This window comes from Hemibagrus wyckioides, linkage group LG04 (assembly GCF_019097595.1).
Source record: "Hemibagrus wyckioides isolate EC202008001 linkage group LG04, SWU_Hwy_1.0, whole genome shotgun sequence".
Taxonomy (NCBI): domain Eukaryota; kingdom Metazoa; phylum Chordata; class Actinopteri; order Siluriformes; family Bagridae; genus Hemibagrus; species Hemibagrus wyckioides.
The window spans coordinates 12,285,983-12,398,163 of record NC_080713.1 but is presented as its reverse complement, the minus strand read 5'-3'; the positions used below and the strand labels follow the sequence as shown (position 1 = coordinate 12,398,163).

The window sequence follows — 112,181 nt, the reverse complement described above, 5'->3', positions numbered from 1 at the left end:
TCCATTTTCTAATTAATAAATATTAGACATAATGCTTCATTCATTAAATCTAGAAATTCATTTAAAAATTTTCATCAACAAGCAACAGGTTTCAGAATTGACTCAGTCATGTGTGCCATGACTGCTTTAGAAATTTTACCATGTTCTGATGTGCCTATGCTAAGCTGAATTTTCTTTTCTTCCCATTTTCTCGTTATTTTTATTTATTTATTTATTTATTTATTTAGTTAGTTAGTTAGTTAGTTAGTTAGTTAGTTAGTTATTTTTGTTTGATTGATTGATTTTTACTGGTCCTGCGGTTAAGCTAATACTGAAATGTATTTTGAGACCTAATGTTTATTTTTAGACAAATAGCTCAATAGCTTAAGATTAATGTTGTCTTCAATTGCTTTCAGAATTATACTATTTATACCTGCTTCTGAAGTGATCATTACAAGTATATCATGTTTAAATGTGGTTGGAAAGAACTTGAGACATGAATTACGCCAGATAAATTCACTTCTTCTTCTTCTTCTTCTTCTTCTTCTTCTTCTTCTTCTTCTTCTCAGTTAGCTAGTTTGCTTACAGTAATGGAATTGTGGTCAAATACAATCAACAGTGTAAAAATGTAGTCGCTGATATACAAAAATGAATATGACAACAGCTTCAAAAAAAATAATTTTAGCATTTATAAAAATGAACAAAACCTTTCCTTTAGTATAGAAAGTATATTCACCTCCACCATGTTATAAGTTTAAGACTCCTCCAGTCCAGTTTTCCAATCATAATTATGACTTATGAAGGGTCATTCATGTGCAACATTCTATTTACGATAATTCTGATAGCATGTGGCATGATGGCAGCTTAATTTAATGGTTTTATAATTACATTATCAATTATATTTGTGACTACATCATGTAGCTAAATATGCACAAAAACTCATAAATCACAGTTCTTAGCATGCCTTATGTTTTGAATTAACATGAACCATGAGAAGTTTAATAGGAGTTTGTTCAATAGGAGATCTCTGTGGGTCAAGCCATTGATTATATATAGTAAAGATCGTTTAATATACAATTTGTGAAATGTTTTTTTTTTTAATATTTAATAAATACTCAATGAATGTATCTTGCTTTACAAAACAGTACACATGCACACTCATAAGCATTACTCATGCAATAGTTTTGGACAAAAGCCACACCTGAAAGCACCACTGTAGATCATCTAATTGCATATCATACAGCTAATCTCCCCAGCAATTTTCAGTTCACCACTTTTTATGGCTATACACAAACCTTCCAGTAAAATGATTGATTAATTCTACTTCAATTCTGTTTCAATCTGAATTCAAACAGAATTTCTTGTGAACCAGTTGTCTGGCATGACATGTGTCTACAGTATTTTTGATCAGTCTGACTACACCAGGGCTCTTTTGTATTACCTCCTTCATTATGGTGGAGCAGTAATGTTCCAACAGCACAAGCAAAATAAAAATAAAGTTTCATCTAGCCTTTGTCTCATTAAACCTCAGGTACACATCTCACATTACCTTGCTGGAAGTGACATGCAATACATGTTTGGCATTGTTTGTATGCAAAGAGTCCAGACAGTTTTCTAGATGTGGGGAGATTTCTATGAAACTATTTTTGTTGTATATGGTACTTGTTTTATTTGATCTAAATGAAAATGGAAACATGGGTTGTTTTTGTAGAATAACAGGACAATCTCATGGATGAAAAACCTACTCAGCCTTTCGTTTTGGGTCTTGTGAACATTTTATGGGTTCATTAACTGTAAGGCACCTAACTGTAAGACACTTACCTGTAGACTTTACAGAACTTTATGGGCAACCTGGGTTGCCAATAAAGTGTTTATTGTGTCTATGGGAGAAATTTATGGGAAACAGTAAAGCTGTGTAATAAAGTGTAAACTAACACAAAATGCAGTACATTTGCTCATTTGGTTAACACAGAATCCAAATGTCTTGCTCAAGGACCTAATCAAGGTACCTTGGCAGTGCTTGAATTTGAAGACATGAACTTCTGATTTGAAACCACTGGGCTACCACTGCTAGCTGACCTATGCTTGCCGGTTTACTTCAGTTTTATATGTACAGCCCTTTATCTAATAGCGAATGTCACAAACTAGCTTTAAAATATACCTATATTTTCTATTTTTATGTATCCCCAATGAGCAAGCCAGAGGTGACAATGACCAGGAAAAACTCCCTGAGACTATATTAGGAAAAAACTTTGAAAGAAACCAGACTCAAAAGGGAACCCATCCTCATCTGAGTGATGAGGTTAATTGTAAATAATGCCATTATATAACTGTGTACTATATAGTATAAGCATCAAAGTTACTTGGGAATTCATTCTAGTTGTAACATGCAGTCTATTTTGTTGAAGTTATCAAAGGTTCATTGATGGAGACTTGAGTGCAAAACTGTAGTAACTGCAGTCCTAAAGCTATTCAAGAAAAAACACCCACAGCCGTTTTTATGTGGTATCATCCACAGTAATCTCATGTATATTTAGGCTGTCCATGTGGGGCCATACTCGGCAGCAGTACTGAGTGATTTTCAGGTGATAAGAACCAGAAAACTCTGAGAACTGGCAGGGGTCAGGGTCACTGGAGTAGCATGTGTAGCTAGGGAGGGAGGGAGGGAGGGAGGGAGGGAGGGAGGGAGGGAGAGAGAGAGAGAGAGAGAGAGAGAGAGAGAGAGAGAGAGAGAGAGAGAGAGAGAGAGAGAGAGAGAGAGAGAGAGAGAGAGAGAGAGAGAGAGAGAGAGAGAGAGAGAGAGAGAAGCTTGCAATGGTTGAATTAATTGAATTAATGCAGGTTTATGGTTTATGTTTAAGTCTTGGAGTGACAAATCAAAAGGTGGTGTGCTCAAAGCGCAGCTCTGTCACACTGTCACAACTGAGACCCTTAACCCTGGATCATGCATCAGCCAAATGAGCAGATGTCCTAGTTTATGTGCTCTTTTATACAGTGTTAAGATATTACTGTAAAATTTACAGCAATTTTTTTGCAGGTGTAGAGTAAATTAAGAGAAATATCTAGTGAGTACAGGCAACAGTTGGTTGTATTACTTTCTCAGCATGGTTATAAAGCATGGACACTGTTTTTTTTGTAATTGCATAATGAAATATATTTTTATACTTGTCTTTAATATTTGCTGCATGTTGCAGTTAAAGAAAATATAATGTAAAAAAAAAAAAAGATCAGTACAAATATTATATATATTTAGATTTCTTTTAACCCTGTCTGGTTTAACATGACCTCTGTAGATGATGATGATGACTGATTTGAGGTGTTATTACATCATAGCAAAAGTATTTTAAAATTTCCACACAGACATATGATACTGTACAGGCTTAGCGAATAAGGAACTTGAACATGGGAAAAAGATCCTATTGTTACTTACCTGAAGACATAACTCATTCTTTTAAATGGTTCCTGTAGACTCTAATGAAGGGAGGAGTGCACAACATCAACACAGCTTCTCATAAAAAAAAACATACAACTGTTGTTGCAGTTAGGTAGGTTATTTGTATTATTTGTTGTTATTAGACTGTCATATTGTTCTTTTAAAAAGCATGGTTTGAATAAGTTGGATAAAATATTTGAGATGAATGAGGTGTGTCTGTAGAGATGTTTGATTTAATATGCTGCTAAACACAAATATAAAGTAACAGTACATGGTTCTCATGTTTAAAAGAGTATTTTACTGATATTATCTATATAAACTATTAAACTCTCTCTGAAAAACTAACCTGAAATATGTTAGTCTTATTCTTTCCTATTAAAACAAAAAAATATTTCTATAATAATTTTATTATAAAATCATATAAAAATAATTCATAATAATAACATTATAAAATGTACTCAGTGTCAGTTAAAAACAAATAAACACATAGAAGAAATAATTGATCACATATGAATAACATAAAATATGTCCTATTTATAACCATGATCAATTCATAGTTTCTGAGGTTTGCAATCTTATGACACACTGATATTGTTGTATGCAATTGTAAGCACCTTGAAGTACATCCCAAATGTACTTTTTTTGTGTATATACTAATGTACTAATTTGTGTTTACTATAAACAGTAGCTATTCAGTATACAGGATTATAAGTAGGAGGGAGAATGGGCAGAGCAGGGCAGGGCAGTCCCAGACTTTACAGGTGAGAGAAGCAAGCTTTTGGAGTGTGAGAAAGGCAGAGGAGTGAGTAAGTACAATAATGACTGATATATTTTAAATACCCTATTGAGATTAAGATTAAAGAGGGTATGAGATCATGAATGATCAAAATTAAGGTCAGAGAGAGAGAGAGAGAGAGAGAGAGAGAAAGATAGATATCATTTCACTTTTTTTTGGATATACAATAAAGAGCTTCTATAACAGGTAAGTCCAAAATACCCCTTTTAGAGATGCACTATCTGGGACATGAGACAGTCACATGAGACAGTGTATATGTAATGGCTAAGCAGAGGGACAAAGATTAAAGCGGTTCCTCACAGCTGGAAGTAATACACCGTATGTACCCTACAGGGCTTAAATATTAATAAGTATAAACTGAAGATACAGTCATGGGCTATTCACAAAATAAATTCAAAAACGAAGACCTATTTATATTCTTTATGTTTTTAATAAGAAGTTGCTGGGCAAACATACACACCATTTGGAATTCATGATCATTCATAAAATTCAGAGTTGCTTAATTTACTTTCTGTTGCTTTATTTATTATTATGTTACTGTTAGAGAACATTATAAAAAATATTTGAGCAACATCATTACGTTATACTTCTTTGAACAGCACCCTCAAAAGAGTTGATATGTTTCAATGTGCTAATGAGTAAAAGAACCAGTCTGTTGCTTTAAGTGTTAATTATTCATTCTGGCACTGGTTTTAATAACACAGTTATTATTTGATTTAAAGTTCCTGTGACCTGCCTTCATACAAGCAACATTATTTGATTTGCTGATGTAATTTACACTAAAACAAAAAGTCAGGGTGGGACATATTGGCTCCATTCTCTTTTAAAATGGCCAATAGCGTTTAGCATACCTCACAGCCTGGGCAAAGCTGTACTTTATAGTTATTTTAGGTTAGACACCAAATTCTAGAAAGCATTTGATTTTGATTTGCAAAATGATGTCATAAAAAATATTGATTTATATTGGTGGTAAACACAGACAAAATATATTTAGAATGCATATACCTTCTACATACTAATTTTGCCTTTGTTTTGGAGCATACCATCTTATAGAAAATATATTCATACTAAACACTACAAAACTTCAATTTTTATTCCTTGGGAAAAGATTGAAATAGTAACCATTGCCTGGCATCCCTCATTTATTATTATTATTATTATTATTATTATTATTATTGCTCATACTTATATGTTTTAGTGAATAGTTAATATACCTATGTATTGTCCATGCAGACATCCAGTAGAAAGGGGGCAATGTGGTAGGTATGCTTGCCTTGCCCCTCCGGGGTTGGGGTTTAATTCCTGCTTGTTCAATTCAATTCAATTTTATTTGTATAGCGCACATAAGAAACAAGATAAGACATATGTTCATGTTCATATGCACATAACAACAAACACATAAACAGACAAACAGTCCTAGATGTTATCCCAAGTGAGCAAGCCTGAGGTGACTGAGGCAACTGTGGGAAGGAAAAACTCCCTTAGATGGTATGAGGAAGAAACCTTGAGAGGAACCAGACTCAAAAGGGAACCTATCCTCATTTGGGTGACAATTGTGTGATGCCAATACAGCATGTGTAGAATGTTATGTAAATCAAATGTTCAGCCAAATGTTCTGCCTGTGCTTCTGGGGTTTCCTCCCCAGTCAAAGACAACCGACAAAGGCTGATTTGTGAAGGCTATCTGTGTGACCTGGGTCCCCTGGGATAGGCTCAAGGTTCCCTGCAACCTTGAGAAGCATAAAAAATTGAAGGATGGATGTTCTGTAGAAATAAATATAAATAAGATTAAAAAAAAGCTATTTTTTTCCAGTGATGTGCTGTATATAACTTACTTATGTTCTCTTTTCCTAGATTTCGAGATTCCTTTCATTTGAAAATGAAGTGCGTTATGCAGATGCTCAGAAACTGCCTGGCCAAACGCAGACTTTGTCAAAAACGCTTGGTGACCAAGGATGGTCACTGTAACATTGAATATGGCAATGTGAGGTACAGCAACTTCTTTGCCTATATGCTAGATTTTTGGACCACCTTTGTCGAGATCCAGTGGCGCTTTGTTTTTGTCTTCTTTGTGGCCTCATTCACTCTCAGTTGGTTCATGTTTGGACTCCTGTGGTATTGGATTGCCCGCAGCAACGGAGATTTGGCATGGCAACAGCCCTCAGCTAACCACAATGTATGTGTACTTAATCTCTATGGAATGACTACTGCCTTCCTCTTCTCTTTGGAAACACAGACAACTGTGGGGTATGGGGGACTAGATATCACTCCACACTGCCCTAGTGCTATTGCTCTCCTTATTATTCAGACTCTTATAGGTGCAATTATTAACTGCTTCTGGTGTGGAGTGGTCATGACCAAAATTTCTCTACCTAAGAAACGGGTCAAGACCATAGCATTTAGTAAGATGGCAGTGATCTGTCAAAACCGAGGAGTCATCTGTTTACAGATCAGAGTGGCTAACTTGCGTAAATCATTGTTGATTGGCAGCCAGATCTACGGAAAGTTGCTTAGAACAACAATAACTCCTGAAGGTGAAACAATCATACTTGACCAAGTCAGTGTTGACTTTATGGTAGATGTTGGAAAGGATAACCTGTTTTTTGTATGCCCCTTGACCTTATATCATGTAATTGATAAGACAAGCCCATTCTTTGAAATGTCAGTGGAGACATTAAATCAACAGGAGTTTGAGCTGGTGGTCTTTCTGGATGGAACTGCTGAATCCACCAGCTCTTCCTGTCAGGTCAGGACTTCTTACCTTCCTCAGGAAATTATGTGGGGCTATAAGTTTCTTCCTGTCATCTCCCGCAGCAAGGATGGAAGGTATCGTGTGGACTTTTCCAACTTTGACAAAGTGGAGCCAACAGTGACAGCCAACTCACCCTATCATTATCAGTGCCCCACAAATGGCTTTGATAATCCTTTATTTGTGGTCATCAGCAATGACAGTTCTCTCAGTAACAAAATGTGAATTGTTTTGTTTGTAAAATACAGAGATATGAAGTTTCCATTATATTTTGAATTATAAATATTTACAGGAAGTGTTATCAGAATTATAAAAAGGTCAGGAAAACCTTGACTTTGTGAGTAGCTCATAGCTTGCATAGTACTGGCATTTGTTAATGTTAATGTTTGTATTGTTATGTTTTGTATTGTTGTCATCAGGCTTTTGGATGAAAGTCCAATTTTCATTGTATTTATTCATTCTTCAACTACTACTGTTATTAATGTGCATTTTTAGCTATCATTAAAATAACGTTTTTATATTTTTTCGATGCTGCTGTTCTTTCTACAACTTTATTTTGCAGATATTTGCTTTGTTACATAATACATAATAATTTTAAAGTATAATGGCTCTATTGGAGAAATTCAGGGTATTCTCAACTGCTGCACTGACTCAGGCATGGATGCAAGTTCTTAAAATCCATATTGCTGATGCACCTTTGAAAATAAATAAATAAATAAATAAATAAATAAATAAATAAATAAATAAATAGATAAATAAAAAGATATATTAAAAAGTATCTGAAGATAAGACAGTTCTGCTGTTTTCTCATCCACTCTGAGTCTAAATAGTCCATATTAGAGAATTAAGTATTATAGAATTAAGCATTATAGATTTCATGGTTAAACAATTATATTTCTATATTTCTAGGTTACTTGTACAAGACAGAAATATAAAAAACAACTATTGCACCTTTGACCTTGTATAGTCCAAATACAAACACGTTTCAAAAATCATTAGCTAAAAATGTAACTGGCTATGATAGAAAGTGTGTCAGAACACACAGTGCATTACAGCATGTTGCGTATGAGGCTACACAGCTGCACACCAGTCAAAGTGCCCATGCTAACCCCTGTTCACTGCCAAAAGCACCTACTGTGGGCATGAGAGCATTAGAAATGGACCATGAAGCAATGAAAAAAAAAGGCCTGGTATGATGAATCATGTTTTCTTTACATCATGTGCATGGCTTGGTTCAAGATTCAAGATTCAAGAAGCTTTTATTGTCATTTCAACCACATATAGCTGGCGCAGTACATAGTGAAATGAAACAGCGTTTCTCCAGGACCTGGTGCTACATAAACATACAACAAGAAGTTCAACACAAAACAACAAACAACACCATAGAGCTAGGACAGAAGTTTGTCTTAGCCACGTAAAGTGCACAGTGTGCAGCTAGGTGCAAACAGAGCATAGACAAGACAGTGCAAAAAAGACAATAAATACAATAAAGACAACACAAAAGAACACAATGGTGTGTGTGCATTAAGAGATAGCACCAGGATGCTCTATGTGAAGAAGACAAGGGCAGTGTATATCAAGTCTTCAGTTAAATGCAAATAATAAATCCAGGTGTTTATGCACAAAACCATCAAACCATCATATAAAACTGAAATGTTCAACAAAATACATGAGGGCTAAAGGAGAAACCTAATGTATATGTACACACACACACACACACGAGAAGGCCCCCTAAAATTCCTGGAATTTGATTGTGGCACATGTACTCGACATTCACAAGATTAGGTTAGTCCACGTGCCCCTGGAGATTTTGGTTCTTTAGTAGCCATGGATAAAACTGCTGCTGAAACAGTGACCATGCTGGGGCAATCCTTTCAATTCAACTACTTCTGGCGTGTCTTTAAAACCAAAAGTGTGTGTAGTTCTATTCTCCAAACACTTTTTCCCTCATTCTTTCCCATAGGATATAAGCAAATTTATTGCATTAGAGGAATCCAATCTTATCATAAAAGGGTAGGTTTTAATTTCAACCAAGCAGAAGCGTCATATGAGTCTACTGAAAGCCAAGATCGACTGAATAAACAAATGGAATGAGGTGTGGCTCCTGCTTCATTGGAATGAAAACCTGCACACACACTGTCTTTTTCCAGATAATACTGAATACACCCTTGAGCAAGACCCCCAACCCACCCTGCCCCAGGGGTGCTGCATCATGGTTGACCCTGTGCTCTGACCCCAACTCTCAAGGATGGGATATGTGAAGAAAAGAATTTCACTGTGCAGTAATGTTTATGTGACACGTAAAGACAACTTAATGTTGCTGTAGGTCTCTTTGCTGTAGGTGGACTTTTTTTGACCATGGATTCAGCAGTTGGATGAAGCTTAGATGACATGAAAAAAATCCTACCACTCTCTGTGATCATTTGTGACAGAACCTTTCAGAGAAACAAGGTTCTGCAAATTAGCTTAAATTCAAGAGTGTGGTACTGGTACCAAATTTATTTATTATGTTTTATTCATTTTTAATTTTATTTATTTATTCATTTATTCATTCATTTATTAAATCCAATTTTTTTTTAATTAAAGTTTGAGAAACATAAACACCAATTTTCCCAAATAAATGGTGCAGCATGAAAATGATCCATCATTGCAGTATGATGGATCATTTTCCTGCTGTAAAAGCCAGTCTCATTTCAGTTCAGTTATTTAAAATTCACGCTCTCTTATCTTAGTATAGCAATACCAGACAATATACTGAAAGAGGCCTCAGAAACAGTGAAATTAGCTTGTACACCAGGGGTGGGCAGTTCCTGTCCTTTATTAATTTAATAAGTAATCAAGACAGGAGTGCCCAAAGTTTTGCACACAACTGAATATTTATTTTTCTTTTACATGTTGTTTTCTTTTCATCTCACTTAATTCACACCCAGTTAAAGATTTTCATATATATTTTACTTGGTTTGTATGAAGTTTTGTGGGTGTCACCAAATGCTCAATGAGATGATCGAGTGTCAATCAGACTTTTTTCTTCAGAATTCTACCCAAAGGTTCATCTTGTGTGATCCATTGTTACAGAGGCTCTGGTGAATTCCTCATGGGTATTGTTGATTGGGAAGGTTTATTCATTCTACTCTCCATAAGTGCGTGTTTTAATTGTGGTGTCACATGTGAGCTTAGACTTTCCAGTTTGGTGCTTGTTATGAGATGCATATGAGAAAACGTCTCTGTCACAAAACCTATGTTTTCATGCAGTTTGTACATACAAGTCTAATGACATGACCTAGGACACAGACTGAAAGTTTATTGTTACAATAAATACGTGTTTAAGAAATCTCCTCTGAGTACTACTCAGTCCCTGACCTTAAAAATCCTGCCTGAATTTTCATTAAATGGGATTTCTCTGTTGCCGCTGAAGTATTTGCGACTGCTTTAAATGCCTTCAAACAACACTTCTGCTGAGAAGCTTTCCATCTTCTATGTTTCATTCTCCACTATTTTTCACTCAATTAAAAAAAAAGCTCTTTTTTTTCTCATTCAAACTGTTCTGCCTCCATTTCTTTCCTTTTTTCTCCAAATACTGCTTCTATCTCTATGTCAGCATCTCTCCATGCCCTATATTGTCTCTGCCTCTCTGCTGCTTTTACTGGTACTATACCATTAAGATGTGTATATATTAAAATTTAATGCATTTAACTATTTAAATAGAGGGCAATGGTGAATTCTTTTTTTTTTTTTTTCATTTAATGTGAATAAACCTAGGTGTTTTGGTGTAACAGACCAAAACATCTAGGCTACAATGTGTAACAACCCTGATAATAAAAACACTAACAGAGATGACAGTAACAGAGTTTGATGATTAGCATGCTAAATCTGCATTAGCTAGCAATGTCACATAGCGAGGCAACCCATATACTCGATAAAGATTTTGTTCTCTGCATAATCTACATGTAACAAGTACACAAACAGGTTTGGAAAAAAAAAGGGACAGAAATGAACTAGCCACTCATTGGATGCTCTGAATCACTGAAGTGAAATTATGTCACATCCTTAATATCACATGACAAAAATCAACATATTGCAGCTTCCTGCAGTTTAACAGGGTTGACAGAAAGCTGAGGACAAGGTTAAAATATTTGTATGCATTAAATATTCATTTTATGTGTAAACTAAAAGCTGCATTTTATTTTTATTGCTATTGTTTGCATCTTTTAAATATGAAGTTCAGCGACCTTTTTACTGCATTTGCATTTTTAAAGGACTTTTAATATACAAATATATATATTAATATATATATAGTATTTTTATTGGCAAAGAATATTTATTATGCAGCTGGCTTTATGTATTCTGTTGACTATGTATGTTTTAATTCATTAAAATGTCAAAGATACAGAGATTGTTATCATATGTTGTTATCAAATGACCAGAATTTATTTGTTAATGACCCCAAAATTGTCTTAAAATAAATACGGAACGAATAAAGAAATGGTTATCTTATATAGTTTGTTGATCCGTTGTTTAATGAGGGGAAAAAAGCTTCAAATAGTTCAATAGCAGACATTTCCACTTGTTCAGAAAAGCTCAATTTTAATGGCTTTTAAGTTTGTGTTATTTACATATCTATCTAATCTTATCTACAGGTATGACTACACGTCACTTTACCAGTGGTGAACCACACACATCCTACTGGCTGTGTGACTGTAAGGTAGTAGGGGTGACGGAGGGGCACTGGGACTCCTCATTGGCTGATTCAGACTTTTTTGTTATTGGTCAGAAGAAATGGCGGAGCATTCCCATTGGTCCTGTATGGAGGCTGCAATGCGACTCCAAACGCCATGCTGTTCACGATACTATGTTGATCAGAAAATAAATTCTTGTATGGAAGCAATATAACACCCCAAAATTGCGATTAAATAAAACACGAATTCTCTTTGATATCGCAATATATATAAATTATATTTATTCAAACATCTCTGTACAATCATTATTCCGATTGCTGTTTGTTGCTAGGCAGATTATGTTAATGCGCGGCCATCTCTGCAGCTACCATTCCGAGGTAAGACCAACATGAATTGTTTTGTTTAAATAATCCAACATGTTGAGAGGTCAGTTTACATCCTTATACGAGGCGAATGTATCTGTTCGTATTGCTAAAGATTCATCGACCGACCGTCTCTTAACTGTCCATTACAAATCGTAAAAGTCTGTTTGACTAGATTGTTGTTTAGTCCCACCCAAAATGGAGACTTTCCTTCCTTGTTCTACTGAAGAAACTGGGATGGGCTCAACTATAAGCAGGGACCGAAAGGTCTATTAGTAACATTTAAAATAATTTAAACTTCAACTTTGTTTGGCCAAAATGATAATGAAGCTATGTAGCAAAAGAAACATGACCGAATTCGTGTTCCTGTAACGTTAATGGCCGCCTCTCTGTAGTTATCTTCAATTATGCTGCTATCACGGTGCAGCAGAAACCCGTGTTTCTGCCGTTATGATTTTTGTGGTATGGTCCGGTTGGAACACTGAATCTGACGGGTCAAAACAGGGGGGAAAGAGTAGAGAAATTAATAAGACAAACATATCGTAATGAGAGATTTTATAATCACTCGGGGTTTTTTTAAACACCGATTTGAGCAGGCTTATGGAAATTTGCGTCCCTTTCCCCCGCACAATTTAACGCGCTTTCCCCTTCTACCCCAGAGAGATAATAGACTGACCGTTCCTTAAAATTGCAGTCTATTAATACGTTAGTTATGGTCAGTCTCTAGCCGCGTGAATGGTGATGTAGGTGAATACAATACAAACCTATAACTTAATCACAACATTACGGTTTGTTAACGTGTGATATTTTTTTAGCCTCCTAGCTTAAGCTGCAGGTTCATGTTCTCCAAACGTTCCACAGTCAGTACAAACGATACTGAACAGGTAGCTGGCTAACTACTGGTGTTGTGCTACGGATTGTATATTCAAACAAATAGTCTGTCTGTTGACCAAGTTTAAATTCATTATGTTTCTAAAATTGTCAGAGTCAGGCCTGCCGACTGAAGCTAACTATTATCCTCAATAATTCTAGTGGCTAGCTAATGGTGCAAGGCCACAAGTTCACATCCTAGAGTGTATTCATTATCGAGAACAGCAATGATGCTGCAATTCTGTTTCAGTTGATTAGCTCCCTTTAAAAAATAGCATATATGTGTGTGTGTGTGTATGTATATATATAAAATATATAATATATACCCACACACACGTTTGAGATCAACAGATAAACATGGGAGGATGGGTCAAACATTTTTATTTTACAGTAATTTCCACTTGGAACACCCAAAAGGGATAGCCTTAAAGTAAATAATACTATACACCCATCAGGCATAACATTATGATCAGTGAGAGGTGAATGAATAACACTGATCTCCTCATCATGGCACCTGTTAGTGGGTGGGATATATTAGGCAGCAAGTGAACATTTTGTTCTCAAAGTTGATGTGTTAGAAGCAGGAATAATGGGCAAGTGTAAGGATTTGAGCAGGTCTGGACTCAAAAGGGCCAGATTGTGATGGCTAGACCACTGGATCAGAGCATCTCCAAAACTGCAGCTCTTTTGGGGTGTTCCCCTTCTGTAGTGGTCAGTATCTATCAAAAGTATCCTTTAAGTCCCGTAAGTTGCGAGTTGTGCCCCTTGGAGGCCCACACATCGCAACTTACAGGACTTAAATGATCTGCTGCTAACATCTTGGTGCCAGATACCACAGCACACCTTCAGGGATCTAATGGCGTCCATGCCTCGATAGGTCAGGGCTATTTTGGCAGCAAAAGGGGGACCAACACAATGTTAGGCAGATAGTCATAATGTTATCGGTGATCAGTGTATCTGCTTGCTTGCAATATCTGCATCAAACAAGCAACTTATTGACCTCACCAAACATGTATTCATATTATGTGATGGACCACACACAAAGGCTCTGGTCCACAAAATGTCTACAAAAATAGACTACAGCTTCATTCATTTGCTGGGTATGGGCGGTGGTATCAGGGTCATTGTCTTGCTGCAAAATGCAGATTTTCCCAATTAGATTGGATGCAATTCTCTGTAGACAAGTGAAATATGGGCTATAAAAGAATGACGTCATTAAGTAAAATATGCCCTTAATTAACATTTTTGCATACAGTCAAGAGTTAAATAAACATAAATAAAACAGGCCTATGAATACAGCAGACAACAAAAAAACTGTCCTCTAACAAAGTGTATTACATAAGATAAGTTTATTTTTCTTTGTTTTAATTACACAGAAATAAATTTAAAGAAGCATCCAAACCTTATCTTGCAGTGAATATTTTCTAATGTATGACTTGTCTGCTTCTTTACTCATGTGTCAGTATCATAGAGTCATGGGTGAAAGAAAGAACACCCTCCTTCAATACTTTGTCTTTATTTTTTTGGTCTTAATAACAATTGAGTGGTCCTCACCATTTTCTATGAACAAATAATCTCAAGTGACAACAACAACAACAGATTTCAATACATAGACATTTTTCTCCAAAATATAAACGAGCATTCAGATAAGTACACCCTATAATTCAGTGACATGTAGATATACTATTAGCAACAGTAATTTGAAGTAAACATTTTCAGTGGGAGTTTCTGTGTCTTGCATTGTTTTGAAGAAATTTTGACATAACCTTCTTTACACCTAGACTTCTTTCTGCTTTAGCCATTGCGATGTTGATTTTCTGGTATCCTTAGGATCATTGTCCTGTTGCTTGACCCAATTTTGGCCCAGCTTAAACTGCTGAACAGATGGCCAAATATCCCCTTGAATATTCTGGTATTAAATGGAGGTAATCATTGTCTCATTGACTGCAAACGTCCCGGGTCATGCGTCTGCAAAACAAGCCAAAGTCACACCCATCTGCCACCATGCAACCGTCCAAATGCTGTTTCAGAACATTTGTGGTTTGTTCAGATGCAGTTTTGCAATTTAAGTTGTGCTTCCATATTCGTTTAGAAGAGAATGGACTTTTTCCTGATCACACTTCCATGAAAGCCACACTTGTTCATGATTGTGCTGTCATGAACATACGTATTTTATGTGCTACAGTGGCCTGTAGGTCATGTTATGTAGCTCTCAGGTTTTTCTTTGTCAATTCTAGGGAGATGAACAGCTGTCTTTATTTGTAAACAATCCTCACTGTAGAATTGTGAAATTCAAGTTGTTTAGAGACGGCCTTATAACCATTTCAAGATAGATGAGCAACAACAGTTGTATCTCTGAGGTCATAGCTGTTGTCTGAATGCATTTCCCATGACTCTATATCTACGATAGATAGATAGAACATTTTGTCACTGCAAGTACAGGTACATAACGAAATGCAGAGAACTTTAGTTGTGTTTTATGTAGAGTTTGATGTAAGTAGTAATATTTCTTTTCCTTTTTTAGTGCACAACCTGGCTACTCGTTGGTGGCTGAGTGAGTGGGTGCAGTACAGGATTTGAGGCTGTCTTCAAAAGATGGCCATGGAGGATCAAGAATCATCCTCTGTTTGGAATCAGAACTCCAGTAATGAAAACAACAATCCGGCTCAGGTACATCAATTCCATGATACTTCTTAAATTCGGACTTAATGCCATTTAATTCCATTTAATATAGAGGTTTCGAGTCAACTTTGTGAAGGTCCAGTTTCTTAATATCTCTTATTTACAAAACAAACAAGCAGTTTGACCTAATGGCAGGATCTTTTTTTTTTTTCTTAGCCATCAATAGTTCATGGCTATAAATAAGACCAAGGGGATGTGGATCATTTTAATGTGAATACCTGCATCATAAATCTAGTAAATATTAGTCTAGAAATTCCCAGCACTACAGAAAACAATTAACATTTCTTTTAACTGTCATAAAAAAATCAGTTTGTCAATTAAGGGCAAACCTGGACAAAAACCTGGACTTTTCTCTTTCTGGCACCATCTTTTCTTTTCTGGTGTATTTGTCCATTTTGAAAATTTCTGTAGGTTTTCAGGTCTGTATATTGTCTTGCTGTATTTCACACTGTATGTTCTTTCCCCAAAACCCCACAAAAGTGGCAAAGCCTATTACAGCTAGAGGACCAGTCTGTTATGAGCTGTGTACAGTGAGGGCAAATACATATTCAGGCACTTATTTCATTAAATATTCGAATTCATTCTATTCACTTCAAACTGACAAAAATAATGTCAAAAACAAATGTTTACAAATACTTCTTTTCCCCTCACGCTGTTGTTGGTCTGACATTTGACAAAATTGCACCATCTACTGTTGTGCATAGGAAAAGCATTTACTTCATTGAGGCTGGGAAAGCAGGGAATAAACATTTTCACTAGCAGTTTAAAATGAGTTTAGAGAAATGGGGATATCAGGAGGTCCATGTACCTTTTGGGCATTCAATTTCATTTAGAAAGAGATTTTAACACTTCAAATAGAGAGGAATTCTATCTCATCTCTTGAGATAGCTTTCGCAACCTCAAGTTTCAAAAGAGAATCAGGAAAAGGACTTGAGCCTCATTCAGCAAAATAAATCAGTTGACTTCTATTTCTTGCAGTAAACCCTAATGTTTCTCTGTATTATTGGACCATGTTCTTTGTCACACATGTTTTTAACACCTCTAGATTTATATTAGAGGAACCTTTCAAGGCTATTGTCTGTTGATCTATGGTTAAGCTACTTTAGTGTTTCTATAAAGGTCACTGTGTAACTGGGAATCAACTTGCAGTGTCATCTTTTCATGTAATATGCTTAATGCATTTAAAATGGCAAACCATTTTTCTGTTTTATATGTTGAGATTTTTTTTATGCAGCAAAAAAAGACAGACATTTTTCTGTTGTTTCCTTTTCTATTTATTAATAGTTGATTGAAATAACTCTTGTACATTTTTAGAAATCTCACTTTATCATGTTTGACTAGCCCCACAGAGATACAACAGATGTTAAATTTATGTACAGAGAATGCATCCTAAAGTTATTCCACCTTTTCTTCTGTTCTGTAAATTTTGATTGGGGATGGCCTAAGGACAATTCTAAATAAATTGGGATCAAGAGCTCAAGTGCCAGTGCTCTAGTGCCCGCATCAAATTTTGGGCCTTATTTGGAAGTACATTTATGGTCATAACTTTTGAACTGTGACCAAAATTTAACCTATATCTTACATATTATATTGCATTTATAATTCATAAACACAACCCATAATGTCAAATGGAAAAATATTTTTATCATAGCATTTTTGAAAACAACAATTTGTTTCTTATATAATTTGTAATGCCTTGCTACATTTAGGCAGACAGGTGTAGATACATTAACATTTTTCTGCATTATTTAAGCACATGGTTAATTTACATACATGCTAGTGGATCATGCTAAGTTTGTAGGTTTGTAACCTTTAGCTCTCCGTCATGTGTAGGTGCATTTTGAGGGCGGAACTGTGGCACAAATCGTGTACAGTGGAGAACAGCCAGACCGAGGACAGCAGCAGGTTGTGTACGCAGCAGATGGAAGTTCCTACACCTCAGTGGAGACTGCTGAACACACACTGGTGTACATACACCCTGCTGATGGAGCACAGGTAATATAGGCTAACTTGAGAGATTTGACTTCTCTCTCTCTCTCTCTCGACTAATCAGATCTATACTGTAGACACACTTCATGTCTGTAATATACAATCCCCTTTAAAAGTTTTGGAATAGCAAGCTTTCATTTCTTGATATTTACATCTAGATGTGTAAAACACTTGGAACAACCTCACTACAGAAAATTCTGTTCTGCTGTCTCGTATTCATCTTTCGATCTCAAATCCACTTGAATGTCTTCAATTTAGAGCAAAAACAAAATAACTGGACTTGTTTAAATAATTTCAGAGGGGACTGTATATATAGAGTGGCTGTACTGTGACACTGCATCAGTGCATACTGATAAATGAACAGGCATGTTCAAGATTATTTAATGGATGCATGTCTCTGTTTAGGCTGTGTTTACAGACCAGCCCCAAGTGGCATACATTCAGCAGGATGGTACGACTCAACAGGTACACAATTCAACTAGTTTTTCCATTCTGAGGTTTAGAGTGTTTATCGCAGTGGTTCTGTATAGGTTTTTTGCAGTAGTGGAAATCGCAACTCATCTTTGGCTAAGGGTGCTTGAACAGCTGTATTCATTGTATGGTTCTTATAGTTATTAACATGATTTACTTTTTACTTGAAATGAATGTAATAAATTCTCACCATGAAAATAATACAAACTATTTGGTAGATAAATAATGTCAATGTGGAAATGTCCCAAAGTGGAAATTCAGAAATAAAAACTTCTATCTCTATATAGTTACAATACTCGTGTACACATTTTGAATGCCTAATATTTGGATATTTGAATTATGTTCATATAAATGTCTTGAGTGCTTTTACAGCTAAAGGGTTGTCTGCAATTAAAAAACAACAACAACAAAAAAAGACTTATTTAATATTTTTTTTCCTGCCACAGGTCACAGTGTTATTGCCAGGTGGTCAGAACATGAATGCTGCAAATCTGCATGTGCTCAGTAATGTAGCAGATGCCCCACAGGCTATACTAGAGCCTGTGTCACAGGTAAGAGAATAGGCAAGATTGCAAGGTGTATCTAATAGACTTGTCAATATTTTCATGGCCGAGATGACTGTTTGGATGTTGCAGATACTAGGAAGATTATTATGTAAGAAAATTTAGTTTGATATTGAAATTTTAGCTTCTATCAAATGTAAGTGAGTCAGGAAGCCTGTTGTGTTTTTATCCAAATCAAGAAACTACTATTTACAGTTTACAGCCATTAGGCTTGTGTGATGGTTACCATTGAGTGATCATCACAAAACTTGATGTGACATTTCCTCAAGTTTAGTAGGAAGTACGAGGAAACAGGAAGCAGGCTTGGGAAAACTCAAAACTTTTGGGACGATCGGCAGATTCACCTGCAGACATTCGTGACATGCAGCCATTTCTTCCTGATGCAGAGCTGATGTCTACGGCCCAGATATCACTCCCTGAAGCCAACACTGTACACATCTTACACTGTGCTGCACTGTTGCATGACCTTCCCACACCCATTCCCCATAACTTATGAAATGCAGGCCTGTTTGTCCCCAAAATCAGTGGATGGGGAGGGTGAGGTCTAACTGCCTCCTCTCTTTTATATTTTTGAATTGAATTATGAAGACTGCTAATGGATATTCGGTTGCTTCATTTTTAACCAAACATAGGTCATTTGAGATTTCATTATAACCTGAGTCCACCAGAGCATTATACATACCTTCTTGAATGCTCACCAGTATGTGGTATGTCCTCGGGGTAAGCCTGTGGCTAGTCGGGGACCCAGACCAAAACTCTGTCTATATTCTGCAAATGCCCAGATTCCCCACAACTCCAGGCCAACTGAGGCAGCTTCTGGAGTACCCGTCGGCTGGGCCAGACTTGGTAACACCTGCTGGTTCTCTGTCTAGACCTAGCCGGTTCTCTGTCTAGACCTAGCCGGTTCTCTGTCTAGACCTAGAGGAGCTGTTTGTATTTTTGACGAGGGCCTGATGTTGTGTCTGGGATACTGGCAAGGTTTTTCATGATCTCAGTGACTGGCAAAGACTCCATGATGTCATTACTTTTTCAGTTTTTCCAGGTTTCTGCACCAGTGAGACACTTCCTGTGACGACTGTGCTGTATTTTATACTTTTTTTCTCTCTCTTTTTAGTGCTCATAAACAAACACAACAAGTGAAGTATTTTGCAGCTCAGTCTTATTATTGTTCTATGTAACTTGGCAAGATCTGCCCACTGGGCAAAGAATGCTTATACTTCTTTTTAGGTGGGAGAAAGAACAAAGGTTTGACCCCAAAAGAATAACAAGGCTTATAAAAAGTGTCAAATCTGTTTAGCATTTTGAAATTTGCAGTCAGTCACACTGGTCCTAAACCAGACTGAAAACATTCTATGACAATAAAAGCTGTGTACAGTTGAGGCAGAAAAAAACAAAGAAAAAAAAACTTGGATATTGTATTATAACCTGTATTAACTGGTCATGTACATGGGAATGGGTAAATGAAAATTTATACACGTACATACAACACATGATATACATATATTATTTAAAATGGTGATTATCAAGAACTGGATTTTTTTTCCCCTACACACTTAGAATCAGCTGCCCAGCAGTACTCTGCCCAACATCACAGAGCCTTCAGCCAGTCCTTTGGCAGCTACAGACTCTACTGTGGACTCTGAGGATGAAGAAGAAGATGATGATGATAATAGAGATGATTCAGAACTGGATGATTGGGAACCCAGGCCACCTCAACCCTTCACCCCTCAGCATCTCTGTGAGTGTAGAATCATAGAAGGAATGTAATTTAGATTATGGACATTTCTGTGCCATGTGGCTTTAATTTGCAAGTTACAGATAACCGGAAGAATGTGGTGCACTTTGGTAGACAGTAGTGAACCTTTCACATTGTTCTGTGGTTCTGCATTCAGTTAACCTGAAATGTGATCAGATTTACTTAGAAATCCTTAAACTAGATAGAGAGAACCCATTTAAACAAATTTAGTAAAAGCATTATAGTTTAACCCAATATAGTTTTTACATTTATTTATTGAACAAAAATTATGCTTATGTATACTTTTGTCAGAAGAAGTATGCAAACCTTTGCATTTACAGTAACTGGTGATCAGTCCTGGAGGAATTTCTTCCAATTACTCCGTGTAAAACTGCTTCAACTCAGTGATGATGGTGGCCTTTGTTGCATGAGTTGCTTTTTATTGGGCTTTCCATGTTTCTACTTGCTTAAGTTCTGGATTTTTTTCATAACAATCCAAACTTTTTCTAATACTTTCAGCATTTCTTTCTAGGTTTGTTGTTGTCTTGCTGCATGACCCACATATTATTGAGTTTCAGTTCACAGACAGATACCCTGATAACTCAACAAAGCAGCCCCAAACCATACCATGCTTCATGGTTGGGTTGAGGTTCTTACATTGGAATGCAGTGTTTGGATTTTGCCAAATATAATGCTTGTCATTTAAACCAAAAAGTTCAGTTTTGCAGTTTTCTGTCCAAAGTACATTGCCAAAGTTGGACTTTGAGCTCATTAACATTGACATTACTAAATTCAAGAGTGGCCTGTAGGTCCTTAGATGTCACCCTAAAGTTCTTTCTGACTTCCTGTAACATTGTTTGCAACACCCATGGCAATTTTAGCTGGATGACTCCTCACTGGGAGTGTAACGGTGGTGCTTCATTTGTATATAATCTCCTTTACAGTGGGTTGGTGGAGGCCAGACTCTTCAGTCTGGGTTTGTAACTTGTGTTCTTGTATTCTTGTAACCTGTAACTTGATGAGCAGTGATTACTCGTTCTATAACATTTCCATAAACCACTATGGTGAATATCTGACTTTGATAATGAAGATTTAAACACCTGGTTGTAAATGACCCCATTAAATGAACTCATACTTTGTTGGATATTATGTTAGATACTTTTGCTCAGTAAGTAAATGTAAAATCTAATGTTTTTGTGCCAGTTGTTTTATTGTGTTCTCTTTATATAGTTTTAGGACTGATTACATTTCAGGTCAAATTTATGAAGAAATGCAGAAAATTGTAAAGAATTCACAAACCTTTTAGTTGCATTGTACACTCCTTTCAATGTTTATAGTGGTATGATGATTTTCTTTGTCTGTGGGCAGAGGATCTGTTATTTTCAAGAGTGTTCCATTTTGCTGATGATGGATTGCTTAGTGTGAAGCCCCCTGCAACTAGTTTCACTAGTAACACTAAAAATGACTATTAAAACCATTAAATACAATACGAAAAAAACAAATTAAAAACAAAAGATATGAAAGAAGATTTTTGAATTGAAATAAAAGCTTTGAAAAATGACTGCAAAATGTCAAAATACATATAGATACCAAACACAAGTTTGTAGCACCTTGTGTAATGTTTGTAACTTTTCTCTATTACAGGGTGTGAGGAGTGTAATAATGCCAACCCAGGTGTGTGCTTGAAGCATGGCCCACTCTATCCAATTGTTAATCGACCTGTGATGTCCAAAGCTCGTGCTAGCCTTCCTCTCATCCTGTACATCGACCACTTCCAGGGAGGTGTCTACTCCAAGCGGCGCATTCCCAAACGTACTCAGTTTGGGCCTGTGGAGGGACCGCTGATGCCACAGAGCGAACTGCCGGACACTCAGTTTCAGCTTAAGGTATGAGATGTTCTATTTAAATCACTCAATGGCAGCTACACAGATTTTAGTTCAACATTTGGTACACTGTTCATTTTGTCTGCTGGGGATAAATAAAGGGTAATTATACCATGTTTATGGTAGTCCTGGTATATAACTAATTTGTTCACATTTGTCCTCTACAGTTATGCATGACGGACCCTCAAAAAGACGGTGAGAGTTCAGAGGATTTGTGGATAAACCTGTCTGATGAAGATCGCTGTAACTGGCTGATGTTTGTCCGTCCTGCTGAAAACCACCTGGAGCAGAACCTAGTGGCCTATCAGTATGGCTCTGAGATCTTCTACACCACCATCAAAAACATACCACCAAAACAGGAGCTTAAGGTAGGCATCAGCAGTGAGTATGCTGTATAAAAGTACAAAAACCTGTTTGTGGTTTGTTTTTGTTTTTTTGTAGACATTTGTGTCTTTTGCTGCAGGTCTGGTATGCTGCTTCATATGCGGAGTTTGTGAATAAAAAGGTTCATGAAATAACAGAAGAAGAAAGGAAGGGTAATTATTATTATTATTATTATTATTATTATTGCTTTTATTTTCTGATTTTTATTTAATACATCATACATAGTTATCTTGAAATATTTATTTTAGTGCAGAATTAGTGTGAACTTTCAGGCATTGAAAGCTGATCTTCTTGCAGTCCATCAGAATATCTTCCATGCACTGCACTTTACCATGTCTCAATTACATGCACTGCACTTCGTCATGTATCACTTACATTTATACTGGATTCTGACTGATTTATAGAACTGATATCAGACTCTGATTATCCTTGTACATTATGTGCAGCATCTTCCACTACATCACTTTGTACTGTTTACATTGTCACTTATTTTTACCTGCCATATTATTTTAATAATTATTTTATTTAATGTGCAATATCTCTCACTATGCCACTTTATGACTGCATACACTGTTAACAGTTTTATGTTCTACTTATCTTTTTTTTTTTTGCACTGTGTCTGTGTAGGAGTGTACAACTCTAGCACAAGAATTTAATGGTATATAGATTCTTAAAGCACTCTCTATACACTCTTTGTACTATGACAATAAACTTGAAACTTGATCTGCTTGAGTCGTGTGTACTGATAAGCAGGTGTGAGAGACTTTAGGTAAAATTAAGTATAGGGAATGTAGGTGTTAACCAAAGTGAAGATGCTGATGAAAGAAGATTTTTATTCTAGAATAAATCTTACTCTTATAAGTGTTAAAGCTGTTTTATTCGTGTTAAAAATGTCCCACTCATCCAGTCTTGTCTTTTCTATTTGCTAGTTCTACGTGAGCAGGAGAAGAACTGGCCGTGTTATGAGTGTAACCGGCGCTTCATCAGCTCAGAGCAGCTCCAACAACATCTTAACATGCATGATGACAAACTGGACCTCATACAAAGGTTCAAATCCTTTTATTTTACATTCATCAGTCTAGCTTTAGGATAGATTGAATTGATTGTTTTATTTTGTAGGCCAAAAGCACGTAGGCGAGGAAGGGGCAGGAAACGGTTCAGTACTGGAAGGCGACCAGGCAGACGACCTAAATTTATCCGTCTGGAAACTCCAGCAGAGGGTGCAGATAAAAGCCAGGTATGATCTGATAGTGCTAGGATTCATTTTCACACTTTTTTTTTAAAAATGTTTTATTTTTTAAATCTTAGCCTGTACCTCCTGTGGTTATAGGACTTTCTGGCATTCTCAAAGCTCCCCTATGAAGAGCAGGCAGGAAGGGTTATGAACGGGTTGAAGGTGGATGAAATGGGAGAAGATACTGTGGAAACTGTGACAGGTGCCACACTGGAGACCCGAGCAGGACAGACTGACACTATAAATGATGTGAATGCTGCTGAATCCCAAACTCCAGCTTCTAATGAGTCACAGACTGATAAAGAGGACCAAAGTGCATCAGTTACAACTGACTCTCATCTCACTCCCCAGGACATGAGGCGTGCCCGGAGGATTCGGGTAAGAGCAGGCCCTTAAAGTACCTACACTGCCCTAATCTCTGAAATAATGCTTTTAGAAGAGTGGTGTTGATTGACATTCTCTTTCTTCCACTAAATGCTGTACATTAAGGTGGACTTGCAGGTAGGTCTAATGTACACTAGAGATGAGAACCAACCACATCGTGTTATGTTTTTCTTGACACATTGGCGGTATACAACTCCTGCATCTTCATGATTTTTCTTTTATTTCAGTGTTTTTGTACTCCATTTGTTCACAGAATTATAATCATACACAGGGACTAGTTCACTGACATTTAACACATTAGTTAATGTGGAATGTGGATGTTTTAAATTCATGTGTACAAAATTTTGCACAGATTAAGAATTAGTGCTATTGTCTCATTTCCCACTATATTCTTCTTTTGTAGAATGCTGCCCTTCAGCACCTCTTCATTAGGAAGTCCTTCCGCCCCTTCAAATGTACACTTTGTGGAAAAGCCTTTCGGGAGAAGGATAAACTAGAACAACACATGCGCTACCACAGCCGGGAAGGATGTCGATACACCTGCCACCAATGCAGCAAAGGCTTTTTGAGTAGTACGGTACTGGAGGAGCACCTTCAAATGCACTTGGAGCAGCGCAACTATTCCTGCCTGTTTTGTGCCGAGTCCTACGACAGGCTGGACCTCCTTAAAGAGCATGTCAGCGTTCATTTGGTTAATGGCTGCTTCTCTTGCCCTTCCTGCAAGAAGACGTTCACAGATTTCATACAGGTCTCAGACTACAGCATATTTATATGTGATTTTCTAGACAGTCTAGCTTTGAAGTAACTAACGTTTTTTTTGTCACGTCACCATTATTGTTAATATGAGCAGGTAAAGAAGCATGTGCGGAGCTTCCACTCAGAAAAGATATTCCAGTGTGTGGAATGTGATAAAGCCTTCTGCCGTCCAGACAAGCTCCGGCTGCACATGCTGCGCCACTCTGATCGCAAAGACTTTCTGTGTTCAACCTGTGGCAAGCAGTTCAAGGTACGAGTCTTGAAACATGTCTTTACTTGGCTCCATTTTTGGCTAGGCTCATAGTAGTAATTTGTTGAAGACTTTGAAATGATTTCACAATACTCAAGGTTTTTACTCATGTCATTTCAGGGAGTTTTTCCTTGACACTGCTACTACTAGCTTGCACTGATCCCCATACAAATTTCTGTAATGCATTTTGTATATTTTAATTGCATTACAAATAAATTAATAAGTTGGATTGAATTTCTTAGTGTACATGGAATGCACACCAAGATGCTTGATGACATCACAGTCAAACTTGGGCATTTCCTAAACTTGTGTGTTGGACACAATTGTATAGAACATTTATGCTGTAGAATTCCACTTTACCTTCACCGGCACCAAGCGGCCTATCAAAACCTGTTCCAGCAAGACAATGCCCCATGTACAAAGCAAGGTCTATAAAGGTATGCTTTGCCAAAGATGGAGTGGAAAAAACCGAGTAGCCTGCACACCGCCCTGATCTCAACCCCTATACCTGCACACTAGGTTTTTTTTGTCCAACGTCGGTTAATTTGCAAATGCTCCTGTGACTAAATGGGAACAAATCCGCACAGCCACACACTAAAATCTAGTGGCAAGCTTCCCAAAAGAGTGCTAACTCTTAGAATGGGATGTTCAAGAAGCACATACTTTTACATATTGCACCCTTATTCAGGGCAACTTGCATTTTATCTCATTTTTATACAACTGAGCAATTGAGGGTTAAGGGCCTTGCTCAAGGCTTGGTGGACATGGGGCAACCTTCCGATCAGTAGTCCAACACTTATCCACTAAGCTATCACATCCCCATATATGGGTATAATGATCAGGTGTCTACATAATTTTGGCTATATATTGCACCTTAGATCTATGGCTCTTAAAGTGTGTGACACAGAGCCAGGTGGTCTTTGATTTGTTTTTGTTTTGTTACAGTGCTGATAGTCACAACTTTTATTATCAGTGTTTTCATGCCTTTTAAAATGTCACTGTCAGTGTGTCAGGAATTTAATGAAAAGCATATGAGAAGATTTTTTTAAATAATGTTTATACTGTTTGTTATGCAGAGGAAGGATAAACTGCGGGAGCACATGCAGCGCATGCACAACCCAGAGCGCGAGGCCAAGAAGGCTGATCGCATCCACCGAACAAAATCTCTGAAGCAAAAGGAGCCAACTACTGACTTTGAGAGCTTCATGTTTAAATGCCGGCTCTGCATGATGGGCTTCAGACGGAGAGGAATGCTGGTGATTCCCTTAACCAAATATCACGTGTCTCATAAATATCTTGTATAATATACCAACCATTTGCTTCATGCTTTTTCTAGGAATCAGTGTTTTAATTACTTAATCTATTACAGGTGAATCACCTGTCCAAGCGTCACCCTGAGATGCGAATAGAGGAGGTCCCTGAGCTGACGCTCCCCATCATTAAACCCAACAGAGATTACTTTTGTCAGTATTGTGATAAGGTATGTGCTGAATAGAATTTTCAGATTTTCAAATATAGTATCCAGTGACCAGTATCCAGCTACACTAAATTCAAGGACATATGAGCAAGATGGCAAAACTTGTGTATATCGAAAATGTTGCCAACAGCTACATATTTCAGAAAAAGAGCTTGGTATTTGTAATTAAGAGGAATTGGTTTTAGTTATTTATGAGATATTGTAATATCTGTGTTCTGTTTTTTTTGTGATTTTGCAGGTTTATAAGAGTGCAAGTAAGCGCAAAGCTCACATCCTAAAGAACCATCCAGGTGCAGAGTTACCACCCAGCATCAGGAAGCTGCGTCCGGCCAGGCCGGGTGAGCCAGACCCCATGCTGAGCACCCACACTCAGCTAACAGGCACCATTGCCACAGCCCCTGTCTGTTGCCCACACTGTGCAAAGCAGTATAGCAGTAAGGTATGTGAGTTTGTTTTAGAAAGTCTTACTCCACTGGAAATGAGGAATGCTAGCTCAAAAACCTGGATTTTGGGTATTTAGTAATAAAGTCCATTGTTGTCCAAATAAATGCTTTAGTGGAATCTGGTTTGTTTTGTCTTTTATGCAGACGAAGATGGTGCAGCACATCCGTAAAAAGCATCCAGAATTTGCACAGCTAGCAAACACCATCCAGGCTCCTTTGGCTACAACCGTAATCAACAGCACTCCGGCCGTCATTGCAACCGACGGTACTGCAACTGAAGCTGTAGTGGTACGAAACCCCTAATAGATATTTTTTTAAATCCTATGCAGACGTGTGTGTGTGTGTGTGTATACACACACCCAACATAATCGATGACTCCAACTTGATGGTTCACCTTCCTACTTTATTCCTTACTTTATGCTTCCTCTTTCATTTCCTAGACAACAGACCTTTTGACCCAAGCAATGACCGAGTTGTCTCAGACTCTGACCACAGACTACCGCACAGTGCAGGGAGACTTCCAGAGGATCCAGTATATACCTGTAACTCAGGCTGGAGGGGGTTTGGCCCAACCACAGCACATTCAATTGCAGGTGGTGCAGGTTGCTCCGGTAAGAGCACATTTAATTATAGTAATGGATAAAAGAAAGTACACTTTCATTCAATTTGATGTTTTTATTTATCAGGGTCTAAATAACATTGCATGGTCCTCACCAACTTCGGTAAAGAAATAAATAACCTCAGATGACAATAAAAAAACAACAGTTTCAATATGTATTCATTTTTGTCCACAAAAAATAAGCATAACTAGGTGAAACTAGATGGGAAAAATAAGTACTCCCTCCCTACTCCCATGTCCATTAAAAGTGTAATTAGCATTCACGGGTTACTAATGAAATGCCCAGTATTATTTCATCAAGGAACAGTATGTTACTACTTCCTTAAAAGCTGAACATTTTGCAGTTTGGTTTTACTGGATGGAAGAGACTGAAACACCTACAGAAAACATTTATTTTATATAAGTGTAGAGGACCACCAAGCTGGGCCCCCGAGCAGCAAGGCCCTTAATCCTTAATTGCTCAGTTGTATACAATAAGATGAATGTAAGTTGCTCTGCAAAAGGGAGTCTCTCAAATGCCATAAATGTTATTATACTAATAACTATACTATTGTATATTGATATCTTTTTTTTTGGTCACTTAAGGTTGATTCTGAGGACACTGCAGTTGTTATTTAGACACTAATAGATAAAAACATACAAACAATTTGCAAAAGGGTGTATTTTGTTTTTCTTTCATGAATGCACATACTCTTAAGAAACAAGCTTTATGCTTGTAAGACCTTTAAAAATCTTTTATGTCCCTCTTCCCAGCCATCAACTTCCCAGTCCCAGCACTCAACAGTGGATATGACCCAGCTGCAGGATCCTCATAGCTTTACTCAGCATTCCATTCAGGTGCAACACATCCAGGTTTCTGAAGCTGTGGGGACTGTGCAGGCCAGCGCACAGGTCCACATGCTACAAAATTAGTTTCTGCTGCAGTTGCGCACAATTGATTTCTTTAAGACAGATTTATTTCTCAATCCAAAATTTCTCAGTCCATCTACATGTAATTTTTCTGACCAGAAACATCTGGACAGATTATTGTCTGGCTTAATATTCAGAATGCACATGTCAGAGTACCACTGAACTGAGATTCGATTAGATTGATTTGATGCTTTTCACCATCATAAATAACGGTTTACTTTAGCTTTAGCATTGTTAAATTTGTTTATTCTTCCCTAATAGGTGACTGGCCAGCCTTTAAGCCCTTCCTCTCAACAGACAGCCCAGGAGTTAAATCCAGGTCGCCTACAAACATCAACCAGTCAAACACAAGGGACAGTGCAGCACGCTTACTTGCCAAGCAACTGGAACTATCGAAGTTACCGTGAGTCTGTATATTTTTTTTTCATTCATTCCTTGCAGATTTATAGTCAGTTTATAGTCAGTCTCAATTTATATCTCAATTTATAGTCAGTCTGGATATTGCATTTACACAACAATATCTTCTGTCACTGTATTTATTCTTATACATAAACATTCTGCTTTCATTAAACATGTTCTCTGTCTCTCCACTTAGCCTCTGAGATACAGATGATGGCTCTGCCTCATGCTCAGTACGTGCTGGCAGATGCTGGCACACCGGTCACTGCAGCTGCTAACAGCAGTCAAGTCAAAACGGTGAGTGTGACATTGACACAAGCAAGAGCTAGTCTTATCTTCCTGACAGAATTTTGCTTATGCATTTATTTTTATTAGTTCAAGCTTTGGACATGCACAATGGTTACAAAGTTATTAACCTGGCTTCCTTAAATGTAAGCTCATATAAATGTAAAAAAATCATCATTTGAATTAAGTAGAGTTCTATCAACTAAGTTAACTTTGTATTTAGTTAATACGATCTATCAACACATTTGACAATGGGAAAGATTCTGTCAGATTAACTACAAAAAGTATGCAAAAAAAATTGGATTGATGCTTTAAAATGAAAAGTTATATGGACTTATGACTACAGTTAACTTGTAGAGAAAAGACTTACTGTAAGCATTGGAATATATTCTATCACAATGTACAAAACCAGACTGTAAAATCTATTTAAATGTTGCTTAAAACCAAGCAGTGTTTTAAGAAAATCATGTTTGGTTTTTGTGCAAAAAAAAAAAAAGACTCCCTTTCTACATACAATTTTAAGTATTTTGTTCACTCCTGCTAGCAAAACTCAAATAATCACATCAGTGTATTACAGCAGGTAAAAATATAGAGTATTTTATCTGCACTTTAACTGTCAGAATGAAAGCTTGAAATGATAAAAATTTTAAAAGAAAAAAATTTTTTTTCCCCATACTGGTTCAGGTACTGTAACCAGTATGGAAAAGCTCCCTGAGATGCAGTACACTTCTGTGCAATACAAATGGACATAGTCAAAGTAACTGGTCCTTTGTTAAGTGAACGATCTGGCCAAGAAACTACTAAGAACTTGGAAGGCTGCTCTCTGAGAAAATGAGGTTGAGAGATGCTCTTCTATGTTTATTTGAGTTCTGAAATAAAGACTTCAGCATTCTAAACAATAGCTGGACCTCTGTCAAAATTCAGCTGTAATCCAAAAAAAAAACCACAATAGGTTTTGCGCCATTTTATTGTTTACAGATGTCTGAGTGTTAGCACTAAATGCAAATCAGCTTTACCATGGCGATAATGGTAATTTATGGGTGATTGCCATTTCTCAACATACACTGTGCAAGAAGACAGGAAATCTGTGTTGAAACTTGTGTGAATCTGGCAGGAATTCATAGTTTGTTTAAGCCCAAAAAAATCTTTTACAACCAATGCTATGTTTTGGTTCACAGCTATAAGTCTGGAAATATTTTCATGAAGTAAGTGCCTATGATCAGAGAACATACATTAGGGAAGGACAGAGATTTCAACAACAATGTCTTTTAATTCCACTAGAGTGCTCCATGTGGCCTAGAAACCAAATTACCAATCATTTCACATAAGTTGCTTAAGTCCATTACAGTAGTGCAGTGGAAAGCATTGCTGCCTCACAGCTCTATGATTCCCAGTTTGATCGTGACATCAGGTTACTGTCTCTGTAGAATTTTCCTGGTTTCCTCCCACTTCCCCAAACCATGCCACTATGTGGATTGGCTCAAATAAATTGCCCCTATGTCCTCTGTGAAGGACTGCTGTTCCATCTTGGGTGTAATTCCCAATTCATACCCAGTGTTACAGGGATAGGCTCCAGATAAGGAGTCTTACTCCGAGTGAGTGAGTGAGTCTGTCAACAGATTTCTAAAGCAAAACTTGAATTTTGCTGGATAAACTCGGTCCTCCTGAACTATCCACTCAAACAAATGATTTAAAGGTTAGGAGGAAATCAAGGAGAAAAATTATTTATTGTCCATTTTTATACCATCAAAAATTTCTATTTAATAAGAATGGGAAATCTTTTTACTTCAGGATTTGTATGTCCCCCAAACCGGCTATACAAAAATCCTAAAATATTTTCTTAAAACAACAACTAAAGAATGCACTTTTAGGTTGTCTGAGGAGACACAAATGATCATCCTAGTTACTCTCACTAGTATGGCCCTGGTTGCCTTTCCATTTTAAACTGATATTTCTAAATGATTGAGTGTCTAAACTATAGCCATAAAGTATTTCATTTAGATTTAGCAACCTGCTAACAAAATATAGATATTAATAAACTACTCTCTTCTGAGTAGTATCTAAGCCATAGTCAATGAGCATCCTACTTCTTGGGAATAGAGCTAAGAAGACCTTGTTTGTATGAGTTTGTGTTTGTTTTCTGATTATCTCTAATACTAAAGTAATTAAGGTTGTACCAGGGATCCACTTGTGTTTTTGAAATATGTATGTTTATAATTCAGCTTTTATCAGAATCATCTGCAAAAGGATAAATTGACAAAGCTATGGCACTATACCTTGAAGTAATGATTTTAAAGAAATTGCATGTGTAAGGGAAAGAAAGCAAAACTTGAGTGAAAATTCATTGGCATCTTATTAGAATGGAAGTTAATTGTGAGTTAAGAGCTTCATTAGCTTTTTCATCTGACTCCTTTACAACACCAGTAAGGTGCTTTGAATGGGGTAGAACAGGAAAGTTGCACTCAAACTGAAGTGTCCAAAACTGTTTGTCTGGTACCAACATGCAAATAATGAGGCTCAGAAAGTGACAAGAACTTTCTGTGTTCCTTATGCTCTCTCCTCTAACGTATCAAAGCTAAATATTATGTTGTGAGTTTGATAGACAGTACAGTATTCTCTTTTGAAAAATTATGAACACCGTGGGTTTTTTTGTGGAGAAGTCTCAAAAGCACTTCCCATAAACTAATCCTTTATTTAGGAAACACAAATTTACAAAGCTGTGATAGCATCACGTTTGTAATGATGTTTGTAGTTGATATTTAAATCATTTTGCTTGTGTTCCAGACTCATTATGTGATCTCTGATGGGCAGACTGAGTTGGACAATAAACAAGACAGTGCCCCGCCCACCACCACTGAGGTAACCACTGACCCATTGGAACAGCCATCTGCCAGTCAACAAGCTACCACGCAGTACATAATCAAAACCACAACTAATGGATCTGGTGCAAATGAGGTGCAAATTACAAAACCTTAAACCTGTATGTATCCAATTGCCTTGAACGCTCTGATATGATTTTAACTCGCTGTTAATTCTTAATTTTATTTAAATAAATCTTTTTTTTTTTTTTATGTTGATACATTGTTAGGTTAAGATTTCTTTGAGTCATTGGGCAGATTTTATTTTTCTGTTGAGTAGAAAATATGTAGTTTTCCTAAAACTCAATTCAGTTATGACATTTTTAAGTCTTGCTGTTGATCTATATTCAGCTGAGATTGACACTGAATGTATAAAATGTATAGAAAAATTAAATCTCTTGAATTTATTTCTACAGGATCTTCTTGTGGTTTTGGTTTGTAATGTACCATGCATTATGCATATGTACTAAAGCTGCTCACACTGTGTAACTAACAGCATTTACTTTCCCAGTTCATGGATGTTAAGTATTTATTTGGCATATGCATTTCTGCTTTCAGTGAGCTGAATATGTATAACCTTAAAAGTCACAAATTAAAAAGAAAAAAATGAATTACAAAGGATGAAATGGAGTCACTGTTTATAGAGGGAGGCTTGTTCAATGTAAAGAAGAGTAGCTTTATTATTCGTATTGGTAGAGTTTATAATGTGTAAGCACCTTGTCTCCAGATTAATATGTGCTGATCTGTCTGTAGTGTTGGCAAGATAAATATATTTTTTCTTTTTTTCTGTTTAAAAACACCTGTATATCCCAAACTTTGTTGTGAATGTTCTGGGATGCCAAGATTCATTGACTCTTGTGAGCACTGCAGTGGAACTGAGCATTAGTAAATGTTTTTTTGTTTGTTTTGTTTTGTTTTGGAGGGCGGGGCAGGGGGAGTGTATTTTTCTGTTGATAGAAACGTGTAGTTCAGTAAAACTCTTCTGTGTCTTTGTTGTGGAAAATGGAAGGAGGTTTCAAACGGTATTATCTATGATAGTACTATTATTTTGAATAATAAACGGATGAGTTTGTGTGGGATACAAACATACAGTCACTGCATGTGCAGTTTTAATACACGTAAATGGTTTGTCATATACAGAGCACATTTACACATGTTGAAAGCAAAGGGCAATCAATAAAATCAATTCAGAACTGCCAGTATGAGCGCCTGTCATGTTATGCAGATTTGACTTAATATAATGAAACTGTAATGTGTGGAATGTTATGAAAGCTATTTAGTATTTAATCCTCAATTGATGCTAGAGTTGAGAGGGGTTAAAGTTAATTTCACTGTGTTAATTACATGCGTGTTCATTTTATAAAGTGTTATGTACATAAATGCTCTGTGTCACACCACATTCCACACATTCTTCTGCCAACTGAACAAAGCTTAAAAACAAAAGCAACTAGGAGACACAGCTGCTAAGCTGGTGTTACTGGATAAACAAGTCCTCTGCGTAAACCGATGGAGAACAGTCATAACACTGTGCCATTCAGAGCTTTTACACCAATGCCTCAGCTGACGACGGTGGATGTGAGGGGCCTGAATGGGTACAGAAAGGGGGGATATGAGAGTGAGATGGAGGATGCTGTGAATGAGGAGCAGAAAGAGTGCTGGAAGAAGTATGTAAAGCAGTGGAGCAGGTATGTGCTTGTGGAATTGATTGTGTGTAATAGTTTATGTAATAATCACTATGGACAATCCTGTGTATATACGTTCACATTTGTGACTACTGAAAGTAGAACTTCTGTCATCTTTATGATTTAAAGTAGGACAGTACTTCTTTCAATCATTTTCAGTAAGTTCTTTATCCTGATCAAATTGGAGACCATCGTGGAAACGGTGGGCATTAAGCCGGAATACAAATTGGATCGGATTCCAGTTCATCATAGTCATACATACATACATACTTAATTGAAACTAAGTTTCAATTAAGTATGTATGTAAAGTTTCAAGTAATAGTTGCTAATTCAGCTACTGGCATGTTTGTGGAGGTAGGAGGAAACCCATACAAGCACAATGAAGAACAATGAAATTCTTTCAACTCGAGATAGATCTGAAGACCGTGGAGCTGGGAGTTGTTTACCATTTATGCCACAACACTGTCTCTGAGCAGAACAGTTGATCTACTTATAAGAAGAGTACAGAGTTTAACATCAATTTTATTTTCCCAACAGTCTACAGTGGGGGCACTCTCTCCGATGTCTGACTCCAGTAGCAGCATTGTGGTTGGTGATTCAGGAAGAGACACAGTTTGTGGAGTTTGGAGGCTGGTTGCTGCTGGCTGGGATGCTGTTTATAGGACTTATCTTCTACTTTGTTTCTCTACTGAAGTACCTCTATCAATACAGAAGGCAATATAAACAGGTAAGTTAATGTGTATATACAGTACAGACACAAATCCTGTCTCAAGATGAAAACGTATAGTACTACGTTTTCTTTTAACAGAAGAATGTCTCAGAGAAGAATGAGATTGTTGGGAAAAGCATTGGTCATCTTCATCAGGTGAGGTAAGAAAAATACAGTACAAGAACACCTGATGTGTAATTATTACTACTCTAATTAACTAACTAACCACTCCTATATGTGTACCAACCAAACCCTTCATATGATCACTATACTTCTGAGAATTACAAGCTTTCCTGAACTGAAACTGGTATTTCATCTCTTTTCAGCAGAGTTTATTGTTACAATATGACTAACAGGCTTCTTAGTAAACTGCTGTTCATCCAGCAGTTGTTTAATATTAATATCTCAGAATACCTCTGTCTATATTTTCTCATTTGGAATCATTGAAACCTGACTAAATATTATCTGAACTTACTGGCATTTAAGCAGTGCACTCAAAGTTTGTGAACCTTTTACTGTATTCTGTTGCTTTATGAATTTGACCTGAAATGTGAGTTCAGAACTTTGTCGAAATCCTGAAACTAGATAAAGAGACTTTGCTGGTACAATCTAGATTTCATAGATCTATCATTAATGGTAAGACAAAGCAGCCCCAAACCGTGATACTGCCACCACCATGCTTCATATTTGGGATGAGGTTCTTATTGGAATGTGGAGTTTGGGTTTTACAAAAAATTAACACTTAAGAATCTTAAAGTTCTATTTTGGCTTTATCCATCTACAGATCATTCTTCTAACAGGCTTCTGGCTTATCCATGTTATCTTGAGCAAACACCAGAGACTAAGCAGTGTTCTTTTTCGAGAGTACAACTTCCTCATTGCTATTCTGCCATGCACAGTAATCAGTGTTTGCCTGATAGGGGACTGATGAACACTGATGGACTTCCTGTATAGTTATGTGCCACACACTTAGAGTGATTTTTGATAAATGACCACTCATTGAAAGTGTAACTCTGTTGCTGAATTTCCTCCATTTTTCTCTCACTTTTTATCATAATCACTATCTATTGCCAATGGCACGTTAATACAAGTGAAAAGTGTTTTAATAATAAATAAAGTATACTGCCCCACTGAGCAAATACTTCCACAAGACCTATTTTGAATATATTGGTCGCATGTTAAAAAGATGCTCCTTGAGGAGCCAAAATAAAAATCTTTTTGACTTGATTTCCATTCGACCTCTGCACAAGTTCAAAAAATTACTTCAAATGTGGTAATTGTGGACATTTTTTCAACATCTTATACTGTCGACTACAGAATCATTTTATGCGTAATTTATAAATTTATAAATGCTTCTGGACCAAAGAAACAGTCTCATGCTGCATTCAATGAAAACTCAGTGTGTGTGTGTACAAAAATCGTGAAAACTCATGCTTCAGTGCTTAACAATAATAAAAAATAGCAAACAACAATCCCTCGCTTTCTCACTGCTGCATTCTTAATATGCTCTGATGCATGTTTGATTTGCTTGATTGTCCCTTTTCCCCATTTCATTACTGCAGTTGCAAGAGTGGAAAAAGACAGAAAATCATAAATGTGCAATGGCAAACTGTAGACATACATTAAGTCGACATATTTCTAGGAACAAATATCACAGTTTAAACCTTGTACATGCCGTACATACAGACACTTCCAGCTGTACTCTGTGACATGCTGCTCAGACTTTGCTATCCGCCTGAGTAGTGTCTACTTTAACTAGCATTGTGATCAACAAAGTATTAATTAAAACATCTTTCTTAGCTTTGTCCCAGCATGAATGTTTCCATCAGTTATGTCAGCGAAAAACAGAGTTCTGCTTTGTTGCCTAATTTCCCATGTTATTCAAATATTTTAAAACTTTTTCTGCATTCGTATGTGCAGAGTGTACACGCAGCTCTATTGACAATGTGATGAACAAGTGTACAGACCTGTACCTGATTACAAATTTAATTGATCTGGCTTATGTCAAAAGACTGTCTTTCACTGTGTGAGAAAGCAGACTTGGCTAGCAAGTTTTTACATAGCTTTAGGCAAACTGTATCCGCACATTTAGCACAACTGACTCCTTACTCAAGCAGATAGCCAAGGCATGTATAATAAGAACGTCTATATTTTGTAAAATATATTTGTTTTCTCATAGTATAAATGACAAAGTACTGGCAAAAAAAAAACATTTTTTTTTCTCAAATCCCCCCTAGGTTTTTCCCACACATTAAAAAAAATTCCAGAATTTTTCTATTTAAGTTAAAACCTATAACCTGTAGTGCATTCTCCACTTATGTTAGACTAAAGTTACAGATTTTGGGAGCAACTATAACTTAAAAAAAGTGTAAAATGAAGATAGATTCATTTTCTTCAGGAAGAAAAGAAATATAATGTATATATTAACATCGAAACAACTAAATATGATACTGTGAAATAACTAGGGGTGTAAACCTCAGGCTTATGATACAATAGGTTCCTAAGATTCTTAGGGAAATTAATCATTATTTGACTCATTATTGTGTTTATTATTAGGAGGAAACACGTGATGATGCCAATGGGGCTTTATGTACATGAAACTCATATACAGCCCCTGCCAAAAGGGGAGGCTCACTCAGCTTTTTTATTTTATTATAACAACTTTATAACAATTTTATAATAACAAATAAGATAACAAATCACAGATATGACACAAAAATCTTTTGTTCAATAGCTTAACATTTTATTTTTGTGAAACATACATCAAAAAATTCACTGACATTTATATTTTTATTGATGGCATGTCTTTTCCAAATCAAGTAGAGGAAAAAAGTATGGAAACACTCAATGTTGAGGGGGAAAAAAAACCTTTTGGAATCACTTATTCATTTCCTTTTTTAAAACAAATACAGGGACAAGTCTAAAAATGTTAATTAGTCAGCAATGCTTTCACACTCCCAACGAAAGAGCTGTCAGTTGAAACAATGTCAAGGATTATAAAGGAATTTCAATTTCAAGGAATTTTGTGACCAAAGAAGTTGGTTGCTTCAGGCAGCTGTGGCTAAATTTGGTGAAAGTATAAACTTAATAAGAAGGTTATAAAAGGAAACATACCGGCAGACTAAGGAAGACATCAAAGCATCAGGATAGAAAACTCAAAGCAATATGACATGAAAATAGAAAATGCACAACAAAACAATCGAAAAACAAATAGCTGGAAACAGGAATCAATGTTTGTGACAGAACCGTAAGAAACCGGCTAAATGAAATAGAGTTTACATTTAGACAAGCCAAACGAAAACCAGCACAAATACCAAAGCAGAAGAAAAGGTTACAGTGTGCTAAAGAGAAGCAATCTTGGGGTGTGGATGATTGGATGAAAGTGATATTCAGTGATGACTTACGAATCTGCATTAGCCAAGGAGATGATGCTGGAACCTTTGTCTGGTGCTGTTCTAAAGAAACATATGAAGATGACTGCCTGAAGAAAACAAATTTTCCAGCTCATTTATGATATGGAGTTGCATGTCAGGTAAAGAATCATGGGAGATGGCAACCATTACCTCTGCAGTCAATGCACAGGTATACATTGAAATCCTGGACTCTTTTCTCATTCCATCAATAGAAAATAGGTTGGTGATGATTTTCCAGGATGATAGTGCATCTTGCCACAGAGCAAAGAGTGTTAAAGCTTTTCTTCAGGAATGGCATATCAACTCAGTGACATGGCCAGCAAACAGTCTGAATCTTAAACCAATTTAAAATTTATGGTGGAAATTAAAAACATTGGTCCGTGATAAGGCTCCATCCTGCAAAGCTGATCTGTCAGCTGCTATTGAAAGTTGGAACCAGATTAATGGGGGCTATTGTTTTTCATTAGTGAAGTCTATGCCTCAAAGAATTCAGGCTGTCAAAGCCAGAGGAGGAGCAACAACATACTAATTGTGTTTTTTTTGTTGATGATTCCATATGTTTTTCCTCAACATTAACTGATTCCATATTTTTTTCTCTACTTGATTTGGAAAAAGATATGCCAGTAATATTAAAGAAAATGTCAGTGATTTTTTTTTTTTTTTTTTATGTATGTTTTACAAAGCAAGAATGTTAAGCAATTGAACAAAACCTTTTTCATATGTCATATCTGTGATTTGTTTGTTTGCTGTATGGTATGTATATTAAATACATACTCATGAGTTTCATGTCCATAATATCCTATATAAGTATGTGTCTGTGTTTGTGTGTCTGTGTGTGTATTTACTATACCTTTACAACATTCAGCATTTAACTACAGTAACACCCTTATCCTTTAGAACTTACCTACAGTATTATTAATGGAAGGCCCATGCTGGAACCCTATTGTTTTTGTTAGAAATTTGCTTATTAGGTTTCCAAACACATAATACTGGAACCTTTTTTGTTTTTGTTCAGTTTTGCTTTTTCTTCTTCTTCACTGAAATGAATTTTGTAGCCCATACCTTTACCTTTAGTCATATAAAATTGAAACTTGGTCACCAGGGAGTACTTCATGCTCCCACAGTGAGATGGGCTCGATCAGTCTAATGGTGGTGCAAGAGTGCAAGCATTTATATATATGATCTTAAGATGCATGAGCCCTAACAAACAAAATTCATTTTTTCCTCTGATTCATTGGGTTTGGGTTCTTAAACAAAAAAGCTTCCAGAAGCATTAATCTCTGTCCACTTAGGATTTTTGCATAATATACTAATATTATTAAATTTGCATAATATACAAAACCTTTTACAAAAAAACTTTCTAAAGTAATCCTAGGATTTTAGCCCATAAATTTGGTGTCAGCCTAGTTAGCAGGTGTGTAAACACTCAACAATTATCAAGAACATATTGACATTTATAATTTGTATACTGGTCACACATTAGTCAAATCTACCAAGGCCATAGAATTTAATCAAACAGCTGTAACGCTTGATTCTTTGAATAGTTGCTGTATTATAGTTTTTTTGTTCTTTGTTTACATTCTCATCAGTCAACAAGATGCAGGTCATCTATTATCCATGGTAAGAGCTCTACTGGATGGCTTGGTGGTCTCGCTTCTCCAGGAACCCATGTCAGATCCAAGAGTTTCCCAGATACAAGGCCTCATTAGCAAGCTGGAGGTCAGTGGAGTACCTGGCTGTTATGTTTCCTGGTTGTATCTAAAATATAATTTTTATAATTTGCTCTGTGTCAGTTAATGGGATGGAGTCATGCTGTTGCTGTCATATCAACCAGTAGCAAGATTTTGGGTGGCAAGATTACAATAATAATGGCATAGCCCAAAAGAAATCAAGGTTGAGAAGCTAACATACCTAGTGAGTAGTAAAGATAAGAAGCTACAATCTAATGATTTTTTTTAGATTAACCCTGTAATAGTCCAGGAGCATGTTTTGAGCATTTTTAGATATTTTTAGAACTATTTTCAACTGTGACCAAGCAATATCATTAGGCAGGATTAACAGTTAAAACAGGGTTTTGCAGAAGAAAAAAAAACAATACATCATTTGGCCAAACATTTGTGAACATTTGTCCATAACAGTCATATGTGCATTGTGAACATTCCTCTTAAGATTCAGTCCAGATCTGCTGTTATAATAGCCTCCACTCTTCTGGAAAGGCTTTCTGCTAGATTTTCTAATGAGGATGTGGGGTTTTGCACATTCAGCCATAAGAGCATTAGTGCGGTCAGGCGACTGATGTCACGCAACGATACCTGGACTGCAGTCTGCATTGCAGTTCATCCCAATGTTGTTCAGTAGGGTATGAGGTCAGGGCTCTGTGCAGGCCGCTTCCAATTCAACCTTGGAAAAACATGTTTTAATAAACCTTGCATTGTGTGCATGGGCATTGTCATTCTGTAACGGGTTTGGACTATGCCTCTGAGTTCCTCTGAAGGAAAATTGCAAGGCTACACCATACAAATCCATCTTATACAAAAACATCCATACAGCTTACAAATACATCCTATACAAATACATCCAACTTTCTGGCAACATTTTGGAGAAGAACCACAATTTATAATCCTTAAGTAACAAACATACACAATATATTAAATATAATTGAATTAATATATTTTATAATGTTGATCATGATAAAATCTTTCAACAGTTTTACATCCATGTAGTTAAGGGTTAACATAACCAGGTACTCAAACATACCTATCAAAACAGATAACTCATTCCTCTAGAACATCCAGTCATCGCCACATCTGACTGTGAACCAAAATCTAATCTGTATGTTAGAAGTGCTTTTTTCAGGTATTGTCTAATTAGCACTTTTGAATCTGTATGCCTCTTTTTTTATTAGGCAATATCTAAATTAATAACAGTGGCAACAAACAATAGTGTCCCTATGGAAGAGCAAATGTTGCAGACCAACGATAAGGAGGACAAAATGATCAAGACAAAAGTAGAAGACAGAGTGGAACATATTTGCACTTATCTGCAAGAGAGGTAACGCTGATGCCACCAAAATACTTTTGCATTCATTTTTTTCTTATTAGCCTGTTGATGCTAACAATAGTTGTAAGATAACCCTTGATATTGAGTAGCTTTCTTTAGTTATTTAGTTGCAAATATCAAGGTTTGAGCATACATAAAAGAACAATCCATCCTCTCTGCCTTTATTCTACTCTTTCTTCTTTATCCTCTTCTCCCTTGCTCAGGGTGAGTGTCCTGCGCTTTCTCCTTCAGACGCAGGATCAGTTTGGGGTATGCATGGCTAACATTCAGCAGGAGTTGCAGGAGTACTGGGAGCTGCTAGAGGATCTGCACACAAAAGTGACCCTGCAGCGGGAAAAGTGCCAGGACGCTGAGGACACTCACACTGTCCTCACTGACACTGAGGTTAGATTATAAATGAATGTGGGATTGTAGAATAATTCATCAGTTTTTCATCAGTGAATCAACACCTGATACAATGATGATGCTTAGGGGGTTTGTCAAATTTCTATATCTTGGTATATGTGTTCTAGGGCTTATACACAAACCTGGGCCTGTTCCAGAGTAGGATTCATGAGTGTCAAGTGCACCTGAGCACAAGTACACATCTTCTTGAGGTGAAAAATACATCCATGCCCCCATATCCTAACCTCTAATACTCTCCTTTCCTTTATTGTATACTCAAACAAACTATTATCCCTCTGGTCACTCCTGAAGAGAGAATAATTTCTGATACCTCTTCAATAGGAGCTGGAAAATAAGCAGCAGGCTCTGGCTCAGACTATGGGCCTAACAGTGAAGTCTACATGGACAAGAGACCTTCTGCAGTGTAACACCCAGCAGGTAAATCTAAAGTTTAACAATTTAGCAATACCATATTAAGTTTGACTATCAATCATAAATATTGGCTTTATGTTTCAAAGGATCTCTAAGGATCTGATCTTCATGCAAACACATGAAAATAAAATGCACAAATATAGACTTTTTAACAATGCAGAAAAAGGAAAGTTTAATTGCAGTCTTTATCATAGAAATACAATATTTCAACTCGGCTGTATTTCAAATAGTTACAATTAGGTACATGTACGGGAATTGTTTGTGAACTAAACAGTGAAGCAGGTCTACCCCAAGCTTTTATTATCACTTCTTTTACTTTACTGAGTGTAATACAGAAAATATACTGCCAGCTCACAGGGACAATTACATCAGCAGAAAACTCCTAACATTTTTAATGTGCATGCAGAACATTTGGTATAAACTCGCTTCTGCTGACAAAGAAAACAGTGACAATAAATTCGCGACTTGCAATCTGTAGGGTGCCAAATGTAAATAGTTGAATACTCTTGCTGACTCTTTGACTTTTAGATAGAGACTTCTGTCAAATAATAAATTTTAAATATAAAATGTTTAATCTTAAAATAAAACTTACTACCTAACTTAAATGTTTTGTTTATATGCTAATAGATCCTGTTCTTTTGGAGTGTGCTTCACTGAGAAAATACAGCAGTAGTAGGGTTGCCAGGTTTACACAATAGTTTGCTATATTAGGAACAGCGTTATTCCTAAAGAGAAAGGCCACAGTGTTATTTGTTTGGGTTTTGAGGACTGTGATGTTATCAAACCAACTGTTAAATCCAGAAATTAGTCTGATTAGTATTGTATGATTATTAGTATAGAATTAGTATGAAATTACAGATGTACAGAAGTAGTGAGGTAGGTATACAGTGCATTTGCAGGAAACTAAGCTGGCTGCCTTGCTTAGGTAACGCTACCTCAAAATGTTTTCTACTTGTATGAAAAATATGAAGTGAATGTGGTCAGTTTACATAGCATTAATGGGATAGCATTACAGTACATAATGCAGTGGAAGTGGAAGCAGGTATGCTTAAACTCAAGATTATACATTGAAACGTCAAAGCAACTTTTGTATTTTAAGATGACCTTTCTGAACTGTCTGCATTTAGGTTTTTCCTTTGCCATAGAGCATTTATTTATTTTGCTTTAAACAAGATCTTGGCAGCCATGGACTGTTTTTAAATCAGCCCAAATATGCCACCAACTTTTTACACCCTCAAATTTGTTCAAAAGCTAGCTATGGTTTAGGCAATCCTAATCGTGTGGTATTTTCCAATGATGCACACTCCAAGAGGGCAGAATCATTTAGCATATGAATGACACATGGTCTGAATAAGGATATCTGCTAAATGCTGTAAATAAGCTATTTAACCTTGACACTATATACTCTATATACAGTATATATGCAGGACAGTATTGGAAGGGCAAGGCGTTTTCTATTATTTTTGCTATGCACTAAAAATATGTGGGATTGAAATTAAAAGACGTATTTGAGCAGAATGTAAGCTCTTATTTCCTGATATTTAGGTAAATGTGTTAAACAACTTAGAACATGACACCTTTTGTTTGAACCCACCCAGTTTCAAGTGATAAAAATTATACAACAAGTGAGTGACAGAAGATCCTCGTTGCCTTGGTCTTCTCCGTTAGGTGGATTGTTTAAAGGGTTGATGAGAGTCATCAACCCTTTAAATGTATTCTATTGCTTTGCACTGTGGGTTTTGCCTGTGAAGACTGCATTTGTTAATTAAAAGGATAAACCTACATGAATACCTACCCATGGGGTAAAAAGCAGGCCATTTTAAACCTGAGAAAAGAAGGAAAACCAATCAGAGCCATTGCACAAGCACTGGTCATAGCCAATACAACAATTAGAAATATCCTAAAAAGAAAGAAACGAGACATGGAACAGGTCAGCCGAGGAAAACGACAACAGCTGATGACAGAAACAGAGAGCTGTGCAGAAAAATCTAAAAACAGTGACATCACCAGCAACCTCTACAGGCCAAGGGGTGAAAGTATCACAGTTCACTGTTTGAAGAAGAGTAATATACAAATAATGAACTCAGACTAATTGTGAGGAACTTTATCCTGCAGTAAGGCAATGACCCAAAACACACTGCCAACACATCAAAGGACATAATCTTGAGGAAAAATGCATGGTTTTAAACTGGCCATGACAATCACCAGACCTCAACCCAACTGAGCAACATTACTGAAGAGGAGACTGAAGGGAGAAACCCCCAGAGTCAGTGGTGTGCAAACTTATTTGCAAGGGCCATATTTTTAATTCCAATCATGTAGGAGTCACACTTGATTCCACCTGTTTAATCAGTTGATCTTGGCTTTCAGTATACTCAGGTGTGCCCTCTGCTTGGTATGAATAAAAACCTGCATTCACACCAACCCTTTCCAGATAAGATTGGACACCTCTGCCCCCAGTACAAACAACTACTAAAATAAGCTGCTCTAGTCTGGAGGAGCATCACAAAAGAAAAAAAAGAAAAAGGAAAAAGAACAGAAGAAAAAAACAGTTTGTGATGTCAGTGGTTCTTCGTGTTTAATGGGGTTATTCCAAGCAAGTAATATGCTTTAATTTACTTTAATACAATCTTTTTCTATATTTTTTCCTCACCTAAAATTGTGTGGTTTGCCAACAATGTGCAATGTTCTAAGTTGTTTAACACATCTAGATGTTAATATCAGAAAATGAAAGCTGAAATTCTGATCTATCATCTCATATTCATTTGTTGATCTCAAACCCGAATGAAAAAACACTGAAGACATATACTTCGTTCCAATACTTTCAGAGGGGTTTGTTTATCAAAGTGTAGTAATCCATGCAAATTATTTGTTGCTGCCTTAGTATTCTGGACTAGTTTCAGGTCTTTTGTGTGGTTTTTTGAAATGTAATAGGACTGGAACATTTTGCTGAAACGTAAACCCTGGTAATGATATTACCAGTCACAGAATTAGTCACAGACTGTGACTGATTCATGGCACTGATTCATGGCTGATTCATGGCACTGTTGAGGGAATTCTTAAGGAACAGTATCCTTTGACTCCTTTGTTGTTGTATGAAGTGTTTTCTTCTATGTTAAAAAGAACGTAACTAGTCTCTCCTGTACGGATTCTGTGCATTTGGAAGTGTTCTACCAACCTGTTAGTGGGGAATATTTAGGTGCAGAATTGCTATGTTGCAAAGTATTCAACTTGGCAAACTCCTAAGAGTAAAACTGAGATACATTGCCAACAAGAATCTGATGAACCCCATAACGACTGAAGAGTCGCATAAAGACGGATGGTTTTTCTGGTAATAGTTCTGGCCATGCTGAATACCTCTGGTCATATGGAGTGAGCAACTATGCCTGCTAGCTACATCTAACCATCAAATATGGCAGTAAAATAATGTGTATCTTTTCCCATAATCTATTTAGCCATATCCATAGGTGAAGTAATTCTAGGTGATTCATATCCAGTGGCAATAGCTATTTTAAATATTACTGTATGCTTACAGTAACACTTACAGTTGACACAGGATATACAACTAAGGAGTTGAGGGTGTTTTGGGTCTTGATCAAGGACCAAACAATGGCAGCTTTGCGATGCTGGCTTCTGAACTCATAACTTTCCAATTAGTAGCTCAAGTCTTACTGACTGGGCCTCCATTAATCCATACCATTCCCAGGTGGCACACTTGCCGTTCTGGCAATACACAGAAGCCAAGCTTACAAGGCACCATAATATTACAGTCTCAATTTAGACATGATTCTGGCATCCATGACAATTTGAAAACATCCTGTACAAACAATTTCCATGACAATAGACATTATTAGGTTTAAAAGGGTGCTTTTGGGTGTCAATTTAAGTGGTAGTTCTGATAGTCTATCGGCATATTGCGTGCAAAAAAAAATGCTTTCTTATACTCAGAAATTAATAAGAGAACTGCGTGCATGAAGCCTTTATTATCGCCACACATACATTACAGCACAGTGGAATTCTTTTCTTCACATATCCCAGCTGAGGAGGTTGGAGTCAGAGCACAGGGGCAGCTATGATACAGCGCCCCTGGATCAGAGAGGGTTAAGAGCCTTGCTCAATTGGCCAACAGTGGAGCTTGGTGGTGCTGGGGCTTAAACCCTGATACTCCGATCAACAACCCAGAGCCTTATCCACTTGAGTCACCACTGCCCCATAAGAATAAGAAACAAATAAAATCTCCCACTATTCTGTCATAGCTGCAACTATTGCTGAATCACTTTTGTGTGTGCTTAAGATAGTAAGGCTGATGGCCAGTAATTAGAACCAACCTGCTCCAAAATTAACAGTGGACTATACACAAAGCCAACACATAGACTCATAGCCTCAATACTCTTTGTAAGATCAACAATTATTTGCTTCCCTGAATGACTCTTTGCAAAGGCTTATCTTCAGTAATGTCGATGTATATGATGCATGGAATTGGGTAGTAATACAGACAGCCTCACTATATCATTTTATTTCATCATAGGAACTACTGGTGTTAACAGGAATATCATTAATTAATTTGTTAGATTATATCACTGCAGACAGAAGAAACTACACCTTTGCTTAATGTAGATTTAAATAATTGCGTTATTTGTTAAATATGTAAAAAAATAAATAAATAAATAAAAACTTGGTTGGTTCATATTTTGCCAGACTCTGACAGTAAGGCCATCAAAATTAAGTTACATTTCATGCTCTCTATTTATTTTTGCTTGTTGGCAGTTTGAAAAAGTCTCCAAGGAATTCACATCCCTCTCGCAACAGACTCTGACCTTTGTGAGGCATCTGCAAGACCTAAGTGTATCACAAGATGGGAATAGCATAAAAACGCCTGATGTGGAACATGTGCAGAGTTTATCATCACCTCCCTCATCACTCCCTGTGTACAGTATTGCTCCAGCCACAGAAAATACCCCCTCAGACCCTGACCCAAAGCCTCCCCAAACATCCGGCTCTAAATACTCAGTGATGAACTTGCTCTGTGGGGTGAGACGACGGAGGTGAACATTATTTAATTCTTTGTATGAATTAACTGAATAAAAGACATTATTGTGAAATGAATATGAAAATGTTCTAAATAGTTGTAAATATATGTATAAATGCTTAATTTATGAGTTGTGTGAATCTCAGTTGATCTATGGCTCATCAGTTGAATTGATGCAGCCACTGTGCTCTATGTTTGTAATGCACCCTCTTCATTTTCAAATAGGAAAATGCATAAATATTTAAAGAACCAGATTAAGTAAATTACTTGTCAACTTATTGTGTCACAGTAAACATTATTTTCCTCCTTGGTATCTCTGGGAATTTACGTAAAGGTACACTTCCTCAAAATATTGCTGAAAGCACAAAATTGACTAAAATGTCTTTGTATTTGAATTTCCTTCATTCAAACTAAGGATCATGGCCCAAACTGTACACAAAATAAGTTACATAAAGGCATAGTTCGAAAAGTTTGGTGTAGAAGAAATCTAGTGGCCTACACATTAATATATTTGTATAGGATGGATTTGTATGCTGTAGCATTACAGTTTTCCTTCACAGGAACTCTGAGGCATAGCCTAAACCTGTTCCAGAATGGCACAGCACATAGCAAGGTCTATGGAAACATGTTTTTCCAAGGTTGAATTGGAAGTAGCCTGAACAGAGCCCTGACCTCATACCACTGAACACCTTTGAGATGAACCGGAATGTCCTCTACATCCAAGTCCTTCTAGAATGACATCAGTTACTGACCTCATTAATGCTCCAGTGACTGAATGAGCGCAAATTCCTACAGTAATGCTCCAAAACCTATTAAGAATCAGAAAGAGAATTCTGAAAAAATACACGAGTGTGATGGTCAGGTTTCCACATATCTTTGGCCATATAATGTATTTGTGAAGCTAAACTTATTTAAACTGGCTCCCTACATGATATGCCTTATACTGGGTGCTACATTATAGCTTCTCTAATGTGTGGTAGTCATTTTTATATATCCATTTGTCCATAGGGGCATTGTCATGCTAGAGCATGTTTAGGCCCTTTTGTTACAGTGAAAAGAATTTGTGCCTGCCCTGGACCATGACACACTGCAACATCAGTGTCACTATCTAAATAAGACAAGGTGAGCATTGGACCTGTGATGGTCCCTTTTCACTGATGGGCAGTAGAGCAACTGACAATTGCTACAATTGACAGTGTACCAACAAAACTCTTATATTGTTATATAGTATGTAATATATAGCTATACAGTTAGATAGTAAAAAAATGTAGATTTAATGTAGGTCTAATACCATACCATGGTCTGTCTGGAATACTTGATTTGGAATATCTGGAAGTTATGTGTTTAAACCATTCATTGCATTCAAAGTAGTTGCAGTCAGTTTAATCACCATTCTAAATGAATTTGCTGCCTATAAACAATTGTAACTATATCAACAGTCTGTAACAGTTGCATACAAAGTGAGACAGCTCTTATTACCTATCCTAATCACATTACTAATTAGCTTTTTATTCATTTCAATTTATTCAAAATGTCATCGCAATTTACAGGGGTGAATTCACATACAATCTCTCTCATTCTCAAATAACTATTTATTATAAATAAATAACTAACAAAAATGAATCCATATTGTTAGAATATGTATATATGTTTGTTAATGCATGTTCGCAAAATATGTTTTTCTCTCTAGTTGTGCTACTTCTCCCTGAGGTAGGATACTTAGGATAATGTGGTTGTGTTTGAGTTGGAACACTGTGGCATTTTTCTGTAGCTCCCCCACCATGAAAACAGGTTGATTTCATCTCCCTGCCCAAGAAACTGGCACAGGCACCACAGAGGGAATTTTCCACAGTTTGGCTTGTCCAGGTCGCACACACAACCACCTTTGTCAAAGCCAGAGCCTGCCACACCTCCTTCCTGTCAAAAATGTTCTCAGCAGACTTTCTTTCCATCTTTCCTGCCCTCTTACAATATCTTTCATTCACATTTCCTCTCTCTCCTGATTCCTTCCTGTTCCTTTCTCACTTTGTCCATCTTGAAATAAGCTCTTCAAAAACAGACTCATGGATTCCTGACTCAATTTAACTTTTAGGCTGTAAGTTTGGGGCCATCCTTATCAACAGTGAGTGATTGTCAGGGCATGTGAACTCCAACGAGATGAAGGGATGGATCAGGCGGGGCCAGAGAGCAGAATGAGTCAGACTCGCTGGCATGTCATAAGTAGCATATTTAGCTTGACAGAAAGGGTGAGACAGAGGAAAATGGGAGGCGGGCAGACTATGTATGACAGCATAACTAAAAGGGAGTGCCAAAAGGTAACACAGACTTGAGGGCGTCTTGAGACATGAAGTGGCCAGCCACTCCACTGTCAACAAACCTGAGTGAACGCGGGGGAGGTTGGGCCTGACGACCATAAACGAACCATGAACCAAATTATTTAACAAATGATTGACAAAAAATGCACTTTTAGAATAGATTTAAACACACTTTGTCCCAAACTCTAATTGGAATATTGTTCCATATTTGTGGAGGTATAAGAGAAAGCTTTAAATTTAGGATATAAATTCTTAATCTTAAATAAAAAAATATAGCCCTAATGAGCAAACCAGGGTGCCAATGAAAAACTCCCTGAGCCTTTATTAGGAAAAAACTTTGAGAGGAACCAAACACAACAGGAAACCCATCCTCATCTGGGTGACACCAGATTGTGTGATTATAAAATAATCTCCCTTCTGTAACTGTGTACTATATTGTCACTGTGTACTATAAGTGCATCTGTGTAGGCAAGAAATGCATTCTATAACATGAAGTCTATCTTCTTGAAGTTATCAACTGTTCACAAATGGAGACTTTAGAGCAAATCTGTTTGTAGCAATTGTAGTCCAAAGCCATGTCCATGGTTTCTAAGCAGTACTATCCACGGCAATCCCATGCAGGGCCATACTCAGCAATAGCAACCAGCATTCAAGTGATGAAAACTCCAATCAGAAGTAGGACGTCAAGCTAAATCAGGCAGGTCTGGAGATCGGAATGCATCAGATTCACTGAGATCTAAGGAGTAGCATGTGTAGTTCAATACAGAGAAAGAAAGAAACAGAAAACACAGATTATGCTTGTTTTTTCATGAAATATATAAGAGGCAGTGACAGCATTCAAAAATCCTAGTTCACTGAAGCACTCTATTATGAATCCTCCAGATCTGCCCCTTTACCTAAGAAAAAACTATTCACAAAAGGCTTGACTAGACAAATATGTTTTCAGCCTCAACTTAAACACACACACACAAAACACTTTTCTCTGAACATTTAAAAATGGAGTGACGAAACGGAAGGCTGTTCCTCAACTCTGTGAAAAGCTACACCCCCTGCTGTAGCCTTCACTATTTATGGTAGCATTAAATAGCCTGCACCTTTTGATCAAAGTAGACATGGCTGATCATGAAAATAAAGAGACCATTCAGTGCTTTATAGGTCAGTAGTAGTATTTTATAATCAGAACATATCTTCTGGTTTTAGTTAGGACTAGCTGCTGTTTTCTGGACTAATTGGAGCAATTGTACTGTAACATCCAGTCAGTAAGGCATTACAGTAATCTACCATAAAGCTAACAAAAGCATGAACAATTTTTTTTGGAATCATGTCGTGACATGTCTGAGATGAAAGGAGGCTTTCTACATGAACTTCAAATAACAGATTGGATCAATAATCACACCAAGATATTTTACATGGTGTAACTGACAGGAGAGGTCAATTTGCATAATTCCAATAATATTTTCAGGTCTATCAAGGAGAAGTATATGATCAATAGCATCAAGCTTCAGAAAGGTCAAACAAAACAAGCAAGGAGATACAACCCTGTTCAGAGGCCAGTAGTTGGTCATTTACTACTTTAACCAATGCTGTCTCAGCCTGCTGCTCTCATTGCCCCATGAGGTTGTTTCAACAGAAAGAGCAATAACTGCTGCAGGATGGTAGCAATCAGATGTGGAATGGTTGGAAGCCTCTGCTCTAGCATACTGAAAACAACAAAGTTACGGTGGGCAAAATTGGCAATGAGAAATCCTACATACTGAAAACATCTCACTAAAATCTTGGTTGCAAATTTGGCCAGTTTGCTAAGCCGCTGTTATGCCCATTTAAATTTGAGAGCATGTTGCATATCTCAAATGGCCATGGCTATGGTTATGGCTGTTGCTGAAAACATTTAAACCCTTCAGTATGCTTGCTCCATGACTCCATTACCATGGCTTCGAAAGGAACATAAGGAATTAAATCATGGCTCTGAAGTTAGTTCATGGGAACATGGGAAACAGTGTGTAGTTTCTGAAGTAGTTTGTTTAGCAGACAACCTTATCCAGCAAGACTTGCAGAAATCCAGATCATTTCCGGTAATGGTGGAGATTCTCCATGTCAGAGTGCAATTATGTGGTTCTATATACAGTATATTGTTCAATTTCTGCCATTGCATTAGATGCATAAGTAGCAGATTTTCACAATGTGGGTTACACATTCCCACGATTTAGAAAGAATCAAAATGATCTTATTTCAAAAGTAATTAAAAATAGGAAAGTTAAAGAGTTTTCCTTAACTTGTTGTTTGCTTCCCATAATCAACTCTTTTAAAATACACACCACACATATCCATGCAAACATGTCAAATGAATGATTGTCAGTATTCTCACAGTATTGTTTCATTAACTCATGCTGTGAAGAAATAGGAATATGCAGAGATCTGATGATAAATTCAATAAAATTCAAACCTAACCCAGTGCCTTGACTTTATGCAGGAATGGGAGAGCTGTTTTACTAACCCTTATAACCTGCCCAAATTTATTCTGCACATAAAAGCAGTCCAATTAGTTTCAAAAAGCTGAAGTAGAAGGATTATCCCCATGTCCCAGTCCTCTGGCCTCCTTTTCCTTTCCAATCTGTCCAGTCCCCTGGTGGCAAGTAATTAAATCCCACAGTGGTGGTATCACTGGGGCAATCTTGGCAAAAGGTGGACAGAAAAGGCTAGAGCATGTATTGACAATAGTGAATTTCCATGAACAACATTTTTATATTTAAATAATGTATCAGTCATAAGCAGTTACTGAGAGGAGAAAATTCAGCTTTTCACCTAGAAGAAATATATACCTTCTAGAATTTAAAGACTATTAATTCAGTTAAATTTAGTTGTTTAGAACTTTTAACAATAGACATTTTTTTTCAAAGCAACTTTACAGAAATATGGAAACATAAAAATTATAAAGTTTAAAATTAATATTTGTCCCTAATGAGCAAGCCTGAGGCAATGGTGGCAAGGAAATTCTCCATGAGATGATATGAGGAGGAAACCTTGAGAGGAACCAGGCTCAGAGGGGAACACATCCCCATTTGAGTGACAATGGACAGTAAATAATGTAAATATAAATAATGTCCTTTCAACATCTGTTTAAAGTCAAGTGGAATTATGCAACTAAGAGCTCCCGAACAACTTCAGTGTAATTTCTGAATTTATTATAGACTTAACACTAATTTCTATCCTGCTTCAGATATTCACTGATGAAGACCCGAGCACAAAGCTGACCACCAAAACAGCAGTTCAAATATGGCGTGATAGTCTCCAAGTGGTTCTATCCACGGTAGTCCTATTGGTCACAGGGTGCATGCAGATCCAACCCCAGCAGCAGAGTGACCAGTCACCACCAAGTGACAAGACACCAATCAGGTAGGGAGTCAGGATGGATCATGCAGGTCTGGAAAGGAGAAGCTGTCACACTGGGAACTCAGAACACTGAGAGCTTGGAAGAGAGAGAGAGAGATTAGGTATGCTTGTAATCATGTAATGGTTAAAGATTATGTAGATAATGTGCAAATTGCAGGCAAGGACTCTGACAAGACTAGCTAGACAGCATAGCTAAAAGAGAGAGAAGTTAAAAGACATGAGAGCTTCCTGGGACATAAAATGTTCAACAACTCCACAGTAAGCAAACCTAAGTAACTTGCGAGAGTAGCAAGGTAGCAAACATTCCAATACACCAAACACTCTATGCCCATGAACCTTCCATTTCATTATTTCATTAAAAATAAGTGCTATAGATGCAAGAGACCTTATATTTAACAGTCCTAGCTTCAGATCAAGGGTGCTGGCTGTGCATTCACTATGATCTAATTTTATGCTAATCATGTTACTAAAACAAATTTTCTGAGTGTTTCTACATTTAGCTCAGGGAACAGACACAGTCTCATTGCAGGTAGCAGACAGTCGGACTAGCCTGCTTGTCTGCTCCCTGACAGACTGTGTCTTTGCTTTGGAAATGTAAAGAAGTTTCATCACAACTGTGCATGACTAATTTTATATAATACATCTCGCTTCCAATTGTCCCTTCCTGCTCCTTACTACAAAAGGTACTACTACATACTTTAAAAGTACTATTCAGATGTGCTAAGATTTCTGATGTCTTGAAGTTATGCTACCTAAGGATGAATTGAACAGGATAGGTGATCTGTATATGAATCAAAGACATGGGTGTGTTTTTACAATGTGTAACATGGTTGTCATGTGCTACCGTATCTTTAATACAGACTGATTTAATCTTATAAACTGCTTAAGATAATGTAAAATAATTAATAAATAATATTAATATCACATATATAATTATCCAAAATAATATCAATATATTTAATAAGTAGCAATAAAATGAGTAAAATTAAAAAATACAAATAAAATTAATACAACATAGAATGCATAATAATGGAATAAAAAAATGTAATAAATTAATAAGTAATTATTATTAAATAAATAATAAGTAATTAGAAATATATAAAGTTAAAGGCAATGGCAATGTAACAAATGGCTAATGAAGGTCCATGTGCAAAAGATTTGTTAGCTAGCAAATCACAGTTAATTTAGCATGACAAAAACAATCCAAGTAATTACTAAAAAGTACAGTATATGTGCTTTTTTTTTTTTTTTTAAATAGTATGCGAACAGGAAATGAGTGCAGTCAACAGTTTTATTCAGGAGAAGGTGCCCTCTGGTGGTCTGGGGGAGAATGTTCCTAGTTACAGAGAACAAACATTGCTGAAACATAGAAATGACTGTAAAAATAAAGCAATAGAGGTTTCTGTCTAAGTTTCTTGTTTTAGTACATAAAATCTAAAGGCCTCAACACACCTTTTCTCACTGACATTAAGCTAGCTTGCAGTACAAGATCTTAGAGAATGACTTGAGACAAACAATTCATAATGGACAATGGTGCTAATCCGTTTAATGCTTTGAAACCAGTAGTTTCTATTCTATATTCTAGCACTACTCTTTGCCTCAATGGCTAAATATAAAAAATTAAAAATGAACCAAAAATTAACAATGGCAAAAAATTTACCAATGTGAAAAAATACAAATGGGTGAAAAAAAAATCATTGCAAAGCCAAATATCATAAAATTAATGTTTCTTTAATAGTATCCTTTCTGTTTGTCATACAGTGATCTTATTTATATATACAATTACAGTCACAAAGTGTTTTGCCATCTGTCCATCTGTGATCCAACAGAAATTCTTGTTGTTATTTCAGAAATATGTGGTTAAATGTAGGTTTTTTATCGGCATATCCTTTGTGACATTATTTCATTAATTTCCACAGCATGTCTTTTGCCTATGACATTGCAAATATAGTTTAAAATCATCTGTTCTTTTGCTATATTTTCTATTCAGACTAATTTCATGTGTGTTTCCTTGGAAAACAATAACATTTTTGATTGATCCCAAACTTTTGAGCGGTATATATATATATATGTCATCAGTCATTTTCTCCCTTATTTGTACTTGGGGAAATCCCAGCATGCTCAGCCAGGGTAGGGTTTGCAGACTCCATGGCAACACCAAGGTCAGAGGGCACAACGAAAGGTTGCTTTTATCTCCTAATGACGTTGGTACCTGGGGCTGCCACTGTTTGTGTGTAATGGCAGGACTCCGTGTTTAGGATTCATGTGCAGGAGGTTTAATAAATACAGTGTCCACAATCCAATACTGAGAATCAAAGTACAGGCCAAGGTCAAACATATGAGAGATTCAAAGAGAAAGAACCACATGAAGAATCCAAAGAAAAGCCAGAATGCCGCGCAGAGGACAACATACCAATCTTATAATCCAAGGGGCAAGAGGAAAGAAACAGGAAATCAGTCAAGTCAAGGCAAGGGTCTGAGGTTCACTCCCTGGACAGAATCCTAATGAAGCTATATATTTAATTTAGCTGACTTATCAAATATATTTATTCCCTAATTTGCAAGAAAAAAAAGTGTTTCAAATAAAGTTAAAAAGTTATAAATGGTCATTTTAAAGCTCAAAATATCATTCACGATGGGTGCCAATAAATCTGGCAATTACTTAGATGACTGTAAATTCTGAAAACAGACACTGACACCCCTAACTTGCACTGCAGGCCTGAGAAAGGAGTCCATTAACTCTCGATTTACTCTCAACATCAGCCTGGGGCTTTTGTGCACTGACAGAATCTGAATAGGCTTCACAATACACCCTCCTGCTCCTCCCTGTCTTCTTTCTCTCTGTGAAAGATGAGTGTAGGGCTCTGGGTCCTGAAAGACTTAAAAGATGGGGACTCTGTTAGGGGGTTTTACTGGCATGCGACAGGGTGACAAAGTCTTTGTCTACAGGCCAAGCTGTTTGTTTAGCCTTTAACTATGTGAATAAGTTTGAGTAGGGTACCTTGTCAATAGAAGGTAAAATCAGAGGAATCTATTATCTAACCCAAACTTTTTATTAAATTATGTGCATACCTCAACTGTTTTGTGTTCACACTAATAAGTATACAGCATGTAGTCACCAATGCAATTTAAGTAAAGGAGTTTAAAAAGTCTTATCTGTTAACATAATATTCAGGGATCACTTGTGGCAAGGAAACTCTATGAGACAACATGAGCAAGTAACCTTGAGAACTTGAGCAAACCTGGATAGTGGGATTATAAATAATTTGCAGTTGCAATAGAATAAGCACAAGAGTTATGAAACAAGTACAGGGCAGTCTTTATGATTACAGCAGCATTGCGTAGATACAAGTCTACAGTATCCATGTGAGATTATCCACTGTATCATGGGTGGATCTTGAGCATTAAACCTACCTAAGAGTAATAACAAAATGCCATAATAAACAAATAGATTTTTCACCCTTGACTTTCAGATTGAATCTTTGACTGAGTTCCAAACAATAATTGGAAGACTTGTCAAGATTCAAGATTCAAGATTCAAGAAGCTTTTATTATCATTTCAACCACATATAGCTGGCGCAGTACAAAGTGAAATGAAACAACGTTTCTCCAGGACCTGGTGCTACATAAACATACAACAACAAGTTCAATACTAAACAACAAACAACACCACAGAGCTAGGACAGAAGTTTGTCTTAGCCACGTAAGGTGCACAGTGTGCAGCTAGGTGCAAACAGAGCATAGACAAGACAGTGCAAAAAAGACAATAAATACAATAAAGACAACACAAAAGAACACAGGACACTTAGCGCTGAAAAGAAATAAAAGAACGTGTACTGGAATGTAAGTGAAATAAAATAGATAAAGTGAAATGTAAAAAAAAAAGTATTGTGCAAAAATATTGTGCAAGAATACACAGCAGCGGTTGAGGTAGTGCAAATAGAATAAACATAAATATGACTATAGCAGTGGATGACAGGTAGAGGTAGTGCAGTAAGTAATGAACAGTATAAATTATGTGTGTGTGTGTGTGCGTCCACACAGTCAAGAGAGAGTGTGTGTATCTGTGTGTGAGAGACAGAGAGTTAATATACAGTTCAGTCCTGAGTGAGAGTGTGTGTGTGTGTGAGAGAGTGTAGAACAGTTCAGTCCTGAGTGAGAGTGTGTGTGAGAGTGTAGAACAGTTCAGTCCCGGGTGTTGAGGAGCCTAATGGCTTGAGGAAAGAAACTGTTACACAGTCTGGTTGTGAGGGCCTGAATGCTCCGGTACCTCTTTCCAGATGGCAGGAGGGTGAAGAGTGTGTGTGAGGGGTGTGTGGGGTCAGCCACAATGCTGTCGGCTTTGCGGATGCAGCGTGCGGTGTAAATGTTTGTGATAGAGGGGAGAGAGACTCCGATGATCTTCTCAGCTGTCCTCACTATCCGCTGAAGGGTCTTGCGATCTGAGACGGTGCAGTTCCCAAACCAGGCAGTGATGCAGTTGCTCAGGACGCTCTCGATGGTCCCTCTGTAGAACACAGTCAGGATGGGGGAAGGGAGATGGGCTTTCCTCAGCCTCCTCAGGAAGTAGAGGCGCTGCTGGGCTTTCTTGGTGATGGAGCTGGTGTTGAGTGACCAGGTGAAGTTCTCCGCCAGATGGACACCAAGGAATTTGATGCTCTTGACGATCTCCACAGAGGAGCCATCGATGGACAGCGGAGAATGGTCACACTGTGCTCTCCTGAAGTCAACAACCATCTCTTTGGTCTTGTCGACGTTCAGGGAGAGGTTGTTGGCTCTGCACCAGGCTGTTAGATGTTGCACCTCCTCTCTGTATGCTGACTCGTCGTTCTTGCTGATGAGACCCACCACGGTCGTGTCATCAGCGAACTTGACGATGTGGTTGGAGCTGTGCATTGCTGCACAGTCGTGAGTCAGCAGAGTGAACAGCAATGGACTGAGCACACAGCCCTGAGGTGCTCTAGTGCTCAGTGTGGTGGTGCTGGAGATACTGCTCCCGATCCGGACTGACTGAGGTCTCCCAGTCAGGAAATCCAGGATCCAGTTGCAGAGAGAGGTGTTCAGGCCCAGGAGACTCAGCTTCTTAATCAGCTGCTGAGGGATGATTGTGTTGAATGCTGAACTGAAATCTATGAACAGCATTCGAACGTAGGAGTCTTTGTCCATAGCTGGGGCTCAGCAGGAGCCTACAGCACGAACTGTTAAAGACATTGCAGTATTTGATTAAAGAGATTACTTAGGTACTATGGAGAAAGACCATTCAGAGATGTATAGTTGTACTGTGATCAGTATCAGCATGTTATATTCAATGCAAAAAATGACTGTGAGTTGATGTAGGATGGATACTTTTTGGTAATATGGTCAAATATTTAATTTTTATTAAGAAGCTTATGGACCTAATGGGACAAGTATAGCACATTTTAACAATGGGCATTGTCTCGAAGCAGCCTCAAATAAAATTGAAATTGAAATCATTTCTTTTGAATGCATAGAGAAGTCACCATTAACATGTACACAAACAGGAGGCAGTCAGGAATGAGCCATACCCATATCTCTAACAAAATTTTCTTGTGTATCTAAAAAAATATTGTGATTGGAAGAAACCCACATGGATAGGAAAGCAGGCTCAGAATCAAACCAAGGACCCCTGAAGCTTTGAGGTGGGAAAAACTACACCACCTGATATAAAATACTGCACAAGAGACTAAACTAAACTAAAGAGACTAATCTAGTAGAGAGAGGTGTTTACTTCTGGTTTATGTGTACTGTTCTTGTTAGAAAGCTAAATGAGAGTTCATTTTTTATAAACAGAAGGTATACCAGCTATTGCTAATGATTGAAACCACATTTTCATACCTCATGCACACAAGCAAATTTGTAAACTTGTGTCAGGATGTGTTGGGAACAATGTAGTATTAGTAGGAATAATAGTAGTAGAAGTAGTAGTACTAATAACAATAATGAATAGAGCTGCAAGATCACCCTCAAAGTTTTTTGGGAAATTCTTGAAGTACAGTCTCACCTGTGTATTGTGTTGCCTTCTTTGTAATAATTGGGAAAATAATCTCAGTTTATTCAATTTTGACCAGGAAAAAGCATATCAAAAAAGTTAATCAGCACATGTAAAATGTCTCTTTTAAGCTGTGTTATGAACTGATTGACTGGCATGTGGTAGGCAAATTGTTCACAGATCTTAAGCTGTTTTTTAATAATTACTCCGTTTCAGATTTTTCTGAGTAATGTGACACCAAAAATTATGACAATATGGAAGGAAAAGCTCTCAAAAGAAGGATTTGCATATTAAACAAAATATAAAATTTTAGTGGGTGGAGCTAAATGATTTTAGGGTGTAAAAAAACTGAAAAACATTAATAACACCCCCAGTGGCCAAGTAGAGTGAGTTCAGTATAGGGGGTTATGATAGGGACAAAATTTTCAAGTTTCAGGTAATAGCTGTTGCTGTTATGATAACTGCCACTCTACTTAGTAATGCTTTCCTCTATTTTCTGTATTTATCCATCTAGCCAGAAGAGCAACTTTAGAATTCAGCTTTTACATCCTGTTGTTTATATCTAGGTGTGTTAAATAAAATAAAACCTACATTACAAACATAAAACAAAAAGTTTAGAATTTTTAGTTAAGCAAAAAGAAGGATCATTGTAAATTAAAGTAAAGAACATTTAATATTTAGTTGCTAATACCTTGATTGCAATAACTGCTACAATCCTGTGATCTAAATCACTAAATTGTTGGTTTCTTCTTTTCTGGATGCTTTTCCAGGCTTTCACCACAGCCTCTTTTGGCTCTTGGTTATTTAGGGGGTTTGTTCCTTCAGTTTGACTTGACCAGTCTAAAACCTTCCAGTTTTGTCCTGATAAAATACTTTCTTGTGTATGCAGTGTAAATCATTGTCTTCCAGCATGGGGAAGTTCCTCCCAATCAACTTAGATGCATTTCTATATAAATTGGCAGACAAAATGTAAATTTCTCTATTTATTGTGCTGCTACCATCATGGGTTACATCATCACTAAAGATTAGTGATCCTGTTCCAAGCCTAATTTCTCATTTTTGTATTTCTTTGTGAATTCCAGTCTGGCCTTCTGATTCCTACTGCTGATGAGTAGTTTGTATCTTCTGGCATGGTTTCTATATTTTTGGTCTCTTCTGCTGATGGTGGATTGAGATACTTTTCTTTGCACTCTTCTTTGTATCTGTCAATGCTACTTCTGAGATACCAGTGTTCAGTGGTCAGGGCTGCTGAGGATGGCCTCCTCATAGACAGCCTGGAGATACATGGGATTGCTCTGGATGGTATGACTTTAGACTGCTGCGAATGTGGTCGGTTTTGGCCTCGGATCTCCATCGCTGAACATTTCATGGCTTTGGCAGTAATATATTCACGTTAAAACTATAATGAATTCAAAAAATTGTGCTGATTATCATAATCTTTAAAGTGCTCAAAAGCTCTTGGTTAAAAAATTGCACTTGACTATATAGTGTACAGTTATAGAAAGGAAATTATTTTAATAATTGTACTCTTCTGGGTCACCCAGATAAGGGTGGGTTCCCTTTTGAGTGTGATACCTCTTAAAGTTTTTTCTAAATCAGATTTTTTCCTTGTCACCTTTGCCTCTGGCTTGCTTATAAGAAATAAATATAAATACAAATCCTAACCTTTATCATTTTTATTCTGATTTTTATATTTCTGTAAAGCTTCTTTGCAACAACGTCCATTGTTAAAGGCCCTATATTAATAAAATTGATTTTAACTGTATACCTTCACTGCTGTCCTGTGGAGGTTGTTGGTGATGTCACTGGCTTTGGGGTTTTCTTCACAGTTTCTCATCTTATGCTATCATGTTTTCCTTGGCTGGTGTTCAGTGTCTGTTGCTCAATACACCAGTGGTTGTTTCCTTTTCAGGACATTCCAAATTGTTGTATTTGCTATACTCATTGTTTGTTCAATGCCTCTGATTGATTTCCACTCTTTTTTCAGGTTTAAAATTGCTTGATTTTCTCCCATTAGACAACTGTCTGATCTTCATGATGCCTTATGGCATTTAACAACAAATGTAGATTTGCTATTTTTAAACATACTTGATGGAAGTATCAGGAAATTAAATCTGAAATTCAGATTTATTGTATCATATTCATCTTTTTATCTGAAAGCGAGATGTCTTTTTCATATATTGGCATTATTTTTTCCATTTTCATTTGAAATCTGTGGTAATAAGCAAATTATAAAATGAAGGGAAGAGAAAGGACCAAAACAGAAGGCAGCACATGGAGCTTGTCACCATGGGAACTGTGATGTGAAGGGGAAATCCATGACAATAAGCTGAATTTCTAAAACAATAACTGGTAATCTATATTTTTAATGACAGAGACAAGGACTATAAACTGGCTGTTCCTTTATTTCCTTACTTCACAATGCTTTCTGGACTTAAGCCAGTGTCAGACCTGACTATAGAGATATATAGTTAATGATATAAACATTAACTCCTTATGAACTTTTTGCTGCTATACCTACATAACAACACGTGTACACCACAAACTACCACTCTCTCTTTCTCTCTTTCTGTTCTTTGCATACTTTCACCACAAATGACTGATAACAGTACTCCTAGTTTACTTGGTGTGTCTAGGGTTAGACACACAGTGTCTTGCTTTTAATTATGGCCACCTGGGAATGGCCAGTGTTACATGTTCTGTAAAAGTTTAAAAGGTGCTATGACTATGATTCACTGCTGGCATGAGCAACAAAATATTGACACATCCATCACATTATGCACACCAAGCAGAACTATGTAACACGTTCTTCATTACTGAAGTCATAAGTAGCATAATAGCTTTGCTATGGCAGACCTATATAACGTATATAAATTCACATCATAACACATTATAAATTTGAAGTTTATTGATGCATTGGCAAAATCTGGATTTGATGGTCCGTGTAGAAGGACTTTTTGTTGCCATTCGATGGCATTATGACCATTATGTGGATGTTATTATGTTGCATCAATAAACATACATATTACATGTGAGCCACATCACACAATAAACATTTTATATTTTAAAAATCCATCACAGTTTGGCATCATAAATAAATATAAGTCGACATCAGGACTAAATGATAATGAAACCTGTATGGAAAATAGATTATAAGCTTCACTTCCTGGTGCCAATTGGCAATGTCATGACTAATGCATGTGTATGTGTATTTAACATATGTGTTTGGATACAAAGTTCGAACTACATTACATGATTTACAGTTATGCTACAGTACACTACATGCCACACATGCTGTTGTGTCATTATTTTAAATGATCAGCCTGCTATGGAAGCAGTGTTCCTTAGCATCATGGACTCCTTGACAATTTATGAATCTTGAATTTTAGGAAGACTATTACATAAAATTTAGTTTACAAGTCTCAATTTCCATTGAAAGTTGGTGTTACTGAGATATCTTGACATTATGTTAAACAAACTTTGATTACATTTACTGAATCCCTTAGTAGGAGTACTTAAACGTTTGTTACAAACCAGACAAAATACAAATGGCAGTTCTCCTGTTGGGCATAGTTATTGGATGAGATTATGAAATTTGTTTTTGTTTTAAGGCCCATATGCTATAGATAGAAATACCTAAATGCTACTATTCGCTGTAATACATGTAGTGAGTATTTTTTTAACCCTCACTTTTTACCTTTTAACAGTGCAAGAACTGTTTCCTGGGAGTTTATCGCCTGTGGTGGCATTTAAACTATAAGGTTTTTTTTCTTTTTCAACAATAATTTTGCTTTATCATTTTCTTTTGTGTATTTTTCACTTTCCCCACCTTCTGTATTTTCATTTTGAAGAAAAGTGTAAATTAGCAAAGGCTTGTAATATAGCATGATGATATAGCTAACAGCAGGTTATGGTCACTGAACTACTCAATGTCCAGGTGGCACTCTGAAAACAAAATGGATAATTGGAGTAGTTGGCTGGCCTTTGAGGGCAGGATGATATCCACCCCACTTAGGAAGCATAGCTTGTAGTTTTAGATCAGGCCTAGTTAATCGGTGACAATCCAGAGCCAAGGCAAGGCTAAACTAATTGTCTGCTAGCTGCCTTGAGTCATCGATCAGGTTCCACTATATTGAAACAGTTTGTCTTCCCAGAGCTGCACGGAAATATAGAAAAAGGAGGTTTATAGAAAAAGAAAACCAATACCTTTCATCTAAAATAAGGACTGTTCCATATTAGATCTCTTGGATCTAAAGCATGTATTGTAAATTAAAATCTCTGATCAAGAATTTAAAGCACTTTTTTAACAGAAACAAGGCTTGCCAAATAAATTTGTAGCAATAAATAAATCTAGTCTTTCCAGATATAGTTCTATACATCTGCCTCATCTAAGTGGCACATGAGAAAGCAAGGCAATTATTTATAATGGTAATCTAGGCATCACACAAAAATCTGGACATGAATTTGATGAATATTGTGTACTTTGTACTACCATAACATATGTAGCTGCAAAAAATATGTCTACTCAGTCATTTCCTCTCATTACTATTTACAGACCTCGAGGGTCATATTCTGAATTTCTTAGTGAACATTGATCCAGCAGCATAAAGAGCTTTTCTGTAGTTCAGAAGGCTCTCCTTCCATGATGACTGGAATACTACCAATTTAGTTTTATGCCATTTATGATCTAATTTTTGAGTGGTTCGTTTTAAGGTGCATGAAGTTTTTCTCTCTGATTTTTATACAGACCCTGTGGTCTCTAAATAATAATTAGTGGAATCAACTGGGTAGACTTATTTTGTGTGACTATATATGTTAAGTTAGTATAAAGAACTTCAGACATGCTGAATTTATGCCCAAGTCTTTGTGTGATGCCTAGACCATCAATATAAAATAACTGTGACACCTCCTTCTCTGCCACTTAGAAGATGCTGGTGTATGTAAATATATCTAGGAGGACTAGCTTTGGTTAATTCTACATACTTATTTGGTTTAATGTAAATTTCTGGTAAACATAGTACTCCTGATCCTGTAATAGTTTCATTAAAAATAAGTGCTTTAGAAGTAGGACAGCTACTATTTACCAGTCCTAACTTCAGATCAAAGGTGATGGTTGTGTATTCAATATGAATCAATCCAAAAATGTGTATTGTATCAAGTAGACCCAGTCATTAATTTAGACTTGAGTGGCATGATCCAGATCACATACAAAAAACATAGTTCAACTTGAAGAATATGGTGTATATTATGTTACTATCCCAACTGACTATTAATTATATATTATCACTATTAATATATACTCCTATTGATATCTGTCTTGTAAATGCTTATTTCTGCACCAAACTGTATTAATTGCACAGCAGAAAATGTCAAAATAAATAATTTATTTTTAAATTATTCATTAAATAACTAACATACTCATCACTAACATAATCATAATCATAACCATAAACAAGTCTAAATAGTGCAGCATCTAGGTATTTATATCTATGCATATTCTTACCAAATGTCACGGGGGCACTACTGAGCTCCTGGGCCTCACTAATGGCATGTATACAGCGACGAGAATTGTTGAGGAACAATTCCTGTAGGTACAGGGTTGATAGGGAGAGCTAAGGTTCTGTAAATGAAACAACCTTAATTCATGTTCAAATGTTTATTAACTCGCTACTTCAGGAATTTACATATGATTCTCAATGTGCAAGCTGCATGTGCAACTTATGAGTTGTCTTTGGCTTTATGACTTCATTTATAATAAGCTGGCAGTTTTTGGCCCTTAGCTCACTCACTAATGACATGCAGCTGTGGCCTATGGTTTGCTGCTTGGCCATCTATGCAGCTGTCCTCCTCCTGTGTCCAAGAATCTCTATTAATAAGCAGTAAGACTTATATGGCTGTATTTTCGTGCATGCACAAGCCTAGGTTAGTAATAATGGCCTTTTGCTAATTTGATTGGCCAAAAGACATTTTTCCATTTCTTGACCAGTTTTTATTTCCATGTACATGAATGAACATGCCTATACTGATGCCCATTGATAACACAACATGGAGAGGCTAAAATTTGGAATCTGTCATTGTAATGGTGTTTTGAACCACCATGTTACATAAACTTCTGCTTAAACAAATCTACACCTAGCAAATCTGTAGCATATGTGCAATTTTCATAGAAAATGATTTTAACACATTTAATACAAATTATGTATTTAGGTGTCTGCAATAAGCGGAGGATTGCAATGGTTGTTTTCTTCTGAAACAGAAAAAAATCAAATTTTAGATTTAGAAAGTGCTATAAGCAAAGTCATTACCTTGTGACTTCTTCTTGTTCTTCTTTCGGCTTTTCCCTTCATGGGTCGCCACAGCGAATCATCTCCCTCCACCTATCCCTATCTTCTGCAACCTCAACACTTACACCCACTAGCTTCATATCCTCATTTATTACATCCATATACCTCCTCTTTGGCCTTCCTCTTTGCCTCCTGCCTGGCAGCTCCATGTCCAACATTCTCCTACCAATATACTCGCTCTCTCTTCTCTGAACATGTCCAAACCATCTTAATCTGGCCTCCCTAACTTTGTCCCCCAAATGTCCAAAATGAGCTGTCCTTCTGATGTACTTGTTCCTAATCCTGTCCAACCTTGTTACTCCCAAAGAGAACTTCAACATCTTCAGCTCTGCTACCTCCAGCTCTAACTCCTGTCTCTTCCTCAGTGACACTGTCCCTAAACCATACAGTATGGTCAGTCTCACCACTGTCTTGTACACCTTCCCCTTGATTCTTGCTGATATTTTTCCATCACACAGAACTCCTGACACCTTTCTCCACCCATTCCAACCTGCCTGCACTCACTTCTTTACCTCTTTCCCACACTCTCCATTACTCTGGACTGTTGATCACAAGTACTTAAACTCTGCACGTCACCCTTGTTCTTAAAGATCGACACTAATACACTTCTTCTCCATTCCTCAGGAATCGTCTCACTCTCTAAAACCCTGTTAAACAAACTAGATAAAAATTCCACTGCTGCCTCTCCTAAACACTTCCAGACCTCCACCGGGATGTCGTTAGGACCAACTGCCTTTCCACTTTTCATCCTCTTCAAAAGCCTTCCTGACTTCATCCTTTCTAATCTTATCTACTTTCTGTTTCACAGAGTTCACCCCTTCTATTCTATTTTCCCTCTCATTTTCCTTATTCATCAGCTCTTCAAAGTACTCCTACTCTGTACACTCTCCTCACTCATGAGCACCTGAGATCCTGAACTTCCTCATTCCACCACCAAGTCTCCTTATCTTCTTTCCTCCTTCAAGATGACCCACCCAGCACCCTTCTTCTACCCCTCTGATCACTTCTGCTGTAGTTTCCCAGTCATCTGGCAGCACTACCTGACCACTCAGAGCCTGCCTCAACTTCTGTCTAAATTCCTCACAACATTCCTCCTTTTTCAGCTTCCACCACTTTCTTCTCTATCTCTATCTTTGACCTCTACTTCTTACAGACCATCAAAGTCATCCTACACACCAACATCCTATGCTGTCTGGCTACACTCTCTCCCACTGCCACTTTACAGTCACTAATCTCCTTCAGATTGCCTCTTCTACATAGGATGTAGTCTACCTGTGTGCTCCTGCCTCCACTCTTGTAAGTCACTCTATTCTCTTCCCTCTTCTGAAAAGTGTTTATCCTCTTAGCAAAGTCCACTACCATCTGTCCTTCAAGTTTCCTTTCCTTAACTCCAAACTTGACCTTCACCTCCTCATCACCTGTGTTCCCCTCACCAACATGTCCATTAAGATCTGCTCCTATCACCACTCTCTCACCCATGGGAATACTCTCTCACCTTATCTAATTCACTCCAGAATCTCTCTTTCTCCTCTAACTCACAACCTACCTGTGAGGCATAGCCACTAACAACATTCAACATCACCCCTTCAATCTCTAACTTCAGACTCATCACCCTGTCTGACACTCTCTTCACCTCCAGAACATTCCTCACAATCTCCGCCTTCAGGACCACACCTACCCCATTTCTCTTACTATCCACACCATAATAAAACAGCTTGAATCCTGCTCCTATACTACGAGCCTTGCTACCCTCCCACCTGGTCTCCTGTACACACAGTATATCCATCTTCCTTCTCTCCATCATATCAGCCAGCTCTCTACCTTTCCCTGTCATAGTACCAATATTCAGAGTTCCTATTCACAGTCCTACACTCTTACCTTTCCTCTTCTCTCCCTGCCTATGCACTCTCCTCCCTCCTCTACTTCTTCCTCTATATGTTTTATGCCGGATGCCCTTCCTGACACAACACTCTCTATTTATCCGGGCTTGGGACTGGCACAGAAGTCACTAGACCATGACCTCCATGGCTAGATAAAAGTCATTACCTTGTGACTGTGATGAGTAAAAGATCCCTATTCCCCTTTATTCCACTTCCTCACATTTTGAACCACCAGGGCCTAGTGAAACTAGAAAGGCTGTGTACAAATATCCACCTTACAAAACAATAACAGATTACACTCATTAGTAGTGCAAATACCATATATTATTGAGACTGAGTTTAGGGTAACCAAATGGGACCATCCACAGCAACAGAAGGTGAGTCACAAGTGAAGAAAGTTCCAAAGCAAAGGTGTAGATATTTTTGCTTATCATACAATGGTTTAAAAGGGTGTACATTGTAAGCATGGTAACACAGGCATGAGACAAAATGCATGGCACACAAACTTGCCTGCCAGTCTACTGTCATCAATCAGCCAATCTGCATGCCTTTTTCGTTGCACCTTATGTGCCCTCTCAAACATGCCTGAGAGCTCAGTAATTAAATCGATACATTGCCTAGTCACTCACTTGAGTACATGCACTGAAAATGTTTTAGGTACTTGTCCAGACATATTGGGTGGAGACATTAAATTTTGCCAAGGCAGCCTAAATACCAGTATCAGTATTTATATCATAATTCAGTGCTAAAGGTGTTGCAAGGGATAAGTGATGGGTTGCCAAGGTGGTTCAGTAGATTCATAGAGTCAATCAGGAATCCAGTAAATCAATTCTGTTTTCATTTAAGGTAGCAAACAATAAGAATAAGTAATGCATTAGACAATGGGCTGCTTAGTTGTTCCATGTGTAGGTGTTATTCCTTTATTATTTCACTTACATGTAAAAAGATAAAAGGTCTAGTTTGTATTTCAAGTATGGTTTATGAATCTGTTACTGTTAACTTTCAATATAAAGTCCAAAGAGCTGTCACTACCAGTGAAGAAAGCCATCATTAGGGTGAAGAATAAGACTGATTATTAGGCTGAACAAAGAAAAAAATCAAAACTAACCATTCAGAGAGAGTACAAAAATATTAGCAATGGTCAAAACAATTATTTTGTATGTTATTAAAAAGAACAAATGCACTGGTGAGCTCAGGAATACCAAAAGACCCAGCAAAATAACTGTATTAGATCACAGAAGAATTCTTTCCCTAATGAAGAAAAACCCTTTCACAACAATTGGCAAGATCAAGAAAACCTTCCAGGAGATTAAAGTGAAAGTCAACAATCAAGAGAAGACTTTAACAAGGTAAATAGATAGGATTTATTACAGGATGTAAACTATAGGTCAGCCTCAAAAATCAGAACACTTTTTAAGAGTTTGCCAAAAACATCTTTAAAAAAAAGCCTGTACATTCCTGGAAAATCATCCTAATATATAGATGAGATAAAGTTCAACAAAAACACATTTAACAACAAATGCAGTCTTCACAGGCAAAACCCAGAGCTCAAACCTAGAATAGATGTTCAGACAATCAATCAATCTAATAGGGTCCATTTGGGCAACAATAAACACCCATTACATGTCCCTATATTTTTGATCACTTCAAAAGTTCATTCAAAAGTTGCTTATATGTTGTTTTACACATCTAGATGCAGATATCAGGAAATGAAAGCTGAAATTCTGATCTTTTATCTCTTTTTCATCTTATGATCTCAAACCTAACTCAGATAGCAGATGACTCCAATCTGGATCTGTGTTTCCTCTGGCAGAGCTGGGTAACACTCATATCTGTTTAGCAGATTTGGACCGGCTCCAGTACAGATTATGCTTATGAGTTTAGACGCCTGTATGGCAAATCCACATAAAGGTTGCAGTCATTTCACTCCTTTAGTGTGACTTTGGAATGTTTGTTTGGAGTTTTTGCTTTGGGGTCAGATTCCCAGACAACAGATGAATCCGTTTCAGATCCACTTTTCTGGCACATTCTAACTTTCTATTCATGCAGCTATAGATGCAGTTGATTCAGGTTACAGCCATAACATTAAATACACAAAATGAATTTATGCTTCAGGGGACAACCCTTCTGTACATAGGTACATGCAGTGTGAGCCTTATTTATCAGTCTGCACATGCCCTAGGTGGTCTGCCACTTTCGCCTAGAATGTAGAAAACTGTTTAGAAATATGGTTTTATTAATCTTAAAATGAGTAACTTTCTTTTAGTTTCTGATTAGAAACACTTCCATAAACAAAATATATGCTCTTAGCATGAAAATATCTATTTATATTCACACAAGAAGTTAAAGTTCCTCCTAAGAAGTGTAACTCAGGGTGTCCAATGCTATCCGTCAAAGGCTGGTGTGGATGAAGGTATTGAAAGCCAATATCAACTGATTAAACCTAGAATCAGATGTGGCTCCTGCTTGACTGGAATGAAAACCTGCTCCCATTGGTGTAACAATTTAAATTAAATTTTGTGGGTCTCATTATGTAGCTTTTGTCTTTTGTAGCCATTATTTTTAGCCCACACGTATGTTCATGTTCTTACTTTTGTGTAGCTAGTTTTTTTTTTTGTTTTCATGTGTTTTACGCTAACAGATACCAATCTGCAAATTCTGTCTCCATTATCAATCTAGGCAAAAAAAAAAAAAAAATATATATATATATATATATATATGTTCAGGCTTGTTGTCAGAAACACGTACGAACTGTTTTTTTTTCTTTTCTCGCATGTTTTGTTTATATACATGGTTTAGGCAAGAAAATGTCTTGAAGAATTAAAATGGCATTTTAATTATTTGGAAGATTAAAAAATAGTATATGTTTAATATTGCATTTTAGCACTCATGGATATAAAGCTACAAGATTATGGCCACAGACGGATAAGCAGGGTTTAAGGTGAGGACCTGGGCCAGTGTTGTCCTAACTGTAACCGATTCTGTGCCACATTTGTACCAGACGTGAAAGTGAGTCATGAGCCTGTGTGTAATCTGGACTAAATATAATAAAATTAAAGGTTGTGCTGGGAGAGCTCTGGCCTAAAATTACATCAGATGTACATACCTTTGCCAGTTTTGGCTGTTGCGCAAAAATAAGCCAGGCCAAATCTGTTTGGCTGATTTGTTACAGGGAAAAATTTCGGAAAAGATCAGAGCAGTTTTGCTATTAGGGATATTTTGCTATTTGTAGTTTTGCTACTTGTTTTTTGTGCATAACAAAAACAAAAGATTGTTTGTTGGAACATTGTTGTTGTTCCAATTTTTTGGGATGGGAACACTCAACCCTCCACTTTATTAGGAACACCTGTACATTCATGTAGTTATCTAATCGGCCAATCATGTGGCAAGATCACAATGGCAAAAATCTTGCAGATACAGGACAAGAACCTCAGTTAATTTTCACATCAAACATCAGAATGAGGGGGAAAGTGTGATCTCTCTGACTTTAATCATGGCATGGTTCTCAGTGCCAGATAAGTAATTCAGAAAGTGCTGATCTCCAAGGATTTTCACACACAACAGTTTCTAGATTTGCCACCTCAAACTGGCCATAGTGACTCTAATGTGGACTGAAACCTAAAAAAAAAAAGAAGATTTTTTCCCATTATGTAAACTGTCCAACTAGATGTGATAGAAAACTGTATCATTGCTACACCACGAACAATTGGGTAGACAGACTTGTCCTTACTCTGCTTTACTCCTGCTTAAAAGCAGAACTGAAAAGCAGTCTTCACCAACAGATAGTAGAATTCAATACTGGAACACAGAGCATGAATCTCAACTGTAAGACTGCTTTGAAACAACAAACTAGCCAATATTCAAGACATTTTCTGCATTGACTCTTGTGTTCCCACTGGACTTATCAGCTTCTACCATAACTTAAAAGTAAAGTCAGTCTGTGTCTGCATCTTCCTTTCTGGAGATTAAATCATACAATTAATCCAGGTATGATCTGCGGAAATCTATAAGTTCTGCCAAAAGACAGTTCAGCCAAAAGCTTGCAAAACATTACAATAGCTCCAAACAACATTACATGTGGCACTGACTACAGGAGACTACAGATTACAAATTCCACAGAAAGTTATTGGGCCTGACAGAATCTGACCCTGCATTCTGAAGACATTCTCAAATCAGCTGACTCAGGTCTCACATAAATGCCAGCCTTCACCCTGAATGACTATCAATCCATCTGGCATAATGAACTGCCTGGAAAAGCATCATATCATTGATACTCAGCAACTTCTTGACCCATTTTAGTTTAATTATCGCCACAACCTTTCTAGACACAATCTAGACCACTGGTGTTAAAGCTAAGTGGCCTGGCCCTGTGCAGCTCCATCTGCAACTAGCTATTTAGACTTTCTCTACAACAGACCCTAGACAGTAAGGATCAGCAACAGGCCATCACCCACAGTGACATTTAGCAGGGGCATGCCCCAGGGATGCTTCTTTAGCCCCTTGTTGTACAGACTATTCACTCATGAATATGTAGCCAGATTCAGCACCAGCAATATCGAGTTCACAGATAACATCACAGTGATTAGGCTCAAAAGAAACATTGATGATCTGGATAGAGATTCTAGAACTGTCATCTTAAGTTCCTTTAGGTGACTTAGCAACTGGGATTTAATAACTACCTGACTCTAAATGTGAGAAAAAACTGAACTGATAACTTGTTGTTATCAGTGGTTCACCTGTGGAAATTGTCCACAGATTCAGCTGCCAAACTCTCTAACTTAGTCTGTAAACAGCAGCAACATCCTTAAAAAGGCATAGCAGCATTTGTTCTTTAGGAGGAGACTGAGTGCATCACAATGTGGTTTGGCAATCTGAACACACATGACTAAATGCTCCTTCAGAAAACAGTAAGAAGTACATCAAAATACAGCAGATTTACATAACCTAATGCAGGACAGGAGCCCAGTCTTATGCCTTGTTCCTGCATAGCATTACAGCACACACCTTCCAGCTAAATGACAACTTCTTCCTTCATGCAATAAGGATTCTCAATAGTAGTCATTGAGTGACTCTGGCTTTTTGTACCTCACCAGACTGAACCTCTCCTGCAACTGCAACTGTTCATTACAACATACCACATTTTTCATCTCAACATTTTGCACTACTTCACTTTAAACTCACTATTGATGCACCTTTCAATGTGGTGTGGTCTACAATTATTTTTATATTGTACCAATACTCGCACTACACTGTAGTTTTTGTTGTTGTTTTTAACGCAAATGTTTAATCTGACAGTCGTAATAACTTTTCTCCCATCTCTGTGAAATGGTTACAGTCCTCCCTTGTATGGTATCTATGTTTGCTTGTTGTAAGCACTTTATGTTAACTGTATGGATGCAATTTAATTAATATAATAATGTAATTGCACTGTAATTTAATTGCCTCTCCTTTACTTGGTATTTTCGAAACATTAAGCAATAAAGTGAACTTGAAACTGAAGAACCCAGAGGGATCCCACATGGACACTCCACAGTCAGTAAAATTAACTCAAGATTTAACCTCTGTGAGGTGGCAATGTTACCTGCTGCATCATCATGCCACACATTTTCATGTAAAATACACTAAACTAATATAGCCCATAATGCTAATAAGTATGTAATTAAAACATAAAGACTAGGTGTATGCCCTTTAACACAAAAGGATACTAGGATAGGGACAGGGATAGGGATGTGCAATTAAGATATCCAGTTAAGACAACCTATGTTTTTATTGTAATGCCTAACTCTACCTACAATGGATATAGGACAGTATAACTGGGGCCATTAACATTTATGCAGAGTTCTAATTTGTTCCAAATACAAATATGCTGTTATACAGTAAATTACCATTAAATAAATTCAGGTTTATTAAAAAATATTAATGTAATATTTGATTGTTTAGAACAGCGTCTGGTTTGTTTTTTGGTATATTGTGTTGTTTAAATTATTTTTCATCTACGCATGATCTTGAATTTTACATTTATTATTTATTATTAAATGTTACTTGAAAGCACATATGTCAACTACAACACAAATGTAGTGTTCAGTAGAAGCTGAAAGCAAGGGTTTGTTAGATGATATGTAAAAAAGTGAACCTTCTCTATCTTTAGTACATTCCATGACTCAGGAGTGTCCATGTCTTCCACATACTGCTTTTTTTCCAGTTATGAGGACAGCCTTAGGTAATTCCTGACTGAGCTGACCTTTCCTCCACCCTCTCCTCTCTCATCTGGCTCAAAGAGCCACATATGCTTGGGCAGTGCACATGCATTCCGAGGGATCATGAATGTGAGCGGGATTGGATTTGCCAACTCACTGCTTTTTTTGCTGGGGATGTCTGTCTTGAGAGATGAGAGAGGAAATTAACTTCATTTTGGATCTTGCCTGGATCCAGCATGAGAGGTCTGAGCGGGGTTCTTCTGTCAGGTCCTCTAGGTCCAAGATCCTGCATCTGTTCCTGCTTATCCTGACCCCCAACCCTTGTCAAAAACTGTCAGAGGGTTTTGACTTTATTTTTCCTACAACAAAATTTATCATGTGATGATTAACATGTGTTTATAGTCTGAAAAATGGAAATGGTTATGGTATGTATTTATATTTTTAAATGTTATTACATTATAAATCCACAGGAAAAAATCCAGCATTATTCACCAAGCCTGAAATAAACAACTGAGAGAAATACACTGTCTGAGAGAAAGGCACAATTAGCAATTGTGAGTAAGAATCACAGAAACAGTGAGAAGAAAACTAGCAAGAGACAAAGGGTGAAAATGTCTGAAGGAAAAACATTTAGAAAGTGAACAACGGAGTGAAAGATCATTTTGCTATTTCTCCCTCCCTCTAGGGCATTCCTGAGGCACCTGCAGTCACTTAATATTTTGGCTAAAGAAAGACGTCTCTGCTTCACTCCACACCATGCAGCCCGGTGCTTGTCATGTTTGTTCACTGAAGGAAACAAGTTTGGCTTTAATTAGAATCCCTGCCAAGAGCTGAGGTAATTGCCACTCAGGGCATTTTTTTCTTTCCAGTACAAGCTCAAGGGAAAAAAACCCTGCAGTGCCAGGTGCATGTCTGGATTTTGAAGTCACTGAATGTAAGACTCTCTCTCTCTCTCTCTCTCTCTCTCTCTCTCTCCACACACACACACACACACACACACCCTCACAGTGTCTCATAATGTCTCTACATTGTCTCATAGTTGATGCTGTGCTTTGTCATTTTGTCCCTTAGTTTCTCCCCTGGAGTGCATAGTTCCGCTCTATCCCTCCCTTCATTGCCAATCATTCTCTTTTCCATACCCTTCTTTCCCTTTCTTCCTCTCTCCACCTGTACCCCAGCTGTGGCCTTGTGCAGCTCATGAAAATTCCCACCAAATTATTCTGTTAAAAACATGGCACCATGTGTGGTAGAGAAAGCCTTGGGGCTGTACTGCAAAGCAAACTCAACAAACATTGTGGTTTTAGTATGGTTGTGGTTTTGACTTAACCAAACATCCCCAAGCTGGGTTAATTCATATCATGATATGGCTTACCAATTTATTAAGTTGAGCCACAATTTCTTAATGTCATGTGCATGTCCACTTTAAAAAGGGTGGGTTTCATACTGGCTTAAATGCTTGCTGGTAAAGCTGTAAGTGGATCTGTTATTTTTTTGTTTTGTTTTTTTACAGCAGAAGCACAGATTATTATAATGAATTTGTTTGAAGAATTCAAATAAAGTAATAAGAACATATAACAATACTGTTGCTTCCATTAAGGCACTTGAAAGCATGCATGTAAACAAAATAGCTGACCCTGTAAATGCATAAAAGTTGTAATATACCATTGTATTTCAATTCCCATGACACTTAAAGTAAAAGTAATTGCAAATGAAATAATTAGCAGTAAATTGTTATTGCTAATTTCAGCTAAAGTTCCAAAAATGTTAGATGGTTTTGGCAGCATGTAAGAAAACAAATAAAAAAAACCTATTATACGAAGTACGAAGTGTCTGATTGTCTATAATGAGAGTGGTGATATGATTGCAGTGATATTTCTTATAAGAAGGAACAAAAACTGGCACTAGTCCTCCACCTCGACATTATACACTGGCCAAAGAATTCTTTAATGGAGAACCTTTGAAATACCTCTGAAATTCCTCCTCTGATCCAGGTGGCTCCAGCATATCAAAGTCGTTTGTAGAAGTTGAGTACAGGTAGACTGAAATAAAATCTTCCTTAAATAGTTATGTAAGCATTAATAAGCTCTTTCCCCTCTTTATTTCCCTTATTACAGTGACTATTACAGTATTGCATACTGGGCACAAGTGACTCTTAATGTATTCAATCCTCTGATTATAGCCAATTGTGAACATAATTCAGATTCTCTAAACTGTTGAGGTAAAAATTATAATTATGATACAATGTGTGTGCTCTGAGAGAGCTTTGAGTGTAAACTCAGCCACTGCTGTCTGCTGTCACATTAAATTACCACAATGGTCTACCACAAAATCTGTGTACACATCTGTCTACTAGAAATATATAAATGGTATATTATTGCCATGTTGAAATGTGCTTTAGTGTACTTCTCAAACCATTTTCCATGAGTGCCTTAAATCAGCTTTGAGGTCCAGGAAATGGCTCTGGATAAGAAGTCATCTGGTATATCTTGCAGGTGTACCTTTTGTTTCTAAGCAGCATATGTAATTAAACTACAATGCAAAAAATTGTTTTTAAGCAAAACTGTATATAGTAATATAATCAACTTCCATACCAAGCTCTAAGCAGTAACATGGTGTAGACTTTCTGTGAATATGAATCATGAGCTGACCTGGGCCATTTTGCTTCAGTCATAGTCAGGGACTGATCACAGGTCATGTAAACAGCAACAGAAAAGGTCTAAAAGGGCTCTATTTTCAGGTTCTGTTAAAGCCCAGTTTTTTTCTTCTTCAGGAAGTGTTGACTACACCCACATAAGGCTAGGAGTTGGAGACAGACCTCTAAATTAGAGATTATTAAAAAAAATACTTCATATTTTTTTTTTTTTAAGTTTTCTGTGCTCTAACACACCTGACTTAGGTCACAAAGTAGTTGGAAGTTACCTTGTGAGTTTGCTACAGTTGCAGAGAAGCGAGAACACATCCGATCAGTATGGAGCAAAGTACTTTTCTGGACATTAGAGCAGAGAGAGTTCTCTTTAACTCCTCAGTGCATATACAGGGACAGGACGTTTATTTGATGTGACAGTGTATAAGCGAAAAGAAGAGGAAATCCCTTTAAGGGAATTGTGCGTCTGCTCTCTTCTCCTAAACAGACCCTACAGACCCTACAGACCTTTTTTTTCTTGCCTCACTTCCTATCCAGAGGAGCAGCAAGCAAATATGAAAAAAGGATGTAGTTTAGAGCAATAAAAGTTATTTATTGGCAATGGAAAAAAAGAGTATAAAAACAACAACATTAAGTCAAGAGGAATTAAATTAATGGGTTTTGATTAGTTTTGGAGGGGTTTTGTGTGTTTGTGTTTGTGTGTGTGTGTGTGTGTGTGTGTGTTTGATTGAATGCGACACACTCAAAGCAGTCATCTCTGGAATGAGGGGTAGAAGTCAAAGGTCAGAGAAAGGCTTCAAGGATGTAATTATGGTCAGACATGTGTTACTCCTAAGAGAGGATTAAGTCCTTCTCTCTGTGTCTGTTTCTGTTCTTTTCTCTCCTTCTGCAGTGTACAGCAGACATTACCTTGGGGCATTAAAAATAGTTATGCTCAGTTCTGCCTTCCCAAATGCCCGTCATAAGGATAGAATTATAAGAGGGAAACATAGCACTCCCAGTTTTAATAATGAATAATGCATCAGACATTTTTCTTCTTTTCCCCAGGCGAATTCACTTTCACAACACAAATCTGAAGTCAGATAACTCTTGGATCTGTTTTATGTTTTATGCTGATGGTTTACAGGAATGCTGTTGTGAAACTGTGCTTTTTGATGATGAATTTTTAGGATCCATCATATATGCCTTGCTAGTTCATACTCATACTCAAACACCATGCCTTTACCAGGCGGTCTCTGACTACATTTCTCCTTCTGATCAGAGAATAACCCACAAAGTTGCTTAAATCCCTTTTTTTTAAAAAAATTTCTCCAGGAATGTTTTTTCATGAAGAATAAAAAAATTATGCAAGAACTGAAATGGTTAATGTGTCAGCCTCCATCAGTGCATTATATTCAAAATCAATGCTCCTACACATTTACAAGTAAAATAAGTAATATAAAATATCAATACAAGTACAATATATAAATAGTATAATGCATAAAAAAGGCTTTAGCAGCATATGCTCAGTTAAGGTGATATACACAGACTTACAGCATAGCCATTTACCTGTATATTCACCCAGTATGAAATATTTTTGTCACACAAAGGTACCTTTCAACTTTAAGGCTTCAGATATCAATCTTTCCTCTGTACAAATAATTCTCACTTTTGCAGAGGTGTAGCTATGTATGTCATTAGCAGAGGTGTAGCTATGTATGTCATTAGCAGAGGTGTAGCTATATATGCCATTAGCAGAGGTGTAGCTATATATGCCATTTGCAGAGGTGTAGCTATGTATGTCATTAGCAGAGGTGTAGCTATGTATGTCATTAGCAGAGGTGTAGCTATATATGCCATTTGCAGAGGTGTAGCTATATATGCCATTTGCAGAGGTGTAGCTATATATGCCATTTGAAGAGGTGTAGCTATGTATGTCATTAGCAGAGGTGTAGCTATGTATGCTATTTGCAGAGGTGTAGCTATATATGCCATTTGCAGAGGTGTAGCTATGTATGTCATTTGCAGAGGTATAGCTATGTATGCCATTAGCAGAGGTGTAGCTATATATGCCATTTGCAGAGGTGTAGCTATGTATGTCATTTGCAGAGGTGTAGCTATGTATGTCATTAGCAGAGGTGTAGCTATGTATGCTATTTGCAGAGGTGTAGCTATATATGCCATTTGCAGAGGTGTAGCTATGTATGTCATTTGCAGAGGTGTAGCTATGTATGTCATTAGCAGAGGTGTAGCTATGTATGTCATTTGCAGAGGTGTAGCTATGTATGTCATTAGCAGAGGTGTAGCTATGTATGTCATTTGCAGAGGTGTAGCTATGTATGTCATTAGCAGAGGTGTAGCTATGTATGCCATTTGCAGAGGTGTAGCTATGTATGTCATTAGCAGAGGTGTAGCTATGTATGCCATTTGCAGAGGTGTAGCTATATATGCCATTTGCAGAGGTGTAGCTATGTATGTCATTAGCAGAGGTGTAGCTATGTATGCTATTTGCAGAGGTGTAGCTATATATGCCATTTGCAGAGGTGTAGCTATGTATGTCATTTGCAGAGGTGTAGCTATGTATGTCATTAGCAGAGGTGTAGCTATGTATGTCATTAGCAGAGGTGTAGCTATGTATGCTATTTGCAGAGGTGTAGCTATATATGCCATTTGCAGAGGTGTAGCTATGTATGCTATTTGCAGAGGTGTAGCTATATATGCCATTTGCAGAGGTGTAGCTATGTATGTCATTTGCAGAGGTGTAGCTATGTATGTCATTAGCAGAGGTGTAGCTATGTATGCTATTTGCAGAGGTGTAGCTATATATGCCATTTGCAGAGGTGTAGCTATGTATGTCATTTGCAGAGGTGTAGCTATGTATGTCATTAGCAGAGGTGTAGCTATGTATGTCATTTGCAGAGGTGTAGCTATGTATGTCATTAGCAGAGGTGTAGCTATGTATGCCATTTGCAGAGGTGTAGCTATGTATGTCATTAGCAGAGGTGTAGCTATGTATGTCATTAGCAGAGGTGTAGCTATGTATGTCATTTGCAGAGGTGTAGCTATGTATGTCATTAGCAGAGGTGTAGCTATGTATGCTATTTGCAGAGGTGTAGCTATATATGCCATTTGCAGAGGTGTAGCTATGTATGTCATTTGCAGAGGTGTAGCTATGTATGTCATTAGCAGAGGTGTAGCTATGTATGTCATTAGCAGAGGTGTAGCTATGTATGCTATTTGCAGAGGTGTAGCTATATATGCCATTTGCAGAGGTGTAGCTATGTATGTCATTTGCAGAGGTATAGCTATGTATGCCATTAGCAGAGGTGTAGCTATATATGCCATTTGCAGAGGTGTAGCTATGTATGTCATTTGCAGAGGTGTAGCTATGTATGTCATTAGCAGAGGTGTAGCTATGTATGTCATTAGCAGAGGTGTAGCTATGTATGCTATTTGCAGAGGTGTAGCTATATATGCCATTTGCAGAGGTGTAGCTATGTATGTCATTTGCAGAGGTGTAGCTATGTATGTCATTAGCAGAGGTGTAGCTATGTATGTCATTAGCAGAGGTGTAGCTATGTATGCTATTTGCAGAGGTGTAGCTATATATGCCATTTGCAGAGGTGTAGCTATGTATGTCATTTGCAGAGGTGTAGCTATGTATGTCATTAGCAGAGGTGTAGCTATGTATGTCATTTGCAGAGGTGTAGCTATGTATGTCATTAGCAGAGGTGTAGCTATGTATGTCATTTGCAGAGGTGTAGCTATGTATGTCATTAGCAGAGGTGTAGCTATGTATGCCATTTGCAGAGGTGTAGCTATGTATGTCATTAGCAGAGGTGTAGCTATGTATGCCATTTGCAGAGGTGTAGCTATATATGCCATTTGCAGAGGTGTAGCTATGTATGTCATTAGCAGAGGTGTAGCTATGTATGCTATTTGCAGAGGTGTAGCTATATATGCCATTTGCAGAGGTGTAGCTATGTATGTCATTTGCAGAGGTGTAGCTATGTATGTCATTAGCAGAGGTGTAGCTATGTGTCATTTGCAGAGGTGTAGCTATGTATGTCATTAGCAGAGGTGTAGCTATGTATGTCATTTGCAGAGGTGTAGCTATGTATGCTATTTGCAGAGGTGTAGCTATATATGCCATTTGCAGAGGTGTAGCTATGTATGTCATTTGCAGAGGTGTAGCTATGTATGTCATTAGCAGAGGTGTAGCTATGTATGTCATTTGCAGAGGTGTAGCTATGTATGTCATTAGCAGAGGTGTAGCTATGTATGCCATTTGCAGAGGTGTAGCTATGTATGCCATTTGCAGAGGTGTAGCTATGTATGTCATTTGCAGAGGTGTAGCTATATATGCCATTTGCAGAGGTGTAGCTATGTATGTCATTAGCAGAGGTGTAGCTATGTATGCCATTTGCAGAGGTGTAGCTATATATGCCATTTGCAGAGGTGTAGCTATGTATGTCATTTGCAGAGGTGTAGCTATGTATGCCATTTGCAGAGGTGTAGCTATATATGCCATTTGCAGAGGTGTAGCTATGTATGTCATTAGCAGAGGTGTAGCTATGTATGCCATTAGCAGAGGTGTAGCTATATATGCCATTTGCAGAGGTGTAGCTATGTATGTCATTAGCAGAGGTGTAGCTATGTATGTCATTAGCAGAGGTGTAGCTATGTATGTCATTAGCAGAGGTGTAGCTATGTATGCCATTAGCAGAGGTGTAGCTATATATGCCATTTGCAGAGGTGTAGCTATGTATGTCATTAGCAGAGGTGTAGCTATGTATGCCATTAGCAGAGGTGTAGCTATGTACGTCATTTGCAGAGGTGTAGCTATATATGCCATTTGCAGAGGTGTAGCTATGTACGTCATTTGCAGAGGTGTAGCTATATATGCCATTTGCAGAGGTGTAGCTATGTACGTCATTTGCAGAGGTGTAGCTATGTATGTCATTAGCAGAGGTGTAGCTATGTATGTCATTAGAATTCAATTCCATTCAATATTATTTGTATTCCATTTTTAGCAATGGTCATTGTCTCAAAGCAGCTTTACAGAAATATAAAAATTCAGAATTTTTACATATTAAATACATATTAAATTTATATGTATACCTAATGAGCAAGTCTGAGGCAACGGTGGCGAGAAAAAATGCCCTGAGAGGATATGAGGAAGAATGTTGCCTTTATGCTGTAAATAGATCCTGCAATGTGAAATCATACACAAGCAGCTTAAACATAGCTTTCTTTTATAGTACTTCATTTCTTTATAGGCACTTAAAGTTTTCACAGATATTGCAGCTAACAGTTTTCAGCTGTGACCTCTTGAACATTTACATTTTATTGTCATATTAACCATATGAAATGTTCTGTTTTTCTCTCCTGCTCCTGATGTTGATGTTTAATGTATATTTAATAGCAATCTCACACATACAAAGCATTGAAGCTCTATTTTGGAAGCTGGCTACTTTTACTGGTGCATGTTTTCATTATTTCACTTAGAATATACTGTATGATGAATTTCAATTTCTGGTAAATAAACATTTTTTTTTTCTTTTGCATGATTGTGACAGACTCATCAGATCATCATCTTTTTATACAGTCTTAGTAATGAAGGTATTTAATACAATATAGTGATAAGGACTTTGTCACAATATATTGAACGAAATTTAAAAAGCAATAGCAACAACAAAACAGAAGAAACTTCATAATACTGAAGTGATAACCGAATGATACTTCATGTGATGAATAAAATGTTTGTGGTTGGCCTTTGAGGACAGCAGTGATGAATAAACCTAAATCCCTGTTTAGATATGTCTGATATAAGTTTCAGTAATATGTATAACCTCTAGATACTTTTGGATATCTGGGATACATCAGCAAGTCTTTGTTTAATGGAGAGTAGTCTGAAGATGGCTGTATTAAGGTGTATTATGCCACTGGATATTAACATCGTACTTCCATATACAGTTAAGCAAATCTATTTTTTTTTACATCACCTGTGTAACTGGTGAACCAACAAACCAATAGGAAGTGCAACATGGTGGAATAATAATAAATATTGTGTATTTAAATAAAACAATGCAGTGTTTGTCACAACCACTTTGCTACATCATACAAACTACTTGCTTTAAATGAATGCTTCAGCATCAGTGGTGGGTGCACATGCTGCATGCACTTATTTCTGTGGTTGAATCCTAAATGTCATATAGACTGTAGTACACCTAATAGAACCAAGGTAGTTATACCCTCTGTAGGCAGCATATGTAGTGTAGGAAGCAATTTAAGGTTCGGCCTGTGTGCAAATAACACTATTATATTATTGTGGATTACTACTAGTAGTGATCATTAAATGAATAGTCCAGTTTCTTCAGATAACTTTGTACAAAATCTGACTGATGGTTATAATTCTCATGTTCTCAACTGTTTAGTATTTACACTGATATAATGTGTACCTGAGAGTAGCTTATATATTATTTACTAATTTTTACTTCATGTCTCTGTGCTGTGTCAAACTATTTCTTCATAAAGACTTTAGACTAAATTATTATTTCCTCTAGAGACGTGACAGCAGTGCCCTTCCTACATGACCTCTGGAACAGGATCAAACATCACAGCCAATGATTATGCATGTCTAAATCCTGTGACCTAAGCATGGCCTCAGCAGTGTGTGTGTGTGTGTGTGTGAGAGAGAGAGAGAGAGAAACAGATGTGGTTCTGATCATTAGGAAAGTGTACTTATGTGTTATGTGCTCTCTCTCTCTCTCTCTCTCTCTCTCTCTGTCGCTCTCTAGCTTCTTGTATATATCAAGTTCTCTGTTTGTTGCCTCAAGCAGCTATTAAGAGCTCAAGTACACCCTTCAACCCCTCCTCTCTCTCTTGCTCATGCTCTCTCTCTCTCTCTCTCTCTCCCTCTCTTGCGGCATAAACACACACACACACACACACACACAAACACACACACATACACACACACACACAAACACACACACACACACACACCAACAGCCCCAGGTGGAGCTAAAAAAGGTGGTCTTGTGGAATAGCAGAGCTGGTGTGGTACAACAGGTTGTGTGCTGTGGTGCCCATGGTAGTGTATTGGCAATGTGTGTACTGTGTGCCAGGAAAGTGGAGGCAGACTTGGTGGTCCTGACTTGTTTACTGGGTAGAGCCAATCTTGTTTAAACAAACATCGGTGCTTGTTCAAATCTTCCCCTTGCTTCTTGCACATCTTCAGTGTATATTGGCACTACTCCTGGGAGATTATAATGCATAGTTTACTCTGTGTGTGTGTGTGTGTATGTGTGTGTGTGTGAGTGCGTAATATGTAATGTAAGTAGGTAATTGAAATTCTATACCTGTGAGGATGTTGCCTATTCACTTATTGATAGATTATCATGTTTAAGTTGTTTTGTGAAGATGTTGTTTGTAGTTTTATTTAAATATAATATATAACATCAGTTACTAGTCAGATCCCAGATCCCAGAAATGTCTGTTTATAAGCATATCCGGTTCTGAACAGCATCTGATAGGCACATCATACAATGCAGTGTGATTATGGCACACCTGTACTTTGACCCTCACACCTATACATTTTCTTATTCAGACAGGCTTATTCTGGGTGGCCAGCTTGGTTCTGTGGTCCTGTGGCTTAGGTCTAGGTCTTGTGGGGATGTGCCTTGAATGGCTGGCTTTCTCAGATGTCACCAGTTTAAATAGTTACTATCCTGCACAGTTCTGAGATGGTCTTTGTTTTTTCTTTCTCTTTTGCTCTCTTTTCTTCTCTTGAAATTGGTGCATCATTTGTTCTTCTTTTTTCTTTTCTTTTCTTTTCTTTTCTTTTCTTTTCTTTTCTTTTCTTTTCTTTTCTCTCCTCTCTTCTCCTCTCCGCTCCTCTCATGGCAAAAGGCCACACTAGTTCAGATGTCACTTTTCTCAGGCCAAGCAAGATGAATATTTGATCAGTAGTTAGAGCTTCCAGAGGCTCCTTTCCAACATTCTTTCTTTTGCCAACATCCCTGTCCCCTGCCCTCATGCTCTAAAGCCTGGGCAGCTCCAAATGTCAGGGATGTTAGTTTAGGCATTGTACACGGCTGGGTGAAGCTCAATGGGCAGCTTGTCTGTAGGCCAGCCCCCTACAGTGGTCTTCTTTCTCCATGAGATTTGTTCATAGCTTTGTCCCTCTTCATGAAGAGGACTCTTTCTCTATCACTCTCCTGCTCCATCTTTCTCTAAAGCTGGAGTCAGGGAGTCACAGTTTTAGAAGCAGAGGGAGAGCTCAGCTATGACTGAGCAGGAAGTGATTTTAAGTGTCAAATTTTTTCAACATACTTTGCATGTAATTAGTATGTCAGAAGTGCAGCATAGTGCCAGTAAATCTAGCTTTTACTGAGTAGTTTGTAATTTCATAACCTCCATCTAGGAATAGCCAGTGAAAATGTTCCCTCAACTTGAAATTCTTACTCTGGAACTCGGGGTAGTCTTCTCAGCTATAAGCTACTCAGTTCAGAGACATCAAATGAACATGGCTGTGTACAGCATCAGAAAAAAAAACTAAAGCAGCATTTTAACTTTAAATGAATTAAAATATAAATACAAGAATTTGTTTCAGATCAATATACAGCAATTTGCTTTGTAAATCGATAACATTGATTATACAGTATGCTGTTTTGAGGATGAAAATACACATGACTCAACACAGCTTGCTGGCTAGTCATTTTTTTTCCCTCTGAGTGCAGACTTCCCACTTCTGAGGTAAGTGACTTAGCTGTGATTAAGCCCATATATGTTCACAAGCATAATTTATAAAGGAGAATTTACCTTACCTATATGCAAGGGGTATAAGCTGCTGTATAGGGATACAAGGTATAGGGAACTATCGTGTGTGTGTGTGCGTTTCCATGTGGAAAATGTTTATTTTAACACATTAGGCAAAAGAATATTTATGTATTATTTTTTCTTGAGTAGCTGCTGGCTGGCCAACAGCCAGACACTTGAGAATGGTCAGAATTCCCTTTTTTTTCAAATCTTAAAAAAACAGCAAATGCTGAACATGTGGTCAGCGAAGAGCATGCGCAAGAGTGAGTGAGTGAGAGAGAGAGAGAGAGAGAGAGAAGGAAGGAAAGGAGCATATAATTTCACTTGTCTGTTATGGAATTCATGGCCAGGAACTGGACACAATTGGTCAGCCTTTTTTAAAAAAATTAATGGGAAATAAATCATGTTGTTTTAAGGAGCATAGCTGCAGTTCTGCTCCTAGTTGGGTGGATGTGGAAAGCATAGATGACCATCATATTTTATGAGAATGATGTACTTGAGAAATTCCTACTTTGCTGTCCAAGGAATTACACTGCAGTCTGGTGTTAGTTAAACGTACTGTCAAGCAAAGCATACTTACACTTTATGAACCATATGAAACACTAAAAAGATTTATTTCAAAATCACATGAATATACTTTTTTTCTTGCATACATTTAAAATCCTCCTATAACAATTTTAGTGCTGCCACCTGGGGGTGAGTGCTTTGGTCACACGACTAGGCATTTGCACATCTGGAAGGCACATGGTGATGAGATATATGTGAGAGGGCCAGAGGTCATTTGGGTTCTTTAATGTATATTTAAAAAGAAGGTGAGAAAATAAAAATGATACAAACCTCAGCAGTGGCCCTGAGACAGTATCGATAAGGCAACGGATTCTGGTTGAATACTAAATAACATCACAAAAGATGACATGGGGTATTCATTCACAAAATTTTAAAACTTCTCAAAACTTCTCCCTCTAATGATATTCCTGTTCAGACATGCCTTCTTTCTGAAATGCTTTCTTTCACAGCAAAGTTAAGAGGCAGAAAACATGACCTGGCCCCAGGGAAAATCACCCCTTCACCCTCTGTCCCATCTTGTTGTCCCTGGATATTTATTTTGTACACACCTGAAGATTCAACCTATGCCTGGATAACCTGACAACTTGATGAAAGAGACTGGACCTCTCTTCTCATAGTCCTTTCCTCTCCACTCTTTGCTTATTTGATTCATAGATCTCTCCTTAGCAATTATTGTAATACAGTTAAACAAGTACATCAAGAGTGCTAAAAAATATGTGAATAGAAAAATCAATTTTTTGCAATCGGCAATGTATTTTTAAAAACTACTAAGTTATACAAAGATCATGATTTCTGACATCATTTCATGAAATTATTTGGCCTTCTTTGTCATACATCTTTTTTAATTTTTGTGTTTTTTTAATAGATTTTTTATGGTAAGTCACACATCACACAATGTGAGCATTTCCAAACGTATATGTGCAAATGATACAGTGTATTTGGACCTGGTGAGAATGCCTGTAGGGCTGCTGTGTTTGGGCTAATGGTGTTTGAAAAACTAGTGAGTGTGATCTCCTTTTGTCAGAGTGCAATTACCTATGCTCCATCTATCTGTTTATGTTTTCCTCTATCTAATGCTCTTCCTGTGAGTCTCCACTTCTGAGTAATTTCGAGGAATTTTCTCATCTCTCTTCCTCTTCAGAAACACTCCATGTATTTCCATGGTGGTTTTGTAGTATCGTGTGGTGTCGATTTATATACATTTTACTGCATACGTACAGCTTTATTTAACGCCCTCTGTCTGTCTACCTCCATACCTACCTATGTAGCTACCTTCTTAGCTACTTAGCTTCTAGGATTCTTCAATGGTTACTGCTTTATTCACATCAGAGTCACAGTGGCTCTGTAGCCTGTCACATGAACACTGGACCAGTACTGTCAACTGGGCTCAGGCCACTTGAATTCTTCCACAATCCATGTTTTAATGGAATTCACTTGTCATGAAGAAACAGATTTGGACCCCTTAGTTACAGTGAAACTTAATCGTTATTCATCAGCATACAAAAACATCGTAGAAAACTTTCTAGTAGCTTTGTGGCAACAGTTTGGGTAAGGCTCACATGAGTGCAATAGCTTAAACATGTATCAAATTTAGGGGCTGTGAAACTCTAAATCAATTACACTGAGAGGCTACCAGAATCTACAGTGCTGGGCTCTTTCCAGGAAGCCTACTATTTACTTAATAGCCATAGGTGAATGGACATTAAATAGTTCCACCACCTGCTGCTACTGGTCACTTTTACTATTAAGACTATGGAGTTATACTCTGTGTTTATTGTCCTGTATATTTATTGGATTGTTCATATTTGTCTTATACTGTCATGTAGCTGGACTTGTAGTCCTGTATAAGATGCCATTGCATTGTTATATGGTACTGAGAAAATAACATTTCATTCCAATGTATTTAAGCTATATAAAGGGAAAGCAACCACTTGACTTCTCTGCTCTTTGTTTTGTACAAACAAAATCACAATTTCCCCAGCTTTCTTGACAAATTTCAAAAATCACCAAAACCACTCTGTAGATGATGTCATCTTACTTGCTCTATCACATCTGGATAAGAATCTGGTTATAGACTTCTTACAAACTGGCATGCTAAGTAGCCTGGGTTTGTGCAGCTCCATCTGCTACTGGGTACTGGCAACAGAAGATCATACACACATCAATTAGCATGGGAGTGTCTCACTCATGACTGTACCAAAACCTCCTTCAAAGGACTAGGAGAACTGCACCAAAAAGTATTGGCACAGATCTTTCTCAACTTCAACAGATTTACTTACCCTGATGTAGGATGTAGTCTATAATCATAGATGCCTCTCATCCAGCTCATTCATTTTCTCCCCTCTTCCCTCCAGAAAATATCTCAGTAGTATTACGGCACATACTTCCCAGCTAAAGCTTCTCCCCTCAGACAGTAAGAATCTAATGCTTCTACTTCTCCAGATTGAACCTTTTATACAAATGCAACCGTCTATACTACATAAAGCATATAATTTATCTCAAATCATTTACATTTTGCCCTACGTCACATTAAACTTACATCTTATGCATCATTTTTCACATTCAATGCTGTTAACAATCATCCTCAAGCTGTTGCTTTAAACAATTTTCTTAATTTGCACTATTCACGCTAGCTCTCATAACCTGTCACTTATAAAATAACATTTTTCCCAGTCATGTGAAATCTATTTCTACATTGCATCATGTATGTTGTATCTGTTTGTTTGTATGCACTTTACTGTAAAAGTCACTGTATGGGTGTGTCACTGTGCCACAAGTATTTCATTGTTTCTTGTGAGCTCAGAATTCTGGATTCTTTGACAATGATGACTCAAATATCCGGCACTGACCTCCCAGTCCTTGACAAAGTCTGAGCCAACTGAAGAAAAAGGCTAACAGCATCACAACACACAGAGACACAATACACCCTGGACACACCTGGCAAGTGGTACAGGGTGATTCAACCCAATGCAAACAGACAAAAAAACAGTTTGTTGTTGTAGTTGTTGTTTTTATACATATTTGCATTATGTCATTTTTTAATATTTTGCTGCTCATGAGACAATCGAGCAATTATATTCTATGTATGATAAGAATTAAAAAATAAAATGCATTTACATTAACAAAGGTACATCTTATCTCATCCACCTTTGTTTCACATCCACACACCTTTATATTATCAGGCAGGGGTGGTGGCACAGGTCTGCTGTTGTCCCGGAGATGGTGTTTCACACCTCTCCCCTTGTCTCATCTAACCATCTCTTCTTTTGAATTCCATGCAGTTTCAGTTACATCTCCAATCAACCTCTCCATCATTGTCATCCACCACCCTCCTGGTCCCCTTGGAGACTTCATGGAAGAAAAGGACACACTCCTCAGCATCTTCCTTTCTGACAGCACCGCTCTGATGATCCTTGGAGATTTCAACCTCCCATCTGACAAGCTTCAGTCTTCTGGCCTTCTGACTCTTCTGAATTCGTTCTCCTTGTCATTCAACAGCTGACCTCCAACACACAAGGGAGGAAACATCCTGGACTTGGTCTTCACCTGCCCTTCCCCAGCTACAGACTGCTACCCCACTTCATATCTCAAATCACCACTTGGTATCTTTCACTATCACTCTCCCTGTCCTACCCAAACGTAACTCCCAGCATCCCTCTCTCATCCCCCAGATCCTTCACTCTATCTCTCCTTCCTCTGTAGCTTCCTGCACTCTTTCATCTCTTCCTGACTATGACTACTTTTCCTCCCTACCCCTAGACTCAGCTACAGACACTATTCTCTCCTCTCTCATCAACCATAGACCTTCTCTGCCCTTTATCCACTAAACGCAGGAAGACTTCTTGTCCTGCTCCTTGGCTGTCAGATGTGCTTTGCAACAATTGGAGAGAACTACGAACAGCAGAGAGGAAATGGAAGAAATCTCAACTGGACACTGATCTCACCTCTTATCGTACGCTCCTATCCAGATTCTCTTCGGACGTGGCTTCTGCCAAGACTTCCTTCTACAAGGAAAAGCTTCTGCACAAGATCCCCGAAAGCTCCACAACATCTTCTCTGCACTACTAAACCCTCTGACTCCACTTGCTCCATCCTCCCTGACCGCTGAAGATTTGGCCACTTTTTACACAGAGAAGATTGAGAAGATCTGCCAGACCTTCACGTCTGCCCCAACTTCATCTACATTACACAGCCAGGACTCAGCTACTCCTTCACCGAAGCATCTCTCAACCATAGCAGCAGAAGAGGTTTTGCAAATCATCCACTCCTGCAATCCTACCACCTGCCCACTGGATCCAATCCCTTCCACTATGCTCCAGACCATCTCACCTGACCTCCTGCCCTTCATCACCACATTCATCAATGGATCCATAACATCAGGACAGGTACCAACTGCCTTTAAGCAAGCAAGGGTTATCCCTATACTGAAGAAACCTGCTTTGGATCCCTCTGACATCAATAATTACAGACCAGTATCACTCCTCTCCTTTCTTTCAAAAATTCTCGAACAAATCAGCTGTCTGACTATCTCTTGCAGAATAACCTCCATGATCCCAACCAGTCTGGCATCAAAGCAGCACATTCCACAGAGACTGCCCTTTTGGCAGTCACTGAGAAACTACACGCTGCTAGATCAGCCAAGCTGTCATCGGTCCTCATCCTCCTCGACCTTTCTGCAGCATTTGACACGGTTAACCACAAGACTCTCTTGTCCACCCTCAGGAGTCTTGGTATTTGTGGAACAGCATAGGAATGGCTTGCTTCCTACCTGGATAGTTGCTCATATCAGGTAACATGGAAGGGATTGACTTCTGCCCCATGCAGACTCTCTACTGGTGTCCCACAAGGCTCAGTACTTGGTCCTCTGGTCCTTTTCTCCCTCTACACCACACTCAAAGTTATATTGTCACATGGCTTTTCATACCACTGCTATGTTGATGACACCCAACCTTCCCTCCCTCAGATACCACAGCTTCTGCTTGGATCTCAGAGTGTCTGGCGGACATTTCATCTTGGATGACAGCTCATCAGCTGAAACTTAATCCCAGCAAAACTGAACTGCTGGTCATCCCAGGTGATTCATCCCCAGCCCAGGATCTTGCATTATCTCTGAACAACTCAATGATCCCCCCTTCAGCCACTGCTCGCAACCTTGGGGTAACCATGGACAATCAAATGTCCTATGTTGCTAATGTGACACGCTCATGTCAGTTTCTTCTGAACAATATTAGAAGGATTCGACCATTCCTATCCACACAGGCTACTCAAGTGCTTGTTCAGTCTCTGGTTATTTCGAGACTGGACTACTGCAACTCTTTACTGGCAGGTCTTCTTCTGAATGCAATTCGCCCACTGCAAATGATCCAAAATGCAGCTGCATGGCTTGTATTCAACCTGCCTAGGTTCTCCCACACCACCCCACTGCTGCGTTCCCTCCACTGGCTTCCGGTAGCTACATGCATCAGATTCAAAGCACTGATGCTTGCCTACAAAGCCAAGAATGGACCAGCACCATCTTACCTCAAAGATCTTATTACTCCTTGCACTGCACCTCGCTCTCTCTGAGCCTAGCACTGCCCAACTGGTCCCACCATCTCTCAGGGCAAAAGGTAGGTATTCATCTAGTCTCTTCTCTGTTCTGGCACCGAGGTGGTGGAATGAACTTCCCCTAGATGTCCGTACAACAGAGTCTCTGACTGTCTTCAAACGACATCTTAAGACCTACCTTTTCCTGAAGCACTTAAACTAGCTCTTATCTTTCCCTGTTTATTTATTCTTATATGTTTAAAAAAAAAAACATCCAATTTTAGGCTAATGGTAAGTCTGTAACCTATTGAACCAGTGTTAATGTATTCAGTGATAGAGACTTAAAACACTTTGTATGTCACTCTGGATAAGAGGGTCTGCCAAATGCCAGAAATGTAAATATTAATGCTTAGTTCCATGTCCCTTTAAACCTAGTTGACTGAAGATTGAAAAGATCAAGACTGCCAAACTAAACTCACACAAACCTAGATTGGCCTGCTACTTCTCCAGATTTCAGTCCATGCTCTCTTTCAGGTCTGGATCCAAGAACACTGAACCATCTCCCTCCCATGCTTTTATCGTGATCCCCCCCAAAGAAATCAGTAAACAAACATTCTTTTTTAGTCTTGTTTTGTGGGAGCGCTCTGGTGGGTTCTGTCATGTCACTGGTGGAATTTGCAAAAAACTCTTTCAGGATGTGCCACAACCTACAAATATGGCCACTCAGGGCTTCACTCTTCAGCACACCACTTCACTGGCATGTTCCAGCTCACCTGACATCTTATGATGCACACCTGTTATCAATCACATATGCACTATATAAACAGCCTTCAAACACATGATTTAAAGTATCTTGCAGTCTATAGCTGACATGTCAAGCCTTTGTTCTCATGTTTGATTTCTGGTTCATGATCTTGTTCTTTGTCTCCTCCTTTGTTTACCTTTTCTAGTTTTACCTTGTATACTCTGTTTGCTGAACGTCTGAACCTGTGCCTATTTTTTTTTTGACTCCGCCCATGCTTCACATTTTGGATTTGTTTGCTTTCAGTAAAGCATATTTTTGCAACCACATCTGCCTCTGGCACCTGACAGATACTTTTCAGTGATGAGATCCCGTGCTTAACAACTTACTTAACAAATTAATATTTACACACAGTTCCCTACACTGAACATTCCAGCTTGGAAAACAGCTGCCACAATGCATTACAAAGTTGCAGAAAATAACGGAATTGTTTCATTTATGAACAAATTTACTTTCAAGTTAGATGCTCCATTTATGGAGGATATACCAGATCTTCTCTCTCTTTTATAATGCAATTGAAAATTGTCAACCACTGTTTATGAGATTTTAGAGGTGCAATAGAGCTAAAATTTAAAATCTATTAATAGCTCAATAATAAAACTAAGTAGTCAGCAATGCATGTCACAAGTCTCATTGGTGGCATGATAGGGAAATTAGGGCAAAGACATGCATAAACACAGTTAATGGAAGACAAACAGTTGCAGTAGTGTTTTATACTACATGTTAAACAGAAAGTTTGAATGCTTTTGTTCAAACCAAACAACATTAAACTTTTGGTTCTTTTCTGTGTCTTTGTGTGTAATTTGTGCCAATAATCTACTGAGCTAGGCTTGTTAGAGCTGACTAGATTTAGTGCCCAGGGTCAGTTCATACTATTTGCTGTGTTCTTCTTTGCAGTGAGAAAAAACTCACAATGCTACTAAAAAAGTAGAGTAAATATTAGCAGTACTTTTCCAAGATGGTGAAACATGTTACTGGCAAAGAGGATGAAGCTGGATCCAGGATTAGCAATGTTGTTCCTGGACAGGTATGTAAATGCAATCTGTATTAAGCATTAAAGGGTATGATTGTATGTTTTTACATAATGAGTTAAGCAGATATATTTGATCACTTACAAACCCATGCATGGTAATACTTTCACTGAAATGCCTTCATAGAAGTGTATGTAATGCTAGCAAATGCCCTTGCAGCTAATAATGGTCTAGCTCATTACAAAGAAAAATAGGATAGGGAAGACACTGTTGCTTATCGGTATCAGCCAAACTTCAAGTATTTAGTGCTATAACTTGAATATGAAGCAGTTGAATGACCAAGTAGACAGGAGACATTTTAGTTTCATTTCCACTAGCAAGAACACCGTTGTACCAAGATCGCTTGGGTAACATGATCAGATGATAAGTCATTCTGGATAAGTGCAATGTATTGGTATGTCATAAATTGCCAAGTGCAATAAAGGGACATATGCCAAAGGGAGGGAAGAGCTGTAACCACCTGTTGAAGTTTATCTTTCCTGATATAATGTAGCATCTAACCACACTATTCATTTTTTTATCGCAAGATTACTTTTGTAACTGAAATAATAAAGTAAGGCAATGCCTTTAATAAACAGCCTGCCTCATCACTTGAATGTGATGATATTCCTCTATAATGCTCTCACTGAATAGCAAAAAGTGTTTACCCCATTGATTTCTTCTATTTTAGCATATTTTTCACTCTTATTTGTTTCAGATCTCCAAACAAAATTTAATATAAGACAAATACAGCATTAGTGTATATAAAAAACAGTTTTTAAACGATGATTTCATTTTGTGAAGGAAAAAGTTATCCCACATCAACTGGCCCTGTGTGAAAACCACATTTAATTGATAATTTGGTTCAATTAGAGAAGACACAAAGGCTTGATTACCTTGTCTTTTTGAATAAATAGAACCTTTTCACCAATGTGAAGTATGCCAAAATGTCTCAACAAAAAGCTTTCTATGCAACAATCAATAGAAATTCTGGAAGATATAAAGTATATAATACTCACAAGTGTTACAAAGCCATTTCAAGGCTGTGGAGGCAAAGTGGTCAGCCTACCAAAATTCTTGCAGAAGAGAGTTGATGAGTCACAAGTCACAAGAAGAAGAAGTCACAAAGAACCCAGACAGGGAAATATTGTATCCATGGGAGAGTTACAAGACAAAAACCACTGCTAAGCAAGAGAAACATAAAGGCTCATTTCAGATTTGCCAATAAACAATGTGATGATCCCCAAACCACTTGGGATTTTCTCCTCTTTACCAGAAAATCCTTTAGGAGAATTTTCATCAGTCCATGATCTGCAGCTCAAACATAATTTGGTTATGCAGCAAACCAATGATCTGAAGAGCAAGACCACTGCTGAATTGCAGAAGAGAAATAAAATTAAGGATTTGTTCTGGCCTAGTCAAAGTCCTGACTTGAACTTTATGGAGATGCAGTGGCAGGACCTTAAAGGGACAGTTCATGCCTGAAAGCTCACCAGTGTGGCTGAGTTAAAGCAATTCTGCAAAGAAAAGTGGGCTGAAATTTCTCCACAGTGACTGAACAATAACACCAGTTATCAGAAGCGCTTGGTTGCAGTGGTTGCTGCAAAAGCTGGCATCACCAGTTCTGAATGCAAAATGGAGGAAAACAGTTGTGGGTTTTTTCGGGGTGAACAAAATTGTGCTTCTAGATGCAGCATTGTTGTTCTGCACAGGATTTGTTGGTTTGTTTGCACCAAAGGGTTAAGAAAAGATGGTTGAACTTCACTTGATAAGAAATATATTGTAGTGTACAAATGTAATGTGTAAGCAGGTGCCATTTTTTGTTTTAACACAGAAAGTAAATTGTGACATGAAATACTATAATATCACTAGCTGTGGTAGGACTGTGATATGGTCTGAGTGACACTGCAGTCCTTCGCGCTACATCCCAGTCACTGTATCTTTAAGTGCTTTATTAAAAAAGAAATTAAAATATTAACTTGAGAAGGTATTTTAATTCAATGTTGTTTTCATTTATTTATTTTTATTATTATTATTATTTTTTAGAGATTTACATAAAGGATGTAAATGTGGCATTCTGATATTTGTTCCTGTATATTATGATATTTTGGAGCGATTCTTGATATATAATTCTTATTTTTCAGAACTAGATAAATGCCTTCAGTTAAATATGCATCATCTAAACAGTAAAATTAATAGTCATTTTTATCTCTGGATAACTGGATGTGATTATAACTTATTGTGAGAACCATTGTAAATGGAGAGCAAATGAAGAAAGGGCTGGAAGAATGACTGCATTCTTTTTGTTATCCTTTCATATGCATACAATGAGACTCCATAATGTCTGGACATTTGAGTCAAGTCAAAATGCAGGGTCAGAGTTCACTCTAGAGTGTCATGACCAACATTCATACACAGCAGGAGAGTGAATGAGAAAGTACTCTCTCAGAGTAACTTTTAAATTGAGTGTGATATGTGCAGGCAGTGTGACCTTTTTGTCTATACTACTATGGCCAAAACATTTCATGATGTTTAAACATAGTCAGACCACTGAGCCATGGGGGTAATATATAAGAAATTTCTTATATATTGACAGAACAGCTTTGCTTCTCTCTCTCTCTCTCTCTCTCTCTCTCTCTCCCTCTTTTTCTCTCTCTCTCTCATGCTAAACTGGTGTTGGACGGAGGAGGTGCTTGTTGGAGCCAGTGGAGGGCATTGCTGGAGGTGGGCGTTTGGGAGTCTGGAGAGAGACGCAGGGTGTCAGAGATGAAGAGAGAGAAGAAGACAGCTGGCCAGCAGGAGAGCCAGAAGGAGATCAGAGAGCTCGTCTTTCAGAGGCCAGAAAACAGCAAGACTCACAATGCTGCTGACACACAATATGCTACACATGTACATACACACATTTTCTATTTGCCACTGCTTCCAAGTAACTTATATTGTATATAAACAAAGACAGGCTTTAGTAGTAAACAAAACCAAACAAGAGCTATTTTTCAGCTCATTACCAACTCTACTGCTACTGATGTTGCCTTTGTTTCCATTTCTCATTCCAGTCCTTGCCTTTCACTGGAGCACCAGTGCATGTGCACAGCTCAAACTCAGATTATTAGAAAAATATATTGTCCAGTTCATTTTTATTTAAAACTGAGTGTGACTAAAGCCAGGCAGAAACTACTGTTCTGTATTTAAAAAATTCTTCAGTGATTAATAGGTTTAAGGGACTGAACCCCATCTGTGTCTCAGCTGTATCTTTGAAGGACTAAGTCATTTTGCTGACTGTAACTATAATATCCAAGAAGATCATCTATGCATGCCTTTATTTATCAACATATCTATTTTGAATATTCATTGCACTCTTCCAATTTATTAGTATCACAAAATGTAAAGAATGTTAATGAAAAGCCTAGAAAAATCACAGCAAGCCAATTTTAGCAAAACAAGTCTTCATGGAGCTCACATGTTTGGGTTCATTATTTAGGAAACTGTAATGCTACAGCATACAAAGATATCCTATACAACTGTGTAGTTCTGACTCATGTTATAACAATTCAGAGGTAAAATATATAAACCAAATGAGTTAAGATTCCTTGCTGTTGTGATTTGTACACTGTATAAAAATCCTATGCACCAGCTCTAGGTTTATAAGTGTCCCGCTTTATTGTTTATGAATAGCATGCATGCATGTGCACATTATATTTTATACACTGGCCTTTTCTCAGAAAATGACTTTATCTTGGATTGCACACAAAGTTCCTCGAGCTTATTTTGTTGCCATGCAAAAATACACCTTAGTAACTGTCGCCAGCAGCAATGGAATGGAATAAAATGACATCAACAGGCCTGTAAAGCCCCGTTCATAAAGACAGAGATTTTTTTTCACTTGCTTACAAAGGAGACTGAGCTCATACACAAGCTGAGCTCAGGCCAAAAATCCATAATGTCTCCATCAAAAATGTACAAGCTCATGCACTTATTATGAAATACTGGGTGAAAAACTGTCCACCAGATTTTAAATTTAAAAATGACACCTGCTGACCATGTCATTTAATAACTAACACTTTAGACTTTAGAACATTGAGAGTGAATGAAAACAAAAATAAAGAACAGAAAAAGGAAAAGACAGAGGGGTGGATATAGAAAGATAAGGAATGGCATTTGTTAATCCTTGCACATCTGGCTTCTATTAGGATGTAGGGGCTGCTAAAATAATGTTTTTCACCCTACAAGCCTTTCTGTGCTATAAACTACTTACCCACCAGCCACTATATGCCTTCTTGACTGGACCTCTCTCTCTCTCTCTCTCTTTTTCTCTTTGTCTATTTGTCATTCTCTCTTCTTTCTCTATTTTTCCACTCCTAAGTTCTGTATTATTCAGTGATATAGAATCTGTCCATATGATCTCTCCCACTCTTTTTGTGTCTTCATGGAGACAGCCTCCAACTAACTCCATTAAGAAGGTCTGCTCACAGCTCAGTCTTTGTGTCTTTGGTTTATTCATTTTCAGCATAAAGAATTTAAAAAGTACATTGACTAGATTTACAAGATGTTGGGTTTTGTTGCATGAAATCAATTGCACATATAGAATAAACTATTCTCTGTATTAACCTCCCGCAGACTAGCTTTGCAGTACACACACTCTATATGACTTCATTTGCAGATTACATTCATTCATTCATTCATTCATTCATTCATTCATTCATTCATTCTCACATACATGACTGAACTAGCTAAACTAACACAATTAGTCATTTTTTCCATTCCCTAAAGAAAGCCATGGGGCAATGTAGGTTAGTTGCATATGCCTAGATACAGACATACTGTATATAAAGCAAAATAACTGTCCACTAATTGGTAGCCATGGAATGTAACCACTGAATAACTACAAAGCAGGATATAAAGTGAAACCTCATCAGATATGAAGACACCAAGTTTTTGATTTGGCAGCTTTCATTTCATAGTGGCTTAGTAAATGTCAAAGAAAGATTCAGATTCAGGTCTAATTTTACATTGTCATGTATCTCCATCATTGCATCCTATTTTGGCTGGATTTCCCACTGTTTACCTGATTAGACGCCCTAACGTCTTCTGATTTAGTGACTAGACCATTTCTAACCACAGATATCTTGGTCAGCTGTCTGGCTGTAAGCAGTGATGGCAAGTGATTTCTCAAGGCCTTAAGAAGAAATTTGTGCATCTGCTGCTGTCCACATTAATCCAGATAGATCTAAAAACTGTGTTTCTATTTTAAAACTCTGCAAACCCCTTATCTCCCTATAAGAAACTTTATCCTGCATCATTCCTGTCAGGTGTTTATTCACTTTCCTTTTCTTTGAATTGATGCGGCAATGACAAAATTTTGTTAAATTTTGTTTAAAATGGACAGACAAAGAGGTGGAGTTTTTGCTGTGTGTAACCAAATATTATAAAGTTGTTATTTTGTGCTGAATGGGTTGCATGACTGTATCACATAGCTAAAAATACGTATCCTCAAAAAAAAATACACCTCAGGTTTTGTCAGCCAGATTACAAATTTATCCACTTAGGAGAACATTTTCAAAATGTTCTGTTTTTGCTGGACAAAAACATCATCTCAGTGTGGACTGAAGGCCAAGTAGTCAAACTTATCCCAATTAAAGTGGACTGCCTGTGACATCAACAATGACAACTTCACCAGATGTTATAACACCCAAACTGAGTTTCAGTAATGGTAATTTGAGATCCACCCGGATTGTGAGAAAAATGCTTTACAAACGTTTAATTGGAAATGACTGTTAGACAAAATGACTGTAAGAGTCATGTTGCATGTACAATGTACATGCACACCGTGACCAATTGTTCTGGCTTTAATTTAATCTATTTATATCTCATGTTTATTCAGTTCTCATATTTATTTTTGCACATTTTATTTGGGCTTTCTGAGAGTTATATGTATCTGATAAAATTTGTGTAACATTAGTATATATTTTAATAATTATTGAAGCAGTTGAAAGCAAATGCTATAAGTAATATCATCACCCATGTTGGACCATGTGATGATGCATTATTTGCCATTTTAGTAATTTCAGGTTGCATGTACACCTTGTAACTTCATACTAATCGGTTACAAAAGCAGTTTAGCGAATACAGACATAGTCTGTGAGGATAAAATGAAATTAGAAAGTATTTTGAGGCCTGCATGTCAGGCTAGCATGGGGCCAACTTAAAATGTTTTGAGGGAAAAAGGGGTTAAAGAGTGCCTCTACATTAGAAATGCCAATTAGCTAAATTAGAGCTGACAAGTTCCAGCGGATGAAGGCAGGGGTGTACTGGATAATGAGAGAAGCCAAGCAGTAATGACAAGCACGGTGTGGACTTGTTCCCAATTAGTCACCTGTTTGCCCAGAGATAGTGAGAGAAATGTTTTTGCCAACAGTTGATCAAGCTTCTGAACCAGTGTATATGTTTACACCAGAGCCTACCAGGACTCTACACAGTCCGCAAATAATGGTTCAGTAGATTCGAATCTATAATGCCAGTCACACACTGTAATGTGACCTTGTTTTTAAATATGAGTTGTCTGCAGTCTTCAGAAGCACTGCATATGTTTTGCCTGACTCCCTGCCCTAATGATTTCTGATTGAGCTGCCTAGACAAAGAGATCAATTTTTGACCACAGGAGTTTGGGTCAGCTGTCTGCCTGTGTCAGCAGTGAAGCAAATTGATTTCTTGAAGCCTTAAACAGATTTTCTGCAATTTGTGCATCTGCATGTGACACCAACAATAGCAACTTCAGCAGAATAGCAAGGCAACAATATACATGACTCTATGGTATTTCTTAATCATTCTCTCATGACTAGCAGAAATGGAGAATCAAACTGATTAACAATGTATGATAAGATAAGGTACACCCAGGATCAATCCAGACTGTGAGAAAAAAAAAATCCAAACTTTCAATTATGTTCAGAAAATATTGAGAAAATATTCTAAATAGATTTTCCAGCAAAAGTCATCATAGCTATGATTAATCTAGCTTTACTTTATATGTTAAACTTTTGTTGGTGTAGTAATTAATGGTAAAAATAGTATAAGTGCACATGTGTTCTGGTATGTAAATCATTCAGTCACACAGACTTAAGAAAAAACATTGATAGAATTTTTGGCAAATGTTCCTCTGTCCTGGTGTTTTTTTGTTTTGTTTTTTTTTTTACTTAAATCTTTAATCTTGCCTCTGTCAAATGCTGTGATTCTTTCAACCACAAATAGCCCCAGTCTCAACAGTGTGGAAAAGACTGTTGTAGAGGCTGCAAAAGATGATCCATCAGTATGCTGATTGCAGTGATGATAGGTCAGATCTTCATAACAATGGCCTTTCCTCTGGGCAGCATGGAATGTATCTAAGCTTTACCTTTCACAAATTCCATCAAATAGTATGTCAAAGATTTGCCTGAGTTTTGGAAAAGATAGCCATGGACTAGCAGAACAGACAGTCTTTCACATAAGCTGCATGCAATTTTGAATGCTAAGACCGTCATCTTTCTGTCATGATCCGTGGGATTATTAGTGTGGAAGGAGAGGGAGGTGATTTCCCCACGTGGGGGTCTAAGATATCAAAGCCGGACGGGTGTGGGGAGGGAGGGAAAAGAAGGGAGGAAGGGGGTGGTAACTGCATTTGTTCCAGCTCCACCCCAGGATTCCAACAAAAAGGCTCACCGAGCAGCCTGATTCGTTATGGCCTTGGTCTCTACACTCTGATTGGTTCCACTGAGTGGGCAGATGTTCCGGCTGCAGCAGGGGTTCAGAGCAAAGCCAGTTCCACTCTCTCATACTGTTTGATAGTCTTGCATTATAGTAAAGAAGGGGTTGCTCAATATCACAGACTATATCAAATACCAGGACAGCTTCATAAACACATATTAAGGTATTAGAACTATAATTATCGATCTGATCGTTCTATGTGTTTAAGATAGCGAGAATCAGAGATTACACTCCCTGTAATTCATACAAAAATGTCATTTTGAAATATATAAAATCAAGGTAACAATATGTTCTTAACACAAAGCATGCACAAGAATGTACCTAACTTATTACTTGTGCAACACACACACACACAAACACACACACACAATATGTGTGCTGGGATCCAGTTAGCACAAAATACTTGGTTTATGAAAAGAGAGTTAAGAGAGTAAATGATGTAGGAACAAGTAAAAAAGATTGGTAGCAGTGTTTAACCAGAGCTACAATGTAAACAGCAACACTTTTATTGGTGAGGTAGAGTATACTTTTGGCTTTCAAGGCTAACAATGAACTGATGCAGCCAATGTTCAAGACCGCTGAGAGTGACAGAGAAGTAGAAACGCCTGACGCAACCCGAATTGGAAAGAATTGCATGTCTGTGGTTAGTCTGATTAAAGACTCTGGTCTAATTGAGAACATAGATATCTTATCTCAACTAATCATTGCATGTCACTATTTTAATCTGTTCCCATGCTTTCAGAGCTCAAGACCTTTTTTCTTTTGCTTTTTTTCTTGTGTTATGACTTCTTCTAACTCACCAACTGTACTTTATTGATTGTAAATGGCATGAAATAAGCACACCCTGACTCATTTGGAATGCAGACAGAGACTCTTAAATGAGCAACTCAAAAGAATTCTGGATGAATTGTCAGTATTGCATTGTTTTCTTGTTCAGAAACAGATGGGAACCTTACTCATAATAGTACGGCCTAAAATAATCAGAGGCATGGGGCCCAACTCCACTCTCCCTGAAGACACTCATAAGTAGGAAGGAAAAAAAATCAATTCCTCTGGAGGTCACACATACAATGCCTGGGGCTTGTGGGCTCCTTTGATTCATATTGTGGTTTGTAATCTGTGTAAAGACTGCTTTACCTGGGATTCAAATGCCATGGTTAGCATGTAGCAATTTTAATCCTACATGTATTCTGTCAGTACTAAACTATTGTGTTTAATAATGACAATGGTATACTCAGTCGTACTCATTTATTTATTTTCATGTGCTTACTTCTTTATTTGGTGATTGGGTATGTGAGAAGAATAGCTTTCATTTGGATTCTCTTTTTTTTGCTCTTGGTCAAAGTCTTTCCACATGTTGCAATATATTATCAAGAGGGAACAGCTACATTAAAGAGAAGCAGGCTCAGGTTAAAGTTGGGCTTTATGCCTTTGATGAGGCTAACGAACACTGTCAGTTTGACAGAACTTAAACCAGAGGGCAAGGGTCAACGATTTGGGAGAACAGAACGGAGCTGTCTGAAGCCCTCAAATTCAGGCAACTAACATGGAGAAAACACACACACACACACACACACACATGGACACACAGTATAAAGTATGTATGTAATGGCATGACTTTGCTAGAAGATAAATGAAAATGAAGAGTGGAAGAAAAGATGATCTGGTTGTGTTTAGCAAGCTGGGCACATATGCAGCTCGGCAGGTTTGAAAGATAACAGGCCACAAAGAGCCCGTCCACCTCATGGCCAGCTCCCCACCTAGGTTCACTGCCAACTGAAGTCCGAGCCAGTAATGCACATCTGGCCCTTATTTTATTGGTGTTCAGTTTTGTGTTGGTATGCACAGAGGGCAACAAACAAGTGCCGGTTCCATACTGTTCGCATATTTTGCTCTGCAATATCCCACCCTCTATCCTTCCCTCCAGGACAGACATGCATTTTCAGCTGGTTTTGTATAGGTACAGATCTTATACTGAAGTCGAATTCCACTGCAGCCCCCACTGGGGAGAATAAAGGGATTATTTAGAAGAAAAAGGCAAGGGGGAGACTATTAGACTTAAAGTCTGAAGAGGATATTAAAATATCTTCTGCTGAGAGAACCCCATAGCCTCTACATAGTAGATACCACAGAAGGACATTTTAACACCCAAAGGAATATTTGTCTACCTTCCCATCTGAGAAATCTACTCGGATGTGTAGAGGTAGAAATAAAGACAAAGCAATATTTATAGCACTGTGGAACAGACAACCTAATGAAAACCAACTGCCACTCTGTCACTATCAATCCATCCCAACTCAGGATGGTGCAGTGCAGACATGTAAAGAAAAAGCAATGCCTTTCTCCTTAATTCCACCAGCATTCTACTCCCTGCTTCCATCTCCCTCTGTTTCATCTCTTCTTTCCCCTGCCTTCTATTACAGTTACAAGATGGGAAAACATTTTCTATTACATTTATGACTTTCCCACTTTCCTTAATTCCCCAAAACAAATTTCCTCCAAACAATTCTCTTAAAGCAAAAAATAGGAAATCTGAAGTAGATTTGTTTGCTTACAAACACAGTCAGGCATGTAAAGTACCTCCTTCACATCAAATGAATGTGTTATAGCCTCAGGTGCACTGTAAAGCCAAAAAAAAAATACATATACGTAAGAGACATTCAAACACCTTTATTCACAACTCCACACACTTCATGTTAGCATGTGTTGTCAATTAGGATGTCTACTTATAGTTCTATGAGATATTAGAAATAATTTTATACACTTTGTTAGAATTCTGTGGCATTGTCTTTTAATCAAATGCTTTGGTGTAGCCTTTCACAAGCTTGGCAGATTTCTGATCATTTTCCCAAACATAACTGATGTAACTTAGTCAGGTTTATGGGATTTTCTGCTCAGATACACTTTTCCAGTTCAGTTCAAGCTGAGGATCATGGCTCTGCTGGAAGATCCAGTTGCGAAACAAGTTTAAAGTTTATGGTTGGTGTCTTGATGTATTGCTTCATTTTTATTACATAATCTTCCTTCCTCATGTTGTTGATTTTCTAAAGTGCACCTGTCCCTTTTACAGCAAAAAAAAACAACCCTACAACATGATGCTGCCACCACCATGCTTCACAGTGGGGATTGTGTTCTACAGATTTTAAAGCCTAATCATTTTCCCTCCATACAAAACACTGATCATTATGACCTGACCAGAGAACACTACTGCGAAAGACTGCAAAGTTCTTTTATTGTCAATCTTGGAGTGAGATTTTCTACCAGGCACAACAAACTTTCAGGGCATGGCGATGTCGAACACTTTTAATAGTGGATGTATGTACTTTGTAACTCTGTCACCAGTTACTTTGTTGTTGTCTTGGAGTTCAGTTGAACCTTTCAGGCCATGATTTGTTTATCAGTTAGATTTCATTTGTACCTAAAACAAATGAATGATGAAATGATGAACAACTGAATGATGTAGTGTTGGTATGGTCCCAAGATTTTATGTTTGCATACAACAGTTTGAACTGTTTGCTTATAGTACCATTAAGTTGGAAATTGCTTGGATTTTGGGCAAACACGTCTCTAACAGGTACATATATACATATAAGTGTGTGTGTTTGTGTGTGTGTGTGTTTGATGCTATTATTTTGTTATAAGATCAACTATCCTGGCACATAGCAGAATGTCACTTGACAGAATTCATGATATTTGATACACATTTTATATGAGTATCTGGTGCTTTTTCTTCTATGCAGCACCTATTTTCTTGCCAAACATGTCAGTACTGTGTATAGCTTATAGGTTCATTCCATTTAGGTCTCATATGACCAGCACACAGGAATCCAATTGTAGTTCAAGTTATGCTTGGCAATGTTCAGGTGATGCACTTTGTGTGTTTTCAGAGAAGGCAATACCTTGACTCTGAGAGCATTAAACTGAGTACACAAGTGAAATAAGGTGTGTTTCCATTTGTTTTAAACTGTGTTTAATATTTTGCAATATATACAATATATTTTAAAATTCTTTTGCATTTTGAAGGATGGCAATAATTCACTAATTGCCTGTAATACAGCAAGAAGAGATAAAGTATAATGGTTTCACTACAGCCTTTATATTTACATTTACGGCATTTGGCAGATGCCCTCTGTCAGTGAATACATCGATACCGTTTTAATAGGTCAAAGACTAAGAATACCATCTGTCTTAAACTCCAGTGGGAGGTAATATAACAAGTAAAGTACACAGACAAGTTTTTATTTTGTTTTGTTACTATAGTGCTACTACTTCAGGAAGAAGTAGGTCTTAAGAGGTTGTTTGAAGCCTTTATTTAATGATCAGGCCTGATTCTCAATTTTAACGTGCCAGTTTTCAGATAATATCAGACATTAGATTCTTATTAACCACCTCTTTCTCTTGTGTTTCTCTTTTTCTATTTCTTACTAGATTTAAGGTGATTTACTGACTACCAGGCTAAGATCAGAGGCTCAGGCCAGTGCACTCTGGGATGCATGATGGCTCTTCTCTACAGTGTCCTGCAGTACACCCAGGCAGACCATCATGGCCTGGGCTTAATGTGAGAGGAGAATCACACACAGCTGGGTCTAACTTGGTGACAGATGTGAACTCTCCATTCCAAGCGGAGCAGTGGGGCAGGACCATTATAGCCCAGAACAGTGGTGGTGTGAGTGGGGCCACTTAGGCTGTAGATTACACTATGTAACAAATTTTTACTTTTTTCCTGTTCCTAGAAATAAGTGTTATTTCCCCATTCTTTGTAACCCAAATAAAGAGAAAAAACCCATCTTAGCCATGAAAGTTTGGGTTAGTTTTGGGCAGTTCTTTTTTAGTAAAATGGGCTAATTTTGAGGTTTTCATTCTCTTAAAAGACCAAACCCAAACTTCAAGGGGCTTAATGGCTATTTTTTATCATTTTCCATCAAGAGTAATTGGAAAATGTCATTCACTACCCAGGAACAAAAATCGTGTTACACAGTGTTATCAGAGAGGAGGATTACAACGAGATAATTATTTGCATGTGTTGTAACTAGTTGGGGATAATGAGGAGCTTGTTTTGGAGTTGAAATATATATCTTTATCAGAATAATTTAGAAATGGAAATTAAATGCATATTAGTACATATTGTATAGCACATATATACAGCATATTGTATAGCACACTTAAAGTGAAAAAAAAATTGATCTGCCTCATGGTTCAAAAATGCTCTGGTCTACTTCCTGAAGGTTAAGTGTTAGTGTTGTGGTTCACTTCTGGTTATTTATGTGTGCTCTGAGCTGAACCATGTGACGTGGGATGAAGATGAGTGGGGAGAAGTTGAAGGTTTTTATGGCTGTGGATGATCGGCAAGGTCTGTTTTAACTGTCACGCAGTTTGAGCTCAAATGCCAGTGAGGGATATCAATTGTGTCCTTGGTCAGATGCAAACATTATCCTCTACACCCCTGCTTATAATGAACTCTTCCCATGAGCCATGGGCCAAACATGTCAGTGCTGTGTATAGCTTATAAGTTTATTCTATTTAGGTCTCATATGACCAGCACACAGGAATCAAAGTGTAGTTCAAGTTATGCTTGGCAATGTTCAGGTGATGCACTTTGTGTGTTGTTTTCAGAAAACGCAATAACTGACTGCAATAATAATAAATAACTCCAATTCACTCTGAGAGCATTAAAATATTTGTGCAATTCCTTTTTATAAAGGGTCATTTAACAGTTGCCTTTACTACAGCAAGAGCCTTTATATTTACATTTACAGCATTTGGCATGTATCAAATACATTGATACTGGTTTAATAGGTCAGAGACTAGAAATACCATCTGTCTAAAACTCTGTTGGGAGATAATATAGCAGGAAAAACACACAGACAAGTTCTTGTTTTGTTTTGTTAGTCTAGTATTAGTCTAAGTACTTCAGGAAGAGATAGGTCTTCTCATGAGCCCCTAGGGCTGCCATGGCCATAGTCATAACAAGAGACTTGAATGTTTTTTTAATTGCTTTATTTTTTCCTCCTATTGCTGAAAATGTGAATACAGACACACAATGCTTCCTGTATCTGTTCAAATGACAAAAAAAAAAAATCTTTAATGCTTTTTTATGCTTTGCTAGGCAATCTGTATTCAGGTTAAATATGATTTAATCTTAAGTTTGAAAGCATGAGCTAAGTTCCATATAGATTCCTATTTCACAGTGTGTATGTTTAACCTATTGGCTTGGACCTTCTTGAGTAATCCATGTCCTCTGACTGCACCTGGCAGTACTATTAATCTGTCCCCTCTCCAGCCTAAATACATATCTAGTGACATTTAAACCAATTACAATCTAGTGATGATTTAAACCAATGAAAAAAATCTTTCTTACCGTACATCTCCTTTCTTTGCCAGCCAAATGACTCATGTGCTCTAAAATGTCTTATGATATTATATCTAATGTGCAAATAACTAATACATTGAGACATTAGCCATGATATTAAAACCACCTGTCTAATATTGTGCAGGTCCCCTTTGTACCACCATAACAGCTCAAACACATTGAGTCTTTGACAAGGTGTGTTGTGGTATCTGGCACAAAGATGTAAGCAAATCTGACCAGCAAATCCCACAGATACCCAATCAGATTGAGATCTGGGGAATTTGGAGGCCAGGTCAACACATTGAACTTCTTGTCATGTTTCTCAAACCATATAAAATCTAGTCATCACAATTTGGTTCTTCTTACACATTACACATTAGCCCATTTTTCCTACTTACAACTGACTGTTCACTTGCTGCATAGTAAATCACACCCCATGACAGGTGCCTTTGTATTGGGATAATCAGCGTTATTCACTTGTCAGTGGTTTTGATGTTATTACTGATCCGTGTAGACTGTATAAATATTTAGTCATCTCTTAATATTTGAATTATGGAGCTCTTTCATAAGCTTTCAGGGTAAATCAGCACTAAATAATGATTTTATTCTGATCAGATTTAAATATTTTAAAAGTACTTTTATTGTATTTTATTAAATGAATGTCTTTGTAAAATAATCAGTGAATTATATTATAATGAGGTATTAAACTTATGGAGAGTAAATCAGAGAACTGTCTATAATTTAATAAACATTTATTATATACTGCTCAGACAAATTCACTTTGATGCTACTGATAAACATTTGAACAAAATGGTGAAGCAGACAAAGAAGAAGAAGAAGAAGAAGAAGAAGAAGAAGAAGAAGAAGAAGAAGATGATGATGATGATTTTAATACGCTTCAGATTGTAACACATCAAATGTACAGTATATTTGATAAGTTCCTAGATTTATACATTTTATTCACAAATATGAATTACTAATTTTAGATATTAATATATATCACTTTCATTCATAAAAGCTTATTTCAAGGCAACTTTTGATATTTATTAGACTAAACTAAGTATGAACTTTTTATTTAAGTTTTATGGTTAACATTACTAAGAATATTTTATTATATATATAATGTATAAAAACTCAATTTCTCCTGAAAGTCAAAACAATTAAAGTTTTAATACAATATACAGTATGTTTCAGAAATGGAAACTGTGTTTTAGTAAAGAAATAATATTCAAGGCTGCTTTTGTGGTGACTTTTTTCCAGCAAGGCAAGTATGAAACAGGAGCTGCTCCAGACAGTTTCATCTCTCTTCTGTCAGGATGGTTGTCTCAGGAGCTGCCCCCAGGGAACAGCAATTTATGGCTAGAGAACAAGGGCAGAAAATGGGGCCCAAACTGCATCAGGGACTGTTCTGATGGCCCGTTTACCAATGGATAGAAATGCTCTCTCTGGTATGTTGAGATTGAGACAGAGAGGAGGAAAACAATAACAGAGAGATGAATGAGAAACAAATTATTATGAAGATATTATTTTCTGACTCTTACATTAACAAATTTGAAAAATTGTTAATGTAAATTGTAGAATTTGAGTGTCCTGTGTGCCTGACCTCACAATAGCACAAAGCCTCCCAGACACACACTAAAATCTAGTGTAAAGCCTTTCCCTTCTGGAGATTATTATGTTCACAGTGTTTAACAAAATATTGCAATAATTGTTTAGAAATTTCAGGAATTTTTATATAGATTTTAAAGTCAAATGGCAAGGCATGGTCTTTTTCCTCTTTATCTCACAACAAAGTAATTAGATAAAAAGTGGTAGCTGTTAATAGGAACTATTAATATGTGGGCCAGTAAAGGTTGATGCAGGTGAAGAAGGCCATCATTAGGCAAAATAAAAGACCTATCAGAAAGATACTTTAAGCCAATCAGCAGTCAACAATCCAGTATATCTGTGAAAAAAATGGACTGGTCTCAACTGCAGCAAAAGTCCTGGAAGATCACAAAGACAACTTTAAATGGATGATTTCAGAATTCTTTCATTGGTGAAGAAAACCCCCCTCACAACATTTCACAAGTCTACAATTGTCTACAATTGAATATAAATATAAAAAAAAGCCTGTCCAGTTCTGGAGCAAGATCCTTCAGATGTATTAAACCAAGATTAACTTAAACCAAAATGATGGAAGAGAAGAGTATGGTTTACATAATCTGTGAAATATAGTGGAATCAGTGTCATGTCATGGGAATGTATAGCTGCCAACGCATTTATTGATAATGCAGAAGTAGCACAATGAATTGTATAAACAATTCTATGAAGTGTATAGAGCTATACATTGTGCTCAGAGTCAAATGCTGCAAAACTGGACAGCACTTCACAGTGCAGATGGATAATGACCCAAAACATACCACAAATGAGTCTCAAGAGCCACTTAAGGCAGTGAAATGGAATGTTCTAAAATGGCCAAGTCAATCACCTGACATTGACACTATTGAGAATGCTTACAAGAAAAAAACTGAAGGCAGGAAAACCCAGAAACAAGCAGCAAGTGATGGCAGTTGCAGTAAAAGTCTGGCAAAGCATCTCAAGGGAGGAAACTCAGCATTTGGTGATATCCACGTTCTTGGCTTCAGGTAGTCGTTAACTGCAAGGGATTTGCACCTAAATATTAAAAATAATCCTTGAGCTTGTAAAAATGTGGGGACTATGTAAGAAAATGGCTGTAATTCCTAAACTGTCAAAGCAATATATTTGCAATACATAGCCCCTGAATTAAAGTTTTTTGTAATTTTGAACAGAGGCAAAAATACAAAAACTGTTACTGTCCAAATACATATGGGCTCAACTGTGGTGCAGTTGCACATATTCACATATACACACACCATCATATAGCATACGAGACAGTGGTTTAATAGAGGTTATCCAGAGGTATTGCTTCCAAGGAAGCATGTAATAGCTTTTGGAAACACAAGCACCATGTCTGTATGCAGGATGCAAACGAGGAGAGGGCGCATGTGTGTGTGTGTGTGTGTGTGTGTGTGTGTCTATCGAAACAGAGATGAATTTGTCAGGCTTTAATGTTTGGCAAAAACACACATTCAGTCACAGCTGAAACACTTAGCTGATGAGTGCAGACTGATCTTACTAAAGAAACACTGGACTGATGATTCAATTTTTCAAAGAAACAATGGTGTATATTTAATATAGCATTATTTTACACTCATGATTATCTCTCTTTGTCAATAGCAATTACTAGTAGATGCACAGACCAATCCATATAAAAGTATTCAATTTTTTCTATTAAACAACCAATAAGTGTCTCATATTCAGTAGTTGGCTGTGAGGTAAATCAGAGACTCAGACATGAGCAGTAGGTTTAAGAATATAGGACAGGGGGAAGCAGGTTTTAGCAACAGTTAACGAAACCTGCGTGTGACCTTTATAAACCTGCCGATATTTTTAACTGTTGCTGTTGCTTGATGCCAACTTCAGGGCTTTGCCTAAAGGTAGAACAGGACAGTCGATGATGGTCTCCCTCTCTTTGGACCAGATGCATGTGTTACATGCATCCCACGTACCATATTGCATCCCAGAGCTGTGGTTACCTCCTGGTCATTTTGCAATCTTCATCTGCAGTTTTGTGTGCCTGCTGACTGCTGGTGTGTTTTGCATATTGAGTTGTGTTTCTGCTCACCACAATTGTAAACAGTTATTATTTGAGTTACTTCCTGTTAGCTCAAACCCATCTGTCCGTTCTTTTGAACTCTCTCATCAAAAAGGCATTTCGTTCCATTACATAGTAAAAGTCACATTTTCCCACGATTCATATGTGTGACATGAACATCGATTGAATCTCTAGATCTGTATCTTCTTGCATTATAGCTGGTTGGATCATTTAGTAAATTTAATCAGCTATGAGGACTTGCCTATGCTGTTGTTCACAGTTAAAAAGTAAGATTATAGGTAATATTATTCTGTTAACACAAATACAATAAGTAATGGGTTTAACAATTAGAGTACAGTAATATAGGATGTCATTTTCTTCAAAGAAATACTAGTTAGTTTACTACTGTAGTTTATTGGAAAGAGCATCAGTTTGAAAGTCTGGTGCCCTCGGTTGAACCATCAATACAGAGGACTGGCAGGGTGAATGCAAGGCCAAGGAACCCAAAAGTAACATAACTGTGTTTAACTGCTGCTTTTATAGAGTGCTGTGCCTAGTGACAGGAAGGTCTTAAAACAGCAGCAGTTGCTATTTATTTAGTCTCATTTTTGGAGTAAATACTTGCTCATCCTCCATTCTTTACCAACACATACATACACAAGACACCCCACAGCTGAGGAATGTGCTTCATTCAGGCTGATGGCCATCTTGAACACTTGCCTCCTGCTTCATGTTACTATGACATCCCCAATCCAGTACCAAGGCTGCTGTAAGCGAGAGCTGATATTGTGTGTGGGGGTGTGGGGGGATGGGGGTGTTGTAATCCCTCTTAGCCACCTCATTTTCTACACCCATTCATGTGTTCGAGAGTGACAGCCACCAAATTCATTTAGAAAGTTCCGATTTATTGGTTCCAGCCAAGAACCATTCATGGCTTGTCGTCCATTCAAGACCCAACAGCAGGTAACTAATGACTTTTCCTCCTATCCACCCATCCCATTTGAAGTGCTGAACTGTCTGTGAGGTAAAATAATGTATGTATAGACTAGATAATGTATTGCATTTACATGTGATGAGCTGAACAGTATCATCACAGACAGAAAGATGAGCAGAAACAGAGGCATTTGTTTCCTGTGCTTGGGGTAAGAGGGCAGCTGGGGATTACTGGCTTAATTAGAACTAGGAATGCATGACTTACTTGTAGCACTGTGAAACTGAGTATTAGTCTCTCTCTCTCTCTCTCTCTCTCTGTCTCACACACACACACACACACACACACTGACTGTCTGTGTTTTTCTGCCTACAGGCAATGTCTATTCAAACTGTCTAAAAACTTACAAAGTAGATTAACAGATAGTATTAACCGAATTAGTTTGTTTAAACTCTAGAGAAGCCAGAAGTCCTACATTTCTGTATTTCTTCTATATGTGCAAAAATGTTTATTTGTCCTATATTTCAGATTATATTTTTTTCTTCATTCGATACACAGGAATATTAAATAATAATACATTCAACAGGCTGCATAATAAAGAAGGCATTTCATGAAAAAATTCTGCTTAAATTACATGAGGAGAAATGAAATTAAAAGAGGCTGTGGGGGATTAAAAACATACAAGCTTCTCCTAAGTACATTAGCATGCTAGAGTCAGTCCCTCCAGAGCTAGAGTTTTTTGTGATTGTTGCAGCCAAAAATATATGACATCATACAACTCAAATCTGTGGAAAATCTGCAGTAATTTTTAGAAATTGCAAACTTGCAGAGTGTGCTTGATTTACATCAATTTCTGTAATCGCAAAATTGCAAAAATCCTGGAGGGAATGTAGAGTACTAGCTCCTGCAGTCAAAAAGAGCTGAGGATTCTACCTGATCTGGTGTATGTGAGCACTACATAAGCTGATGGCCAGTGAGTGGTGGACATTACTGTGTAAACATAACCGTGTGTCAAATGCACCAAAAAAGTACTGGTGCTAATACCAAAAACATATGAATACGGTGTACACACACACACACACACACACACACCTGCCTTCATAGGATTCAAACACACATTTAGGGCTA

The 112,181-nt window shown here is 37.4% G+C and overlaps 3 protein-coding genes across 7 annotated transcripts; all 3 read left to right on the top strand.

Annotated features, from left to right (window-relative positions):
• The first annotated feature begins 3,408 nt into the window (after positions 1-3,408).
• Positions 3,409-7,444, top strand: LOC131351862 (ATP-sensitive inward rectifier potassium channel 1-like). Of its 3 annotated transcripts, none has more exons than XM_058387517.1 (2): positions 3,409-3,524; positions 6,062-7,444. In XM_058387517.1, the coding sequence occupies exons 1-2, from the start codon at positions 3,454-3,456 to the stop codon at positions 7,179-7,181; spliced, it is 1,191 nt and encodes a 396-aa protein (XP_058243500.1). In that variant the 5' UTR covers positions 3,409-3,453; the 3' UTR covers positions 7,182-7,444. The 3 variants fall into 3 exon arrangements, with proteins under 3 accessions (XP_058243500.1, XP_058243501.1, XP_058243502.1); XM_058387518.1 differs by lacking the exon at positions 3,409-3,524 and adding an exon at positions 4,045-4,218; XM_058387519.1 differs by lacking the exon at positions 3,409-3,524 and adding an exon at positions 4,225-4,394.
• A 4,324-nt stretch (positions 7,445-11,768) lies between these two features.
• prdm10 (PR domain containing 10) lies at positions 11,769-32,592 on the top strand. Of its 2 annotated transcripts, none has more exons than XM_058387513.1 (23): positions 11,769-12,009; positions 15,389-15,534; positions 17,380-17,541; positions 17,941-18,000; positions 18,453-18,557; positions 20,127-20,307; positions 21,949-22,190; positions 22,355-22,555; positions 22,651-22,723; positions 23,501-23,618; positions 23,691-23,808; positions 23,902-24,183; positions 24,593-24,937; positions 25,040-25,195; positions 26,272-26,451; positions 26,565-26,675; positions 26,911-27,111; positions 27,260-27,403; positions 27,556-27,726; positions 28,488-28,625; positions 28,905-29,046; positions 29,239-29,339; positions 32,112-32,592. In XM_058387513.1, exons 2-23 carry the CDS (start codon positions 15,460-15,462, stop codon positions 32,301-32,303), a joined length of 3,498 nt encoding a protein of 1,165 aa, XP_058243496.1. In that variant the 5' UTR covers positions 11,769-12,009; positions 15,389-15,459; the 3' UTR covers positions 32,304-32,592. The 2 variants fall into 2 exon arrangements, with proteins under 2 accessions (XP_058243496.1, XP_058243497.1); XM_058387514.1 differs by having other exon boundaries at positions 11,770-12,009; positions 28,488-28,571.
• A 509-nt stretch (positions 32,593-33,101) lies between these two features.
• On the top strand, positions 33,102-74,727 carry si:ch211-151h10.2 (uncharacterized protein LOC567699 homolog). 2 transcript variants are annotated; one of them, XM_058387515.1, is made up of 10 exons: positions 33,102-33,870; positions 34,405-34,594; positions 34,676-34,737; positions 39,579-39,708; positions 40,895-41,040; positions 41,253-41,433; positions 41,562-41,645; positions 41,776-41,871; positions 52,427-52,602; positions 73,716-74,727. In XM_058387515.1, exons 1-10 carry the CDS (start codon positions 33,692-33,694, stop codon positions 73,843-73,845), a joined length of 1,374 nt encoding a protein of 457 aa, XP_058243498.1. In that variant the 5' UTR covers positions 33,102-33,691; the 3' UTR covers positions 73,846-74,727. The 2 variants fall into 2 exon arrangements, with proteins under 2 accessions (XP_058243498.1, XP_058243499.1); XM_058387516.1 differs by lacking the exons at positions 52,427-52,602; positions 73,716-74,727 and adding an exon at positions 46,633-48,419.
• The last annotated feature ends 37,454 nt before the right edge of the window (positions 74,728-112,181 follow it).

Excerpts from the sequence above, each read along its gene's own strand:
- LOC131351862 (XM_058387517.1), top strand. The coding sequence starts at position 3,454 with ATGAAGGGAGGAGTGCACAACATCAACACAGCTTCTCATAAAAAAAAA. Across the intron at positions 3,525-6,061 it reads ACAACTGTTGTTGCAGTTAG|ATTTCGAGATTCCTTTCATT; the intron begins GTAGGTTATTTG and ends CTCTTTTCCTAG.
- prdm10 (XM_058387513.1), top strand. The coding sequence starts at position 15,460 with ATGGCCATGGAGGATCAAGAATCATCCTCTGTTTGGAATCAGAACTCC. Across the intron at positions 26,452-26,564 it reads TCAGACGGAGAGGAATGCTG|GTGAATCACCTGTCCAAGCG; the intron begins GTGATTCCCTTA and ends AATCTATTACAG. Across the intron at positions 27,112-27,259 it reads CAAAGCAGTATAGCAGTAAG|ACGAAGATGGTGCAGCACAT; the intron begins GTATGTGAGTTT and ends TCTTTTATGCAG.
- si:ch211-151h10.2 (XM_058387515.1), top strand. The coding sequence starts at position 33,692 with ATGGAGAACAGTCATAACACTGTGCCATTCAGAGCTTTTACACCAATG. Across the intron at positions 33,871-34,404 it reads TATGTAAAGCAGTGGAGCAG|TCTACAGTGGGGGCACTCTC; the intron begins GTATGTGCTTGT and ends TTTTCCCAACAG. Across the intron at positions 41,872-52,426 it reads TGCAGTGTAACACCCAGCAG|ATATTCACTGATGAAGACCC; the intron begins GTAAATCTAAAG and ends ATCCTGCTTCAG.